A 144179-nucleotide genomic window follows, 5' to 3' on the forward strand; every position below is an offset into this window, starting at 1 on the left:
TTTGGGGTTTTCTTGGCAAAGATATTAGAGTGGTTTTCCATTTCCTTCTCCAGCTCATTTTACAAATGAGCAAACTGAGGCAAATAAATTTAAGTAACTTGCCCTGGGTCACATAGTTGATAAGTGTCTGAGACTAGGCTGGTCTTCCTGACTCTAGTCCCCCCCCTTTATTCACTGTGCCATCTAGCTGACCCTAACTCACACTGATAGAGAGATTTACATTTGTCATATGACCATGTCACTTAATATACCTTTTTATATCCATAAAATGAGAAATTTAAACTGAGGTTTCTTTTATTTCTAGTTCTACACTTTTCAGATCTTTATAAAATGCATTCCTCATTATAATCCTATATAATAATTATATAAGAAATATAATTTCCAATTTTCTTTTACAACAGAACTGTCTCACAGATGAAAGTGATTTACTTAGGGATGTTGGTAAACATTATCTTCTTTATTAAGATTTTCTTAAAGTTAGAGAGCAAAATTATAAATCAAACCCTAATTTGTAGTCTACTGAATTTTGAGATGTCAGTACTCACACTGAAAATTTAACAATTGGTTTACTGGAGTTTGTTTGAGCTTGCTCCAGCACACCATTGGCCACCAAGGTTGATATGGTTAATAAATATGGCTAATAAATGGCACAGCTGCTATTTGAATTCAGGTTGTCTGATTCCATGTCAGGCATCAAATCATTACAAAAATGCTGCAATAATGCTGCTCAACTTATAAAGCTGTGTTTTCAAATGTAAGTGAAGGCCAGCTACCATTCTCTCAACTAAACTATTCCAAAGTATGTCCACCACAAAATAACTAGTGAGCAACTTCTAATGTCTGAGTACTGTGCACCCATTGCCATAAATGCTTAATACTTAAATAAGCATTAAACATAAAGCTTAATAATTACTGACTGAATAGAAAAGATGGGTTCTGGTTCAATCACTTCATTCTGCTTGGTTTTAGTTTTCCTATCTATTAAAAGACTAGGTAAGATGGTCTGTGAAGATTTTTCTTCCCCTAATGTTTTAGGATTACATGAATTAAGTAATTGTAGGTCCCTTCTAGAGCCAATATTTTATGACAAATGTTACATTTATAATTTATATATGAGTATATATACCTATATACATATATATTTCAAGCATATGTCTGTGTCACAAGGAGAAAGCATTCTGAATTTTGAGTCCAAAGACTTGAGTTCAAATTCTGTCATCTACACTATTGCTTGTTTTAAATTTGGCAAGTTATGTCCAGATCTTTAATTCCCTTATCTTAAACAAACAAGGTGATGTCTTCCATGGTTTCTTCTAATTCTAAATCTATGATTCTATAATCCTGTGATTTACTTGAAATGTATAATTTGTGAATGAGGCTGGATAAATGACTTGATTGAGAGTCAGAAGATGTAGGTTTAAATTTAAGCTCATGATTTAAAATTTGAAAAATTCTTTGTATTTTTCTTTGGTCACACATACAAGATAATGTGTACAAAGAATTTTTCAAATTTTAAAACATGATATAAAAGTTAGTCATCATTTGTGCATAGAAAGCAAAGGGGAGGCAGTAAAAAATAGAGGAAAGGGATGCAGAGAAGAGTAGAGGAAGGGAAGAAGGTATAGTGTACAGGATTATGTTTATCCTTCATTTTTCTTTTTAGGTTTTTTGCAAAGGCAAATAGGGTTAAGTGGCTTGCCCAAGGCCACACAGCTAGGTAATTAGTAAATGTCTGAGACCGGATTTGAACCCAGGTACTCCTGACTCCAGGGCTGGTGCTTTATCCACTGTGCCACCTAGCCGCCCCTGTCCTTCATTTTCAAAGAAGACCATGGCATCAGGGAGGTGATGCCATGATAAGCACATGAATTGGAATTGAGTGAGGGGGGCTGTGCTAAGTCACCAGTCTCACTTTCTCCTCCAGAGCCATCTAGGTCCAGTAGCCAGATAAGAATCAAGATGACTGGAGATTGGGGCGGCTAGGTGGCACAGTGGATAGAGCACGGACACTGGAGTTAGGAGTACCTGAGTTCAAATCCAGCCTCAGTCACATAATTACCTAGTTGTGGGGCCTTGGGCAACCAACAACCCTATTTGCCTTGCAAAAACCTAAAAAAACTAAAGATGATTGGAGATGGCCCTGCATGTGAGGCAGAGTTAAGTGACTTGCCCAAGGTCATGCAGCTAGCAAATGGCAAGTGTTTGAGTCTGGATTTGAACTCCCATCCTCCTGAATTCAGGGCCAGTGCTCCATTCACTGTTCCACTCAGTTGTCATGTTCATTCTTCAGGACTCCAAGTGGGTTTTCCTTGGCAAAGATGCTGGAGTACTTTGCCATTCTCTAACTCATTTTACAGATGAGGAACTGAGGCAAACAAGATTAAGTGACTTGCCAAAATCACATAAGTAGCTAGTAAGTGCCTGAGGCTATATCTGAACTCATGAATAGGAGTTTTTCTTATTCCAAGACCTGGGTCCTATCTATGCCATAAACAGTTGCCAGATTCAATATAAAGGGGAACAAAGAGGACTATTTTCCCCACTCAAAGGTAATGATTCCTTGTCCTTAGAGTTCATCAAATGAATTTTGGATAATCCCAGTTCAGAGTTTTCATAGAAGCCACTCCTGTTTTTGACAAGGTTAACCCTAGATGATCTGTGAAGTCCCTCACAACTCTGAAATTCTATGATTCCATGAGAACAAGAATTTTGGTGTGGGGAGAGAAGAGCAAGTGTTACTGAGATTTAAGGAGAGTGATCAGCTTAGATTACTCTATGGGAAACACTGAGGGGATAAGAATCCTTTGTTTTTCCTTTTTTTTCAGGAAGTTGTGCCAAGCTCATATGAGGTTAATGATTTTGACCCCCTCTTCCAATAACCCATTTAATAGAAGGAACCCTGGTCAGGAAGGAACACAATTGCTTTAGATGATCTGCCTGCAGCTACGCAGCTAATGGTCTCCTTGGAATGCTACTCAATATCATATTATAGCACAGTCATTGGCAAAGTTATTTTGGCAGAAGAATGAGTAACTTCTGTGCTAACTCTGCAAGGAACAACTTTCTGCATAAAAGTGTGATATTTCTTACGTGTAAAGGTAAATGCGAGTCTTTTTCTTCATATTAATCATTTTACTTAATCTTTGTCCTTTCCCTTATCCTCTGGTTTATCCTGTTTACGTCTTGCATATAAGTAGGCTTGTGCATGTTGTTTTCTCCATTAAATTGTGAACTCCCCGGCAGCAGGAACTATTTTTGCCTTTCTTTATTGTCCAATATTTACAGAGTCACTGGCAGATAGTAATGACTTCATGAATGCACATTGGCTGACTAACTTTTCCTTAGTTGAACTTACTGACTTTCAGGCATTTCAGACATACTACAATGGATGGCACCTGAGAGGAACTATGGTGGTGTCAGTTGTTCTGTACTTTCATCCTAAAATGGCTTTGAATTCTGGCTCAAACATATACTAGCTATTTGTATGATTCTTTGCATGTATAGCCTCACAGATTAGGTTTCCTCATCTGTAAAGTGGGGATGACTAATAGCACCTCAGGAAGGATCAAACTTGAAGATTGGTTTTAGCTTTTATATAACCCACACGTCTGCAGAAATGAAGCTATGCATTCTTGCCAGAGGAGCATTTGCTGATAGTTGTTTTGCAGAATCAGCTTCTCCCATTAAAAATCTATCTATCTATCTATCCATCCATCTATCTATCTATCTATCCATCTATCTCTATCGGGAAAATATATCTATATATCTATATGTATAAAATATATCTCTATATATTGCTATATGCACATATAATATATATAATATACACATATACAATTATTTATACATATAAATATGTATATTTATATGTATAGGTATACTTATATAGATTTCTCTCTTTCTCTACATATATATGTATATATATGACAGTTTGGTGGCACAGTGGATAGAGCACTGGCCCTAGAGTCAGAAGGATTTGAGTTCAAATTCAGGCTCATACACTTAGTAGCTGTATGACCCTGGATGAGTTATTTAATCCCACTTATTTCAGTTCCTGTAAAGTTAACTGGAGAAGAAAATGGCAAACCACTCCAATATCTTTGCCAAGAAAGTTCCAAATGGGTTCACAGAGAGTCAAACACAATTGCAATGATGGAAACAACAACAAAGTATTAGAATGGCACATTAATATTTGGAAAGTTCTTTTCAGGTATTTAATTTCTTTCCCATCATGTCCACAGGAGGTGGATGTTATTTCTATTTTATAGATGGGGAAGCTGAGTCAGAGTCAAAATGACTTACTCAGGCTCACAAAGCTAGCAGGTGTCTGGAAAATAAATTTATTACTTATTTATTTCATATAAGACTACAGATACACAAATAAACACATACACATAAGTGTTTATATATCTATCTATCAACCTATATGTTTCTATCGATTTAGTCTTGTCGACTCCTTCCATCAATATGTCTATTCCTTGTGAATAGAAATAACTTCATTCTTTGTCCTTATATGCCCAGTATCAAATACACAGTGAACATTTAAGAAAAGTTATTAACTGATAAGAAACTTTTAAAATGGCCCAATAGGCAATATAATACACTATTAAATACTAAATACACTATAAAAAAGGATAATTATTTCCTGCAAAATCATCAGGGTTTTTTTGTTGTTTTTTAGGGGTTTTTTGCAAGGCAAACGAGGTTGAGTGGCTTGCCCAAGGCCACACAACTAGGTAATTATTTATGTCTGAGACCAGATTTGAACCCAGGTACCCCGACTCCAGGGCCAGTGCTTTATCTACTACGCCACCTAGCTGCCCAAAATCATCAATTTTTATGAGACCAGAATAACTTGACTTTTAATCGTAAAATTAATAAGGCTTCAAGGTAAAAAAAAGAGCTCTGAATTTCAGGTCTGAACAATCTAGCCCAAGTAGAAAACAGGTGTACCCTAATTATCCATACTTCTTCCCCCACTGTTGATAGAATTCATTGGATAATAGAATAAAAGGTAAAATAATGGGCCTGCTATGAGATTTTAATCCATATGTCCATGATTCAGATGCAACTACTAAATGCATATCCAATGGCAATCAATATTACCATGAAAATAATACTAAAGTAGAAAATTATCAAAGATTTTCATACTGTATTCATTTCATCAAATCTCAAATGTTAGTAAAATAAGGTCATACTAATTGTTATGTCTTTAAATGTTAATATGATTTTAACAGGGCCATTTTTTAAAAGCATTTACAACCAATCCAGTTCTGACTGAAACAATTAGTTTCCAATCAATTTATTTTCATAGTATTCTATGTATTCTAGGACTACTTTTGGCTGCTTTATTTTGAAGAATGCTACATGAAGTGGTATTAAAGCTTCTCTTTCCAGAGTTTCCAGTGGTGTCAGATTCAGGGTCTTTTCCCAGGCCTCTTTCTTCTTGAGCTCTCTGTAGACTCTCTGTCCATTGATCACCATTTTATCCTTACTGATACCATCCCCTCCATTGGATTCTCTGTGACAATAAATCAGTAAACATTTATTAAGCACCTACTATGATTAGGCACTATTAAGCCCTGGGGATACAAAGAGAGACAAATGACAATCCTTATCCTCAAGGAGATCACATTGTAGAGGTGAAGATAACATGCAAATACATATACAAAGCAATCTATATGCAGAATAAATATGAAATAATTAAGAGAAGAAAGCATTAGAATGAAGAAGGGTTAGGGAAATCTTCCAATAGAAAATGAGATTTTAAGTGAGACTTAAAGGAAATCAGGGAAGTAACAAGGTAACTGTGGAGAGCCAATCTGGAGCAAGAGATGGTGTGTCTTCTTCAGGAACATACAGGAGGTCATTGTCATTAGACAGAATGTTTGTTGGGGAGTGATGTGGAAAAATTGGAACCCTAATGCACTGTTGGCAGAGTTGTGAACTAATCCAACCCTTCTGGAAAGCAATTTGGAGCTGTGCCCCAAAAGCTACAAAACTGTGTATATCCTTCAGTCAAGCAACACCATTACTAGTCTGTATCCTCCCCAAATAATACAAGAAATGATGAGGAGGATGGTTTGAAAAAACCTGGGAAGAATTTTATAAACTATTGTAAAGTGAAGACAGCAGAACTAGGAGAACATTGTACACAGTAAAGGAAATATTGTACAAGGATCAACCATGAAAGATTTTAGTTATTTTCAGAAATGCAATGATCCAAGACAATTCTAAAAGACTTATGATGAAAATGTTATCCATCATCAGAAAAAGAACTGATAGTGTCTGAATGCAAATCAAGGCATACTTTACTTTTTACTTTATTTTTGAGGGTTGCTATTTTTTTGGTTTGTGTTTTCTCTTCAACATGGTTAATATAAAAATGTTCTGCGTGATTGCACCTGTATAAACTGTCAAGTTGATTGCCCTTTCCAGGAATGAGGAAGGGCAAAATGGAGAGAGAATTTGACACTCAATTTTTTTTTTAAAGAATGCCAATGTTGTTTTTATATGTTGTTATTGGAAAAAAATTAAAATTTTCACTTGGAAAAAAGAACAGAACACTCAAAATATATATATTGGTAGAATAACTAAAAACAGATTTCATCAATTTATTTTATAACTACTTTTATATTATATTGTTGTTTGTCCTTCATTCTCAAAGAGGACTGTGACATCCGGGAGGTGTTGCCATGACCTGCATGTGAATTGGATTTGAATGAGGGGGTGCTGTGCAAAGTCACCAGTCTTATTTTCTCCTTTGGAGCCATCTGAGTTAAGTGAACAGATATGGATCAGGATGACTGGAGATAACCCAAGGTTAATAATTGCCCAATTGTCAAGTGTCTGAGGTTGAATTTGAACTCAGATCCTCCTTTTTTTCCAAGGCTGGTGCTCTAATCACTATGCCACCTAGCTGCCCTAATATAGTTTTTCAGTATATTATGATGATAGAAGACCCTCATCTAAATTGGAAAGTTTTAACTAATAGTTAAATAATTTAGGCAAAGACACATTTCATCCCACTCATATATTGTCCAAATAGCTCCCTGTCATCCCCTTGTTGGTGATCATTTTCTGCAATTAAGATTTTTTTTTCTGATGACTTCAATAATTAAATCCTGGACCTTCAGATTTCTTAGATTCACATGGCCATCTCCAATTCAGGACATGTGCACTCTAATTATGCTATATGATTACCTATTCAGAAAAGGAAACACAAAAATAAAGCGGTTAGCCTGGGACTGGATACAAGTTTTACTCATGTTATACCATGCTGTAGTTGCCAGGTGGGCACAATCAGCACAATCATGTGGATGGAAATGGGATGGTTTTTTTCTCAACCCTAACTATATTTCTCAGAGTTATTGGATGCCTCTAGAAAGATCAAATAAGTGGAATGGATCAGGGGAAGACTCTAAACAACTAGCTACCATTTTTCATGACAAGACATGGTTCTTTCAGCACTGGGTCATGACACGACCAAAAGCAATCAATGAGTTTAAAGATAAATAGAACTATTATTCTTGTATTTACTAAGTATCAGGCACTAGGAACACAAATACAAACAAAAAAAGACAATCCTTCACTTCAGGTGGCCTTTATTCTAATGGAATATATAAATATACATTTATATGAATCTCTCTCTCTCTCTCTCTCTCTCTATATATATATATATATATATATATATATATATATATATGTACATGCACTGTGTATATGAGAGAGAGAGAGAGAGAGAGAGAGAGAGAGAGAGAGAGAGAGAGAGAAAATATAAATTTATAAAGAGATGCTAGGAAAAAGTAGAAAAGAAGGGTCCCATGTAGGAGTATGGCTATGGGCATGGCAAGGAGATGAAAAGTTATGTTGAGGCCTAGGCCCAAGAAAGATGAGGCAAAATATTCTCTTATCAGAGAGCTGGGAATGGAGAGTGTTTTAGGTGGTTTGGAGATGGTAAGAGAATAGACCAAAGTGAGAAGAAAATGGGAAATTTATCATCCCTGACACTCCCAAAAGCCGAGTCCTAGATATCTACATTTTAATAGAGATCCTAGGGCTCACTCCCTGGTATACCCCTTGTAGACCATTTCCCACTAAAAGAATCAAGGAATTCCCTCAGTGTCTGTCTATGCTCTGCCTAGGATTACTATAATGTCTTGGTTCCCCAGTGGTATACATCCAAAAGGTGGAGGTCTCCCACTGTATTCAGACCATCATCAGAAGTCTTGTTTCCTATACTATTAGGCTATTAAGTGAAGATAGTTCTAGAAAAGGCAGTAAGAATGATATCTTTCTACAATATTTCCCTCACTGTAATCAACATAATGTGAGAGTCATGTGGTTATTCACTTGATGTTAAGGTTTTCTTTGATGACAAAGGAAAACAATTAGTCAATCCATCACCTCACCGCTGTCTTCTCCAAGGCTGCTTTATATGTGTAGGAGGGTCATTCAAAGAAAAAAGAAAAGTTTTCAGAAGTTGGGCAGAGATTTACTTGGGAAAAATTCTAGAACTCCATGAGTCAGAGGTCATGGGAGATCAGGCTATCAGGGGTTGGCCATGGAAATATGGAAGCATGGTGGATGACTTGGGTTAGTGAGAAGGTGGTGGGCCTGGATACTTCCAATGATGCTCAACAAATGCTTGGTCAGGAAAGATAACAACAGGTCCTGGGTGATTCTTGTCAAAGTTGGAAAGAGGAAGAGATATAGGGTCTGGAGGGAACACAAGTAGATATGAAAATTAAGATGTTTCACGACAGTATGTTAAGAATTATGGGCTGCATGAAGAAGCCAATGCTGATTTGAGTAGAGCTAAAGAACAAGACAAAAATGGAGAAAACCCGATTTTGAAGACAGGAGTAGCTAAGGTCAGAAACAAGAAGTAGGATCTCTCCTAGGAAGTCAAGTGAAACTGAAAGAAATTTTCTGTTAAATATTACCTTTAAATGGACAGCAAAAGGCTTTCTCGTTGGTAGAGTAGATAGAGCACTGAGCCGGCATTCAGGAAAACCTGAATTCAAATCGGACCTCAAACACTTACTAGCTACATGACCCTAGTCAAGTTACTTGAGCTCTGTTTGACTCAGTTTCTTCATCTGTAAAATAGAGGTGATTATAGTAGCATCTGCTTCCCAGGGTTGTCTTGAAGATCAAATGAGACAATTATATTATGTGTTTGACACATGATAAACACTATTTAAATGTTTGTTACTATTATTATTAACCAGAAGGGACCTCATTCTATCAGGTCAAATCACCAGGCACTTATTAAGTACATACTACATGGCAGCCAAGAACTGTGCTAAGCATTGGATATAAACAGAAAGAGACAGTTCCTGCCCTCAAGAAGTTTACATACTAATGGGGAAAGACACTCCATCAAAGGAAACTAAAAAGGGTTGGGATAAGGAGGGAAGCATGTGCTGGTAATAAGGAGAGTCAGAAATGGAGCCTGGAGAGATGGTGGGACTGGGCACTTCCCCAAATATGGAGGCTCTTGGAGGAACCTGCCAATGAGAGGAAAGGGCTACAGAGCAGCATGTTCAGCTAGTGTGATAAGTACAGAGGTTATATGAACATCCAGGGTGAGGTGGCCCCTCTGACGTGGTAGAGAAAGTACGGAGTCGAGAATAAAGCCTGTTCCACATCTCAGGAATCATCTGAAGGAATTAGGGATGCTTAGGCTGAGAAGAGAAGGTTTAAGAGACATGTGAAAGAGATCTTCTACTTGAAAAACTGCCTTGTGGAGGAGGAATTACAATGGTTTTTTCCTTGATCCTGGAGAAGATAACTAGGAATGCTGAGTAGAACCAGATTTGTATGCTATCAATAAACCCTTCTTAACAATTAGAGCTATGCAAACGTGAAATGGGTTGCTTCAAGAGAAAGTGGGATTCCCTTTGATGGTGGTATTGGCACATAATGGTACCAGTTCATGGAGATGGAAAAGAAGGAGGTGGGCCCATGAGAATGGGGGTGGTATTTCTTCTGGCTCTGAGACTGAATTCAGACTGGATATTGGAAAAAAGAAAACTCAGCTGATGCATTAGAGACATTAAGAACTAGCCTGGAAGACTCTGTACATTCAGAGCTATCTAATCAAAATGAACAGGCAAAGGAGGTAGAGCTGGCCACAGAAGAGCATTACAAGAGCAGTGGTAGGGCATCCATTGATATTTGTGAGCAGTGAGCTTGCCAACCCCTCTGGGAAGGCAACAGGTGGCATATAGCACATGTTTTCTTTGCCAAGTCTCATTAGTCTGTGACATACAGCTCTTGAGTCCTGGCACTGTTCCAGAGTAGCCTGTGATAACTCTGTGCCCTCAGGTTCAGTGGAAACCACTTGGATTTTGTTCCCCAGCAATTGTGATTGAGGAACTGAATGTAGGACAGGGCTTCTCTATTATCTACCTTTCAGGAAAGAATACTCAACTTCTTGGAAAGAGAAATCTGTGGGGCAAACCACTAAATCCTCCCCACCATAGTACATTCACCCTGACTGATTTCCTCTCTTCCCTATTGTACTTTTGTCTTACAGACAGACTCTTCTTTGTCCTTTGGATTTAAGGTTCCATTGAACTCTGGATTGATTCAGCACAACCTTTAGTTGTGCTGTCTGATCTCTACTCTGTCTGATCTCTACTCAGACCAAGCAATTTTGTCCCAGTCAGATGAATATCAGAAAGTAGTGTTTCTTCATCAGGGAAAATAACCCTGGGAAGAAGATGAGGAGAAATTATTTGAACAATACAGCAATGAGGTGAAATATATCCATGGCTAGATAGCAGCCCTTCAAACTGCTTCCTATTTAGATTAGATCCTGATGATTGACCTTAAGATGGAAGGAAATAGGTGCTGTATTGGGGCCAAAGAACCTGAGTTTGAATCTCTGATCTACCATTTGACTGTCTCTATGATACTGAGTAAGTTATCTCTGGGTCTTTGCTTCTTCCTCTGAAAATGAGGAAGCTGGGCCAGATGGCCTCTGAAGTTGCCTTGTACTATAAATCTATGTCATCATGATTCCTTCATCCTTAATCTTGGTCCTCTCTTTTTTTTTTTTTAGGTTTTCATAAGGCAAACAGGGTTAAGTGGCTTGCCCAAGGCCACACAGCTAGGTAATTATTAAGTATCTGAGACCAGGTTTGAACCCAGGTACTCCTGGCTCCAGGGCCGGTGCTTTATCCACTACGTCACCTAGCTGCCCCCTTGATCCATTCTTAAAGGGAGCCCATACCACCCATGACTCAGTGGAAGCCATTGAGTGGTTCCAAGTAGAAAGATTGGTGAATTTATAGTCTAAAGACCTACCCAAGCTGCAACTTATTACCAGTATCACCTTGGGTAAATTGTTTAATCTTAGAATTACAAGCCACAATGGATAAAGCATTGTACTTGGAATCAAGACCTGAATTCAAATCTGCCCTCATACGCTAAGTGTGTGATCCTTAGCAAGTCACTTAACCTTTGCCTGCATTAGTTTTTTTTAATCTACAAAATGATTATAAATAGCACCTACCTACCTGGGATGTTGTGAGCATAAAGTGACCAAGGAGTAGTAGTAAAGTGCTTTACTTGAAGTGCTATATAGATTCTAATTATTATAATGATTAATGTTAGCATTTGTATCCTCTTGGGTTCTGGTTCTTCAATTGTAAAATGTAGGAGTTGGATGCGATGACCTCCGGACACTTCCAGTTTTCAACTATAATCTTCAATCCCATTTAGCATATGGTTTTGGTTAACATAGCTAGCATTCTAAATTTAATTTTAATTTTTCTCAAAAGAAACTGGAGATGTGCAAATTCAGAGAATCCACCTCAAATGTTCACATGGGGGCGGCTAGGTGGAGTAGTGGATAAAGCACCGGCCTTGGAGTCAGGAGGACCTGACTTCAAATCCGGTCTCAGACACATAATAATGACCTAGCTGTGTGGCCTTGGGCAAGCCACTTAACCCCATTTGCCTTGCAAAAACCTAAAAAAAAAAAAACAAATGAAATATTCACATGGCCTATTTGTGTCTGACCTATGGTAGAGCCTTCCAAACTTGTATTGGTCTCATCAGTCAGTCAGAGAGAGTATAATTTGATTCTAATGTAATTTGACAGTGATGTCATTTTGCTCCTCTTTGAGAATAAAAGGACAACAAACAACCAGATAGCATTTATGTAGCTGCTATCATGACCCTCATTTTACTCATGAGGACACTGAAGATGAGCGATGTTTAATGACTTGCCCAGAGTCATGCGTCTAACCCCACTATGAGGGAAAATTGAAACTCATATCTTCCTGATTCTGAGTCGAATGCTCCATGCTCCACATCACTTAGCTTACAGAAGGCATGTATGGTATGGACCACAGATTAACTATAACCTCATGGAAAAATTGAAGAGAAAGTGGGATTCCCTTTGATGGTGGTATTAGCACATAGTGGTACCCATTCATGGAGATGGAAAAGAAGGAGGTGGGCCCATGAGAATGGGGGGGGGGGTATTTCTTCTGGCTCTGAGACTGAATTCAGACTGGATATTGGAAAAAAGAAAACTCAGCTGATGTTAGCCTGGAATACTCTGCACATTCAGAGCTATCTAATCAAAATGAATAGGCAAAGGAGGTAGAGCTGTTCCTATTTTTGATAGGATCTACAGTGAATAGGGAGCATCAACCTAGGACAGGGCAGAGAAAAGGGGTATAGCAAGGTATATAAAGAAGAGATGAAGCACCAGATTTCCCCACATCATTTTAAGGTACAGAAATATAGGTGACCCCTCCTGACAAAATTATAATTACTCCATAGAAAAGAACTGTTCATAAATAGCCAAAATATCATCTTCTCCCCTTCATTCTCCAAAATCCTTTTAATCAATGCTTTCCCACTCCAATAGAGAAGACAGGCTGGACATACTATGCAACTTATGAGTGAAGGCTTTAAATGTCTATGCTTTCCATGCCAGACTCACTGTGGTTTTCCCTACCCAGGTAATTAAATATGCTTAGAGCTTTCCACATACCTCCCTTGTCTGTATGTACAGCCATGCTTGTAATTGCTTGCACTTTATCTTGATCTGTTTCTACCTCAATTGCCTGATAATTTTTCCCAGAAATGAGCTCTCCTCCAAGCCAAGTTTACATTTTTTTTCATATTAGGTTTGATGCTTGCCATCTATATTTTAATCAGTATTTACTTGTCTCTAGTCAATCAATAGACATGGAAGAGGTGGTTTCTTGAAGCCAGTCTTAGAAGTCAGTATGAATTACTTTATAGTTTCAATGCCTGGAATTACAGCATGTCAAGGGGGTGATGAGGTAGTGTGGTGTGGTAGATGGTATGAAGATGGAGTCAAAAGGAACCGAGTTCAATTGTGAACAATGAAATGACAGATTAGATCCCAGGGGACTGAAGATGAAGCATGGTACCCACCTTCTGATGAAGAGGTGATAGGCTTAAAAATACACAATAAAGCAAAGATTTTAGATATAGACAATGTCAACATTTGTTTATTAGACTATGTGTATTTATATGGGATGGTTTTTTTTAAATTGTTCAATTAGAAGGGGAGGTAAAGGGCAGAGAAAATAAATATTTGTGGGGGGCTATGTATATATTTATCCATGGACGTTTCAAGTCATATTTATGTCCAAGAAGTTATGTCTAAATAGCTTCCAGAGATGTATGGATTGTTATCTCTATAATTCCATCTATCCTTCCCTAAGGAAAACTTTGATACCTGGCAGGAGGGGAGCAGACAATTAGAATCATTTTACTATCTTCATATTTGGTACACTCAGAATCATCTCTCTCTCTCTCTCTCTCTATCTGTCTTTCTGTCTGCATTTCTACACATACACACACATGCACACATCCCTGGCAGGCCTAGAGAAAAAAAATCTTTATTTGTAAAAATCAGATAAGCCTCAAAAAATAATAGATCTTGGGGTGCCTTCTCAAAGAGTTTATGGCCCCTAGGGTTGCATCATGGATAGACTGCTGGATCTGGAGTCAGGAATACCTGATTTCAAATCTAACCACAGACATTTTGTAGTCATCTGACTTTAGGCAAGTCATTTAATCTCTGCCTGCCTCAATTTTTTCATCTGTAAAATGGAGGCAATAATAAAATATTCTCCTAAGATTGATCTGAGAATTAAAATGAATTAATATTAGTAAAGCAATTTACAAACCTTAAAAAATTATATGAATGCTGGTCATTATTATTATTAATAATAGTATCATTATTAATGGACAGAAAGGGGTAGCACAAAGGGCACAGCATGTGCTGGATTGAAAACAGAAGGGAAGTTGATGACTTTTGGTTAATTGGGAGGATAAGAGGAAGGATGATGGACTTAGCAAGGCAATGGAGATGCTGTCATCACATAAAGTCCTAAATTTCTTTCTAAGAAGGAAGATACTTGCAACCACCTATTTGTGACACAAGAGGGAGAGGAAGTTCCATTTATAAAGAATCTAGGCAACTCCAAACTTCTCTAATTTATTATCTTTTTGTAAGTGTTCTCTCCCTTCTCTCTTTTAAAGTAGGAAAGTGCTTCTCATCAGCTGTTTTAATAAAGCTGTTGTTGACACTTTGTTTGTTGGGACCCCGGGAGCCTGTATATGCTGCCATGACCCTCAGCTTGGAGGGGGAAGGAAAGGTAGGAGTTGTAGATATGATCCTATTGTTTGTTCTTTCTCTTCACCTCTTCCAGAGGGTCAGAAAGATTAAAGGAAAGAAAAAACGGAGAAAGAAGGGAAAGGAATGTACATTAGCAGAGCCTTCTGATTCCATTAAACCTAATGACTTCATCTGTAAAATGAGGCAGAGAAGTCAAGTGATTTTTCCCCCAGTATCCCTTAGCTAGATGGCAGAGTAGATAGAGTACTGACTCTGGAAAACCTGAGTTCAAATTCAGTATCAGAAACTTTCTATTAAGTCTGCCTCAGTTTCTCCATCTGTAAACTGGGTCATAATAGTAGCACATCCAACAGGTTGCTGTGGGAATCAAATGGGATAATAAGGATATGATATATAAATATGTATTTCCTTTCTTCCACCTCCCTTCTTTCCCACTCCCCAATCACCCAATGAGTAGGTATCTAAGTTGGGATTTGAAGCAAGGTTTTTCTGAAGTTGGGCAGATAAAAGACTATTTGACTTTCTGAGAAGACTAGAATGAAAATTTCAAGCTTACCAGCTAAGACATGGAGTCCCACTTATCTGGATCCACCATCCAGTTGATGGAGGATGACTTTGGTTTGTATCCTGCACAAGCAGTCTGGATTCTTCTCTAGTTTGAATATCTCTTACACAGGCTGCCATGCTAAGTACTTCACCTGCAGTGGGTTGAATGTGGGGTCAGGAAACTTGGGCTGAAGTCCCAGAGCTGTAACTTTTTAATTGTGGGTTCTTGGGAGAATCTCTGGGCTTCTGTTTTCTTTCTCTGTACAGTGACGGGGTTGGATTTCTGAGGTTTTATCAGCTCTAACATTTTGTCCTTCTGGGTTTCCTGATATTAAAATTATGTCCATTTCTTTAGAAAAAAAAATTTTTGAAAAAAGCCATCTCTAAAAGGTTTGAAATTCTCTGAGGTTCCTTACAATTATCCATTTACAATTATATAATGACTCAAGTGATTTGTTGGGATATCATTTAACATCCAGCTGTCATTTAGGAAGGGATCTGATGAATCATTCCCTTTTAGACTCTGTGACCTGAAGCAATTATTCACTTAACTCTGAGCCTCACCTTCATCATTAGTAATATCCAGGGGTTCTATTAGAAAACCTTCAGGGGCCCTTCCTGCTCTGATCAATGATATTGTGAGCCACCAGAGCCAGTAGGACTGAGCAGAGTGAGTACTGGGCTTAAAGCCATGGAGTTTTGGCTTCAAATCCTGCCTCAAGATACTAAGTAACTGTGTGACCCTGGATAAATTACCTATACTCTCTGGGTCTCATCTATGAATAAATCAAACTAATAGCACATATCCTCCAGGAATGTTGTGGGTATCAAACTCAATAATACATGTAAAGCATTGTATACACATTAAAATCCCACATAAATGTCATTTTGATTGCTACTACTTTTTATTATCATTTCCAGTTCTTCATGCTATATATTATAGGCATTAGTGGAGTCTCCCTTTAAGAAAAAAAACAAAAGAAGAAAATCTCAACCTTCTAAACTTAAAAATTAGGGGGCGATTATTCACATTACAAAGACTTCTTTGATTCGAAAAAGAAATCGCAGCAGGGTCCCTTTAAATAGAAAGCTCCACTGGAGGGGTTTTTTATTTAACTCCAAGATCTTTAACATGACAGAGGTTAGTAATGTCAAAAAATTGAAAGCTCTGGTGTTGGGAACCGCTTCTGGGTGCAGATCAATCAGAAGTAAAAATAAAACATCTCTGAAGTCATGGGAAAGTAAGAAAGTGAGATTCATCTTAAACTCTGTCTTAAATTGTTTAAGAAATATACCTTGTGAAATTCAATTATATTTGCATACAATCTCTGAACCTCAAAAGATATTCAGAAAGAGCTTCCAATAGATTTATTGAAAATTCTCATGTTAACTGGGAAGGGGGCAGAAAGAACTTTCCCAGAAAAGGAGCATAAAAGAGACCTTTTTCATAGATTCCCATGAATTAGTTTCAGTCCCGGACAGAGTTTGACCATAAAGAGAGGATATTAGGTGTTTGTTTTTTGTTTGGGTTTTATTTTTATTTTTTACTTCTTTGCTTCATAATGCCTTCATCTTGTATCTCCAGGGAAAATCTCTAAAAACAAAGCTTAAGTACATCTCTTATCTAGTCTCCCCCTTAAGAGATGAACAGGTTTCCTTAAATTTGTACTCAGTATGCAAGTTGATTCCAGATATTGGACAGCTATTTCTGACACTCCTTGAAACTGAAGTTTCATGACCTATGTACAGAGAAGGAAACACAAAATAGAAGAGACAACCCAGGGATCTGAAATCCAGTTTAGGGTTCTTGTGGACACCCCTTTCTTCCTTGCTGGAAGTTCAAGGCATAACTAGCAGAATTGTAATAGGCCACTCAAAAATAAGAGTGGAGACTTTCTACAGACCTTGTAATGGTCTACAGATCAAATTTCCTCATCTCTCTTCATGTTAGGGGAAGAGAGGGAAGAAACTAAGGGTAGAAAAACAATACAATGGCATGATGGGTTTCTTCAAAATGTTGAAGTGAGAGTAATAGTAATATAGTAATGACCAATTGAGGTAAGGTTATCAATATCCCCATTTTACAGTGAAGAAATCAAGGCCAAGAGAGATTAAATTATTTGAGTGGAAGATAGAATTGGAACCCAAGTCTTTTCTACACCAAGTTCTGGGTTTTCTCATTATACAATACTGTCTACATAGGGCCTAGATTTCCCAGGGAGGTGATCTCAGGTTCAGACTTGTGATAAGGCATTTATGTGTCTACATATTGAACATTGTGTCTCCTGTGACTGGGATCCTTCATGTCTCTTGAGAAGAGATGAAGCTTCATGGTTCACAAAAATTAATACCTTGATAGAGGGAGTTTCCTGGTCATTAAAACTATGCACATTTATAAAAAAATGAGGATAAAGTATCTTTCGTTTTACCTCCTGTATGTTATTCCCTAAGCAACCTGAGTATCCCTAGTTCTAGCTCTGCTCAGGTCTGGGAGAAATGAATTCTCATGACTGAGTCTTTGGGAAATTCAATGCAAGGAACTGCAGTTCCACTCATGCTAATGGTTAATTTGAAACATCCTATGTCTGATGATATGGCAGCGCCAAGGTACCTCAGTGATTTGGGAAAGATCTACATCTAAAAGACCAAGGTCTCCCATTATATCTAGGCCAATACTAGTTATCTTGTTCCTCTGATAACAGGTTCAGAAAGTTCTGGAAGTGATAGTGAGAATGGTGTCTTTGCATAATACCCTCACAGTTTAATCCAAATTATATGCTTGTCTTGACATCATTTAAATGATGTCAGCCTTTTTTCAAGAATGAAAGACAGCAATAACTTTGGGAAATAGTTGGTCCTGAAGAATTATCCTTGTTCTGTTGGCTATGCCACAAGAATTTGTGGGAGTTGGGAAACTGAACCAATCTCTCTCTGCCCAGTACAGCCAGCTTGTTCCTCCCATATTACTGAAGTCCAGGGAATTACCAAGAGCTGGTTTTTAGAATAGTCTGTCATTATCAAACTTCTCAGTTTTTCTAGACTCCCTTTTGTCAAGGCTATTGGGGATGCCAGAGAAACCACAGTGTCCTGGCTATGAGAGCATGGGAGATAATTCAACATAGTGGAAGATGTTTGAGGACAGGGTCTGAAACATGGGTTCATATAGACATTCTCCTGGATGGTAATGGCTACAGAGGAAGCCTCAGCACTAGGACAGATGCAAAGAAACAGAGAAGATACTATTCCTGAGGAATTATAGTTAAGAACCTGAGAGCATGGCCTTGATATGGCATTGGTTATGGTGGTGCCCAACCCTGTAATAATAGAATTAGCACTCATTTGACCCAGACTATAGTTAGAAGAGCCAAATTTTAAAACTGGAAGGGACCTTAGAGATATAATACCTGATTATATAGAGGGACAGCTAGGGGGCACCAAAATTCACAGAGAAGCAGGGCTAGAGTCATTGAAGACTCATCTTCCCGAGTTCAAGTCTGCCTTTTCAGATGCTTACTAGCTGTGTGACACTGGAGGAGTCATTTCATCCTGTCTGTCTCAATTTCCTCACCTGTAAATGAACTGAAGAAGGAAGTGGCAAATCATTCCAGTTCCTTGGCCAAGAAATGAGGTGAACAACAGCAAAAATACAGAAGAGGAAACTGAGGCCCAGAAATGTTAGGTGACTTGTCTGAGGTCAAACAACTCAAAGCTGTCTAGATGTAAACTGTTCCAAAAGATTGGGTTTGTTAAGCAAATTAATATTCCAAACTAGATTGCTGAGAGGAATGTTTAACCTAGAGAAGAGTATAAGCTCTTTTTAAAGACTTGGAAGAATTGTTTGTATGTAAATGGTTGCTGCTAATTACAAATGAGTCTTATCTATTCATTAAAACAGGACCTAGAGTAATGCTTCTTGGAAACTCTTTATGAACCATTAGCTTGAATTACCATATGTCTTAGACAGTAATAAAACTGCTTTTCTCTTAAAATATCCTGTAATTCAGACTTCATTTCAGATCCAAATTTACCACTGTTTCTCTTAGAACTTTTTGTGAATATTTGATTCCACTAGGGTCATTCATTGAGTGAGAATCAGCAGAAAAACTGAGGATGACAGGGATATTTCCCAGAGATATGGAAATCTGTTATACTTGAGCCTTGGATGTGAAGGCAAAGCCAGAGCTCTGACTTAAGTGCCTAAAACACTTCTGGGGATGAGTGTGGGGCTGACATCTCAACACACTTCAATAGTGTGATTTGGTAGACAAAAAAAAATTATAATGTGATCTAAGCTGGTATTAAGAGAGCAAGAGGTTCCCAAGCTATCGGGGTTCATAGTCCCATGGTGCTCTGCCCTGGTCAGACCTCCTTTGGAGTACTTTAGTTCAGCTTGAGGCTGCAATTTGTGGTGGGGTCCAGCAATGTGGTACAGTGGATAGTATTCTAGGCCTGTAGTCAGAAAGACTCATCTTCAAATCCATCTTCACTTACTAGCTATGTGACGATGGACATACCACTTAACCCTGTTTGCTTCAGTTTCCTCATCTGTCAAATGAGCTGGAGAAGGAAATGTCAAATCTCTCCTGTAGCTCTGCCAGGAAAACCCCAAATGTTACAGAGTCAGACACTACTGAAAGAGTACAACACATTTAGCTTGCTGGATTGAATCCAGAGAAGGTGACTAGGATTGTGGAAAACTTTGAGATTTTGTCACACACACACAGAGCTCAGGGGATTCTTTATCTTAGAAGAGAAGATTTGGGGATGGGGTAGGATGGAAAGGTATATGGTGTGTCAAATTTTCAAGCATTTAAATGGATGTTAGCTAGAAGAGAGATTAGATTTTCTTGGTTTGACCCTGGAGCAAAGTGCTCTTAACTTTGGGCTCTGTGAATTTGAGTAAAGGGGAAAGGTATTGCATCCAGAAATCCCAGAAGGGGAGTAGGCCATCTCTATGATCCTAGAGTCAAAGAACCCATGAATGATTTTGTGAAAAATGATAATTCTCTCTCCACTCCTAAATTTATTCTTCCAAAACCTTCAAAATGCCAACTGAATGGAAAAAAAAAGTTTTAATTCCATACTCAACCCAGTCACAAACCTCTAATGGTAGAAAGATCATCTTTGGATTAGAGTCAGAAGCCCTATTACTTCCTTGAATTTGAGAAAGTTCTTTAGACCTCTGTTTCCTAATTTTCAAAATAAGTGAGTTTAGTTGGATGAGTCTGAGGTCCCTTCCAGCTTTCAATCCTATGGTACCTATTCAATCATGAGATAAGACACTTATGGAAGTCACCCCTGCTTCACCCCACCATGTCCAACCCAACTAAAGAATCTTATTTTTTTTGTATTATTTCTAAAAGTTTACTGTCCCCATTTTATTGTTGTGGGATCACAAATTTACAAGAAGAAGGAATCTTAGAGGTCACCTAGCCCAGTCCTCTCATTTTCTAAATGAAGAAATTGAGGTCCAGAGAAGTTAGAAGAAGACTTGATGTCATGAGTGGTAAAGTTGAGATTCAGACCCAGATCCTCAGATTCCCAATCCAGCACTATTTACACCAGTGATGTCAAATGAAAATAGGAATGGATCTTTATTGGATGCATACTGAACTTATAAATATCATTACTTAATTTTATTTATGTTTATGTTTTGTTTTATTTATTTTATTAAATATTTCCTATTTACATTTCAATATCGTTCTGACCAAACTTTGGTTTTGTGGTCCATAGACCAAGAGTTTGATACCTCTGATTTACACTGTGTCACACTGCTCTCATTTCTAAATCTTTAAGGTAGATAAAGAGTAAGGCTACTTTTTTTTTTTAGGTTTTTGCAAGGCAAACGGGGTTAAGTGGCTTGCCCAAGGCCACACAGCTAGGTAATTATTAAGTGTCTGAGACCGGATTTGAACCCAGGTACTCCTGACTCCAGGGCAGGTGCTCTATCCACTGCCCCACCTAGCTGCCCCTAGAGTAAGGCCACTTTCAAGAGGTTCCTTATATAGTTAATCAAGTAGCCAGAGTCAAATTCATCTTGGGGAACAGAAAAGAGCAAGGGATTTGTGGAAAGAAAGCTGCCATTTTGAAATTGAGATGAAGAAAGTTGAGTCAACTGAATTCCAGTTTTTTAGAGATCTTCTAGAGATATAAGACCATGAAAATTTTCATAATTTACATTAACTAACCTTCTTTTCTTACTGACAACATTGGGAACTTAAAGGGATGTTCTCTTTCTTTCTAGTTAGAAGGACAGTTGGTGCCTTGATGATTTTGTCCATGTTGGTACGGCTTTCAAAATGACCATGGCAAATTATAGATCTGGTGGCAATCAACTGCAGGAGAGCCATTATTTTCTTGATCTAGGTAGAATTCTATCAGAGAGTTAGGAGTAAAGCAAGGAGAAAGGAAAGAAATATTAACAAGATCCTATGATAATTGGCATGAAGATAGTAAGAAGACAATCAGGTTGCCAGAGTGGACCACAGTCCTTTTAGTTGCAAAGTGCTCTTAGGTACATATCAGATAAGAATAGTTTTCAAAAGACTTTCTTATGATAAGAAAATTATTCTGGCATAAAGGGAAAAGCATCAGATTTCATATAAGATGGTCTGGGTTTGAATCCTACTTAGTTACTAATTATTTTTGACAAGTCCCTTCTTATCTAGTGATCTCTATGTTATCCATTAGAAAACAAAAGTGATGAACTAGACTTATTTTCTAAGATGTCTTCCAATTCTAAATTCCAAGATCAAGGCATATTTTCCAATTAATTTAATTGTCTCCTTACAAATTCTATGCCTATAGCATAGGGAGTGAGGAATGGAGACATCATTGTGGTTATCCAGCACCTAATGTTAGATTACAGAACAATAGAGAATAGAGAATCAGTCCCAGAATCCAGAAGACCTGGGTTCAAATCCTGCCTCTGACATATGGGTAAATGGGTAAATCTAAGGAAGCCATAAGGAAGCCCTCCTCAACTTTCTGATATTAGAAACTGTAGAGATGAGTTGGTTTGCATTGCTAGAGGTAGTTTCCTATAGATGAATTTCTAAAAGAAGTTTCTCCATCAGAAGTTTTCTGTAATAATAAAGCCAAAAGTTTAGGTTTAAAACAATGAAAATAATCATATTGACAAATGAGTATGGAGCTTCCCAGAGAACTTCCAATCAAAATAGACAAATTCAATTCATATCCATGGAAAAGATTTTATCCCCCAAGATAGGGGGGGTAGCTAAGTGGGACAGTGGATAGAGCTGAAATCAGGAAGACTCATGTTCATGAGTTCAAATCATGACTCAGATGTCTTAGCTGTGTGATCTTGGGCAAGTTATTTAACCCTGGTGCCTCAATTTCCTCATCTGTCTGATGAGCTGGGAAAGGACATGATAAGCCATTCCAGTGTCTTTGCCAGAAAAATCCAAAAGAGGATCACATAGAGTTGGACATGAATGAGATGGGTGAAGAACAAATCCCCAAATTCCAAATTGGCAATAAGGGCTATCACAAATATCTTATTGGAGTGTATATGAGTTCAAATTCATATGAGAGAGAACTTTCTGGTTGGTTCCTAGTAGGAGTGTTATCACCTTCATTAGATTAATAAACATATATTAATCATACAATGACACTTGCTGCTTTCAAAAAAAAAAGACTGAAAAACATCCTCTATTTGGACTGTCTTCAGAAAAAGAGTGTCTTGCATCCAAGGCACTCTAAAACAGATCAAAACAAGGGAAGAAATGCTTTCAGCTGCTCTTCTCTATCCTCAAATGTCTTTCCAAAGCTGTTAGTAAGGTCTTGGAGACAGCTACAAGGGGAGTTGAAGCCCCTAAAGGAATATCAGATCGGATGAGAGAGAGGGTTTCAGATTGGCCAGCATGGGGGGGCATCCTGTATTTCTTTCTAGGCTTGGCAGGATAGCCACAGGTTGACTATTTCATCTATCTGTTTCTCTGTCCCTTGGGAGATGACAAAGATGCAGGAACACTTTGCCAGGACTGTCTCCATTGACTTCCTAGTCTTGCCCTGGCATGGAGCAAGTCACACCCATTTGCCAGCTGGAACTTGATGCCAGTGGAGTGTTGGAAGCCCAGAGGTCAAATCAGAGCCTCATCCCTCTCTTCAATCCACAGCTGTGCTCCCATCTGGTAAATCCTTAGGAAAACACACACACACACAAACACACACACACACACACACACACACACACACACATACAAACAAAACACACATGCAAGCTGAGCACATTAAGCCTACCTGGAGCCACAGCTGTCACATTCTTTTTCAGGTACCACCTCTTCTGCCAGATACTTAATGGAGATTGGGGGACCACCTGTTGCGATTTCTCCTGCAATGAGGGGGAGTGAGGAGGGAGAACCTGACCTCTCCAAATGCTAGAAATATAAGTCAGTTTCTTCTTTCCTGAATATAACAGGACTTTGAACTATTCTTTTGTAGCCCCTTTCTTCCAAAAATCCCAAAGAAAGAATCTTTTCTAGTAACAGTGTGATAATTCCATCCCATCCCTCAACTTCGATTCAGTCCCCTGGCAAAAAGGCTAGATAGAGCCCAAGCCTTCCACTTAAGCAAGCATCCCATGGACCAAATCAATGAAGTGCTCACTTTGGGTTGACTGCTGTCCATCTCAAGCCTGGAGCCATTCAGTTCTCGGGGGGGGAGAGGCAGAAAGAGGACAAAATGAAACTTTCTATCTCCATAACCAGAAATCCATCACTCTCCTTCCCCACCTCCCCAAGCTGCTGCTCAGGATTGAATGACTCTAGCTAGGGTCTTCTGTCCATGGTTCTGATTATGGGTTGGGCTGATTTTTTTTTTTAGCCTCTTGCATGCCTCTCTCAGCATCCCTAGATCAGCAACCCTCCTTCGTCTCCGAGGAGGCTGCCTGCTGGTATTTGGAACACTGCCCATCAGAGGAAGCTGGGTAGGAGGGAGGGAGCCAAGGAATGAGCAGGGAAAGGAACAGGGTTCCAGAGTCCAGAACAAGGGGTGGTGGGGAGGGGGGTAAGGGGGGGATAGAGAGAATCCAGTCAGTCTCATTGCCTGCCGAGGGCTGTGCTGATGCTCTGCGGTACATCAGCGCATCCAGGCTGACATCCCTGTAGATGCTTAACATAGGGCATTATGCTCTGGTTAACAGGCTGGGAGCTGCTGAGAGACTTGTTTTAAGCATTCTCTCTAGCTTGCTTTTAATCTTGTCTCTAGTGGTGTGTGTGTGTGTGCAGGGGAAGGACTTTATTTCCATTGGCTAAGCCCTCCCTTCCCACCCACATCTCTTCCACATCACCTTGGTGTCTCCCCCAAATAAAACCAGCCCTCCTTATCGCACCGAGGAACGAGGTAGAGTTTGAATGGATTTTATATAAACACTCACCCTGCCAAGCGACCGCTGAGCTCCCAGGATAAACTCCCAGCATCTGGCCTGGTTCTCTCCTTCTATTCCCTCCCCCCTCCCCTCCCTCCCACTCCCCTACCCCACTCCACTCCACTCATAACTAAGGGTTTAAGCATATTCAGGGAGATTCCAAACTCTCCCTCTCTCTAAATCCACCAACCTGAACTCAGTTTCAGGATTCCAAGAAGGTCCCGATGGATCTCAAGGATACCACCAGTGAAGGCAGCCTGCAGCCATCCAGCATCCAGATCTTTGCCAACACATCCACTCTCCATGGCATCCGACACATCTTTGTGTATGGGCCCCTGACCATCCGCCGCGTGCTTTGGGCCATGGCTTTCATGGGTTCCTTGGGCCTGCTGCTGGTGGAAAGCTCGGAGCGCATCTCTTTCTACTTCTCCTACCAGCATGTCACCAAGGTGGATGAAGTAGTTGCCCACAGCCTGGTCTTCCCCGCCGTGACCTTCTGCAACCTCAATGGCTTCCGCTTCTCCCGCCTCACCACCAATGACCTGTATCATGCCGGAGAGCTGTTGGCCTTGCTTGATGTCAACTTGGACATCCCCAATGCACACCTAGTTGATCCCACCGTCTTGGAGACCCTGCGGGAGAAGGCCAATTTCAAACACTACAAACCCAAGGTCTTCAACATGCGGGAGTTCTTGGAGCGTGTTGGACATGATCTGAAAGATATGATGCTCTACTGTAAGTTCAAAGGGCAGGAGTGTGGTCATCAGGACTTCACCACTGTGAGTAACTTGGTTTTCAGTTCTCTTTGGGGTTTACTTTTTCTGGTCATGAAAGGGGCTTGGGAAGCCCAAGTAGCGTGGTTTTGAGGTCCGCCAGCATGTCAGAGCAGGGCAGCAGGCCATGCCTAGAGCGAAGGCTGTAAGCAGGGGCAGGCTGGTTGGGCAGCCACCTGAGTTTTTCAGAGTTTGGCTTGCTGATGATCAGATCTGTGGAAAGGAGAGCAGCCTGCTGAGTTCCAGTTTGTGTAGTCTATACAGGAGAGAGAGCTGGAGGTCAGAGAACCCTAGATCCAGAAGAATCTCTGTGGCATTGCATCTCTGGCTATGTGGAGTTGGCCTTCTACCCTGAAGAGTCCTGAACTAGCTATCCAGGAGCCCCTCGGTGGGTGTCTGAGGAGTAGTGTTTCTGTAGAGCTGATGTAGTGGCTTCTCTCTCTCTCTCTCTCTCTCTCTCTCTCTCTCTCTCTCTCTCTCTCTCTTTGCTTGGAGGTGGAAACAGTCAGGAGGCAGCAGGCACAGGCAGAATCAGCTGGAGCTTCTGCATGGGGGTAGGGGAAACAGTGGGAGAACACAGAAGGAGAGTGGCCTGGTGATGAGGGACTGGTTCGAGTGGCATCTCTGGCTTAGGACAAAGATGGTGCTGAGATGCTGAAATTATAAGGGTCCTTGACTTTCTTGTCAGCATGGAATTTTAAGCTTGACATAGGGGGAGAGGAGAGAACAGGAGAAGAGAGGAGTGGAGAGGAGAAAGAAGAGGTGAGGGGGAGAAAAGGAGAGGGGAGGGAAAAGGGCATCCAGGTCTCTCTCCATCTGCTGAGAGGTTCAAATGGAGGATATTCTCCAGTACGTTTGGAGAGAATTTCCAGACATGGACTGCAACGAAGGATGCTCACTTTAGATCTCCTCTGAGGGTGGAGCAGCTCTGACTGGTCCCGGAGCTCAGTCTGATGCCTCTGTATGTCCTGTAATGGAACAACGTGATAGGAAGAAGAAAAAACCAAAAAGCGGTGGGCTTGGAAAACAGTGTTGGACTGAGAAAGAGTACAGAGCTGAATAGGCTAGAAAGTAGAGGGGGGTGCTTCTCGTGTTCGGGAAGGTGATTGCTGGAGGGGGAGGAGGAAGGCAGAGGAAGGCAGGGATGCTATGGAGGGGGGAGTGGATATGGGGGGGAGGGGATGGCAGAGATGAACTGTGACTGGAAAACATCCTGATTACCGTGGTAATAGACTGCCAGGCATCTGTTCTCAGAATAGGTCACTGGGAAGAAAGCTGCAGGAATCTCAGGGAGCCGAAGCTGGTCAGAAACCCTTTCACTCTCTGAATTGCCCCCATTCTGAGGGTTGTCTTGGGATTTACCTTTGCAGTGGTCCTTGGGCTGAACTGGGCAAATCAGAAGCCTTAAGAGTCACCATGCCCTGAACTAAGATTGGGGCTGTCTTTTTTGGACAAGAAGTGATTGAATCCGAATGGGAGGGGATGCTGTCACCAGGATTTGTTCTGGCATCCAAGGTGTGTGTGTGTGTGTGTGTGTGTGTGTGTGTGTGTGTGTGTGTGTGTCTGTGTGCCTGTGTGTCTGTGTGTGTGTATGTGTGAGGGCATTCTCTGATTAATTGAATGATTTCCTCCTTAAAAACCTTACTTGCTCCCCTTCTTCCCCTGGTGCATCTCTTTTCCTTTTCTTCCCCTCCCCCACTAAGTGACTGGCTCAGACTCCCCAACTGCCAACATTTTGATCCTGGATGGATAAATATCTTCTTTCGAACCACCATAGTTCTTTTGCTAAGAGTACTTGCCGCTTGTAGTCTCTGATGCTGGAAAAGTCCCCTGAATCAAGTGACTCACTAAACCCAGATAGATTCCTGAGTCTTGTTTATTGGAACTGTGAGAGCTATTTGTATTTTAGTTTCTGTTTTTTTAAACAATTAAAGAGAAGAGAAAAACAGGAAAAAAGATAGCATATTGTTTTTCTAAAAATGAATGGGATACTCATGTAAGTCTGAGCCAGGGCAAAGAAGATTGAGTTTGGATATTTCTTCTAAATCCAGAAAAAAGAGAATACAACACACACAAAATCTATTTCCTGTGACTGGGAGGAAGAATGGAAAAAATCTCTTCTCCTCCCAAAATGAAAAATACCATGTGTTCAACTGAGACTCTCTCATGCCTTATGCCTTAGACCAGTATCATAGTAAAGTTTAGTTTCACTGCTTTCATTCAATTCATTTCCTGATGCATTGATATGGGTGCATTTGCCTACACATACCTGCTATTATTGTTCTGTCTGTGTGGACATGAAGGCTCAGGAGAGGGAAAGAATGAAGGATTGACTTTCCAAAAATTTAAGTAACAGGTGGTGATGGGTGATGGGCTGGAGCTCTGGAAAATCTCTGAAGACTCTATGTGAAATCTGTGACTTTTTTTTGAAAAAGTAGATCATGTTCAATCTATAGGAATTATTTTTGGTGCCCTGGACAAATGTCTGGGTTCTGAGCTATGTGGAATTGTTTTAGTTCTTGAATTGCAAAATGACAGAAAGTTATGGTTAAGACCCTTGATTGACTTTTCCCCAGATGGTTTCTGAGCAAGGAGACATCAGCCCTTTCTAGTCCCTCCCTCCTCTTCTATTCCCACAGAGCTTCAGTTGACCACAGTTGGTATCCTGGATGTGTTTCACATCCCAGGCTGGGTTTTTGAGGAAATCATTGATGGTTTTGGTAGTGGTGGTGGGTAAGGTGCTCTATCTAATGTTTGTGAATCTTTCAGGTAACTCCCCTATGGCAAACCTATAAGAACCATATATTAGGATTTGGGAATTTATCCAACTTCATATCAATCCCCCACCCCATGACTTTTTCATCAAAGGGTCACTTTTCAGGGCCCAGGAACTAGTTAAACATGCAAGACGAATGCAAGTAAGTAGTATCAAATCAGGGTGAATAGAGATTGGTCAATTGGTATCATTTCCTCTTCTCTACTGTCTGTGTGTGTGTGTGTGTGTGTGTGTGTGTGTGTGTGTGTGTGTGTGTGTGTGTGTATGTGTGTTTGAGTGATGTCCTGGGGGATGGGGGTAATGCAGTGTCAGAGACCCCTGTCATTCACACTCTTACCTCAGCTTGCCAGTCAAGGAAGCTCCTGCTCTTTCCTCTTTTAAAATGAAGAAAAATAAAAAAAAAGGTGAGATCAGAATTACAGGGAGAAGAATGGTTTCCAGCTCTGCCTCATGTTCAGTGTCTCTGCTGAAACCCTCCCTTCTTTAGAGTGGTTTATTTAACAAGCTCAATCTGGGTTTTTAATATGCTGCGTGGCTTCTTTCTCCTAGAGATAAAACTGCCTTATTATAGAAGTTAAGAATGGGGGAGGGGGATGTCACCGACAGAACTGGCTTCTTTTTCCCTTTTTCCCATAGAGATTAATCTAATGGCATTACTAGGGTTGAGAATCTAGAACAATCTTTCCTCTTCCAAGTTCATGACTGGTATGCAGTGAAGTGTATAATGTCCCTTAATTAGCAAATGGTCCACAATTTTAATCAGAGCTTGAGAAGGATGTTTATTCAGGCTTAGAAGTTTCCAGAAAGATATAGACATAATGTAGATGGCTCACACACATACAAAGAGAGGTATGTGCATACATACACAGCTACTCACCTTTTCAGATACACCAACTGATCTCAAATGTGCCAGCATGCATCCCTCATGGACAGTCAGGTGCTTTTTTCATCTTAGGAATGGACACCCAGGATTGACTGGGAGGCTGATTGGGATGGCCAGAATTCCAGGAGGTCCTTCTTTCACTGCAATATACACTTACACAGCAGTCACCTGCTATTGGGATATGATGGAGAAGTGTGTGTGTGTGTGTGTGTGTGTGTGTGTGTGTGTGTGTGGTGGGTGTGAATGACAGAGGGAGGGTCAATACATCCTATTGATGCTTATTTTCACCATATTATTTGGGGTATAGTCTATATCAATATCTATTGAAGCTTTGTGCATCTTTACTCAAAGACTGACAACATCCATGGGTATATTGGATCATATGATCTTAGTGAGAAGTAAGCCTAAGGTGCTTTGTTGTTTGTGGGTCCCTTACTGAAGACTATTTTGGGGAGAGTTGTGATTGCCCTTGGACTTGGAGTCTACACATCCCTGGAGTTGAATTTTTCCTTTGGGTGTGGAATAGGCCTCTCCACAGATACTTCTATATAGAGACCTTTTTAAAGTATAGATTTATGTGTATACATGCATTCAGAATATACACCCACATAGCTACTATATATAGATACATAGTATCTATATATATAATATGTGAATATAGTTATATATTGCCATGGCAGAGGGACATATATGTAACATGTATAGTGTGCATACACACACATTCACACATGTGTATGCATGTATGCGTATATGTAGATAAGTTTGGAGAGAGAGAGAGAGAGAGAGAGAGAGAGAGAGAGAGAGAGAGAGAGACTCCAGTATGGTTATAACTATGGCTCAATGCTGAATATGAGTCTAGGGAACAGGTACATGATTTCTATGTATATGAAATATGCATCTAAGGGTGACTGAACCTCACAGGCATAAAATGTATTTTAGGGTCCCCAGAAGGAGAGAACAGGTGAAGACATGGCTGGTCATTCATTTCCTCCTCTGCAGTTTTAGTTTATCCCCTGAGGAGAGGAAAGGGATTCAACTTTCTAGGGCAACTTCTGAGACAGAGATTTATAACATTTCCATGGATGTTACTAATATTTCAGTTAATTATCATGATCACCTCTAGGGCTCCTTGGCTGAAGCATAACAAAAAATGAATAGAGGCAAACTGAGTGGAGAGAGGGTTTTTGAACCCCAGTATTTAAAGAGGGGTCTTCAAAAGTGGAAGACAGCAGGGACATAGTGGTGAGTATCCAGGAGAAGGGTATGACTACCATAGGTCCTTGGGAGTGGCAGCTCAGGGTAGTCAGGCAGAAAATCACAAGGTATGGAGCACTTGAGTGTTTGAGGGACTATAGAACCTCCACTTGGGAGAAAGTGGATCCTCAAATGCAAGCCCTCTGGAAAAACGAAAGCAAACCTCCATCACCTTACCCTGTGTGGTTGTTTCTTGGTGATAAGTATTAGGTCTGCTTATTTTTGGCTAGTAACTCTATTACCACCTTCTCTTCTCAAGGACTAATTCTGGATTTGAGGGGAGGTACTTTCCTAATCTACCTTTCAACTCTCCAAATTAGGGACAATCTGCAACCCACCATAATTATGTCTACCTATTGCTTGCATGACATGTATTCATTGATTATAACACTCCAGTCTTTAGATATTGGTGTTCTGGGGATGTGATTAATAATCAATATACATTATTAGGTGGGGAATCTATGTTAGCCTTCCCTTTTCTACACAGATTAATTCCTAGGACTTGATTTTCTTCACAAGGAGGGGAAGAGGTTGACCATTTAGGGATTAAAATATCTTGGGTCACGGCTTTCAGAAGCATATCTTAGGATAATGGCTAGAAAGTGTATTTCAACCTCTGGGATACCTGGGGTATTCATCTCTCTCTAGCTTTTAGGGTGAGACTTTTCTCCTTCTCACTTCATGGGATGGAATGAGGAGATAGGTTTTGAGATTCATGCCATGCCACTCAAAGTCCCACTCCCAAATTCTAGCTATGCATTACTTGTATTTCCAATTGTCTGAATTGACTCTCTTACTATAAGTCCATTTCTAATTTCCATAGAATGTATTTTTCGCATTGCCATCTCTTAGAACTCTTAATCCTTAGTCTCTAAGACCCCTTAGTTCAAATCTACTACCTTAAATTCATTCCTGATCCCATCCTTCCCTCAACTGCCAGTGGCTTTCTCTGTATTACCACCTTGTATGTATTTTGTAAATAGATTCCAATATGCCCACATATGTATGTTGCTTCCTCTGGTTAATAAAAAAGGTGCATTAAAGACAGGAATCATCTCATTTCCATCTTTGCATCTCCAGTGTCTAGCATGCTATATCCCCTAAGCAAATAGTAGGTAATTAATGGTTATGCCCTTCGTTATTGAAGAAGACCAAAATAACATCACTATGTTAGAACTGAGTTACAGAGCATTCAACTATATGGCTGATCAGACCAATACTGGCTTGGGATGCTCTACCACAGATCAGGCACAAATAGTCCATTGGAACAGTTGGATGATTACTCTTAAAATTATATAGCTAACATTTCTCTTAAGCTGCTTCCATGCAGCCTTGTTCATAGTGCACAATTCCCTTTCTGATGAGGGCATACCATGCTGGCTGGTCCTGTGTAGGTGTTTCATAATACTGGTTGACTGATTAGTTGATTGAACAAGCATTTGTCATTGATTTTGGAGGGAAGTAGTGGTTTTGAATTCAGATGAGTGAGAATTACCCCTAGGTGAGAAGATCAGGGAAGGCTTCCTGAAGGAGGAGGCCCTTGACCTCAAACTGGACAATGAGTAGGTGTTATCAACAAGTGGAGATGAAAGGGGAAATCATTTACTGTATTAGAATAAAGCCATGGAGAGGGTAACAGGGGGATGGTAACAGGTTTGGGGGAAATAAGCAGTTCAGTTTGGCTAGAAGCACTTAAATCATACCTTTCCAAATTTATCATCTTCATCATGTTCATTGCTGGTCCTGGGGAGACAGAGGCAAATAACACCACTAGTAAACTTTTGAAATATTAAGAAATAGAGATGAAGAGGGATGAATGAGATTATGCCTGGATAAGTGAAGAGGAAGGAATGGATATAAGAGATGTTCTGACAGGACCCTAGGGCATGTATTCTAGGAAAATAGATTGGGAGATACTCTTTTTGCCATCAGCTTCTGAAGTCAATTGTGCATGGACAGCAAATAGACCTAGCTCTGTAAAGATTCATTTTGGCTTTGTCACATCTATATTTATCTAAACCTTTAGAGAGCAGATTTATAATTTGGGGAGCACAAGCCAAAGTTGTTATCTATTATCCAGAATTTAGACCTTTCAGACTAAGCTCAAATCATATTTCCAGACTCAAGAAATTTCCTCTCCTCATTTCCCTCATTTCCTCTCCCCCCATTGCCTTCTCCTCTCCTCTTTCCTTTGGATTTTTCAGGGTCCTTGTCAAAAATCCTCAGACAATTTGATGTGACTGATCTAAGGGATACAGTCCTGCTTTTATGTTGTCTCCCAATTTAGACTGTAAGCCATAAGAGGGCAGAGACCATTTCTTACTTTCCTTGTATTCCCAGGGCTAGTGCCTATTAGATTTTTAATAAATGCTTCTTAACATGATGTGATTTGATTTACATGGCTGAACAAATTCTCATGATTCTTGGTGATGGTTATTTTTTTTGATGAAGTAGTATTTGGGGGAGCAGGCCTACTAGGAATGGGGTCTTTTAGGACTGGTATTCTTTATGATGCCCTAATGGGGGAGGAGGGAGAGAGGGAACAGAAATGGAGCTTGGAAGAGGATCAACACCAGGTTCCAACTGCCTTCCAACTTTCTGAGAGATGGTCCAAGTTATTATACAGACCACTGAGCCATCTGTGACAACGTTGCTCTATCTTTTGTAATAATGATAACTTACATCTATGAAGTATTTAAAAGTTTACAAAACACTTTTCTCCCAATAATTCTATGAAGTAGGTGTTTTAGAATCTGTTATGCTGTTCATCTAAATGACAGAAAAGTTCATGACTGAGAAGATGGTTCTGATAACAGTATGGACTCAGTTAAATGACTTTTCTAGGTTGCTCAACTAATATCAGAGGACAGATTTGAACTCGATCCCTGCTGATTCCCATCCCAGACCACTTCCTATTATACCCTATTGATCCCCAGTATATCTTGCAGATGGAAGAATACAACTGGTTGGCTGAATGCCTTTTTCAGAAAATTTCTATTTTAGCTTTTAGAATCCCTCACTCTGATGGGGTAGAAGGACTCCAGGAAAGTTACTATAAAACAACCTTTCATTGATTTCTATTATCAAAAAAGGGAAAAAAACCAAGATAAATAAGAAAACAAAGATTTCACTTTGAGCTTCGTCTCTCCAGTGCCTAGCAAGTAGCAGATGCTTAATAATTTTTTGTCGATTACTTGATATTTTCACTGAAAATAGTCCCAATAGGCTAAATTAAAAACTTGGAAGGGATGGGTGTGTTATATAATCTTTATGTGAATACTTATTGGGACTTCAGCTTTTTCCTAGATATCCCAATTTACACTATTCCACTTGCAAGTTAAACTCATGCTCACAGTCTTTTTTCCATTTCTCATGTCATAGGAATTTCTAATATACCTAGGGATTCCCTGACTCCTTACATACCACTTTGAGAATTCTCCACTACTTTTGTCTGGAGTATCTAATAGAGCTTTGTTGCAATAACAAATGCTTCCAGTAGGTGCCACCATAGAATATATGTAATAGAAAGTGGTAGTTGTAGTTGGTAGTGGTAGTGGTAGTGGCAGAAGTTGTCCTTGTAGTAGTAGTAGCAGTAGTAGTAGTAGTAGTAGTAATGGTAGTAGTTGTAGTAGTAGAAGTAGTAGTAGTAATAATAAAATAGTAGTAATGGTGATGGTGGTGGTGGGTGATAATATTAGTAATGATGATGATGATGATGATAATTCATACTTCTGAAGCACTTTAAAGTTGGCATGGGACATTCCGTAAAACAACCCTGAAGGGCAGGCATTACTATTTCCCATTTTCCACAGAAGAAACTGAGTTCAGAGAGATTATAGGACTTGTCTATCTATGGTCACAAAGTCAGTTAATGTTCAAAGTTGAATGACAGACCCTAAGCCTAGGAATTCTTTCCATGACATCACACTGGTTAAATATTATTAGCAATTTGAACGTTTCTTAAGCTCCAAGAGATACAACAAGAATGTGTTCCCTACTCAATTGGTTCTCCAATGTGATTTTCTATATACTAGTCTTTTGACACACTAGACTTAGACACACTAACTTCTCAAAATAGACTAATCATGATGATCACTAGATATTTGCATAGGATACTACCTACCCTCATCTGAGAAGCCAGCCCTGACTACCTCTCTTTTTCTTTAGTAGGAGCACAATAACTTTGTTGAATTGGATTGAAAAATTCATAGCATGTGGCATTAGCCTGTCTATTAGGTGGGCTTTACCCTGAGCTATATTCCCCAGAAGACTCATTTTTTTGCCTGCTAAAAGCTTCAGCACTTCTCCCTCTAGTCATGTGCTCATTTCTCCAGCTTGTTTCCTATTGAGAAGGAACTCAGGGACCATTGAAATTTATACTCAGTAGAAAGGAGGCATGAAACAGATAGGAAATGCACTTTTCTGGATTTATTCCCCCAATATAGCTAGATGGGTGACAGTCAGCATATACTGCCCCCCCTTCCCACTTTAACGTTGGTTTCCTCATCGGCAGAATGATAGGATTAGATCAGTGATCTCTTAAGCCCCTTCCAGTTTTATGCATCTGATATAATTTAACACAATCAAGGCGTATTTATTTATTTATTTATTTGATTTCACATTTGTTCAGTGAGTGCAACTGAAACAGGAGCTTATTGCTGAAGAGGAGGAAATTGACTTCTTTACAGCAGTCTCATTGAAAGTATACCTACCCAAGTGGAAGCAAAATCAAGATGATCAGATCACAGATTTCAAGCTGAGAGGAACCTTAGAGAATGATCTCCTCATTTTGTAGATGAGGAAAATGAGGCACAAGTGGGTTAAATTTGTTCAAGATCAGACTTAGATTTGAACCTAGTCTAGGTCTAATACACTTGAACCAAGCTAATCTCCCACCAAACTGAACCGCCATATATAAAAATATAGGCCCATGAACTTTGAACTCAGGTCTTGCCTGCTGATGGAGGAAAATGGCAGAGCCAGTTCTGCCTGATAGACAGGAAGATAGAGCCTAGTAGCTGGAAATCTCGAAGCATTGCTTCTGTAGTAGCCATCCGAACTGGTTGCTACCACCAGCTGTGTCTCCTTTCTGAGATCCTCTAGAATTCTCGGTAGAAAGAGAATATGATATTATCTAGCCTACTTCTTAGTGGTTTGAATTTTTGAAGAAAATGAGAAGGAACTCCTCTTACATAAAAAGGTAGATAGTCCTGCCTTAGGGTATGTGGGGTGAGGAACCAGAAAGTCCATAGGTTAAGTAAATAATCTTCTATAAGCATAAATTTGACTATATCCTCTCCTCACTCCCTCCCCAATAAATTCCAGTGGCTATTATTTCTAGGATCAAATAAGAATTCTCTATTTGGCTTTTATAAACCTTCACAACCTGATCCATTCCAACCTTTTTCAGGTCTTCTTGGCATTTACCTTCCTTTCCAAGTATTTTGTGTTCTAGGGATACTTTCCTTGTTCTTCTTACATAGGACACTGCATTTATATTCTTTTGAAAAACCTCAAAGGTCTGTGGAACCCCCTCCCCCATACACACCCCTACTCTTTCCATTGTACCATACCTGTTGGATCTGACACAGACGATTGATTTAAAGCTGAAAGGACCCTTAGGTTCCAAGGGTTTCTTCATTTTACAAATAAGGGAACTGAGACTCAGAGAAAGCAAATGATTGGTCCAAAGTCACATAAGCAGAATGCTAGGAATAGAAGGATTTTCTGGAGAATTTTACCATTTTATTGGTATCTTTTGCAGAGATAGTGTGATATAGTAAATAGAGATCTGGGTTCAAGTGTCACCTCTAACAAGCTGAAAAGCAGAAATGAATGATCCAAAGTCATATAGACATAATCCTAGGAATAGAAGAACTTTTTTTTTTAAATGAACATTTTATTGGTATATTTTGCAGAGGCAGTGTGATATAGTAGGGAAAAAGATATGGGTTCAAGTCTCACCTCTGATTCATATAGACAGGCTGGGCAAACCACTTTTCCTTCTCAGTGGTTGGGGTAACTCTCTGAGATTATAAATTACAGAGGTGCCAACTGGCATCGGTAGAGGAACTTCTCTATACCAAGGAGATAATGGAGCTAGTCCATATGTTTTGACATTATCTTCCTTTTCAAATATAACCTTGCCCCTTCCCTCAGTGAATCATTCCTTGTAATAAAAGAGAAAAAAAGAAAAAGAATTCGACAAATGATCAACTGTGTCTGACAGTGTATGTCATGCTCCTTATCCTTCTTCTTCCACTTCTGCAAAAAAGGGAGGAAGGTGCAATTTCTCCTTTCTTGTTTGGGGTCAAGCTTATGGAGTTCAAGCTAAGTAACTGATCTGGAATTGAAACCAAAGATCTCTGGTTTCTAATCTTCAGCTCTTCTCCCTTCCCCAGGCTGGATATAGGGCAGTTTTGTGTGTCCCTGGCAGAGAGATTTAAGTTCTACTAGCTCAAGGAATTGGCATGTGGCTGGCTGAATGGATGCCGCACAGCAAGGAAACAGAGTGGAGCAGGCCAGCCACATTTTGTGCAAGCTTCCGGGCTCAGTCCCAGGAGCTTTGGAAATGCAGCTGTCCTGGCTGTGGGTCAGAATCCCCAGCTTTATTTTTTCCTGGAAGGGGATTAATAGTGGTGCAAAAGGCTGGTGAAAAAGCTGAAAATTGGCACCAGGCTCCATGCACATGCTTCTGACTGAACCAGCTAGGTGATGTTGTACATAGAATTCCATACTTGGAGTTAGAAAGCCCTGAGTTTGAATCTTGTCTCACTTACTAGCTCTGAAAAACCTAGGTAAGTCATGTAATCAATGGTGGCCTTGGTTTCTTCATCCGTAAACCAAATATAAGGTTGTCACAAGATTTAGAACTAAATTAAAAGACTCTGGATAATTCATTTCTTCTTTTTGAATCTCAGTTTTTTTTATATGTGTAAATAAATGGGAAGGTTGGACTGGATAACTTTTCAGGTACCTTCCGGTTCTAAATTTATGCTTATGATTTTAAAGTTTCAGATGTCTGCTGCCTTAAAGTCAAAGTGTCCTACACATGGAAGCTAGTCAAAATGAGAATGGGATGAGGGTTCTTCCCTGTTGTTACATTTCATATCAAATCAATCCCAATGTGACAGACCACATCAGTGGGGATCATTGATGGTTGCAAAGGATTAGGTGGGAAGAGGTCCTTTACTAATTGTGTTCAAGTTGGATTGAACCCAAAGGACCAGGTGAAGGACTCTGGGTAGGAGCAATGTCCTATCCCCAAAAGAATGGATTGTTCAATTATTTTTATAACCACGATACTTAACCACTTTACTGCTGGGAGAGACCCATTTCAAGGTTTGGGCCACATATCAAATTGTTTTCTTCCCTAGCAGAAAAGGAGACTTGTTTTAGTGACCCCTTTCTAGGAGAGAAGGAAATAGAAAGCTCCTAGATGGCAGGATATTGGGCTACTGTAAAATTCAGAGACTACAAATTGATGACAAGACACTATTTAGAAATTACTTGATATTTTACCTCATATATCCTATAAGTACAAAGTTGTTTATTTATTTCCTCTCTCAGTAGAATGCAAATCCCTCGAGGGTAGGACTGTGATTCCAGTAGCTTTTCACTGTTTCTACAGTATTTAGTACAGAATAAGTTATACAATAAGTGCTTAATAAAAGTCTAGAGGGAAACATACTTTTTGAATCTTAGATATTGTGGGAGCATTTATTAAGGGGAATAGTCATTGGATTAGTATTACTACCAGAATGTTTAAAGATTCCTAAAGAAAAGAACTGATATAAACTTAATTTGGTGAATACTCAGATCAACTCTAATAGCAGAAATCCTATTTAGTAGAAATAGTAGAAAAATTGGAACCAGGAAATTTCTACCTTTATCCTGACTGTGATCCTTATTAGCTATGTTATTTTTCTAAGTTTCAGTTGGCTCAAATGCAAAATAGAGTTAATAATGTTAGTGCTGTCTATTTTCTAGGGTGGTGGTGAGGAAAAATGCATTAAAACCCTTAAGTATTATAAGAAAAAAAGGTTGGCTTTTCATTATTACTATCATTTTTTGTTATTATCTCATCCTTCTCATATACTTCAGAGAGTTTAAATAGAAACAGTCCTGGGACAAGTAGTTGTCCTGCTATTATTCTTCATTTGCATTATTATATTCATTCCTTTCATCTCATATTTAGTAGAGCTCAATTAGAGATGGTTCTGGGTCAGGTTACTATCCTACAATTTTTATTTCAGGTTTAATTTTAGGTAGATTGTTGTACATGTAGAAAAAATTATAACCTTTTGTAATTCCACAAAAATATTGGGACTTAATCTTGTCTTCCGTAGGCCCAATTGAAAGCATCCTCTGTGTGATTCCAGTAGCAGACTTGAAGATGGGGATATATAAGCATCACCTGTTCCCACATAATTTGAATTTCTTTTGCTAGATCCTAATATTTTGAATATTTACCCTATAGTTTGCAGATTATGAATATTTAATCAGGTCATACCTATGAACAACATTGCTCCTAATTGTTTGCAAGTCAATATTATATGTAGATGATGTCAAACAATGGTTTTAGCTTATAAACATTCTCTAAAATTAGCACAATTTAATTATTGAATTCTCAAGAATATTTAAGTGTTTATATTTATTACTTAGGAATTTGTAAGTTGGTGTTTTATGAAGAATATAAAGTTCCTGGTATGTGATTCTGATCATTAGGTTGTATCTTTTAAAGTGTTTGGTTTTGATTCTGTTGCAAACTGCAATGACACATGTTGCACTATTTATGCCATTTCCTTTCAAAATCTGCATTGGTCTATAAGTCTGGGTCCCATAAAAATGTATATTACTTTTGATCATTAATATTTTCTCATTCTTTAAATCTCATGATGATGATGATATTAGAGTGTTTTAAAAAGACATAGAGGGGATAGCTAGGTGGCCCAGTGGATAAAGCACCGGCCCTGGAGTCAGGAGGATCTGAGTTCAAATCGAGCCTCAGACACTTTATTTTACCTAGCCGTGTGACCCTGGGCAAGTCACAAAACCCCATTGCCTTGCAAAAACAACAAAAAGACTGGCATATAAGATGGAGAAAGTAGTGGATACTGGCAGATGGAGGGTGGTCCTGGGTTTCCTCCCTTTGTGTCATCATTATGGAATTTGTGCCTGAAATTTGTCCAAGTTTGTGGCTTCTGCTGCTTTAGAAACCATATGGCAAGTCCCTGGGGGGAAAAAGTCAATGATGAAAAAGCAGTATCAGGTCAAGTTAGGCCAAAAAGCATTACTGTGTGCTGGGGTGCTGTCCTAGGTGTTGAAGAAACAAGGTAAGACAAACACAGTTTCTGTAAGTGCTGACAGTCTAAGTGGGGAAACAACATGTATAGTTAAGATATATACATATTAGATAGAAGGTAATTAAGCACTGCCTAGCTTAATTGTACAAGCTAAGTAGAAATAGTAGCAAAATTGGAAACAGGATATCTCTACCTTTATCCTGACTGTGATCCTTATTAGCTATGTTAGTTTTCTAAGTTTCTGTTGGCTCAAACGCAAAATGGAGTTCATAATGTTAGTGCTGTCTATTTTCTAGGGTGGTGGTGAGGAAAATGCATTATAAACCCTAAAGTGTTATAAGGAAAAAAGGTTGGCTTTTTATTAGTACTGCTATCTTCTGTCCCAAGAGATGAGTGTTTAGGGTCACAGGACAAACAACCTTGGAATATTAGGCAACAGGAATCCTTCATGAAGGACAGGATCTCTTTATCATCCCTCTATCAGTAGGGTTCTTTCCTTCCTCTGAAGTCTCACTATACAAGAAAACAATATGGATTACAATTTCTTACAAGAAAACAATATGGATTACAGTTACTTCCTTTCATTATAAGTAATATGAAAGTAAGGGCATTGACTTATGGGTATTTTCATTGTCTACCTAGATTGTCTAACTAGATGTAGTCACAAAATTTAAGAGTTGGAGGAGTTACTATGTGTAAGTCAATCAGTGGCCATCTTGGTCAACTCATAAAATAGAGAGATCTTTACTTTAGCATTCCCCCAACATGGTCATCTATCATCTACTTAATGATCTCTAAAGACGGGCTCTCTTGAGGCAATCTATTTCATCTTTAGACAGGTGCTCAAAAAAAAGTGGCTGCTGACTGACGATAAATAAATGAATGATGTGGAATGGACAGATACTGACTGACTAAATGTATGAATGATTTGGATTGGAATGTGTTTACTGGAAAGAGCACTATATTTGATATCAAAAGACTGGGATTCACTCAGGTAGTCTGCCATTTATTACCTATATGACCTCAGACCCATCCTTTTGGGTCTCTGGGTTGTAGTTTTCCTCATCTTGAAAATAAAACAGTTGAACTCAATTACCTTTAAAGTTCTCTCCAAGTCTAAAACCTATAATCTGGTGGCAGAATGAAAAGTGTTTGCTGTACATTCAATGGGAAGGTCATGGTTTTGTCCCATCCATAGAGTCAAGATGTTAGATACCCATCTCCTTCTAGCAAGTTCTGCAAGGGATGCTGAGTTCTAAAATCTTAAGAACAGCAGCATTTTCTCCTTCTTCCTTCCTTGGAACGCTATTTGTTGACTCTTTTCTTCCCTGACCTTGTATATTATCTTATATCCCCCGAGCCTGCGAGGTATTTCAGGGACATTTTAAGTGATGATTAACAAATGCTGAATTATGGCAGCAAATCTCTGGGAGCTCAAGTGACATTCAAATGAATAACAAGTGAATTCATTGCTGTCAAGGCTACTACAATGAACTGGGATTAAGCAAACACAGGGACAATGTTTTCAGGGAAGCAGCTTGGCTGAGCTACAGGGTTCTCTAGGATAAGGGGTTGTGATCTCAGTTGGTAAACACTCCCTTTCAAGCCTGTACAGTATTCTTAAACCAGAGTCCCTTGAGGCTTATCTTTAATCCTTTGGGAGAACATCACCTTTCTGGGTGTGAAGTGGGTTAGAGCACTGGCCTTGGAGTCAGAAGGACAGGAATTTGAATCCAGTCTCAGACACTTACTAGCTGTGTGAGCTTGGGTAAGTCACTTAACCCTGATTGCCTCACATCCAGGGCCATCTCCAGTCATCCTAATTCATATCTGGCAACTGAACCCAGATGCTCTGGAGGAGAAAGTGAGACTGGTGACAGCACAACACCCCCTCACTCAAGTCCAATTCACGTGCATGTCATGGCATCACCTCCCCGATGTCATGGTCTTTTTCAACAATGAAGGACAAACATTACCTTTCAGCCATACCATAGAAAAAGGAGGAAGGTGAGGCACTCACCTGGAAACTGATCTCAGTGATGGGTGAGATCATTTTTTTTTCTGTGATGACCAAAGCCTAGATAATGATGTGTGATATAAGGCAGCCTAATAGTGTGAAGAACAAACTGGATTTGAGAGTCAGAAATCTTAGATTTGAATATCGTGTCTGACACAAGATGTGTTAGTATGGGTAAGTCATTCCCTTTTCTGAGTCTTAATTTTCTTACCTGTAAAAGAGGAAAAAGAAATATATGTATTGTCTGCTTCACGAGCTTGTTCCTTGGTAGTCAATCACTCAGTCAATAAACATTTATTAAGTACTTACTGCATACCAGACACTGGTAATTTCTGAGGAAATAAAGAAAAATAAAAGAGTTTCTGTTCTTGGTTCACAATATAATGGGTGGGATAATATGCAAATAACTAGGTACAAAACAAAGCATTACTTGGAAATAATCAACAGAGGGAAGATGCTAGAATTAAGAATTGTTGGGAGAATGGGGAGAAGGGTAGTTGATAGCACACACTGCCAGAGAAAGGGGAATATGTGTCATTTTTTCTTCCTTGTTCCAATGAAAATAAATGTCTCCTGCAATTCCCCCCCTCCCCCAAATGAAAAAAGGACTGGAAAAGTGGAAAGAGATGAGTTCAAATTGTATCTCTGTTACTTATTGTCTATGGAACTATGGGGAAATTACTCTGTTTCTCTGGTACTCAGTTGTCTTATCTATAAGATGCAGGGATTGAATAAAATTGGATACAATATCCCCATCCAATAATAAGATTTCTTTCAGCTCTAGTTCCATGACCTTGTAGCACAGGTGTTCTTAATCTGGGGTAAACATAGATGTCTATGAAATTAGATGGGAAAATAAATATTACAATATATTTGCTTTCCTTTTTAATCTTATGTATTTTATGCAATTTAGAAACATTATTATTTTGAGTCTATTGACTTCGCCAGAACACCAAAGGATTCCAAGATACAAAAATGGGGGGTTAAGAACCCCTGCTGTAAAAGAGATATGATATATAGAAAGATAATATATGAAAAGATCTTTGACAAACTTAGAAAGCTATGTAAATATTGGATGATGATGATGATGATGATGATGATGATGATGATAATAATAATTTGGGTTTGTAGAGGGAGGTTTCTTCTCAAGTAAAGAAACCACATGTAACACTGGATTTATCAAACCTATTTACTGTCATGAGTGATGATGATGATATTTCTCCTTCATTCTCAAAGAAGACCATGACACATCAGGGAAATGATGCCGTGACAAGCATGTGAATTGGATTTGAGTGTTGTGCTAAGTCACCAGCCTCACTTTATCCTTCAGAACCATCTGGGTCCAGTGAACAGATATGAATCAGGATGCCTGGAGATGGTTCTGGATGCAAGGCAATCAGGGTTAAGTGACTTGACCGGGGTCACACAGCTAGTAAGTGTCTGAGGCTAAATTCGACTCCTATTCTCCTGATTCCAAGGTCAGTGTTCTATCCACTGAGCCACCTTGCATTCAGCTTAGCATTTCTTTTGGCCTTTGAATTGGGATAAGCTATATAACCCATCATCTGCTCTGGGCAGAAAGGACCATTCTTCCTGCAGTGCAGAAAAATACTAGGCAAATAGCTGCAGCTTTCAGTCACGTTATAACTTATCCTGGGGTCTTACATCTATGGGGAGTCTTATAAAACCTAGTTTAAAAAAAACAGAACCCTTTACTGAAAGTGAGGTGACACAAGGTGACTGCAGAGATGTCTTAATATATTTATTACAGGGAAGGCAAAAAAAGTCACAACCTACAACCCCTCAACTTTTAGCATAACAAAATGAGGCACTCCCTAGGAAGCATTACTGAGTCTTCCAGGGGAATCCCTCAAATTGACCAAACTCTTGTCATGCTCACAAACAAAAGTTGTTGTTCCATCATTCTCAAAGAGGACTCTGACATCAGGGAGGTGATACCATGATACCATGATATCCAGGTAAATCGGATTTAAATGAGAAAGGGCTAGGCAAAGTTGCCAGTTTTTCCTCCTCCAGAGCCATCTGGGTCCAGTGACTAGGTATAGATTAAGATGACTGGATATGACCTTGGATGTAGTAGGAGATCCTGACCTTTTGAGGCTAAGGTTCTTCCAAGATTTCAGATTTTTTGAGGCAATGTCCATTCAGTGATTAAGACTAGGTAAGAAATGAGGCAGAGAGTCAGGGCTCCAAGATCCAAAGACTTTTGCCTTACCTACCCTCATAGTTTTTTTGTAAAAAAAAAAAAGTATTCCTGAGTCCTTAAGTCACTATAGAAACCAATCTATAGGAATACAGGCAATCATACAAAAGGGAGAGTAGGCACCACTTCTCTTGGGGAATGGTGGTGGGAGCTCTTATTTAGATCAAATGTGAGTAACAGACGTAGAAAGAAATAATTCAGGAATTCAAAATAGAGAAGGGTTCATCTGGGCAAATATCACAGTCTCCCAGAAACATTTTCATGTAGTAATAGAATGGTAGAATTTTAGAGCTGTAAGGGACCTTAGAGACTTCCTCTTGAAGGAAACACATAACTCAAGTATGTTCCATACCTTGCTTGGGTGGCAGGTTCATTACCCTGCACTGAGTAAACAGGGGCCTGTCATGATGTCTGTTTTTTCCCCAAGTCTAAGGGGCAGCTTTAGCTTAGTGGGATGGTGGCAGGCCTTATGTTTCCTAAGGACAACTATGTCTCCTTTGGTGATCAGTGAAATGGGCCTTACAAAATAACAGTAATATTTATTTATGAATTGAATAAATTTCAGTGAATTAAGTAACATTTAAAATGCAAAGAGGTGAGGTGGACTATTTTAGGGTTTAGGTTAAGGATTGATATGAATGAGAATTCACCAGTCACCATATCACTGAATTAAAAAATCTCTAGTTGGAGTTATGTATAATTTTAGATTTAGAGGATATGAGTTCAAATTCCAACTTGGGCATTTTTGTCATCTCTGGGTCTTGGTTTTGTCATCTAAAAAATAGGATAGAATTTGGGCTAAATGGCCTCTAAAAAGTGGCAGATTTGCTCCTACAGTAATCCAAAGAAAGCTTTTAAAACCTTGAATCCTTTATTACTTATGTAAATTTAGGCAAACCATTTGATCTCTTTGGACCTCAATTTCCTCATCTGTAAAATAAGGGAATTAGACTAAATGACCTTTAAGGTCCCTTCCTACTCCTTCAATTAGCCACCTATGACTGTTTCCATAAATTCCAGTCATACAGTCACCCCATGGAATAAGCCTGTGGCAGGTTCTCAAACACTGAATTCTTAAACAATACTCAGAGCTAAATGTTTATATTTCAGGCAGATTTTGAGACTAGTTCTGACTTTACCTATGATTGCCTAGTAAAACAAGGCATTGAAATGATCATGCTCAGACTATTGAGAGCAAAGATATATAGAGTTTGGGGAAAGTTGCCCATATAGCTTTGTGATTCTAATAGCATTCTTGATGTGAGTCTCACTAATCAATACAATGGAAAGATGACCAACTCAGGACTTAGGAGATATGGATTGCCCTGATTTGTCTGAGTAACCTCAGTCAAATTATATTTCCTCTCGGTGCTCCATTTTCCAATTCTATAAAGTAGAGGGGAATGAAATGGTCTTCACTAAGGTTTCTTCCATCTCTGCCACTCTGTGATCTCATTGGGAATGCCCTGGGGTGTTTCTCCATCTGCCTAGAGCCTTCTGAGTACAAGGATAGCCAAATGATGGCATAAACATAAATCATAGAATCTTAAGTGAAGAATACTTATTCTGACAATATGGGCAAATCATTTAAACCCCCTGAGCCTTGATGTTTCTCACTAGTAAAATGATAGTTATAATTCTTCCATGACCTGCATAACAGGTCTGTTGCAAAGAAAACATTGCTGTAGTCTTAGTTAACTACAAAAATGTAGCTATTTTTATAGAGCCTCAAATTCTCATGCAAGTGATGTGTCATGTACCCAGCCATATTGATCCTTATCTTACCCATAATGTCTAGGGAACTCTCAGTCATTCATGCAGAAAATTCTTCATCTGCCTGTGGTTCAGTACATCATATCAATGGAGGTGCGACTTTTATCCATGGTTTGTTTTAATTGCACTGTTGGGATGGAAGAAAAGGGGTGTCTGACTCTGGAGCTGAAGTAGGAGATATATGGAAGTCTGATTTATCTGCAAGCCTACTGTATTTATAGTCGACTGCAGTGCTGGCTGCTCCCAAGTAGCCTCCATCTTGTACCATCATCATCCCAACTCCAGGATCACTCATCTGGAACTTTGGAATGGGCAGGACAAGTGTTCCGTGTGCATGTCACACTCTCTGTCTTTGCCAGTACAGTATCACTAATTAAATTTCATGCTAATGAGCCCAGAAAGTAACACAGACCACAAACCCTGATGATTTCAACTGATGCACTGAAAAGTACATTCATGTGGAAATGAAACGAATAAGTATGTATGACTGGTCTACTTTCTGTAGCAAAATATCCAACTTTGACTAATGCTTAGAATGAAGAAAGAACAATCTAGCAGGAATTAATGCATAGTTTCTTTCTCTAGCCTTCTGTTCCCAAGACTATTCCTCTCTTTCTCCTCCCTGCATCTTCCCTCTAAATAAGGGTTTCAACCTTTATTAGCATCCTTACCAACTTAATTAGTATGCCAGCTTAGTTTGAGTCAATGATTTGATATGGTGAGAAAGTCAATGGAAGCTTAAACTGAATGCATGTGAGAGACATAGTGGACAGAGTGAGGAAAGTGATAGCTTGTGTTTTTGGATAGATCCTCTATTTACTTGTCTGTGAATATGATAGATCTCTCAGTAGAATATTTGCTCCTTGGGGAATGGGAAAGGAATAAGTATTTATAAAACAGCTACTCCATTTTAGACATTGTGCTAAGCAAATGTTATCTCACAGGATCTTCACAATAACACTGCAGGGTAGGTGCTCCTATCATCACCATTTTTACAGTTGAGGAATTGGAAGTAGGTAGAGGTTAAATGACTTGTACAGGGTCACATAAATAATGTGTATTTGAGATAAGGCTCTATCTACTGAGTCACATAGCTGTATCCTTGAGATCAGGGACTATTTCTCTTTTGAATTGTTGCGTGTAATACAGTGACTTTTATGTGGCTAGGTAATGATAGCACAATGACAATCAGGTAGAAAATGGATAGTGTTTGATTGGTTGATTGGTTAGATCACATTTGGAAGCCTATGTTTAGGTCTAGGTGCCAGGGAGGTCATTAATTAGATGAAAGGGACCAGAAGAGGGCAATCAATGTAATGTGAAGGGTCAAGAGATTATGTCAAAAGAATTAAGGAACTGGAAGTAGGGCAAAGAGGAGAGAAAGGAGAGGAGAGAAGAATACAGGAAAGAAGACAAATCTGTGAGAAGATTTGCTATCATTTGAAGGGCTGTCATGAAGGGGAAAGAATTAGGATTGTTCTTGTTCTAAGAGGACAGAGCCAAGAGTCACAGAATTGTAGTCTTAAGATAGAAAGTCTCTCCAAGGTCCTCTAGTTCACTCTCTCCTCATTTTACAGATGAGGAACTAAGACCCACAGAAGTTAAATAAGTGATTTGTCCTAGGTCACATACATAACATAGTGAAGGAATGGGATTTGAACTCAGGTCCATTCATTTTAGGTCCAGAGATTCTAATTCAGTACCCCTTTTTTAAAAATTGGGTCTTGTTTCAACAACGAATCAAAGTTGTAAAAAAGTAAGGTTTAGGACTAAGTAATATTTTAGAACTATCCAAAAGGGAAGTGGGTTGCCTCAAGAGGTAACCAGTTATCCATTAGTAAATGGCTTATTTTTTTTTTATTTTTTGCAAGGCAATGGGGTTAAGTGGCTTGCCCAAGGCCACACAGCTAGGTCATTATTAAGTGTCTGAGGCATGGATTTGAACTCAGGTACTCCTGGCTCCAGGGCCGGTGCTCTATCCACTGTACCAGCTAGCTGCCCCCATAAATGGCTTAAAGTGAAGGATATACAACCACTTGTCAGGTATGTTGATAGGTAGAATTTTATTCAACGTATAAATTGAAATAGGAGACTTCTTAAGTTTTTTCCAACTCTGGCATACCATGATTTATAAAATTTACACCCTTTTCTGTCAATGAGATACATAATCAAGACAGAAGACATTATTTTAAAATAAAGAGGTTTGCCATTTAAAATAATGAGAAGAGAAGACTAGAAGTACAATCTTACTGATTAGTCTTCTCTTAAAACTTTTATCTACATATTTTTTCCTGGCTCTGCATGAGTTTACATGTCTCATTAGACTTCTCTGTATTCTTCATGTTCATTACTTCTTAAGAATAGCAATATTCCATTACATCCATACAACACAATTTGCTTGACCATTCCCAAATCTCTAATGTTTCTATCTCTATGTTGAATTCTGTTCAGGTAACTGTGCTTTTATACTTTGGCCTAAATCAGCTGCATAACCCTTGTGTGATCTGTCAAATATGTTTATGGTTCTGGTATCAGGACAATGAACAAAAATTTAATTTTTGAATTAGGCAGGTCAGAATTATTTGTTGAAGCTTTCCTATTCAGAATTCCAAGTGAGAGAACCATTTTATCTGGAATCCGAGGACCTGAGTTTGAATCCTGACTCTCCCCGTCATTGACCATGGGAACTTGGGCAGATACTTCATTTCACTGGAAATTATTTTCCTCATCTGTGAAAAGGTGAGATTAAACTAGAAGATGACCTCTAAGATCCCTTTCAGCTTCAGATATATTTCCTATTATGATCCCATGAAATCATCAGAGTTCACTCCGAAATTCTCTTATTTTTTCTTTAACAGCAAATTTTATTGGAGGTGGAGGTTGGAGCAGGTGGACAGTCTCCTTTGGTTTCCTTGTTAGTCTTATTGAATCTATTGGAAATCTTCAAATTTGCATTGCTGTGATTCTTACCATTAACGGTCATGTTTGTTTCTCTCAGCTGTCCAATACAGTCGGAATCCAAAGAACGTTGTAGTATTCACCTAAATGGGAACAGGGCTTTGAAAAAAAATCAGTCTGAGAATTTGGGGGAGTGGGTGGGATTTACAGTGTAAGCAGAGATAAATGCTGTCACTGATTTTCCTTTTGGGAATAGTCTGCTCTCTGTTTTGCCTGGCAGGCTTCTAGAGGAAAAGCAGGGTTTTTGCCTAGGGTCAAAGCATCCTAGAGACATTTGTTATTAAAAACTCAACTAGTGCACTGTTCATGAATTATGTAGCTTAGAGTCTCACTGAAGAAAATTCATCCAGAATAAAGAAGACAGACTTGATACTCCTACTTTTTTTGACTACATTGTAGAGAATGCATGAGTTGGGTAAATCCATGAGTTTTTTTTAATGCATTCTAAGTTTGTCACAAACATTTTTACAAATATTTCTTTCTTTGGTTTTTACATCGGTTTCATTTCCAAATCTGTCATCTCCTCCTTCCCACCCAGAGAGTCATTCCTTTTAACAAATAATAAATTTGAAATAGAAAAGCAGTCCCCAAACCTGTTCAATAATATTAACCAGTTTATCAACTGGAGTCCTGCAATATATTCAGTATTCTGCATCTGTAGTTTCCACCTCCCCCCCCCCCCCACCCCAGCCCTACCTTTGCAAAGAAGGCCTACTCTCATATCTCTTATTTGGGATCAAACATGGTCATTAAAAATCACTTACATTTTGCTTTTGCTCTTTCCCTTTAATTCTTGCGGACATTTGTGTACATTGTTTTCCTCATTCTGCCTCATTTTTCTTTGGCCTATATCAATCATACTAAATTATTGTAAATCAGAGTTGTATATAGTTCATGTAAGCCTCATGATTCTCTGTATTCTTGCTAATGTAGTAACTGGCACATACTAGACACTTATTAAATGTTTGTTAATTGATTGATTCATAGTATCTAATAGTAATATTCTGGTCATTCATTTGCCATATTTTTAATCTGTTCCCAAAATAGTGGACTTTTAATTTTTCCTAATCTTTTTTTTTTGATACTACAAATCTTTTGAATATCAAATCAAATAAGCTCATTTTTTCATGGTGATTTGTAAGATTCAGACTTGCTCAGTAGGTAGAATTCCACTCAACCGGTCTCCAAGGAGAAAAAGGACAGTGGAACATCACTTCTTTTGGCCTTGTCTTCCCCAATCTAAATCACACCAGATGATAGATATGGGAAGTATAGATGTGGTAATAGGCATCAAATGCTGCCAAATAAAGATGGGATGTGCTAGACCACAGATCTCCCACCTACTCTTTGGGAATTTCTGGCATACTACATCATGCCTGGAAAATCTGAACTATCTCCTTGTCTTCAAGAGGACATTCTGCCTGACTTGAATTGCTTTTCTAGATTCTGTAATCAAGAGCAGCCTTTCCAGTTTTCAGGTGGCCACTAGATTGGAGTAATCTCTTATTCTGATTCCCAATTAGTTAGAATAATAGACTCAGTCATGAAAACAACCCATGTCTAAAACTCTGTGTGAGTGTGGGTAAGTCATTGAACATATCTCACTTTCTAATGTAAATAGGAAGTAAAATGGGAAGGGGAGAGGTTGAACGACATGAAGATCTAATGGATGACCCATTTTTAAATTTCCAATCCTATGATCACAGATCTTTCCAGGCATGATGGACATTAGACTCAAGGCCTCTTTGACACATGGTGTGTAGGCAGCCTGGTATTTATGAGACTGCTGGCCACATGTCCCAGAGTCCAGAGTCCAGAGTCAGAATGAGTTCAAATAGTTTAGAACAGAATAGTACCATGGGTTATCTGGAACCAAGTAACTTAACTGAATTGATCTTGGGATAACTTTGATGGTATAGAGCATCAGAAGCTTGGCTTAACTTGAAACCTTGCTAGGGATTTCTTGGGAGTATGAGTAAGGAAAAGAAGGTATTAACTAGTCCTTCATACAAGGATTATATAGGATGAGACTACTCTAGGCCATTCTCATGACCTCAACTACTTAAATGGTTTTTGACTCTGGGGAGTCTGTTATTTTGTAGTGGATTTTTGAATAACCATCAGATCACAGACATTGACTTGAGTTGAAACCAAAGCTCTCATATGAGAAATTAGAGAAGTATGCTACCCTGGTCTAAGTTGTAGGAATATATTATTGGAATGTCTTCATTTTCAGAGGATGTTTGAATCTATACTCCCAAAACTTGAGGGCTCTCTATGAATGCCATTGTAACATTTGAGGAGACCAAGGAAATCCACAGTTGGGTAACAATAATGGAAGCATTTGAACTTCCAAAATTTCAACTCCATTAAAAAAGGACAACAGTCTTGGGGTCAGGACTCCTGACCATGTCACTGGTTGGCTATGTAACTTTGGGCAAGTCAGACTTTCCTTCTCTAGTCCTCTGTAGAATGAGGTGGTTGAACTAGACTGTGGAGTCCTTCAGTTTGAAGATTCTATAGTTTTCAATAGCAGGGGAAAGAGCACTGATTTTTTTTTAGGTTAAAATAATCAGGTTGAAAGTGTTGGTTCTGCTATTTACTAACTGAGGGACTTGGGTTCATTCAATTCTTATCTCTGTAGCAGGATTTCTCCATATGCAAAAGAGATAATGTGAAGCTGGTGATGCCTAATGATCCTTTTCGAACTGACAGTGTATGATTCTTGGATACATTTTAACTCTGGTGTAAACTTGGATTTATGTGTTGTGACCATGCTCTATACACACTGTATGTCACGGAGTAGTTGTCATATAATTGGCACTTAATAGATGCTTACTGACTTGTCTTAATGTAGGAGACTTAAATCTTTCTTGGGTAGGTACTGTTGCTGACTTCTAGACTTCCCTCTCTGTTGTCTTGGGGATTTGGTAAAAGAAGCAGGGGCGGGGGGGGGGGGGGGGGCTTAGAGATCATTTGGTCTTATCTCATTCTTTTTATAGTTGAAGAAATCCGGGTCTAGATAGCTGGAATGTTTTTCTCAAGGTCAAAAAAATTCTAAGGAGGATCAGATGAATTTTTCTGAACCTCTTAACTTTCCTTTCTTATAAAGGAAAGGGCCAGAGGTGATAACTCAAGTGTCCCTCAGGGAAGGGTAAAATGATTTAGGGAATTAGGTGGTTCTAAATGATCCCTTGCTTTATTTGTTGATGGGTTAAACAGAAAGAATACTCAACTTGAGCACAGATTCAGATCTGAAAAGGACCAAAAATGTCATCTACTCCAATTTCCCATTTTACAAATGAGGACCTGAGTTCCAAAAGGGTTAAGCAATTTGCTCTGGGTCATACAACCAGTTTGTGTCAAAGACAGAATCTTAACACAGGTTTCTCTGATTCTGAATCAGTCCTCTATCACTATAGAATAAGAACTATGACAAGGATGATTCAAATCCTTGTTCCATCATGTTCTAGACATGGCTGGAACAAGCCATTTCTCCTCTCTGATTCTCAGTCTCCTCATCTGTAAAATGGAGATCATAATAAACATCACCATCACAGGAGTCTTGTAATAAAAATTAAATAAGATATTATCTATTATCTGTTGTTTTCATTCAGGGCTAAACTACTATTTTTGACCCCATTTGAGGTTTTCTTGGTGAAGATACTGGAGAAATGTTCCATTTCTTTCTCCAGTTCATCTAACAGACCAGGAAACTGAGGCAAACAGGGTAAAGTTATTTATTTGTCCAAGGTCATACAGCTAGTTAGTGTCTGAGGTTGGTTTTGAATTTAGGAAGATGAATCTTTCTAATTCTCAATCCAATGCTCTATGCACTCCCTCAGCAGCAATTATTTGTAATTTCATGTAGATTAGATGATGTAGTGACCTGGGGAATTGCAGAATCTTAGAATTTTTTTAGAGGCAAGAAGGAGCTATAGCAATCATGGAATAAAAACTCCCATTTCACCAATGAGATAACAAAAATAGGGAGATTGGTCTAGTGTCATAGAGGGAGTAGGTGTCTAAGAAAAGATTCAAACCTAAGCCTTGCTGCTCTTTGGTAATGACCCTGACCCTGGACTTTATCCTTTAGAGGGCTCCAACACTTGGATGCATCAGTGCAATTTCTAAAAATTATTAATTTTATTAGAATTATGTATTTATTAACTGTAAAATTTATTATTTATTACCTCTAAAATTATTAAATTTATTAGAATTATTACTATTTATTACCTTTCAACTTTTAGGCTTTATTCATAAGACCTTAGGAAGGACAGGGATATGAGAGGTCATCTAGGCCTCCATATTTTACACATCAGAAAACTGAGATGAAGTGACCTTCCCAAGGCCATATAGGTGGTAAATGGCAAATTCAGAATTCATGACCTCTCACTCAGGCTAATTCCTATCCTCCAAGTATCCAGTAGTGAATTAAGAGAAAATTTATAAAGTGACTAGAAATTCTAGATGGAACCCAGTGGTTCCAGTTTTGAATCCCTCATGCCTTAGCAAAAGGTCATATAGACTGTGTGACCTTAGACAAGTCATTTCTCTTTTCTATCTCAGATTCCTCCTCCAGAATGAGGAGGTTGGGCTAAGGATAGTTTCTAAGACCTTATTCTCTTTTCTGTAGACTTTAATAATTGGCTGGCTAACCAGATTGCCAACAGACTATTGGCATCCTTATTCAGAAATCTCTCAACTGGACTTAAGGATGACTTGCCCCTCTCATCTCTTCAAAGAGATGCTTTATCCCTAACTGGAAACTTTGCCATATCCTATGCTTTAGCATGGTGTCAATACACAGGTAAGGGCATAGGGAATAACTTTATGGTTTCATCTCTATAGGGGAATTCCTGTACCAATACAAGACACCCCCTTTTCTGCAACTTATAGCTTCACAAGAGTTGCCTAGCATTCTGAAAATTGAAAGACTGCCCAGGTTCACAGGCATCATGTGTCAGGGGTGGCATTTGAGGCCCAGTCTTCTTGCCTGAAGTTCAAAGGTAATGAACAGGACTCTAGACTGTATAGTTTGAAGGTTCAGTATCCATTTCACGGTCTGCATCCTTGTTTCCAGAAAGAGCATTTTGCCATATTTATTTCCATTCTCAAACCTGATTCTAGTCATTGTCTGTTTTAGTTTACTTGGGCTGGAACCCTTGCCTTTCTTGCCTGTCCATCAGTTCAGTTCTTTGGCAATGGAGTCCTGCTTTGCTCCCCTTCTCCCCCCCCCCCCCACCATCCTCCTGCCTCTACTTGATTCTTGAAGCTAGTTCCTCTCTACCTGCATGCCAGGTCTCTTTGCCACCACCGGGAGCCTGGATCTCTGCCTGTTGTCCCTTGCCAGATTCCCTGTTGTTCTCTTCTGCCCATTTGTCAGTACATCTGCCTGGCCCTTATTTGTCTGACACCCACCTGTCTGCCCTGCTGCCTGGATGCTCCCCAAAGGCTTCTTTGGTCCTGACAGATTTCTTTGGTCTCTGGGACTGAGCTATTCCCTGACCTCTCTATACAATTCCATCTTGTCTGTTTCTGGGTTTTCAATAGGCTCTCTCCCATACCTGAAATGCACTCCCTCCTTACCTATACCTCTTAGAAACCCTGGTTTCTATCCAACCAAGAGTCTTAAGAGGTTTTTTCTGATCTTTCCCAACATAAAAAGAGAGGCAGCCTTGTAGAATGACAGAATCAAGAAGCCATTGATTCGAGTCAGATCCGTGACCCATATTGGTTTTGTGACTGAGAAAACTCTTTTAACTCTTTAGTCCTGACAACTTTCTAAGACTTGTATTTGCAAAGCAGGAACCGATCTACAATGGTGGAAGGATTTTCCTCACTGAGAGTTCTCTAGATCAATAAATCATAAGCCCAAATCCCCTTTCCCCTAAGTCCACTATATGTGTATATGATGCTTCCCTGAAGATGATGATGATGTTTGTTTTTTATTCTCAAAGGGCGATGTCATGACAAGCAAGTGAATTGGACCTGAGTGACAGGAGTCATGACACCAGCCCATCTCACTTTCCCTTCAGAGTCATCTGGGTCCAGTAGTCAGATACTGTTCAGGAAGAGAGATGGCCCTGGATGTGAGTCAATCAGGGTTAAATGCCAAGAGTCTGAGGTCAAATTTGAACTCAGATCTTTCTGTCTCTAGGTCTGGTGCTCTATTCACTATACCATCTAACTGTTGCTCCCATAGACTGAAAGCAAAGACTAATTATTTTTTGTTTTCAAATCACCAGTGTCTATGTCCAGTGTGTGGCACATAATAGGAGTTTAATAAATGTTTGCTGACTAATTGATTGACTTTATTTGACACTGACTAAACCCTAGTCAAGTTCAATTAAAAACAATCACTAATTGTCTGTTATCTGCCAAGTGCCATTCTAGGCCTTGGAAATGTAGAGATGGAAAAATAAAAGGCTCAGTTCCTTCAGTCAAGGAACTTACAGGTTACTAAAGAGGGCAAAATAGAATTACAATAAATATTTTCTAAGATAGGAAGTGAAAGAGACTACAACAAAAAAGAGACTGAAAGCACTCTAAGAAAATTGGAGAAAGAAGAAGAGGAGGAGGAAAATAAAGAGGAGGAAGAAGAGCAGAATGCGGAGAATGTCCTGGACTAGAAACAGGGGGAGTCCGATAATGAAAGTATGAGGAAAAGCTTTAGGGAGGAAAGTAGAGACTGGGCCTTCAAAGAAGAAAAGAACTTTGACAGGAGCCAGTGAGGAAGGGATTGTGTCCAGGCATGGGAGAAGGAGAGCAGCATGAGTCACTTCACAGAAACCGAGGAAGGCAAGAAGAGAATAGGAGACAACTAATAGTCCATTTGGGTTGGGAAGTAGAGTTTGAAAGGGGGAATATTATGAAATAAGACAGATAAGGTGGGCAGAAACAAAATTCTGGGCTGAGGCATTTCTAAACCATAGGGTGTCTGGGGATCCTTGGAATTGTTTTTCAAGAAAACATTTCTCTAGGGAACCAAGGAATTGTTTTAAAAGAATGTTTTCATTACTATTTAGATATAATTGATTTACTTAATTAATTTATGCACTTAAAATTGAGGGTAGGTCCACAAGCTTCCTCACATTGCTGCCAGAGAGGTCTGGACACAAAAGCAGGTTAGAAACCTTGCTATGTTTCCTTTGGGCCAGAGAGAGTTTGCTCCCCCACCTCCCACTGCCAAGGCCAGGCATGTTACAGGAACTAGACATTGGTCATACTGGGATGAGGGGATTGTGAGTCAGGGTGATGCAATAAACCATCTCAGAGCTTCAGTCTGTCAAGAATCAAATTCACTCAAGGCAAGAGTTGATATTACTGAGTTGCTAAAAAGAAATAGGATTTTTTTTTTGTGAACTTCTGGGTCAGGGATATTCTTCATTAATTTGGGTCCTGTGTCTCTGACAAAATCTCTCTGGGAAGGGAAGATTGTGCTATGGATATGATAAAACAGAACTCACAAGGGGATGTCTGTGAAGCCACAGGACCAGCTTAGTGTCAAACAGCCCTCATCATTTTGACTGGGGAAATGGTATTTGTTATATAAAACAATCCATAAGCTAAGTTTTCTATACCCCAATGTGCCACTATCAGGCTTCTGAAGCATCCAGTTGCTGCTGACTGGGGGTCAGGAGAGGCAGCTGGGCAAATAAAAGGGTCTTGGGCCTCCCTTAGATTTGGGAAGAATTTGTCATTCATTGCTTTTGAGCATTAGGGGGTTTTGTGTGCTTTTATTTGGTTTATTTTATTGGTTCTTCATTGGAAAATTTTTATTTCAAAATTACTTTCATTTCTAAAAACTTTCAATTCCCTCTCCTACCCAGAAAACTATCCATTATAATGAAAATTAGAAAAGAAAGAAGATACGATGGGGGGAGGTCCTTCAAGTAAAGCCAAGGGAACCATCAACTGTCTTAACAGTATAGTGGGTATTTCATCTCTATTATCCCCTACCACAGCAGAAAAGGGAGGAAATGAGCACTGGAATTTGTTTTATCGGATAAAATGTAAGCTTCTTGAGGACAGACTCTCTCTCTCTCTCTCTCTCTCTCTCTCTCTCTCTCTCTCTCTCTCTCTCTCTCAACTTGGTGTCTATTTCTATTTCTTTATATCCCCAGTGCCAAGCACAGTGTCAGTCATATAGTACCTTTGGGCAGAAACCCTGAGGGTCTTCCAGACTGATTTGTTTTTTGACTAGATGAAAGAGGCCATTTCTTTGCTTGTTTCTTACCTAGCCATAATCTCTGAATGGCCATTCCCTCAAACAAATTGAGATCTGGGAAGGACCTTAGCTTGAAAAGGTCAAGGTCTCCCTTAGGGCCATCTCCAGTCACCTTGATCCATAACTGGCCATTGGATCCAGATGACCCCAGAGGAGAAAATGAGACTGGTGAATGAACATAGCCCCCCTCACTAACATTCAGTTCATTTGCATTTCCCTAGCATCACTTCTTTGAGAGCAAAGGAAAACAGCAAGTCATTTAATAAATGTTTATTAAATTGAACTTAAAGGTAAACAAACATTTACAGAGCTGAAATGTCATCCCAAACACCATCTAATTCACCCCCTTCAGTTGTAAATAAGGAAACTTATGTCCAGAGACAATAGAGGACTTGTTTAAAGTCACACAAGTAGTAAGTAACAGAATAAAGATTTGAACTCGGATCCTCTGATACCAACCAATAATTCTTTTGCTCCATGATGCTGCCTCTCTCTGCGAGGTTGCCATGACTCAACATTCAGTAAGAAAGGTCTGGGGAGAGAGAGAGAGATGGGAAGAGGGCCAATTGGCAGAGTTAGAAGCAGTCAGTGGGGATGCAGATAATGAGGAGGCCAAGAAGGGTTGGAGGATGCACTTAGGGTATTTATCTCAGTAGTGGTCACATCATTCACACCACAGAGTTTAGGAGAAGCAGAGTTATAAGGGACTTGGCCATGGTGATGGAAGACCTCCATCTGGGTGCACAGCATGCTAGACTCAGAGGCCAGAAGACTGGCTCAAATGCTTCCTCTGACACTTTTTAGCTTTGTGACCCTGGGCAAATTACCGTAATCTCTTTGAGCCTCAGTTGTCCATCTGTAAAGTGGCGATAATAATAATAATAATAGTGCAAGGTTGCTGTGAGACTCAAATGAAATGAAAGTACTTTGCAGACTTTAAATGTCAGTGATTATAATAAAATTAGAACAATATAATTTTCACTGCCTAACTTCCAGAACTGTTGAGAGAAAAAGCACTTTTTAATGCTTTGAAGGCCTCAGCTTGTCCCTGAAGAGGAGTTAGCTTCTTTTTTCTATAGATAGAGAATAAAGCAACACAAACATATAGACATGCACACACAGATAGGTAAAACATGCATGCATACATGAATAGACATGTACACACATGTAGGTTATGCATATGTGTATATTCTCAAGTACAATTGCTTTGCTGATTACTTTTGCTGAACCTCCTTTTTATCTTTTTATTATTTGTTTCAAGGGATGAATTACTGAGTGGGGAGACTGTATTTGAAAATAAAAAAATGTTATAAAAACTAAAGATTTCAATATAATAAAAACCATAAAATTCTTAAAGCTCCATATGAGGTTTTACTTCAGAATGTTATTTTCACGATCTAAGATTTCACTGTTGGAAAAGGGTGGGTCCCTCCATCAGTACCCATCGAGGCCCCTCTACGACTTTGAATTACTTAACGTGATAAATTTATAATCCTGCAGCCAATCAGTGGCCGAGCATCTTCAGACTTAAGCATACTGGTCCTTGGATGACAAACAAGGTGACTGTATCCTGGGACATGTTTGTTTAAACTTTCAGCTAAATACTAGTTTCCAGAGCATATGGGTAATAAGAATAGCTTTTAAGAGCCAAGGGTCCTTACCAGGCTAAAATGAAGCCTTCATCAAGGCCTTGATAAAGAACTTTTGGTAAAGGGATAGGTAAAGCTAGGCTTGTGATTTCATTGGTAAAAGAATTTCTAGTGAGAAAAATTATAATGATGGTAAAACTAATGATGATGGTGGTGATACCAATAATGGTTAATATTTATATAGGTCTAAAAGAAACTTTTCATAGATTATCTTATTTGATCCTTATAAAAGCTGTGTGAAAGAGGCATTTTATCCTCCTTTTACAGAAGAGGAAACTGAGACTAATGGAGGTTTAATGACTTCATCAAAGACACACAACTTTTATGTATTTAAATCACTTGGATTTGAAGACCATCTTTCAATGCACTATGATGCCCTGCCTCACAATGTTTCTATCTTTTTTTGTTTTGTTTTACTTTGGTTGTATTTTATTTTTGTTGTAGAAGCTATGCAGGACTTCCAAGAAAAGAGTGCCAAGGATTAACTTTTGGATCATGAGCAATTGGCAGGAACCTAGGGGAGGGAAGTGTCCCATCAAGTTGACTTTGCAACCACTGCTAGGAGCAGGGTTGTGACTTACAATCTTGATTCCCAGGATAAGATGTGGTGGGGAATACTGCCTCATTTACAAAGATATGATTGCCTTCTAGGGATGTTGGTATTAATAAAAAAAGAAGGGAGCAGCTTGAGAAGGAGCTCTTCTGAAAAGCAACAAATTAAGAAGTCAGTTATCTGGCAGGTCCCTATTTAGTCAAAAGTCTTGCTAACTGGAAACTAGAGAATCAGCAAGTTGTGTTGAGGATGGGAAGTTGACCTTGAAGTCAGGGAGACCCGGGATCCATCCAGTCTCTGAGACATACCAGCCATATCACCACATCATAGACTCTGAGTTACAGACATGTTGCTAATATGTATCCACAGAAATAGTTTTCGTTCTGAGAGTTCTCTTCATCTGAACCTACCACCCTACTTCTCCCAAAAGATCCTAAGTTCATTTGTTTCCAAATTCTGTATAATAGAGAAGAGCATCAGACTTAAAGTTAGCAAGAGATAGGTTCAAATCCTTCTTGAGACCCTGAGTTTGAAACACTTGAAAAGTCATTTAAGCTCTTAGTTATTTTTTCTATCTGTAAAGTGAAAGGACTGGAATCAATAACCTTTAGAGTCCTTTCCATTCTAAATCAACAATTCCTCTTAATTTTGACACCCTGGAGAAAAGCCCCACTGATTCTGCCTTAGTTCTGGTTTAGAAGATGCCCAAGCAGAGTCAGCAATATTATTAGCAAGGTTATGGGGAGCGGGGTGAAAAATCCAGGATGTGAAATGTCTTCTTCATTCATTTAGCAGATGTGGAGGTTTCTGTGTACTCTGTGCGTTATGTCAGATTTGTTCATGCTTGATCCTGAAGGGACCTTAGAGACTGAGGCAGCCCACTTCCCTCATGTTACTGAGGAGAAAACTGAGGTCCAGAGAGGGAAGTATTCACTGAACTCTACTTCTGGGTTATCTATTCACTCCTTTTTATATATCTTAGGAAATTTCACAGTCTGGGACACATAGAAACCAGCAGCACATTGGGTCTAGGAGACTTTTCCCCCTGGTGCATGAGCAGAAGGTTTATACTGTCTTTATTAGTACCTTGGATATCTGCTCACTTTAATATTATAGAAAAAAAATCTGTCACAGAGGGTAGGAAAGGCATCTTCAAAATAAGGTAGTTCCCTAGTGTGGAGGCAATACTGTATGTTGCTAATAAGAAGCTAAGTTTAAAGTCAAGAAGACCTGGGTTCAAATTTTTGCTCTGACCTAATACTACCTTTTGGACTCTGGATGTGGGACTTAAACTCTCAGTCAAAATCTAATAGAAGTGGGAACCACTAATCAGAATTCCTGGAGGGTCACGTGATTTGTTTTTAAAATGTAACATTATCTATATTTTTATATTTTTATTTGTTCTTTTAAATATTTCCCAATTGCAGTTGTGTGTCTGACACCTCTGCTTTAGGCCACTCTCTTAAGACTGTGAGACCTTGACTTGCTTTGGTAAAGGGAGTGTCCTCACCTGGCAATTCCTCATACCAGTGAAATCACATGTCTGGGCCTTGTCTCTATTCCCTTTTGCTAGCAGCACCAGAGCTCATCTGACAGGGAAAGGACAGAACATTCTGGGGTCTGAGGCAGTCTCACTAGCATATTAATTGTAGCTCTCTGAGTTCCATCAGCCCTTGGGGGGGAGTCTGTAAACAGAATGCCTGAGAGGGTCAAAATTTACATCAACCTTTGCAAAGCCTTTGCATACACATACCCATGTCTACAAGGGCTACTACTACCCCTGGAAGACAAGCATGATTTGGTTTCCAAGGTTCAAGGAGGAATCAGAGTTATCCAAGATTTCTGACTGCACCAGGCCTTGGCAGGCCCTGGCTTTTTTCAGTCTCTCAGTCTCTCTCTCTCTCTCTCTCTCTCTCCCTCCCTCCCTCCCTCCTTCTCTCCTTCCCTTCCTTCCTTCCTTCCTTCCTTCCTTCCTTCCTTCCTTCCTTCCTTCCTTCCTTCCTTCCTTCTTTCCTCCCTCCCTTGCTCCTTCCCATCCTTTTCTCTTTCTTGTTCTTCTTTTTCTTGGTCTTCTTCTTCTCATGCTTGTTCTTCCTCTTCTTTCTTCTCTCTCTCTCCCTCCCACTTTTTGTTTTTATATCCCAGTCATCTTTCCTTATACCTTATCCACTCTGATCTTGCAACAAGAAATAATGGTTTAAACAATGCTAACTGATCTTAGAATTTATCTGACAGCATATGCCACCTTCTCTATTTAGGAACTCTCCTCTTCTGTGCCACAAAGTGAGTGAGATGTGTGCTTCATTATAAGTTCTCCAGGATGTAGGATCATTCCCACTCCTTAGAATTTGATTGCTTTCAGGATTATCATTATTTATTTTGTTGTACTCGCTGGGTAAAATATTCTCTTTATTCTGTCACCAGTCCACAATTCCTGATTTCAAGTGTAAATTGGAAGTCCAGGAAAATCTGGACTGAAATCAAAATCACTTAGTTTGCCCTTTGAGAGAGCACAGAAGCATCTGAAAATCCTCTAGTCTACTGCTGGATTTTCTCAGAGTAATAAAATAAAGCCCAGAGAAGAGGGAAGTGCTTGACTAAGGTCCTTTGGCTGGTTTAATAATGTTTGTCATTCATTTTTTAAGGTTTTTTTTTTGGAAGGCAAGTGGCTTGCCCAAGGCCACAGAGCTAGGTAATTATTAAGTGTCTGAGGCCAGATTTGAACTCAGGTACTCCTGTCTCCAGGGCTGGTGCTCTATCCACTGCACCACCTAAGTGCCCCTGTCCTTCATTTTTTGAAGAAAACCATGGCATCAGGGAGATGATGCCATGACAAGCACTTGAGTCACCATCCTCACTTTCCCCTCCCGAGCCATCTGGATCCAGTGGCCAGATGTGAATGACTGGAGTTGGCCCCAGAAGCAAGACAGTCAGGATTAAGTGACTTGCCTAAAGTCATATAATTAGTGCGTGGCAAGTGTCTGAGGTCAGATTCAAACTCCCATCCTCCTGAATCCAAGGACTTTATCCACTATGCCACCTAGCTGCCCCCTTTTGGTTGCTTTAGTGGCAAGGGCAAGATGGAAGTCCACATTTCTTTTACCATGAACAATAATCTCTCATATGATACTGATCCCCAATTTGTGCCCTTTCTATAGGGAAACCCAGAGTAGCATTTTGTTCCTCAACCCCCCCCAATCATTTTGTGTTTCTTTATTATTATCTACATGCATATTGTTCCTCTCCAGTAGAATGCAAACTGTTTGAGGGATAGGATTGTTTCTTTTTTGTCTTTGAATTTCCCATGCATAGCACATTATGCCTAATACTTCTCTAGTAGCTGCTTAGTAATTGCTTACTGAATTGAATTTAATATCCTTGGAAATATGAATATGAATAAACTATAGCCAGAACAAACTCTGTCACATCATGCATTTAAGACATTGTTCCTGTGCAAAAAATGCCCCCCCCCAAGGTGTCATTTTATTCATGGAACCAATTAAGACTATAAGCGAACAACACTGAGAATAAAGTTTCCTAAGATTCTAATTTCTCAATACTTGGAGCTGATAGTGACTACAGACAAGGCCAATTCATACCTCTGGGCCTCAGTTTATTCCTTTGTAAAATGATGGGATTGGACCCAATGATGTCTGAGGTGACTCCCAAGTCTTAGATTGTATCATTCACATGGCATACCACCTGTAAGTTCCCGAGGGCAGGATTATTTCATTTTTGTCTTCATAGACCTTGTTCTAGTGCAGAGATGGGCACACTAGAGATGCTTAATAAATATTTGTTTGATGTGATTTCATAAGCGGTATACTCTCTGCAGGTCTATTCTCAATTCATTGCCTCAGTACTCAACATTACTCAATCTGGCTTCACTTCCAATCAAGCTTTTACAAATTATTATTCTCTGTTTAAATTCTTCCCCATCTTTCCCACCTTTCATGCCCATACTACATCCAAGCTGTAATCCTACTTACCCCAGATACTAAAGAAACTTGGGCCTTGGTAATGTCTTCCATATCTTACCTCTTATTTCATTTGGACTGAAATCTGGATATCCATCAGACCTCCTCTGAGGTAGTGTGCCCCTGTTCTCTTAGTTACTGAAAACACTCTGAGCTAGCTTCTTTCTCTAATTTCTAGACTAACAGGTCTGAGACAACTGCCTTTAGAGATAAGATGCAGTAGATGGATTGTTGGATCTGTTGTTTGTGAACCCACAAGTGAAAACGATCTTCATCACTCACTACCACCTGTGTGACTTACCATAATTTCTTTGCTTTACAGCTTGATGCCTCAGTTTCTTTATCCGTAAAACAAATGATTGATGAACTCTTTACCTTTAAAGTTGTGTTCCATTATTTTATAACTCCAGATATATCTATATCTATAACTATTTATATATTATATATAAACTCATATATATATATATATTATATAATGTTCCGTTAGTTTTTATTCTGGGTAAATTTCATTTGGGGATGGTAGGAGTTCTCCTGTCATCTATCCTTCACCTTTAAGGGGGTTATTCTTCTTTGGAACAACCTCTTCTCTCCCATCCTTCCTCCTCCCATATCAATTAAGCTTGTAGAGACTGTGGCCCTCTGAAACAGAATATCTGCATTTTGTAGTTAGGAAAATGAGAGGTGCAGGAAAGAAATTATCTGTTTCAGTTTGACATTCAAGATATGGTTTTTCAGTGTCTTAGGACCCATTTCTGTAAGATAGTAGCTACAAGCTCATTCAGGGTAATTTGGATTTTTCCCTGTAATTTGGATTTTTCCCCTAGAGCACTGACATAGATGTATGAATATGTGTGCAAAAGTCTGGAGGGAATAAATGAGGAGTATGCTTCTTCACAGTTCCCTGTGGCAACTACTATCCTGACAATAAGGTTTATAGTTCTCTTTTGGCCTGAGCTAGCTCCACTGTTGTATACTCTCTTCTTAGTCACCTTCCATGCAAAACCCTCTGTGATTACTTCTCCTGGAACAAATATACCTATGATCTGACTGTCCTTGGTACAGCCTGTCTCTGTAAGAATCCCCCATTCCAGAGCTGTGCAGGCCTCAGCTTTTCCCATGAGAGATGGGTGAAATGTTTGGGCAACCCTAGCCAGTCACATAGACTGAACTGCCATAGGGAAGGCACTCTGGAGAGAGAAAAAAACCCCCAATATAAACTTCTTCAGCATCCTTTCCCTTTCTCTTCCCCTAGCAAGTACATTAACCTTCCCAGTCTTGAATATGGACCTTTCTCTTGTCTTTAATGTCACTCCTCCTGGTAACTCTCACTTTTGAGAACAATCGAGTACTTAGTCCAAATGACTCTGCAGTGATTTATCTGGATTGAGGTGAAAGCCCTGCTGCTTCATGTCCTCTCTGGGGAAAAAAAGGAACTTAGCTGACCATTAAAAATAAATCAATTGGTAAGCCTCTTTGTGTAGCCACCAGCCTCCTTCTGACTTCATGGAATGAGTGGGATATTTTGTATGAAGGAAGACTGGCAGAGAGTCAAATAGGTCTCCACTGGCTATTCTGGTTCTCCTAGGGTCCCAAGGTTGGAAGGCAGAGGGGAGGGAAGTAGATGAACTTTACAGTGACTTTTCAGTTGATTAAGTTCCTAATTACCCCGGTGCTTCCATGGATGGGTGTCTCTCATCTAAGCCTTTTATATCCATTTTACATATAATGAATATATATATATATATATATATATGCATATTCATTACTTATATGGACATTTATACACACAAATATGATGGAGAATGTAGATACTTTCAATAAAATATAAACTTCTTGAAGGCAAGTCCCCTTTCATGCTTGTCTTTGTTTGATCATGCCTAATACAGTGATTCGTACAAGACAGGTTCTTTAAAAATATTTGTGGATTAATTGATTGAATGATAAGTTCTGAAGAACAAAGACCAAAGTAAGATCATTCTCATCCTTAGGGAGGCTTCCACTCTTCTGGGAGGATATGATATATTCACTGATAAGAAATTATAAGACATAATCAAAATAAATACTGAATTATTTAGGGGATAGTGGTGGTATGAGAAAGGCCTCTTGAAGGATAACTCTAAAATGAATTTTGGTGACTGCAAGAATGTTATGACCTTCTACATATTCTAGAAAAATAGGTAAGTTAGAAACTCATTCCTCTGTTTCAGTCATTTTAAGAGTGAGCTGATTTTGCATTAGAGCAATAACTAGCTGGGCCATCTGTTGAATAAAATTTCAAATGTAGCCCACATTGGGAGAGAGCTGGGGGGCTGGTGACAAGCCTCGCAGAGTCATTGCCACTCTCTGCTCTTCCTGAGAACCTGGCACATGGCCTTGGAGAATCACTGCTGTCCTCAGCCCCAGCTGTCTGCCCTCTTTGATGTTAATGGGAATGAAGGCCTTAGCTTAAGGCCAATTGGTAATAACATCTCCCTGACTAGAATTACTGAATACGGTTTGTCAGAGAACAGAGGAAAAGGCTTTTTATTTCCACCTGAATCATCTATAAACTTTTCAACTGACTCTAACTAATCTTTCTCAAATAAGGAATCAGAATGATAAGACCAGTCTCTCAGGCTTTCTTTATTAACATCACCTCTTCCTCAAAAACAATGCCAACACCTATTTCCTCTTTTCATGACCTTGCCCCACTTTTCAGGCATTATTTATGTTCTATTCATGAGATATCATTAAAGAATCAATCATTAAGCACCTACCATATACTCATTGAGGTAGGGCAGAGAGTGAAAGATGAATCAAAACCTTTCTGGAATGATTTGAATTCGATCCCATTTAAAGGAATTAATTAGATTATCTCAGTTTAAAGGTATCTTCCTATCTTAGCCTTCTTTTATTGTAGTGGAGGGTTGTTTGTTTATTTGTTTTTCTCTTTATTTTTGGCAGAAATCATTGGATTTTCTTAATATTTTGTGGGTTATATTTCTACACAATTTTGTTGTGCTATTTTCTACATTATAGTATTTTTTCTCATTAATTTCTTCAGGATGACCTATAATCTTGAATTCATTTCTAGGTAACTTGTCTTCAAGGTCAGTTTCTTGGAGTTGTAGAGAATAAATGTGTGGGTATTTTCTAAGTGTTGTGTTTCACTTCTCCTCTGCCAAGTTTCCCTCCACTTCAGTTATTTTTGTTCCGAATTTGTTATTTTGTACTTTATTGTTTACAGAGAATTTCTATCATTAAGTCAGTTTCTTTCCTAGATTGCTAAATTTTTTAGTTTACAGAGAGTTACCCTGATAAATTACAAAAAGTAAATGTATTTCTCTTTGGAAGCATTCTGGAATTTTTATTTTTACTCTCTGGGGAACATATAGTATTCTTTTAGTAAATGCTGTTGGTTCACTTTCCTTCATATATTAATTTTTGCTGAAAACTTTACAATTTCTTTGAAATTTTATTCATTCCTCTCTTCTCTCTCTGATGGGAAGGGGCACTCTCTAGTGATTTATCTATTATTATTATTATTATTATCTAATATCTTTTATCTATTATTTTTCCAGAATTTTATTGAGGCTCTCATTTTAATATCTTTGCTATTCCAGACACTTCCTTGTATGTATATTCTAATCTCTTCCCTTTTCCTGAAGTGTGTATCCCAAAGGTTGGACTGTAAATCTGCCTTGGTCTCAACAGTTTTAGAATATAGGATTTGGGGGCTGGCTCTCTGGCTTGAGAGCTTTTGGGAGGATAGGACTGGTGCAGTTGGAATCAGGCCCCTTTCCTTCAGTCCTGATAGAATTGCCAACACTAGCACCATTTGCATTTTTCTCTCCATGTTCCCCTTTCCTTTACATGGCCGGGCAGAATCCATGCTTTCTACATCTTTTTAAGATATATTAGAGGATATATTTGGAATGGAATCACTAAAACAGCATTGAATCCTAAGCTTTAAGACATAAGCTTTGAAATTTACTTGTATTCACTGCATATGAAGGATGGGGGCACAAAGTAGCCCTTAAGGGAAGAATTCTACATATTAATGTTCTTATATATTAATTGATAAGGTTTACTTTTTTATGAACTTAGTAAATGTCAATAGCCATAAAATTTCATTGTACATGGAAAAAATAAAAAAATATATAAGAAAATATAAACTTTTTACTTGGAGGTTGTCTGCTTTCCCTCTTTATGTAAACTGTATTTTTTAATTCAAATTTAACATAGAAGTAGTTCCAACACTGCAAATCTAATCTGTCTCCCTTTCTGAACTTCTTTTTTCTCTTCTGTTATTTTATTGATCTGTTATTGATCTTTTTTCTTTTTTTCTGCCTTTTTAGTATAACTATAACTACCCACTTCCACTTTCCTTCTAATGCCTCCCCCCAAAAAAAACTGGAAAGATAAAAGTAATTTTGTATAACACATATAATTCTTTTTTATTATTATTTTGCAAGGCAAATGGGGTTAAGTGGCTTGCCCAAGGCCACACAGCTAGGTAATTCTTAAGTGTCTGAGGTGGGATTTGAACTCAGGTCGTCCTGACTCTAGGGCCAGTGCTCTATCCACTGCGCCACCCAGTCGCCCCCTAACATATAATTCTTAATAAAGTAAATCCACACATTGACCAAATCTAAACATATACCTGACTCACTATTTCTCTAGTTCCTCACCAATTCAGCAGTTGATGTAAAGCATGATTCATTGCAACGTGTAAGTTTTCTGGAGTTGTAATTGTTCATTGGGTTGATCATAGTTTTAAAATCTTTCATACAAGGGACGGCTAGGTGGTGTAGTGGATAAAGCACCGGCCTTGGAGTCAGGAGGACCTGGGTTCAAATCCAGTCTCAGACACTTAAGAATTACCTAGCTGTGTGGCCTTGGGCAAGCCATTTAACCCTGGTTGCCTTACAAAAAACCTAAAAAAGAAATCTTTCATACATGCTTTTCTTTATAATGCTCTAGAAAGTATATGGATTATTCTCCTGGTTCTCCTCACATTACCCTGAATGAGTTCAAAATGACCTCCAGGTATACATTTACATATATGAACATACATGTTTGTTTTCATGTATTGTGCATATCTTTTTGATTTTTATGGTGTTATAATATTCTAGTATGTTTCCATACTATATTTGTCCAATAATTTTTCAATCAATAGGCATTTACCTTGTTTCCTCATAGCTACTACATCAAAAAATAATCTGTAATAAAAAATGTTTGAAGCTATGAACTTCCCTCCTCTTTCTTTGATGTCACTGGTAGTAGTATAGCTGGTTCAAAAAGTGTACACAGCTTACTAACTTTTTTGGATTTCCAAATTACTTTTTTACAGTTTTAGCACCAGGGCAGTCTGCCTGTCCTCCCACAACCCCTCTAACAACTGTCATTTTTATTTTTTAGTCATTTTTGCCAGTCTGATTGGTATGACATAGGACCTCATTATTGTTTTAATTCGATAAGAGATTTGGAGCATTTTCATGTGGCTGTTGAAAGCATGCTTTTTTTCTTTTGAAAATTGTCCATATCCTTTGACCATTTTCTATTTGGGAATATTTAATTCTTATATGTTTATATTAATTCCCTATATGTCATGAATGTTAGATCTTTATCACAAAAGTATTCTACAAATAGTTTTCTTCATAATTTTAAACTGCAATGATTTTTTTTGTGCAGACAATTTTCAATGTTATATAATTAAAATTATGCATTTTTTTTGCCTGTGGCTCTCTGCCATAGGTTTCTCTTCCCTATAGTGTTTGTATTTAAATATTTCAATTCAACTCCAGAGTTTTCATCAGTATTGCTTGAAACCTGACTATTCTATTAAAGATCCCTCATCTTCCCCCTCACTCCCATAGAATTAAATTGAGCTTTGTAGAGTAATTTATTCTTTGTTCTAAACTTTTAAATTTTGCCTTATGGAGTATCATTTTGAAGGATTTTCTCTCTTTTATAGTAATTGCTGCCAAGTCTTATGTGAGCCTGTTTATGCTTCCTTGGTACTTGAACTTTTTCTTACTGGCTTTTTATAGACTCTTTTTTCTTTATCTGACATGAAATCTCTGAATTTTAACTATGATAGTACTAATGGGCAGCTAGGTGGCAGAATGGATGGAACACTGGTCTTGGAATCAGGAAGATGGGAGTTCGAATCTAGCCTCAGACATTTGGCACTTACTAGCTCTGTGACCCTGGGCAAGTCACTTTAACCATGATTGCCTTGCATCTAGGGTCATCTCCAGTCGTCCTGATTGTTATCTGGCCATTGAACCCAGATGGCTGTGGAGGAGAAAGGGAGGTTCGTGACATATCATAGCACCCCCTCACTCAAATCCAGTTCACATGCTTTTGATGGCATTACATTCCTGATGTCATGATCTTCTTCAAAAATGAAGGACATGGGGCAGCAAGGTGGTACAGTGAATGGAGCACCAGTCCTGGAGTCCAGAGGATCTGAGTGCAAATGTGGCCTCAGACACTTACTAATTGCTTAGCTATGTGATCCTTGGGCAAGTCACTTAACCCCATTGCCTTGAAAAAAACACAAAAAAATGAAGGACAAACATTATGATATTACTAGGAATTTCCAGTTATGGCTTTGTTTCATATAAAGATTAGGGAATTGTTGCTATTTTCACTTTGTTCTTCAACTTCATTTTATTTAAACATTCCCTCTGAAAGTTTTTCAAGGATGGTTTCTTGAAATATGGGGGCCAGTTTTAACTACAGTTATGTTTTTCGAGGAGTTCACTGATTCTTATTTTATCTCTCTTTGACTTATTTATTGAAAATCATAAGAGAAAATGTAAGATATCTGCTATTTTAAAAATAAGTCAAGGAGAGATAAAATAAGATTTAGTTGTATTTTTTGTTGTCTCCAAAACTCATTTAGTTCTGTTTATGCTATTCTAATTTTCAGGGAGTCCACTACTGGGGCAAAGTTCTCTCATTTTGATTCTATACTATTTATTTTCATAATATATTTTGCCCAGAGCTCTTTTTTAACTTATAATTTTATTATTATTTTTATTTCTTGCTTCATTTTTATCAGCTTCTTTTGACTGATGTCTTCATGACTATCCTTTTTGCTCCATTTTCCCCCTTCTAAGACTTTGATTTTACTTGTTACTGTGGCATTTTTTCTTTTACCTCTTGAACATCGCTTGATCCATATTTATTTAATTTTATACTTTTCCCTTTGTCTTGTGTATCTACACTTACAGTTCTAGCAAGCTTCCATGAGCCTAGTCATATCTCTTTGACCTTCCAAGGTTCCTGGGAGCATCTTCAGTAAGATCACTACAGTCTTCCATTCTGCTGGCACATTCAATGGTCTGAGTTCTGTGGGTTTCTGGTGATCAAAGTCAAGGTCCTTGATTTTCAGGCCCCCTGGGACATCTATAAGCAGAGTGCTGCTGTAGACCTCACACCATTTTACTTTCCTTTGTAGGGTCCCTCTGCCAACATTCTCAGTTCTAATCACTCTTTTTATGTAGTCTAAGATAGGATGAAGGAGCTTACTGATGGCTCCCTTTGCAGTTTTGAAATGTTATTTAATCTGGTTTCCTTTTTGTATTTTTGCTGGGCTTCTCTGTAAACTTTTACATCATTTTCTTAATTGGGAGTGAATTCATAAGTGTTTTACATTGTTATATGCTATATTCTCTCTCCTATGAATTTAGTTGTAATTACTCTCCATATGGCACAAAATTCACAGTGGGGGGAGAGGTTTTTAAGGCTTAAAGACACATTCAAAAATGAATGTTTCCTTGTCTTCTTGTCAAATGATTATATTCCTTTAATTTAAATATAGTCACAATAACCTACCTATAATCATTTCTCTATTTTAGTGCAAACATGGTATCAGGTTGCGTGGCCAAGTAAATATAATTGCCCTCACTATACAAAGAAGTTCCATTTGGGTTCCAGCTTATTTAACCAACCCCTATGGTTGACTGATGGGATAATATAGGCAAGAGTCTCCAAGGATCAGCAAGAAGAGATGAGTTATGATCTACATCACTGGAGGGAATATCCCAATCAATGGGTTAACAAATTCATCAAAGTAAAAAATATTGCAGAGTAGGAATACGTATACAGACATGAACTGTAACTTTTGAAGAATCCTTTATTGGAACAATAAGAATGAAAAAATGAATTCCATTATCCTTGGTCAGAACACATATGGAGAATAGATTCAATCTGAGAATCATATTTTCAGAACAATGAAAGACTTGAAGAGGTTTAAAGAAAGGGCAGCCAAAAATTGAAATGGATTCAAAGCCAAACTCACATGAGTATTAGTTGAAGTAATTAGGGGCTATCTAACCTGGAGTACAGTAGACTTATGAGATGTGTAATGAAACCCTTCAACTATTATTAAACAAGATTTAGATTTCTTCTGTTTGGTCTTGAACAGAACCAAGGATACAGAAAAAGACAGACAGAAAGAGAGAGACAAAAAGAAGAGAGGAGAGACAGAGACAGAGAGACAGAGAGAGACAGAGACAGAGAGAGAGAGAGAGAGAGAGAGAGAGAGAGAGAGAGAGAGAGAGAGAGAGAGAGAAAGAGAGAAGAGGGAGAGATAGACACAGAGTGAAAGACACAGACAGGGAAGAGGGAGAGACACAGAGAGATACAGAGAGAGAGACAAGACAGAGACAGAGAGTCATGGGGGGAGAGACAGAGACATAGAGACAGAGAGAGGCAGAGACAGAGATAGACGAACAGACAGACACATTTGACTGGATATAAAGAGCAAAAAAAAAACCCTCCCCCAAACCCAAACATCTTGCTACTAACTGAATCTGTCCAGATGAGAATTATAAATCAAGAGAGAGAAAAGGGACTTTATTTTTCAGATGAGGAAACTGAAGTCCAGCAGCCCATGTATGACTTATTTGAGGTTATACATAGGTTGTAAGCATCAGGGTAGTGATTTTAATGCAGCTGCTCTGACTCACTCCAGAGCTACAGTTCTTTCCATTCTCCCATGCTGAATGGACTGCCTCAGAAGGTAATTAGTTTTCTATTATTTGAGGTCTTGAAGCATTAGCTAGATTGAATGATGCTCAGAGATGTTATAGAAGGAATTTCTACTTAGGCAAAAGTGGGGCTAGCTGACCTCTGGGGTTCCTTTGACCTGGTTGATTCTATGATTCTTTTAAGATTGGCTCCCAGTTTCCATTAGAGCATCCATCTCCTGGCTGCTGTCCCGGGTTAGATTAATCAGTTGCAGTATTTACACTGCTTCTCCATGAAACTACTCCTCAATGGTAAAGAATTTCGTTTCCAGCTCTCTTCTGGGGGCAATGATGATGTCACATCATTAGACTCCTCTGAAATCTCCAGACCAAACACCTTCCCAGCTGCCTACTTGCTTCCTGGAGCTGCTCAAGTTTGGCAAAGTTGATGGATCCCACACAAATGTTATGAGACAGAGAAAAGGTTCCTTTCCTCTAATCTCCTTTTCTCATAATTTAAACTCCATAACAAATAAATAAATACATTTTTTTCTAAGAGGTGAAGATCAGAAGAGTATATGAATAAGGGGGGAGCTCCCATCTGATTCTTTCTGGTTTACTGAGGGTTTACTGAGCAAAGGGTAGGACGATACAGGTAGAACTCAAGAGTAAAAGACGAGTAACTAGGGATAAGACATGTGCTGAAAGGAGAAACAGATTGGTCTGGGAGCTACAGAAGCTTATAAATTGTGCCAAATGAAGCAGTCTCATCTTCTGGAGTCACTCTTTCAGTTCAAGGGGAATAAGAGACTCCCTCCTTGCTGGAATGAGGGATAATTATTTATGAAAGTGAATTGCTTAGCTGTGGCCCAGACAGTTAGTTGGAGGTGAGGTTATTTTCGGCAAAATACCTACCATAGCAACTTGTTGCTTGGGATTTGAAATAACTATTTAATAACTGATATGGCCCCCTGAGTTCTATTCACTGCCTTGTTATGACTGGGGCAGAGCATGATGTGCCAGACACTTTCCTATGTGCCCATCTTCTCTCCTTGTCCCCTATAATCTCCTTACCTTGTCATTGAGCTTTGAAGGGCTTTAATCATCTCTGAAATAGCCAGAAAGGCGAGATGGACTGGGACTAAGAGGTAGCTCAGGCATTTAAAATCCATCTGCCCAGCTCAGCCCCGGAGTTTTTTGCCTTTTTAGCAAAACTCAAAACATGATGTCCTTTCTGAATCCTTATCAGACCTCAATGCTTCTCTCTCCTCATAGATGCCTAGAAAGATTTCTGAGGTCCTGAAAAGCTTGTAGAGACTAAATGACTCTGATTTTGAGCCTTGTGCTAGAAGAACACACAGTTCATTAGGTTCTGCCAAGTTGAAATGTATGGACCTGTTGGCATTATGAGTTTCTGTTATCCAAAGACCAAGCTACTTAAGGTTCATGAGGTTCAACCTCAGAGAATTTGATCAGTAGGGGATGAATAGTTTATCTTTCAGATAAGATGACCTATTCTTCTTCATCTTCCATCTCCTCCTCCTCATCATGGTAATACAGTAGAGAATAAAGTCAGAAAGAAGTGGTGAACAGTCCTGTGTCTGATAAACAATGACTGTCAGTTCCTGGGAAAGTCTCCTAACTTCTCTTTTCTGGGCTCTAAGACAGGAACAGTTCTGAGACAGTTTCAGATCTATGATACTAAGACTCTCCCATCTCAATGAAATAATGGGTCCAAATCCATCTACAATTCACCCCTCCTCATTCTAGCAAAGACAGTAGTTATTTCAGTTTTCCAAGTAACATATCTATATTATGTTATCTAAATCTATATTTTGCTGTGATATTGTTCTTTTGTTTCTGTCATGTCCAATGCTTCATGATCCCATTTGAGGTTTTTTTTGGCAAAGATACTGGAGCAGCTTGCCATTTCTTTCTCCAGCTCATTTGATAAATGAGTAAACTGAGACAAATAAGGTTAAGTGACTTGCCCAGGGTCATATTGCTAGGAAGTATTGAGGTCAGTTTTGACTGCCAAGCCCTGCACTCTATACATTATGTTACCCAACTGCCCTTTTTATCAAGAACATACCAAACAGGGTCACAGAGTCTGACACAACTGAAAAATAAGCAAACACAAGAAGTGATTGTCTTCCTGAGAACAAGCCTGATGCTCTATCCATTGCACCACCTAGCTGTCCTAATACACACATACATAGAGTATATAGAAGATATATATATATATATATATATATATAATAGATATAAAGATATAGATTATAGATATAGATGAACAAATATGTAATATATATATATATATATATATATATATGCACACACATATACTTATTGGGTCTTTACAACAATCCTGTAGATAAACAGTGCCCATATTTTCTATATAATTTTATGGATGTAGAAAGTGGGATTCAGAAAAGTTGTGACCTGCCTGTGGAGTCACACCTAGTAAATGACTGAGGTAGAATTCAGAACTGCTGTTTCTTGACCTCATTTTCAAGACTTCTTCTTGATAGATAGAGAGATTGTGATGTCTGTGGGTAGAATAGGTACTTAGGGACCATGAAGTCATGGATCTTTAAAGTGAAAGTGTCAGAACTAATGTGGGATGGACTGCCTTGGGAGGTAGGAGCTGCCCCCTAATTGAAAGTCTTCTTCTAGCACAGGCTAAAATGATCACTTGTCAAATGTGTGGTATTCTTTTTCTGGTATGGGTTGGACTCAATGATCTCTATAGTCTACTTTATCTCCAGAATTATTCTGTGATTGGTGTGTTTGTGTGTGTGTGTGTGTGTGTGTGTGTGTGTGTGTGTGTGTATGTGTGACTACAAACTGAAAAAGATAATGGAAATGTATTTGTTCAGCCCCCTATTTTTAGAGTCGGGAGAACTGAGAACAAAACTCTGATGTGAATTGTTCCAGGTCAACTAGATATGCTTAGTGATTAGTGTCATAGATTTAAAAGTGAAAGGGACTTCCACAGCCCTTCTGGTCCAATTCTGTCATTGTATAAATGAGGAGATTCAAGCCCAGAGAAATTAATTCACTTGTTCCAGGTCACACAGGTGGTAAGGGGGAAGAGCTGGAATTAAGCAAGCTAGAAGTAAAATGCAAGTCTATTGATGTCTAGGCAAAAGCACTTTCCCCTAGGGTCATGAAGTCTTTTAAAGATGTGCTGTGTTAGAAATATGTGGATTAAGCATTATCTCACATCCTTTCCAAACATGAGGAAGTAGGTAGGTAGGTGATTAGGAGAAGGTGATTAAGATGGTGGCAGAATTGATCCTTCCTGTACTTGGTCATTGTTGTGAAGTTTTGAGTTAGAAATCAATGTTAGACAAGATTGATATTATTTGTCAGTGAAATGTGACTTGAGGCTTAGGATCATAATTTTTTAGCTGGACAAAATCTTTGAGATCATCAAGTCCAATCTTCTCATTTTACACATGAGAAAACTGAGGCTCAGGGGATATTTGCCTAGAGTTAGAAATTGATCAGAATCTCAACCCATGTCACTTTAATACTAATTTCAGGACTTTGTGGGTAGAAGAAAGTACAAGAAAGTTCTTGGGGATGCTTTAACCCTTTGGGGTCCATAAAACGGCTGATTGCCTTAGCAATTCCTCTAACGTATATATGTATGTTTGTCCAGGGTATATTTTTTATAAATCAGAAAGAGGGAAGACAACTAACTTGTGGTGAGGAAGGAAAGGGGAGAATGGAAATTTGAAGTGAGCAAGGAGACAGAAGCCTGGTTGTGGATTATGAGCAGTACTGAACTACTTAGACTCAGTGGTCAGGCCCTGGTACATTCCTCATGTATAGTGATACAAGTACTTTCCTGGCATCAGGAGTTATGCTATTACTCAAATCCTGAGATGCCATGACTTTTTTTTTCTGACAGCCTGGGAGCTAGTATGGCTATAATTAGGGGAGAGGCAATGATGACTAGATGTGGTCAGGGTCAGCACATGCTGCTTCTCTGAGAACATTTTTGTTCTGAGCTGATCCCCTATTCCTAAGGCATATTTGGTATCAGAATCATGGGACCCTGACCATTCAGGGCTTGGAGACCTTGAAATCACTCTGCTGGGGGAAGCTTGGGAAAATGAGGTATGGGAGCATGGAAAAGAAAGGGTGGATCATGGTTCTAGAGCTGCCCTTGATCTTCTTGATCTATTCCAGTACCCTCATTTTACTGAGGAGGAAAATGGGATCCAGAAAGGCTAACTTATCCAAAGTTGAACAGATTGCTTCAAAGGTAGAATCTGAGCCCAGGTCCTCTGATTCCTGAGCCAGTGCTCTTTCCATTTCATTGTGGAACCTATTGCATTGCTTATTTACTTTTTTACAGGTAACTGCATGGTAGCATAAATTTACTACGCATAATTTTGAATTTCTCATGGCTCTATTTTCCCATCTACAAAAATGAGAATGATAGCAATGAAGTTCTATAGAGTTTATGGACTCTGATTATTTAAGACCACTTGTTAGAGGAGCCAGTTACCTTTGTGAACTAAAACTAACCAATTAAACTAAAACTATTGAGATATTTGGGGAATCTCAAATTCAAATATGCAATTGGGAAAGAGGCTAATTATTATCTGGGAAATCTGGTGACCCTCTAAGTTACTCTACTCACTCCCAGCATGATCTTACAATCAATTTCTCTCTTTATCCCCTATCCTCACTCTATCTAGCTCTCAAATCAAATGCTATTCATCTCTTTCAATTGTAAAAGAATCTACAAACCAAAATGCATTAATTCCTTAATAGTTCATTATTTGGATCAAATGATATTGATGAGTAGACAGATTAATGGATCAATCAATGAATACCCAAATCCTGTATACCGATTTATAGAATATCTCTAGAATGCATCTTGTTCTCTCATTTAACTGACAACATGCTAAGATGGTTTTCTTTGCTACCTGTTTATTCGAGAGCCTACCTAACAAAGGCACCTTCATACATTCTTTTTGACTTTAATTCAACTCTCACATCACTGCTTAATGCATAGTCCTTATGTATAGATCTTGCCTTATCACTTCTCTTATAAAAAAATTCTCAATGACTCCTTATTACAAATTAAATAAAGTTCAAGCTGACTTTTTTTGGCATTCAAGAATTCTTACAACCAAGTACCACCCTACTTATCTTATGTTACTTCCTTCAAGTTGTTTGAGAACCTATCCACTTTAGCCTTGAATGTAGCTTATGCTTTGGTTTCTTGTTTCCTCTCCTATCATATTTTTTTTGCCTATTGAATTATTTTTTACTCTTTAGCTCACTTTATTGCCTTTATCATAAATTATTTATTTGCATCACTTATTTTTTAAATTGAAATTTTATTTTATTTTTCCAATTATATATAAAGGTAGGTTTCAACATTCATTCATTTGGGAATTTATGCATTCCACATTTTCTACCACTCTCTCTTTCTTCCCCCCTCCCCATGATGGTGAACAATGTAACAAAGATTGTACATGTACAATTATGTTAAACATATTTCCATATTATGTTGCTTCATTTCTTTTTTGAATGTTATATTATTTTATTTTTTCAATGATATGTAAAGATATTTAATATTCATTTTCTATAAACTTTTGAATTTGCCTATTGAATTTTACCAATTTCTTAAAATACTCAACAACCACCTCTTCCAAGAAGTCTTCCCTAATTTCCTTGCTACTCATCAGTAAAGACCTCTTTGAAACCCTTAATGTGGATTATTTCAATTATAATCTGTGTTTACACTTCATCCCTGCAGTAGATTGTCTCCTCTATAAGGACAGGGATTCTGTTTTATATAAAGTTTATATCTGCACCTCCTTTCCCCACACTACATGCCAAGTGCAGGGGGTGATTGATAAATGTTTGCTGATCTGAATTGAAAGGATTGAATGAGAGATAGAGATTGAGAGAGAGACAGAGACAGAGACAGACAGAGACAAAGAGGCAGATAGAAACAGAGACAGAGAGAGAGACAGACAGACAGACAGAGAGAGAGAGAGAGAGTCAGACAGACAGAGGAAGAGAAGCAGAAACAGAGAAAAGGATACAGAAACAGAGAGATAGAGGAAGACAGAGAGACAGAAAAAGACAGATAGACACACAGGGAGAAAGTTGGGAGACAAAGACAGATGAGTGCAAACAGTGGTGGGGTTAATAGGATGGAGATGATTCTGTCCTAGAGGTTTCTGGGTATGATACCTGGTGTGGGCACTGTAGAAAATGACTAGATCAAAGCCAAAAGAGTTTTCCAGACCAAGAAATAATGAGTTTTTCCTTTTTCTTTTTCTTTTTCTTTCTTACAAGACAATGGGCTTAAGATCACACAGCTAAGTCATTATCAAGCGCCTGAGGTCAGTTTTGAGCTTAGGTCCTCCCGATTCCAGGGCCAGTGCTCTATCCACTATGCAACCAGGCTGTCCCAACAGTGACTTTTTTCAATGGACTGGAGAGAAAAATTCTGAATGGCAACAAAAGGCAAATGAGGGTTTCAGGAGAAGAGCTGTGGCGGGGGTAGATCCTTTCGTGAAGTGGGAAGAAAAACATGGCTGTATCTTTTTTACCAGGTAGAGATCATGCTATACATAGAGCTGTCCTTTGTCATTCTGTCATTTGTTGTACCTTCTTCTACCTGATAGAACAATGTAAGAAAGTGAGGCAAATAAAGTTTTCCTATGATCCTTTGTGGGTCCTGTTATGCTTTCCAAAACACAATCATTTCTCTACTGGGAAGTCCTAAGATCTTAGGGATCATATGACATAGGCACTTCAGGATAATCTTATCATATCAGATCTGGAAAGAGAAGGGACTTCAGAGGCCATCTATTTCAACACACTTGATTTAACAGAAGAGGGAGGGTGACTGTTAGGATCATCACTGTAGAACATCAATGTAGATAGCATCAGAAGCTATCTAAACAGCTAAGCGACTCACTGGATAGAGTACAGGTCCTGCAAACCAGGAAGACGTGAACTAAGATCTGATCTGAGATATCTACTGAGAGCCCCTGGGTATGTCATTTGATGTCTGTTTGCTTCAATTGCTTCAAATGAAAAATGTGGATAATAAGAGTATTTGATTCCTAAGACAGGGAGAGGGGAGATGATCATTTCCAGTCCCGAAAAAAGGCAGACAGCCACTACAAAAAGTTACTACTGCTCAACCTGGAAGACCCCTTTAGTTCTTACAATGACCAATCCAGGCAGAGCAGGAGTCCACAGAAGCATCTAGAACAGGCTTACCTTCCTCTCCCTTCCACTGACCCATGAAATAGATATTATTAATTCACAGAATTTGGTGTGAAAGAAGAAAGGAAAGGAATAAGCACAGTGACTGGCATAGAGTAGGTACTGAATAAATACTTGCTTTCTTCCTTTTAGTCCTATATTATCATTTTATAGATGATAAAACTGAGGCTCATGGAAGTTATGCAATTTGTCTAATGTCACAAATCAAGGCCTCTCTGACTCTTGAGACAAATGTTGCTTCTACTGTAATTTTCAGAAAATGTATATTCAAATTTCACTAGTTTAGAATTGGAAGAGACTATAGATAGTACAGGCTCCTAGGATCAGAAATTTGGAGGTGTGTGGATTTGGGAAGTTATCTAATTTACCCCATAATCACTCACCTACCCAACCCAGTCACACTTTATAGTTGAGGAAATGTTGAGGCTTAGAATGATAGAGTAATTACTCAGGTAGAGATTGACAGAGGGAGGAATAGAACCCATGCCCTCTAATTTCAAATTCTTCTTCTAAATTATCTGGTTCAATTCTCTCATATAATAGAAAAGGAAATTGAAACTCGAAGGGTGAAATGACCAGTCTGGGATCATATAGCTATCCAAATGACAAAACTGTGATTCATCCTCAAGTCATTTGATTCTTCATCCAGTGAACTTTGAAGCACAACCCTAGATAAGCTCCTATCCCTACACATTAACCATTCAAGATGAGTCTTGGATAACCACATGCCTCTGTCCAGCAACTGAAGAGAGCAAAGTCTAAATTGCATCAAGAGTTGGATCTCATTTCTTGGCAGGCAATACCTTTCAATTCCAGATAGCCTTGGGTATGCATAAGATGAGGAGAAAAACAAAGAAGCGTATTATTGCTGGGAGAAAATTGATGAAACTTCCCCCTCAGCTTGGCTGAGTCTTCAAGGTGGCTCATGGGCCCATAGCAGTTTTTCACATGGTAGAACCATGTCAATATCTTAAAGACACAAGATGAACATGGTCAAAATTTCTTACCAGGTAGACTAAAGGACTCAGATTGGTTGTATGAAATTGCATCAAAGGGTAAGCACCTTCCAGGTGATCCTGCACCTGCTGGATTCTGCTTCCCTGAGGAAGAAGGTGATCACTCTTTCTTTGGCAGCATTCAACAACCTGGAATGATTATGGCTTAGGAGAATCAGAGAAACTGTGATCTGAAGCACTGAAGTCTGTCTCTATGAATTTTTGATGGACTCCATTGAAGGTATTAGTGTGTCCTTGGAGGTGTATAATTGAAATTCAGATTTGGATATTCTATTACTTTGCAATATTCTTTATGAGATTGGCCTATCACCATCCCCCCCCACCATTTCCAGATGACTTGTTGGCCATTTTAGTGACTCCATTATGGGAGAAAATATATTGATTTGTCAGGATGGTGTCAGGAGCATTGCTCAGATGAAAATTGATTTATCTCTCCCATTGCAGCTTGTGTTTTCACTCTGTTCACCCTTCCTTTCCCCACCAGGGCCCAAGGGAGAATGGGCTGGGCACCTCCCTGTTGGGATGCTGTCACCCTCCACAAGCTATAAATAAAACTCTGGGCCCCAGCCATGGCAGGGTTTATGTTCTGTGTGGAGGAGATAAAATAACTCCTTGTTTGCCTCTGCTGGTGTTTATGACGTTTATTTTCATTTTCCCCTCCCCTGACAGGCAGACACACACACACACACACACACACACACACACACACACACACATATTCACATTTGGATATGACAAATGAAGGACTGTGATTCTTTCAACCAAGGCTAGAAACTGGTTATCCAGACAAGAAGGAGGGTGCCAGAGGAATTGAGCCAGGGAACTGAGAGAGATCCAGTCTTCTTCTCTTTCTATTTCAGAGAACATCCAGGGATAACAGAGATCCTCAGTCATGGAAGACTTTGCTTCTCTTTAGAAGTCCCCCTGTATTTTGTCAACTCTACCAGCTTATTTTTCCATTCTTGGCAGCAATAAAATATAGCCTAGAGACTGAAAGGGAGAATTCACTGATCCAGGGGATTCCTCTATCCATGCAGCTTGGTATATTCTCAGAAATTAAAAGAGTTACCTCAGTACACAGAGAGGTTGACTTACCTAGGGCCGCCCAGTCAGCTTTAACAGTCTCAGTAACCAGATCTTCAGGATCCCATTTCTTTCCACTGCCTCATGATGTCTCTCTCAACATAGGAAGATATAATTAGGGACAGGGACTAGACCAATGATTCCATTGGTATAGGGAACTTTCAGGGGTGTGTGATACCTTCTCTGCAATTTATAATCTTAGAAAATTACCTTTAAGTAATGAAAGGTATTTACCTAGGATCAGGAGTGGGATTTGAACACAGGTATCTGTGGCTTTAAGGTTGGCTCTCTGTCCTCTCTATTCCAATGCTTCTCATATTTTGGCCAGGGGAAGTAACCAACAGTGGGGAAGGGGAAGGATCAGAAAAGATCTCATGGAAGTAGGAATTAGTACGTTAGCTAAACTCTGAATGCAATGACATTGTAAAGAGTAGGCTGTGAGGATGATATTCTCGGACTGGGTTCACCTAGGACAAAGGCAGAGCCAGGATACAGATAATTGTGTGTGAGGAACAGCAGTAAGAATGATATATAAGCCAGAAATGTAGCTTAGGAAAGGATTGCAAAAGAGGCAATAGGGAGCCACTGCAATTTATTAAGAAGAGTGACATGGTCAGAAGTGCACTTCAGGAAAATAACTTTGACAGCTACATAGAAGAGAGATTGGTAAAGGAAGAGATTTTATTCAAAAGATAAATTAAATGACCACTGCAATACTCCAGATAAGCATTGATGAAGGTAGAGTTAGGATATTGGTCATATGAATAGAAAGAAGAGAATGGATACATGAGTATTAATGTGCTATTTGATACTTTGCTGAGAATATTCTTTTAAAGGTTTGGTACATGGCAGCCTACATGCACAGTATGGATGGTATTATCTCACACACAAGAAAAAAGGTATAAAATAAGGAAATTGAAACATCCAGGACAACCAATCAGCTTTATCACATTTGTCTGTGTCTGTTCTCAATCCTGTTTCAAAAATTCTTTTCTGTTCCTGTCACCTTGGCTCTGAATGCCAAAGTATCTGGGACTCTACTGGGGACATGGCTTCCTTGGCAGTGATTGTGATTTCCAAATCACTGAGGCCATGTCAAAGTGATTAATGCAAATTGTTGTATGAGTATATGAATTCCTGTTGTGTATGTGAAATGATATCTTACATTTGAATAAGGCTTTGTGCCTAATAAAACATTTTCCCAAGTAATCTCTCAATTGTTCTATTTTTTCCTGAGATGAGAATTTTTTCTTTTATAAAAAATATTTTATTTATTTATTTTTCAAATGGCATGCATTGGTAGTTTTCAGCCATCATTTTTTTGCAAAGTTTTCCTCCCTCCTTCCCTTCCCTCCTCTCTCTCCCTGACAGCAAGTAATCAAATAGAGAATCAAATCAAAATTGAAAAAAATAACAGAGAGAACAAAGTAATAAAAAAGGCAACTTTTTAAAATTGAAACTTTGGTTTGTATTTAAACTCCATATTTTCTTCTCTGTATATGGATGGTTTTTTCCATCACAAGTATTTTAGAATTTTCTGATTATTGTGCAGCTGAAATGAACAAGTCCATCAGAGTTGATTATCATCCAATGTTGCTATTAGTGTGTATAATGTTCTTCTGGTTCTGCTCACTTCACAGAGCCTTAGTTCATGGAAGACTTTCCAGGCTTCTGAAGCCCATGATTTCTCATTCATATAACACAATTTGTTCAACTATTCCCCAACTGATGAGCATCCCCTCAATTTTCAATTCTTTGCCACTACAAAGAGAGCTGCTATAAATATTTTTGTACATGTGGGTTTTTTTATTACCCTTTTTTGTGATCTCTTTGGGATACAGGCCTGGCAATGGTATTTCTGGATCAAAGGTTACATACCATTTTATTGCTTTTTGGGCATAATTCCAAATTGCTCTCCAGAAAGACATGACTCCACCAACAATGAATTAGAGTCCAAGTTTTCCCACATGCCCTCCAACATTCATCATTTTTTTTCTTTTTTAGTCATACTGGTCAATCTAAGGTCTGAGGAGGTATCTCAGAGTTATTTTAATTTGCATTAATTAATTAATCATGATTTAGGGCATTTTTTTCATGTGACTACAGATGCCTTTGATTTCTTCATCTGAGAATTTTCTTTCCATATCCTTTGACTAACAATTGGGGGAATGATTTGTATTCTTATAAATTCAACTCAGTTCTCTATAATTTTAGAAATGAAGCTTTTGTCAGAAACAGTAGTTGTAAAAAAGTGTTTTACAATATACTGACTTCCTTTTAATCTTAGTTGCATTGGTTTTATTTGTGCAAAAAATTTTCAATTTAATGTAACTAAAATTATCTATTTTGCATTTATAATGGTCATAAACTTCTCCCCTTTACATAGATCTGGAAGGTAAACTATTCTTTATTCTCCTAAGTGACTTATGTTATCACCTTTACTTTCTAAATCCTATATCCATTTTGAAATTTTCTTGGAATATGGTATGAGATTTTGTTTTATGCCTAGTTTCTGCATTACTATCTTCCAGTGTTCCCAGCAGTTTTTAACAGAGGGGGTTCTTATCTCAGAAGCTTCAATCTTTGGCTTTATCAAATAGCAGACACCTTAATCATTTACTGTTGTTTCTTTTGAATTGAATCTATTCCACTGATCCACTACTCTATTTCTTAGCCAGTACTATACAGTTTTGATGATAATTCTTTATACATAATTTTAGACCTAGTATGGCTAGGCCTCCTTCCTTTGCATTTTTTTCATGAATTCCTTTGATAGTCTTGACTTTTTGTTTCTCCATAGAAATTGTTACTACTTTTTCCTAGATCAATAAAGTAATTGTTTGGAAGTGTGAGTGAGTAAGTAATAAGTACTGAATAAGTAATTTAATTAGTAAGCAATTAATAAGTAATTTAATTAGGTAGAATTGTCATTTTTATTATATTGGCTCAGCTTGTCCATGAGCAATTGATAGTTGTTCAGTTATTTAGATCTGATTTTATTTGTGTGAAAAGTTTCATAGTTGTTTTCAAATTGTTTCTGAAATTGCCTTGGCAGGTAGATTCCCAAGTATTTTTTGTTGTCTACAGTTACTTTAAATGAACTTGCCCTTTCTATCTCTTGCTTCTGTGTCTTGTTGGTAATATGAAGAAAGGTTGATGATTTAGGTGGGTTTATGTAAATTTGTTAACATTGCTAATTGTTTCAAGTAGTTCTTTAGATGATTTTCTAGTATTCTCTAAGTATATCATCAAAGCATCTGCAAAGAGTGGGAGTTTTGTTTCTTCATTACCTATTCTAATTACTTCAATTACTTTTTCTTCTCTTATTGCTAAAGCTAACATTTCTAGTACAATATTGAATAATGGTGGTGATCAAACAGGTATCCTTGTTTCACCCTGATCTTATTGGGAATGCTTCTAGCTTATCCCCATTACATATAATGCTTGTTTATTATTTTAAGGAACACTCCATTTATTTCTATATTGGCTAATATTTTTAATAGGAATGTGTACTGTATATATATTCAAAAGTTTTTCAGTAGAGATGAGAAATTTTAAAAGCAGAAAATAGCTTCTGGGATTTGTGCTCAAGTTTGTCTATATTCATCCTGATCTCCAAGGCCTGCCATTAGAGTCTGTTGCTGTAATAAAATGGGATTCCCAGAAGAATGTGTCCAACCAGTCAGTGCTGAAAGCAATAGGCTCTTTGATTTAGCACCATCAAATTGCAGCAGTTCTCAACCCAGGGTTCTCAGATCATTGTATTTCAGGGGACCTATGAACTTGGATAGTAAAAAAATCATCTTTATTTTTACTTACCTCTATTTGAAATTTGATATTTTCTTCAATTATTTAAAACATTCTGAGAAGGGCTCCATAGATTTCACTACTCTGCCAAGAAGGTCATTGACATAAAAAATTAAAAGACCCTCTATTAAAATAAGGGTCCCAAAAGCAAGGCTTATTAACTGAACTGAACATGCTGAGGAAGATATCAGAAGGTATATGGGAATAGTCAGTCCTTGGCAAATCCACTGGCCTAACTCTTTACAATAGGACATGAATCTAAATTAGCTTCAGGCTAATAAATCTAAATTATGGCAGTCCCCTGGACTTTGTCTCCTAATGCTTGCACTGATCCCTGATACTTCCAAATTCTTTCCATACACATGGACAGTCTCATTGAAGTGCCATACCACCATGTGAGTGTTAGCGGACAGAGAGATAACCACATATGTCAGTCTTCAAGGAGCTGTAGATATAATTTTTCTTTAGACCAAAGAAGAAAGAAGGACCACAACATGGTCTGAGATTCCTAGGTCAGTTTCTGGGCTACTCTTGGGATCGGAGCTGCTCCAGAGGTCATGGGATCTCTCTTGTCATTGTTGAACCTCAGATCCTTAGCTGTTTTAGGGTGATCCCTATTAAAGAGCTGATCAGTTGCTTACTGTTAAGGTCATCAATAGAGAATTCAATGAATTAGGGTCCTAGAAGTTTCTACTGCGCACTAGTCCAAATATATTCATTTCTGTTTTGAGAGGGAGAGAGCAAAGATATAGGAGAAGGGAGAGGAAGATCAGAAGAACAGGATGTGACTAAGGAGTAGACAACCTGTTGACCAAAGGAAATTTGAACCAAAAAAGCCAGATTTTCTCAGACCACAATCAATTTTCTGTTGATGCATTAATGTACATTCAGAAATAAAGTTCAGAGTGATTACTTTAAGCCAAGCATTAGGCACTTATAATTGAAAGACAGAATGGATAATACATTCATTATACAAGGCACAAATGTGAAGCCATTATGTTTAAAACACTTTTTTAAAAATAAAAGTTGAAATAGAAAGTTTCCTGTTTAATTCAGTTCACTAGAAAACAAAATTCTCTATAGTCTCACATTTTCAAAGTATTCTCCTTAGGTCTAGGTCCTCCTGTAGTTGAATACTTAATAATAATAGCTGAATTCTCCACTATACAGGTGATGAAGGGATAGAGGACAAGTTGTTTTCAAAGGAAGAAATACAAGCTTGCAATAAATGTAAGAAACATACTCAAAATCACTAATATGAAGGAATATAAAATAAGACAACTCAGAGGCTACAACTAACTCCCATCAAATTGGGAAAGATAATAGATGACAGTAATGGATGAAGGGTCTTTGAAAGAAGAGGCATGCTCATGCATTGCTGGTGGAACTGTAAACATGTTGAGGGAAGCAATTTTTCAATAGGCTGTTACCCAAATAACTAACATGTTCATATTCTTTCACATAGTAATACCTCTTTGAGGTTTGATACTCCAAAGAAATCAAAGAAAAAAGGGAAAAAACCTATATAATAATAAAAAAGTATTACAACACTCTTTGTCATAACTAAATAAGGTGAATGCTCATCAGATGGGCAAAAATGAACAGAGTGTGTGGTATACAAATATCATAAAATATTTTTAAGCCATAAGAAATGATGAATATTATTCCAATTGTAAATATCACAACCCCTTTTTTTTATCATTCTCCATCATGTCCTCCTTTAGTAGTCTGTGATGAAGAGGTGGCTTTTCACCCTACCAAAGTCAACCGCTCTTCAACACACACACACACACACACACACACACACATGTTTGTATGAATAAATTTTTACATATATGTATAAATATATAAAGAGAGTGACTTGATTCTCTTGACCTCTTCTATTTAACAAATGTCTTCTATTTTATTCGGCCTTTTTAAATATTTAATTTTCTATCTATTGTTGCTTTTCCTGTTGCTTACTTACACTCAAGCCTCCTGCTTTAAAAAAAAATTAACTACAACCATCGTTGCCATTTTCCTATGTGCCTCATCTATTTCTTGTTTAGGAGAGAGAAGATGAAAAAGTCACATATACTAGTTGCCTCTGTTTCCTCTCTTCACACTTTCTTCACCCTTTTCAACCTGACCTTATCCCTTAATTGAAATTTTTCTTTCCAAAGTTATCTGTGATCTCCTATTTGACAAATCTAATGGTCTTTACTCATTTGTCATCCTTCCTGATCTTCCTGATGCAAATGACATTGCTGATCACCCTCTCTGCTATTGAATACTCTCTATTCTGTTAGGAACCCACAAGATCACCTCACAGTATGTACATTTTAATCTTGAGATGCTTCATGAAAAGCAACAAATTATGAAGGACAACCTTGGGATCAGGTGCAAGCTAGTTGTCATGGGAAAGTGGTTTATAAGTGTACTCACTTTCTTCTCTTTTGGAATCCAATTTCTTTCAGGGCTAAGACTGTTTCAGCTTTGTCTTGACTTAGCATAGCATCTGCCAGAGAGTGTTTAATACACTATTGTTGATTAGTGCTTGATTCAGAGAGATCCATGAAAACATATGATATCATGTAAAGTGAACTAAGCAGAACCAAATGCATAATTTATATTTAGACCACCATGCTATAAAGGAAAACATTTTTGAAAGGCTGTGGAGCATTGATCAAAGGGCAGCTAGGTGGCAGAATGGATAGAGTGTTGGACATTTTTACCATGTTAAATTATAAACACATATATGTATGTAGATTTATGTGTTTGTATATGTATACAAACTATAGATATAAACTATACATCATGGTTCAATCCTAATTGAACCAATGGCTCATGCTTCTGTGAATTAGTTGGACAAAGGAAGAAGCACAGAGATAACCAGCTTTATTTCTAACCAGGCTGCCTGGCAATCTCTCTCATAAAACTCATCCCTTGAATTGTGAGAAGCCCAAAAGGACTCAATATATATATGGTGCTTGTTCCCTGTTCCAGACATGAGCTCAAATTTGCACAAAAACTCTATACTAAAATTTGTCTAGGATCATAAAATCATAGAATTCTGGATTTGGAAAGGAGCTTAGGGATAATCTGTTATAATTCTTCCATCATATATAGAGAGAAACTGAGACTCTGATATGCCAAGTGAGTTACTGAAGGCCCCATGCTTAATTTAGTGCACAAACTAGCATTTGAACTTGTGTCTTATCTTTGCCACTAATTACCATGTGATGTATTAGCAAGCTGTGTGCCTTGCTAGACCTGGGCTTTGCACTCACCAAATAGAATAGGAATAAACTGGTTGCAGAGGAATTCACTATAATTGGAATACTTACTTAGTCTCTGTGTTGAAGGGAGAAGGCATATGGAAGTTGTATTCAAAGAGGATGCTGTGAGACTTCTCCCTCGGTCCTTAAGGTGATGTCATAGACCTCTCGGTGGTGCAATAATGAATTTGGAGTGAGCAATATCTGAGTTTAAATCCTGCCTCAAATATTTCCAGCTATGTGCCTTGGATGATTCATTACCCTTTCTCCCTCAGTTTCATTATCTGTAAAATAAAGATGATAATAGGACCTACTCTAAAGCTTTTTGTAAGAATCAAATGAGATTAAATTTATAAAGAATTTTCAAACCTTAAAGTACCATAAAAATACTAGTTATTATTAATATTATGCTCAGTAGATTTTTTTAGGTAGACTTCATAAAGAAGGTTAATTTTTTCTTTAAAATATTTTATTACTTTTTACATCATATTTATTATCAAATACTTCCTCTGGTCCATATTAAGAGGAGAAAAAGTGGAGGAAAAACAATTCCTCAAAGAAACCATCACATTGGCCAAACCTAACAGTATATGACACCTACCATATCCCCATGTTTGCAAAGAAAGAACAGAGGTACATTTTGTCATTTCTTCTTCAGGGCTAAGCTTAGTTATTATAATTATATAGCTCAGTGTCTCCTATTTGTGCTCATTATTGTTCCCATTTGCATGGCGATAGTTATTATGTATATTGTTTTTCCTGATTCTACTTTCTTCACTTTGCATCAATTCTCTCATTTCTAAATGTCTACTTTTTATGATAGCATTGTCATTAATATTCTATTCACATGCCACAATTTGTTTAGACAATCCTGAACCAATGGGTAACCACTCCCCACATACCTATAATTCTTTGTCATTACCAAAAAAATGCCATTACAAATATTTTGGTGGATGTGGGACCTTTCTTTCTATCTCTAACCTCCTTGGAGCATAGATCTACCAGTGAGAGCTCTGGGTCAAAGAGTAGGGCATTTAATTATTTTCTTTGCATAATGAGGAAGTGAATTTTAAATCAGAGCTTTGAAGAAGGGAGAGGAATATGATTGAAAGATGAAGTCATGAATCCAAAAAGCTTCTCTGGGAGCAATATTTCAGGGGTACAAAGAAGAGATTCAGCAAATTAGATAGGTGGACAACAAAGAAGCTTGGATGAATCAGGGAGGCAGAGCTCAAGATTAATGAAGGAAAAAGGCAGCTAGTTAGGAAGCTTATTTGCAGATGTCTCTAATGTGGTTAGAAGTAGTTAAAAGGCTATATTTTTGGGGGGAGGGTAGGTTTTAGGAAGTATTCTTAATTCTTTGAAGGAACTTATTAAGAAAAGTTGTGTCACAATAAGGAACAGTGTTTATAAGGAAGGGAGCAGCTGCTGCCTAAAAAGAGCACCAGCTTCTCTCACTCAGGGGCTGCCTATAGCAAGCATAAAAATTGCTGGAAGAAATTGTAGTTAAAGATTGGAACTTGAAGTTGGCCAATAATACTTTTCTTTTTGTCCAAAAAAGATTTGTTTAGGAGAAGGAAATTGTCAGGTGGGACCTCGTCATGCTAGAAAAGTATGGCTGAAGCTTTCGATTGGTCCCTCTTGGAGGGGGGTTTGTGGTGGGAGAGGGAAATGGGACATAGCAGTGATGAACCTGTCACAAGGTCAATGAAAGTCATCTTAACAACTAGGTTTTTGGAACCAATTCCTTTCTCTTAAAATATACCAGATTCAGATTTCTCTCATACTTGGGGTAATCAGTTGTCTAGAAGAGTAAAAGAAATGCTAAAACTCTAAGGTACCTCAATAAGACTTTCTCAAATATGGGGGTGACTATTGGTTCTTCTCTCCCTTCCAAGGAAAGATTTACGTGAACTGGTACATAGAGAAATAACAGTTCTAAGGATGCAATGAGCATAAAGGCTTACATAGACAAGTGGAAATGTGTGTGTGTGTGTGTGTGTGTGTGTGTGTGTGTGTGTGAGAGAGTGTGTGTGTGAGAGAGAGAGAGAGAGCGAGAGAGAGAGAGAGAGAGGAGAAACTGAAAGCTGGGTAATCATCATGATCAACCTTGAACCTAGGGAATGTACTCCAACTCCCTTCTTGCAGAGGTTTGGTGGGGAGATTCTAGATGTGGGAGACTGCATCCACTGCCAACTTCATTTGATATGATAGTTAATTTTTCTGGAATTACTTTTCCCTCCTTTCTTTTTAAGTTCTTTGTTATAAGGATTGGTTTGCTAGATGGGAGAAGAAAGGACTATATTTTGAAATAAAGGTGATTCAGTATCAACCCAGAGACAATTAATAACTATGTGATCCTGGGTGAGTAACTTAACCCCTATTTTCTATAAAAAAAATCCAACTCGAAAGAAAACAAAAAAAGAAAGAAAGGTGACATAAATAAAAAAAATCAATAAAATAAAAAAGGAATATGCATCATTTTGCTGAAGAAGAAGATTCTATCTTGGGAAGCCATCCTAAGCCATTTTTTCTTGTCCTGAGTTAGATTTTTTTTTGTTCCTTCTTCAAAGGGACCATGATGGGTTAAGATACGCATGGACAGTTTAGAGTAAGGGGAATTAAAGACACTGGATTTTGTGGTCCCAGATGTTTGTAGCCTGCCTCTCAGACTCAAGGAGGCAGCTAACATTTTGTCACCATGTCTCTTTTCCTGCCTAGGTTGTTTTGTCTGCTGCTGTAGCTTCCCATGGGGGTGAGGTAAAGTCTATTTCTCACCTGATGATGGGGAAACAGGAACTGGCAAGATTCTCCTGTGCAGTATGTGATTACATCACCACTGCTTGGATGTATCTGTGAAGCACAGCCACAGCTCCTGGCTCTTATAGCCTTCCTTTGAAGAGGGAGAGGTTTCATTAGAACTAATTACATCTATAGGTTCTGTTTAGACATCTACACAAAAGAGCCTGGGGTCAAAGTTTGTTGTTTCACTGTCTGGGCAGATCTTGAGTGGTCCTCCCTCACTCTGGTTTTTCACTCAGTATATTCCCACAAGTCACAGAGGAACAAGATTAGTGGGGATCCTTATTCCCCCATATGCACAGGAGGAACAGACACAGGCAATATTCCCCTTCTGAGGGACTAATCTTACAGACATTGAATCCACAGGGAGCCCTATAACTCACACAAGGAATCAAGGGCAGAAAGGTCAGAACTCTGGGGAGGTGCAGGCACAGATCTGAATCTTAGACCAGGTCCCCAAGCCATCTCTACTCAGCAGCCTTGGTCTAGGCTCTTCCTAGTCTGTCTCAGCAAAACTTCAAATAGTCCCTTTACAGTCATGGGTTAGCAGGTTGCTCACACTGCACTTGCTGCTCTGTGTAATTACAGACCCCAGCCGTGGAGGTGTAATCACCCACAGGTGGTCCAGACTGCTGCCCCACTGCCCCAGCCTGCGTTACTCCTACTGGTTACTGCCCCCCCTCGACTTGGAACTTCTTGCCTATAAACCGGTTATACAATTGCTGGTCATGGACAAAGGACTCTCAGTCCCCACTCTGTAGTAACACTAAGGCAGAGATCTTGAATATCGTTTTTTTTTTAAAAAAGAAATTATTATGGTACTTCAGTGCCCTATACTGGGTAGCATGTGGTACAGTGATCCCCTTCTGTTCACCCCAGCCTGTCATGAGTTTTTAGATCTCGTTATAATTATTTATTGAGAGGCTGCTATAACTACTAAAATCACCATCTAATTTCCAGCATCCTGGAAACTAGGTCAGACTGAGGGAGACCCTAGAAATAAAGATAACATCACCATGGGCTGAGTGCTGGCCAGGATCCAGGACTTGAAAGCCTGCTTCTCAGTGAAGGGCCTTCTCTTAATCACTGTTAGGGACCAGCTAGACACCTGAAGGGATGGGAGAATCAGTCAGGTTCTCAGGGGAAAGGATGGCCTATTCCTTTAGCCCAGGGGACAAAATAGATGTTATGGGCAGGGGGTCCTATACACATAGTAGGTGGCAATTTGTTTAAAAGCATTGATCAATGGCCTACAATGCTGAAGAAAAGGAGAAGAAATAGATTGTCACATAAAGTGATATTTTGCAGTCAACAAATTCTCTATCTCCCTATGATGCCTCCTTCCCTGGGGCAGATGTATTTGATTTGGGATGAAATTGGTGGTCCAAAAACCTGAGTCATCACTTGGCTCTCAGGTATTTTGCAACTAATGGAACAAAATGCCTGCTTTGATTGTCCCTGCTGCTTTAAATCATAGTCCTTTAACCAGGCCTTTTGGAATGGCCATTGGCCATTTGCCTTTTTTGAAAATGTAGGGACCCCCCATTGTCTGCTTGGGGTCATAAACCCATGTAAAGAAGTCCCTCGGGGATTTGAGTTGAGTGAAAGATGCCTGCTCTCTTCTCTTTGTGGTAAAGATATCCTGTTTAGGAATCATAGCATCGAAAGGTCAAGACCTTGGCATCTGTCCATCTGTCCTGTTTCCAGCCTTCAAGTAAATGAAAGCCTCACCGCCCCCCCTCCTAAAGACCCTTCTTGCCCTGAAAGGCTTCAACAGTAATGATAAAGTCTGATGGTACCTCATCTTTTTTTGAAGAATGCATTCACATCTTTGATCTCTACTAAATCTCACACTAACGTCATGGATGAGGCTTGATGGCTTTTTCACCTGCATTTTACAGGAAAATAAATTAAGACACAAAAGAGGACTAGCCCATACATAAGCCTAAAGATGGAAGAAAACTCACAGGCACTCCTTTGCATCTTCCTCTTTTACAAAGAATATTAAGGATCAGAGAACCCAAATGACTTGCACAAAGTGATGTGACTTGATCCAAGTCCTTCAGCTGTTAAACATAAGAACTAAGTCTAAAAAGTCAATTTTCCTGGCTCTAAATCCAATGCCCTTCATTATTTGTCTTAGCATCTTTAGGTCTTTATTTTTCTAAGCTCACAGCATCTGGGTCTTTTCACCATTGCCCAGATACTTCCCATTCCTTTGTTCATTTTGGTTGCCCTCACCAAGAAGTCCTTTGGTTTTTCTATAGATTCTTTAAAATTCAATAACAGAGACCAGCAATAATACCCCAAGGGATTGATAAATGCAAAGAAATAATGATAGTTATTCGGATGATAAATAGATAGATACTACTTCTACTACTACTATGACCACCACCACTACTACCACTACTACTGTTACCACTACCACCATGACCACCACGACCACCACCACCCCACCACCACCACCACCACCACCACCACCACTACTACTGCTACTACTACTACTACAACTACTACTACTAGTCCTTTGGTATCAAATAGGACCACATCAACCAATCTAGTAATTGGTGGCATGAGTTGCTCATTTATGTTAATATAGTGAGGGATATGCAGTACAAGGTATCTTTTTCACTTGTCTTTGCCAGAATCATTCCACCCCTTAGTTTGATTCATAGAAAACAAGACTGCTGGAGATGGTCTTCCTGCTGTGAGAGTCTCTTGGTCTTAAATTGATTTCAATTCTTCCTGTACCATCAAGATAGGTAGATAGATAGATAGATAGATAGATAGATAGATAGATAGATAGACAGACTGATAGAGTGATAGAGGTAGTAGCTAGGTGATTCAGTGAATATTAAGTAGTAATCTTAGAGATATGAAGAACTGAGTTTAAATCCTGCCTTAAACATTTATTAGCTGAGTGGCCTTCAGTTTCTTGGCTTCAGTTTCTTCATCTATAAAATGGGAATAATAATATCTTCTACCTCCCAGAAGTTTTGTTAGGATAAAATTCCATGTTTGCAGAATGGTTTCAAAATTTAAAGAACCATATAAATTCTATTATTAGTTGTAATAACAATGATACTTATCACTGAAATTAATTAATAATTACTCATTAATGCTAATTAATACTTATTATGATAATGATGATGACAACAAAGCATTTAGTTAGTGTTTGCTATTCACCAGGCACTGGGTTAACAATATAATCTATTAACTAATATGTGAATATGTTTGGCCCCTATCCCATTACTCACTGTCAAGGGGAGAGGGAGGGAAGAGAGGGAGGGAGAGAAATGTAGAACTCAAAAGCTTATGAAAGATGAATGTTTGAAAACTACCTTTGCATGTAATTGAAAAAAACATTTAATTTAATTTAGAAAAAGAATATTATATTTCTTTTCTTGAAATGTAGTCAAGATAATCCTTACTCTCATGGGTGCTTGAAATTAGGGAAGTTTTCACAAGGAGGCATGACGATTGAGGTAGGGGAATTGACAGGAAGTGGTGTGAAAGTCTGACTTTAAAAGATAAGCGGAAACTTCACCTGTAAGAGCAGGGGTTCCAAAGGGTGGAGTTGATAATGATAGCAATGTCTAATATTTCACTTATCAAAAAACACAAAACAAGGAGTCGAGTAACAAATACATATATGTGGGTATATTATCTATAAATTTGTCTATATATTCCTTGCTCTTATAAATATATCTATATACATATATGTGTGCATGTAGATGTGTAGACACATAAAATGGTGATGGTAATGGTGATAAGTGATGATGATGATGATGATGGTGGTGGTGGTGGTGGTGGTGATGGTGATGATGTTAATTGTTATTTATAAAGGATTATAAATTTAAAGTTGGGATGTTTCTACTCTAACCCCATTTCATAGATGAGCAAACTGAGATTCAGAAAAGTTCATTGGCTTGACCTGGGTCAGTCAGGTGATAAACAACAGAGATAGGATTTGAATCTAATTCCTCTGAGCCAGCAAGTACTCAACATCTGTGACCTCATCTGAGCCTTTTACCAACCTAAAGAACATATTATAGGCACTATTATCACCATCTGAAAGATGAGGAAACTGCAGCTCAGGAAGTTTGATAGCTTGCCCATTTTTATACAATGGCTAGGAAATGTCAGAGGAAGAATTTTACCTAGAGTTCTCTTGTCTCTGTTCTAGTCAGACAAAACTACTTAGTTATTTCTTTTTACAACAAATTCTATATCTAGTCTCCTTGTCTTTGTACAAAAGAAGTCCCATGTATAGAATGCATAGCCTTCTTATGTCATTGAGGTGTCACCTCCTGCATGAAACTTTTCTACTTTTCTTGAGTATCTCATATCTTTTTTTTCTCTGTCTCTGTCTCTCTTTCTAGTTCTTGCTCTCTCTCTCTCTCTCTCTCTCTCTCTCTCTCTCTCTCTCTCTCTCTCTCTCTTTTATTTTACCAGAGTAGGTTAACAAAAAGGTAAATGAAAATTCTATAAGAATCAAAATTTTTACAATAATAAAATACCAATTATACAAAAATAGAAATTGAGGAAAGGCAGTAAGAGAGAGTGAGTGAGAGAGAGAATAGTATAACTCTTTCTTGTTGTCTCTTCCTCCATTTTTTCCTTTCTCCCTTCCTCCCTTTTTTCCTCCCTCCTTTCTTCCCTTCCTTCCTTCCTTCCTTCCCTCTTTCCTTCCTTCCTTCCTTCCTTCCTTCCTTCCTTCCCTCTTTCCCTCCTTCCTTCCTTCCTCCCTCCTTCCCTCCTTCCTCCCTTCCTCCCTCCCTCCCTCCCTTCCTTCCTTCCTTCCTTCCTTCCTTCCTTCCTTCCTTCCTTCCTCTCTTCTATTTCTTTGTCCCTTCCTCTCTTTCTTCTTTTTCTTCCTTCTCTTCTTCTTTCCTTTCTTTCCTTCTTTCCTTTTTTCTCTCTCTCTCTTATTTTTGCTACTATAAGCATGCCATTAAGAACATTTTGTTATCTAATGAGGAGATGCATTCATCAATCAACTAACAAGCATTTATTCACTTCCTACCTGGTACAAGCACTGTGCAAGATGCTATGCAAGAGAATACAAAGACCAAAAAAGCAGCCCTGCCCTCAACAAACTTACATTTTATCAGGGAAGTTAACAAGGAGCTTGCATGGTACAGTGGGAAAAGCAGCCCCTTTGTAGGATAAAGGACCTGGTTCTTTCCTGCATTTGTTGTCAACTACTTATGTGATTTGGGACAGGTCATTTGGCCTCTCTGGGTCTCAATTTTCTCATCTCTAAAACAAGGGAGTTGAAGCAAGATAACTTCTGGAGTGCCTTCTGCTTTCTTGATCCTATGTGTGTATATAAAAAGGTATATCAGGACTTTGGGGGAGAGGTATTAAAGGGAGAGCAAGATCATCAAAGATAATGAGGCAAAGGAATGAATATGGATAATATACCCATAGGAGTTGAATGTCTATGTCAGTAGGGAAGTTGGAAGACATTCGTAAAGTGGCTCCCAGCCTTCCTGTGAAGCAAAGACAATGGCTTTGTTTTTTTGAATCTTATTTTTATTTATGACCTTTTTTTACATCATCTTCATTTCTAAATATAATCCCTCCTTCTCTTCTACCCAGTGAGCTATCCCTTGTAACAATAATGAAAGAAAAAGAAAGATAGAAAATCATTTCAGTAAAACCAATCAACACCTCAATTGTGTCTGACAGTACAATATTCCACACCAGTAGTTCCCCACCTCCTTGATGAGTAAATTTCAGTATCATTTTCTATTGTAACAATTCTATCAGATGAATCCGATATCCTATAAACAAATGGCAGATTCTGAATGTTGAAATCTTATGGGAAGCCAATAACTCCCTGAAAAGGTAGCTGCTGAAAGTGGTGAAGCCTCCCTTTTTCTATGGTCTTTGAGACAAGAGGAGAGCTTTCTTGGGTGAGAATGGTTCAAACAAAATCCTCTCCTCCCTTCTCCTAGGTGGAATGAAACATGACAGGAATTCTGAGAACTAGATTCTCCCTGTGCCAGCTTTTGGCAACTGTAGTCCAGGATAACAGGTCTTCCCTCAGCCTACTGCTGCCTCAGCTACCAATGATGAACTAATGTCCACCTAATGATTAGTATCTAGAGGACAGCAGAAGCCAGAGATTGAAGAATGTCCACTCATTCTAAAGGAAGTTTCTGGAAAAGGTATTACCACAAGGGTTGATCCAAAGTTGACCCAGGTATAGAAGATGATGCCATCACCCTCAGTCCCTCCCAATAAGTATTTTTTGTGCTGCTTGAGCATGGGCAGTGGTGTTCAGCTGCATCTAAGTGACAGTATATCTATGACACATATATCAAATTATTCTGTAGACTGTCCTTATACATTAAAGGTTGAACAAAACTCTGATACTCTTTCTTCTTCTCACATATTGTCCCTCCATCAAAACTATAATATATGTGTGTATATATATTATATATATATATATATTTATATTTATATATACACACACATTATGAAAACCAAAAGCAGTCTGCTTGGGAAAGGGGAAAGGAAAGGGGAATGCATATACAATTTTATTTTTCTGCAGACTGCTTTTGGTTTTCATTTATTTTTACTTAATATTACTAGTGTAAAACATATTTTCAAAGGAATAAGACAGACATACAACAATTTCAACTGTACTCCAGGCAGAGCAAGCTGACCCAAAGTCACACATGCTTCAGACTAAAATTGAAAGACTTACATAAAAGGAAGTAGACCAGCAATTTCAAGACTTGAAGTTAAAATGTGACTCTGTCACTATCACTTGCATTCATTGCTTAAATCCCTTTATGACTTAGTTTCTCTGTCTGTAAAATTTCTGAGAGTGGGCTGCCTTCGGAGACAATAATGGTCTTGTTTTTACTGGAGATCTCCAAACAGAGTCTGGACAATGATCTGGTGATTCTCCATTAGGGATTATTATTGTTAAGGTGAATGCTGGACGAAACAGACACTCTGGATCATGCCGTGATTCTGATTCTGGGGGAGTCAGGGGTTCTAAACCCTATGCCTGCAATGCTCTCTTTCCTTTAAATGTTTCTTCTGATTCTGAACCTTTTCTGATTTCTCCAAATACTAGTGCATTGTCTGTAATCTTAAAATTATGTTATTCTTGCAAATATTTGTACATGTGATATCAAACCCTATAATAGAATGTAAATGTCTTAAGGAGAGAGAGAGAAGGCTTTATTTCTTGGTATTCCCCAGGATATAGCACAATACTTTTAAAATAATACCCGCACTTAATACATGTTTGTTGAATTTAACTGAATATGTGGATTAGACGACAGATGAACTGATATTAGCTGTGACTAATGAAGTCAATAGCTAACTACTTGAGACTAGCAGACTTCAAAGCACTCCCAGCCAGAGAGAAATGACTCCTAAAATGACTGTAGATTCAGTTGGAAATAATAATAATCAATTATAATAGTAAGATGATGATGGCGATGATGATGAGGATGGTAGTGTTATATTGATGATAAAGACAAACAGTAACCCTATGGCATAATGCATAGAGTGATGGGATTTGGAGCCAGAAAAATCGGGGTTCCAGGTCTATTCCTGACTCATACTGGCTTTATAATTCTGGGAAAGTCACAACCTCTTCATGTAGTAGATCATTGAGTGGCAACCTGCATAAGAAAAGGGTATTTCCTTACTGGGAAGTTCCCAATACCAATGAAATCAGAGATCTAGCACCTTGCTATCGTTGTCATCATCATGTTCATCACCATAATCATCACCACAACCATCATAATCATAGTCACCTTTACCATCTTTATCATCATTACTATCACAATAACAGCAATAATTGCCAGGATCCATGGGCACTTTAATGTTTGCAAAATGCTTCATAGTAAAGTATCATTTGAATTTCACAACAACTCTGTGAGTGGTGCAATTATTATGTAATTTTATAGACATTTATAAATTCTATAGATTATTATAAAATGTGACTTTCCTCGAATCACACAGCTTGAGCCTTCACTGTCTGTAATTCATAGAAAGATTTCCTTAACATTACTGACTTGCTCAAATTCTACTCAACTTTTATTTTTTAATTTCAGTTTTTTCCAATTATATATACAGTTTTCTACATTCATTTTTTAAGGTTTTTGCAAGGAAATGGGGTTAAGTGGCTTGCTCAAGGCCACACAGCTAGGTAATTATTAAGTGTCTGAGGTCGGATTTGAACTCAGGTACTCCTGACTCCAGGGCCGGTGCTCTATCCACTGTGCCACCTAGCCACATCTCTACATTCATTTTTTGTAAGATTTTGAGTTCCTAATTTTTTCCCCTGCCTCCCTTTTCTCCCCCTTCCCCAAGACAGGGAGTAATATGGTACAGGTTATGTGTTAAACATATTTTCATATTACTTGTTTTGTGAAAAAAGAACCAGAACAAAAGACAAAAAACTCATCTTTTAAAATTCAATCCAAATGCCACCCCTTCCATGAAGCCAGAGGCAAGATTCAAACTTGAGATTTGTTTTTTTTGTTTGTTTGTTTGTTTTTTAAGTGGCACTCTCTCCCCTGCATCATGCTGGTATTCCCAGAGAATTTAAATTACTTGCCTAAAATCACCTAAGTGATAAGAGGGTTGGAAGCCAAGCTGTCATTCTCAAAAATGCAGCACTCTCTTTAGAAGAGGTCCAAACTGGATTTCAGGACAGGGGAAATTCCAATTTCACTGTGGTACATCTGAGAGATGGACAGCTAGGGAACTGGAGGTGAAAAGAAAAAGATCAAATAAATTGTTGATGACTTGAACTCTGACCTGAGCAAGATTAAAGTTTTCTGATGCTCAGTTTCTCTTCATAAACTGTGGAGGAGCATCACATTTTATTGGTTAGAGAGTTATGACAACCTTAGATCAAATCTAATACACTGACTGTATGGCCCTGGGCAAGTCACTTAACTGGCTAAGTTTCTATTATCCTCAATATTATATTCTAATATCCTGAATACTATAAGCCATAAAGGAGGTAGTGGGGTGGTCTGCATTAGTGGAAGGCACTTCCTCACTGAGAATCTTTTTTGTTGTCATTCAGTTATTTTTCATATCCAACTCTAGGTGATCTCATTTGGGATTTTCCTGGCAAAGATTCTTGGAATAGTTTGCCATTTCTTTTTTTTTAAGTTTTTCCAAAGCAGTGGGGTTAAGTGGCTTGCCCAAGGCCACACAGCTAGGTAGTTATTAAGTGTCTGAGTCCGGATTTGAACTCAGGTCTTCCTTACTCCAGGGCCAGTGCTTTGCCCCTGCCATTTCTTTCTCTAGTTCATTTGACAAATGAGGAAACTGAGATAAGTGTGCGAAGTGATTTGTCCAAGGTCACAAGCTAGTAAAGTATATGAGGTCAGATCCAGCTCAAGAAGATGAGTCTTCTTGGCTCCAGGCCCCATACTTGTACAACAATGCTACCCAGCTGCCCACTGATGATGGCAAAACTGGGAATCTCCTATTTTGATGCAATCACCGGGGTGGTCTAACTCTTTATTGCCCCCACCAGGCCTTCTAGAAGGACAGCAAGCAACTATGACATTACTGGGATTGCTGAGACCAGTAGAATATAGATTTTCAGGAAAAATGTTGAATGTCATTGCCTGTTTCAAAGACTGCACAAGCCCCCAACCCACCCCCGAAATGAATACAGTGTATTTTAATAATGAATGAGTGATTAATAGCAACTGCCTTTTAGAATTATGATGAGATATGTCTTAACCTGCCATGGAGACTGGTATAAATGATATTGGAATGCATAATCACAAGATGTTACAAAATGCATTATAAACCAGGGCACATAACACCGTTTATCCACACCTTTCCAACATGTTATTATAACAACTCTTCAGAGAATGGATTAGAGGGGGGAAAAGCAACTTCTATTAATCACCAATTGATAAAAAATTGAAGAATATTAAATTAAGGAAATGTTACTGATTCATCTCCCTCTCATCACCTTTCATTCAATATTTGTCTCCTGCAGAGAGTACCTTCTCTCCTTCAAGTGAATGAGACAATATGTTGTCTTAAGTAATAATCTGGACCGCTGTCTACAACTTTTTCATTCTTAGGAAATGTACTGCTAAGAAGCAGTACTGACCAATACTTCAAGAACCTTTTAGATAAATTGGTATTTATCTAAAATATAATCAACCATCTGTAAAGAGAAACTAGTCCTCTTCAGCTTCCTTCCTAGGTCAGGTCCTAATCATTTCTTTGTCTTTTTATACCAGTCTTCTAACTTCACTCCCAGCTTCCATTCTCTCTCTTTTCTAATTTATCCTTCGCAAAATTGACAATAATCTTTCAACAATCAAAGCTCTACTCAAGAACCTCCGATAGCTCCCTGTTGTAGGAAAAAACCAAACTTCTCAGCTTGGTATGTCAAACCTTTCTTGATCTACCCTACAGCTCCAGGCTTCATTGCATCTTCTTGGACTCTGATTTCTAGGCAGTCTTGTCTCCTTGCTGCTCCCCAAGTTCAACATTCTATGTTCTTCTCTTACATCCAAAACCTCTAAATAGGATCTTGTGCTTCCTTCAAGGTACCATTCGTATGACATCTTCTACAGAAAACTTTTTGTGATTCCTCCAATTCAAAGTAGTCTTTCTCTTTCCCTTCAAGTTTATATGGTATGCCCCCTGTTTTGGCAAAGACTGTCTTTAGTTGGATCTTTGTATTCCAGTGCATGGTAGAGAGTACATAGTTATCCAATAAAGTTTCATTGGATTAGATTGGAGTCAGACAATTGTCTTGATGTTTTTGAGGTTGAAATAGGGGAGGCCAGCTAGTGAATTTGTGGAAAGTCTTCCCCTGGTTACTTCCATTAGAGTGGCAATCACATTGATCCTAGGCTTGGACAGCCATCTTTTCTCACCCAGCATGATCCCTTTCTAAGACAACTTGGGAGGACTTGCTCAAGTTTTAAAGACTTCCTTCAGCCTTCCATGATTGTACTGCTCCATGATGATCCTTTTTTCCCCCTTAAAGTACTGTGGAACACATTGTCTCGGGCACTGATTTGGCATTGCATTGAATTCTGCCTTGGTATGCTGCTTCTGCTTCCATACACATTTATTCTTCCTCTCCCACCTAAAATGCAAACACCAGGGTAGAGATAAGTCTAAAATTTCATTATAGCTCCTGCAGTGTTTCATATATGCTTTGCTTAATAAATGTTTCTTGATTGATTGGTTTTAATATCAAAGGAGTGGAAAATACTTTTTCTGCCCTCCTTGGATGTTAGAGTAGCTATTATTTTTCCCAGGTGACCTCACTCTGTCCTGAAAAGGTCTGCTCTGTAGATGCCTCTGGATGTTTCCCTCTACCTCCACTGCTTCTATACTCAAAACCTTTGAAGCTCGATTCTGCTTGCATAGTTTTGGAAAGCCCAAGGACATTCCATGAATCTTGCATTTTCCTCATCCGTAAAATGAGAGAGGTAGATTAGATGGCCTCAGAGGTTCCTCCCAGACCAAGAACTTTAAACCCGTGGTCCTAGGAGCTAAATGCAATCTCTACCTCTGGGGAATTTATGGTCCAGTTTGGGGCTGGGGAGAGGGCAGAAAACATAAATCTGGGAAAAATCAACTGGTCAATTCTCCAAAGTTCTGTCATTTGATTGGTGGAGATTCTCCTCCTGCCAGAGGAAATTCTCACCTTTCTAAGTACTAGTTGTGACAGAGTGAATAGAAGTCATAAAGACCTGAATTTACATCCTGCCATAGACATTTTCTTGTTGTGTGAACCTGGTAAAATCATTTAATCTCTCTCAGTTTCCCTCAAAGGTAAAATAATATTATAAGAATACCTAGCTCAGAATGGCGCTGTGAAGGAAGATAATAAAATGTAAAGCATTTTTAAATCTCAATGTGAATTATTGTCATTGTTCTTTTCCTTATTATTATCTTCAAGAGTAATTATGGTTGAAACATTTTTCTTCATTAGATGCACCTACTTTCTAACCTCTTTAGGCTTACCTTGGACAGCAGGCATAGAGTTAATCTCTGGGTCTGCACTGAAAGTTTTCCTGGTTCATCCCTGACTGACTTCATCTTAGAGAATACTTGGGCAACCCTTTGATGAGCAGAGGTATGAGAAGGAGACTTTAGTGGAAGATTAGCTAACCACACAGGAGATAAATAAAGGTTTTTCTGTAAAACCTCATGACAAGGTTAATAGATGTCATGTGATTACTTGCCAAATGGGGAATATGAGCAGTAAATGAATTGGAGGCAGAAGGTGAAAATCATAGTAGATTGGAGTGGTTGGAAGGGCTTCATGGAGAAGTTTGTGTTAGAGCTTAAATGAGCATGAGGCTTCAGAAATTGTGGGGGGACAGGGGGTATAGACTTGTAAAAATATGGAGATTAGGAATCAACCTATCTATCAGCAAGTAATTATTAAGCAACTACTATGTACCAGGGACTATGCTAGGGAAGCATTAGGAATTCCAGAATGCAAAGACTGAAACAATCTCTAATCTCTATACTTTAGAATGGTGGGTAAAATTAGGGGAGGATAGGGGTGGCTAGGTGGGGCAGTGTATAGAGCACCGGCCCTGGAGTCAGGAGTACCTAAGTTCAAATCTGGCCTCAGACACTTAATAATGACCTAGCTGTGTGGCCTTGGGCAAGCCACTTAACCCCGTTTTCCTTGAAAAAACTAAAAAAAATAGGGGAGGCTATAGAAGCTCATTAATTTTAGACAGTCTGTATTTGCCCCTTATTCGCCCATCTCTGACTCTACTTTCACAGAAGCTGTGTGGCACAGCTAGGTAGTGCAGAAGATAGAGCATTGACCCTGGAGTAAGGAAGGCTCATCTTCTCTGACTCTGACACTTACTAGCTGTGTGACCCTGGGCAAGTCATTTCACTCTGTTTGCCTCAGTTTTCTCATTTAAAAATGCGTTGGAGAAGGAAATGGCAAACCATTCATATATCTTTGCCAAGAAAACCTTAAATGAGGTCATGAAGAGTCACACATGACTGAAAAATGACTGAATGAAAAAGCAAAATGTGATGAAGCAACTAATAATGGGACGTTGAATCTGGGACTACTTGAATGAGTCACTCAGGAAAACCTGGGTTCAAATCCTTCCTTTGACACTTAATAGCTGTGAGACACATAATCTCTGGTTCTGTTTCCTCAGGAGGAAATCACTTTAATCATTCAAGGCTCTTGCCTTCTACATACCAAACACCTTGCTAAATACTGAGAAAGGAAGAAGAGGCATAATGATAATAATGATAATAATAATAATAATAATAATAATAATTATAATAATAATAATCCCTGTCATCAGGGAGTTTACAATCTAACAGGGACTAAAATGTGCAATCTTTAAAATGTAAAATTTAGGTTAGAAAATTCAAAGATCCCTTTCCTCTCTGAATCTATGATATTTTTTCTAAATGAGTCTTAAAGTCATTTCTATTTCTAAATCAATGATCCTTAAACCTCTCCCTAATTTTCTGTGCCTGTCATTCCCTTATTGAAATGTAAATCTCTTATCCTCCAGCCCAGGATCTTTCTTACTCCTTTCTCCCATCAACTTTCCCCTTTACTGCCTCTCCTGATTTTTCTTTTTTTCTTTATTTAATCCAGTAATTTTGTTTTTGTTCTTCTCCTTTATTCCCAACCCTCCCCCCCACCATTGCTACCCTTATTCCCAATATTCTAACAGTTGTCATTATTAAAAGCAAATCCTCCCAGAGGCTAATTAAAATTGCCAGGTTATATTATAGAACTATGTGGCACCCACCTCAACTTTCCTTGGAGTGCAAACTGCTTAAAATAAAACACCCAGGCGTGACTGTTAGCGGAAAAAGAGAGAGAGAGAGAGAGAGGAGAGAGAGAGAGAGAGAGAGAGAGAGAGAGAGAGAGAGAGAGAATTTATTTATAAACAGGTCAGACTAAAGCACACTTTTAAAATTCAACTGCTTTTCTGCATTTGATAATTTGGCCCTGCCTTCTAATGCCTGGCAAGGCGTGCCAGTAAGAAGACCAAGTTCCCTGTGGGCAACTGAGCTGCACTGGCTTCCCCTGTGCTAGACTTGCCTGCTCAGTTAGTGGCATGGCCCACATAACTCCCTCTCATCTGCCCTGTATCGAGTCATCTTTAATGACTGTGCCATGACTGGCTTTATGGGTAAGCAGAGTAGGGGTTTATCCAAGTGGTCTAATTTAGGTTATATTAGAAACCTCCAAACTTTCCCTTTCCTTTGCTGCTGCTAGCTTCCTTTCTGTTGAAACTTAATCTAGCCCTGTGTGGCCCAAGGCCTATGTCTTCTTTTAAAATCATCACCATTCGTATCATCAAATATCCTTGAGTGAAACATTTGATCTTTCTGGCTTCAATTTCCTAATTTGTAAAATGAGGGGATTCTAACTAGTGATCTCTAGGATAAGTGAGGTAACATGATCAATCAACAAACATTTATTAAGGGCCTATTAAGTGCAAGCACGGAAATGATCACTGCAACACAAAAAGAGGCAAAAAAATCCTGGTCCTTAAGGATCTTACCATCTAATAAGGGAGATGACATGCAAACAAATGTATAAAAAAAGATACTCTATAGAGGATAAATAGGAGATAATTTACAGAGGGAAAGGTTGGAATTAAGAGGAGTTGAGGAAAGGTTCCTCTGAAAAGTAGGATTTTAGGTGGGACCTAACTGAAATCAGAGAGGTTGGTAGTTGGAGTAGAGGAATAAAAATGATCCAGGCATGGAGGACAGGAAAGAAGAAGAATTGAGAGATGGGGTCATGTTTGTGAAAGTCAGGAGACCCATATCACTGCATTGAAGGGAGTAAGGTACAGGAAGACTGGAAAGGCTGGAAGGGGGCTGGGCAAAAAGAACTTTGAATACCAAACAGAGAATTTTTAATATGTTCCTGGAGGCAATAGGGAGCCACTGTAGTTTATTGGGGGTTGGAGGGTTGATATAGTCAGAACTGCATGATGGGGAAATCACTTTTTTGGCAGAATAGGAGTTGGATTGGATTAGGGAGAGCCTTGAGGGGCAGACTATGACAATAGGCCAGGGATGAGGTAATCAGGGCTTGCACCAGAATGGGACCAGTGTCAGAAGAGAGAAGGGGTTATATTGGAGAAATGTTACAAAGGTGAAATCACTAGGCTGTTGGATATGGGGGTGAGAGATAATGAGAAGTCCAGGAGTCCTAATAAACGCAGAAGGTGGTGTTGCCCTTGATGGTAGTAGAAGGTAATGGGGAGAGAAGAGGGTTTAGGTAAAGATAAAGAGTTTTTGGACAAATGGAGCTTAAGATGTCTATTGAACAACCAATTTGAGATGTTTGAAAGGTGTTTGGAGAATGAGATGGGAGGTCAACAGACAACTTGGGGCAGGCAGGATGGGTAAATTTGAGAATTATAAGCATCCGAGTGATAATTAAATTCATGAGAGCTGATGAGATCACTGAGGGTTACTATTGTACAACAGGAGAAGAGAAGACCTAGGACAGATTCCTGATGGTTAACCTGTGTTCTGGAAGAGGATCCAGCAAAGAAGTCAGAGAAAGAACAATCAGATGGGCAGGAAGAGAACCAGGAGAGAGTTGTGTCCTTAAAATCCTTAGAGAAGACAGCATCAAGGAGGGAGTGATCGACAGGGTTAAAGACTGTGGAGAGGCCAAGGAGTAGGAGAATTGAACAAAGGTCATTGGATTTGGCAACTAAAAAGATCATTAGTAACTTTGGAGAAAGAAACTTCAATGAAATGATGAAATCAAAAACTGGATTGTAAGGGGTGAAACAAAGAGTTGGAGAAGAGAAGTGGAAAAGTAAGGGCTTTTGAGGATAGGGGAGACATGGGAATGTTTGTAGGCAGTAGGAAATGAGTCAGCAGAGGGAGAGAAAATAAATGAAAGAAAAGTCAGCAAGTCATGAATGAAAGTCAGCAAAATGAGAGAGGAAAATAAATGAAAGAGAATGGATGGCAGAAAGGGCATTCTGTTGGAGGAGACTGGATGGAATGGAATGGCTATAACAAGCAAAGTTGTAGCCCTGGGAAGGACTGAGGGCACCTCTTCAAGTGAGATGAGTGTAGAAGAAGAGAGTAGCAGAAGGCATCTGAGGGATAAGAGATGAGAAAGAGAGGACAAATAGTCTCAAAGATACAACACTATGAGAATGTTGTTTTTGGAATCAGGAAGATCTGAGTTTGCCAGCCACAGGCACTTAGTAGTTCTTATGTCACTGGGTATGTCATTTAACTTCCCCCAGTCTGATCATGAATGGTAGGGAGAGTGGTCTATGCAAATTGAGAAGTAAAAGTGTGTAGAGAAATATTGGAAACTGGTTTAAAATCCAGTATAAATATTAAATGTTTTAAAGGGAATAATTGTGAACTGAGACAGGGGAAGTTAGTTGGAACCTTTCAAGCTGAATTTTGATTTGATTTTCCAAAAGTTCTAAACCTATCTTCTGACCCATCTGAGTTATCCAAAGTTGCTGTTTCAAAGAATGGAGGCAAAAATTTTAAAATCAGTTTGTCTAATGATGGTTTTTTGAGTAATATCCAAAACACACAGCTATAGTCACAAAGTAAGAGTAAAAAATGACATGGACACATCTGTCTTAATCACAACTGTTGAGTCCACACATTTACCTAATGCAAGGAAGAAGTCAGGTTGACCTAAATCATAGCCAAATCCCTGAATAGTCCAGAAATGTTAGAGGCTTTGAAGTTTTATACTGAGATAAGCAAAGGGAGTTGGGTAACCTTACAAATGTCAACCCATGGTAAAAAACAGATCTTGGGCAGGGAAGCTAGGTGGCACAGTGGATAGAGTATCTGGTCTGGAGTCCCAAGGACCTGAGTTCAAATCAGACCTCAGACACTTAATAATTACCTAGCTGTGTGATCTTGGGCAAGTCACTAAATCTTGTTGCTCTTCAAAAACAAAAACAAAAAAAAATTTAAAAAAATCTTGGTATACTTTTGGATTCATTAGTAATGAGCAGTTCAAAGAGACTAAATTCAGGGTTTAGTAAACTCCTTCTGGGGTTTATCTCTTTGTGTTAATTATTCCCTTCCTCTGTGTAAAGAAGTCTCATCTAGATAGATGGTCTGCCTTAACATCCCTGCCCTTTTCCTTTTGAATGTGTACTTAGACAGGGATCACCAGATCCCATCAGGCTGCTAAGATGTACTCCTCCCTTTCTTCTCTCTTTCTATGACTGACTCTTTCTGTGCCTGGGATGGATCCCCTTCCCTGTTCTTTCCCACAACAATCTTATGAAGTAGAAACCTAGCATATAAGTAAGAGTGTCAAATTGGTTTTCAACTTTGCTTTATAAAATTGTGACATAGTTGAAGCATATCTTTTGCACTGTGGGGTAAAAATGTTATTTGAATGTGCTGTCTGTTTCCCCCTTTTGCTGTAGACATATTTACAAAATCAGATTCAACCACAGGTACCCTGCTTAGGCTGAATATAAAAAATGCTGGTTGACATAGCATATTTTAACTTCAATAAGCCCCACCAATGTTGCACCCCAATTTTTAACTAGGGACATTTCTGAGCAGATTTCTTGTAAGTATAGACTGTATGCCATTGGTCTATTGAAATATTGTTATCAAATTATAATATATAGAATTATAGAATTTTGTTATTTATTGGAGAGTGCACCTGTAAAGTCTTAGAAACCAAATCTGTACCCTAGGAAGCTAGAGCTGCTACCAGGGAGCAGTCTTCTTTAACATCTTAATAAATTTCTGCTTCTGTCAGTTTATTTGACCACTTACTTATTTGACCTCTGGAATTACTCATCTACTGGTATTTGAGATTCTTTCTGAGCTCCCAAGAAACCCAGGTTGAGAAATTCCCCAACAACTCTTTCATTCTTTCCTTATGAGACCTTTCCCCTCCAACCTCACTCCCATTTTAAGACTCTCAATGATTTCCTGATTACTCCATATCTAGCAAAGGATGGGAAGTAGAAAAAAACACTGTCGGTACTGTTAAAGGACTTGGGTTCAAATTCTTATTAGTAATAGCTGTGCTACCTTGGATAAATCACTTAACCTTCCTAAGCCTTTGTCTCCTCACCTGTAAAATGGGTGAGTGCATAGTGGAGGGCCTCTGAGGTTTCTCTCAGCCAGAGCTTTAAAATTCTTGGTGCGCTTTTCTGGGTTGGTTTAACTCACTGAGTTCCTTTTCTTAGAGACATTTGAATAAACCTTACTTCTAACTATAGAACAAAGGATGTGTGCTTTGTGAAAGGAATGTCTTTAGGCATCAATGAACAAAGGGGGATTTTTTTTTTAGCAGGATTGAAGGGGTATCTTTTTATTTTCCTTTCAGATTTCCCTGAATTCTAAATTCAAAATTTCCCTAAATAGAATTTTAAAAATTCTAAATTTTATTTCCAGGTTCCTCACATCTTAAATCATTCCCTGGGCTATCCAGGTCCAGAGTTATGACTCGTTCAATTGATTGGAGTAAAATTCCTTTCACATTCCTGGTATGACAAGAGTCATATATTTCATCCAGTTCTTCAGAACTTAAATGTTCTTCCCTTTTTCTCAGAGATTAGAGCCAGTTAACCATCTGCTGAAAACCTGATGCTCATGGAGAGTATGAGAAATAATGGAGGCTCTTAGAAACATGCTCAGGATCCTGATGGTTGGGGATTTGGACAGACCTGTTAAAAGCAGATAAACTGGGATAAAATAATTAAAAACTAACCTCCATGCTTCAGATCTCTCAAGAACCCAGCAACTTGGAAAAGGTTTGGGAGCAGGCATACTCCATGGGAAGTCAAGGTGTTTATTATCACAGGATGTATATGGTGAGATTAAAATAAGCACAGCATTTATAAGAAAAGGATTTGAATTCAAATCCTACCTCTGAGAATATGTGCTTTGAATAAATGTGAATAAATCACTTCATTTCCCTGGGTCCAGGTTTTCCCATTTGTAAAGTGACAGGAATGGATGAGGATCCATAGATCAAAGAGGGACCCCAAAAGACATATTGAAAAACCTTGCATTTTACAGAGTCCCAGGGAAGTTAAGCAAACTCACCTGAGGTCACATGGCCAATAAGCATGTAAGGTAGGATTCAACCAAGGTCCTTAGATTCAGAGTCAGTGTTCTTTCCATTCCATCTTTTATATGATTACTGAACCTTCCAGTCTTCAAGAGAGAAAGAATAAGTGAGTCACTATCCAGAATAGATCTTGCTGTAATAACAACATAGCTACGTATGTTATCCTAGGAACTATACTTAATGCTTTATAAATTGTTCTTATCTGATCCTGTCCCTGAGAGGTAGGTGCCATTATTATCTTAAGTTTACAGTTGAGGAAACTGAGCCAGAGAGAGATTGAGTGGTCTGTTCAGTGTCAAGCAACCAGAAAGTGTTTGAGGCTGGATTTGAACTCAGTTTTCCTAACTACAGAACCAACCTCTATCTACAGTACTACCTAGCTATGAAAGAAGTATGTGGAGGTGGCTAGGTGGCACAGTGGATAGAGCACCGGCCCCGGAGTCAGGAGTATCTGGGTTCAAATCCAGCCTCAGACACTTAATAATGACCTAGCTGTGTGGCCTTGGGCAAGCCACTTAACCCCATTTTGCCTTGTAAAAACCTAAAAAAAAAAGAAAAAAGTATGTGCCCTGAAGTTTTTGAGTTCAGATAAGGAAAAAAACATCTTTAGGCAGAGAAGGAAGGAAAGTAATCAACAAGGTGATCTTCTGTTCCCCAACAGCTAGTTTCCCAACAACTCTTTCATTCTTTCTATGTTATGCTCACCAGCCTTTGACTAATTTGCAGTTTCATGTCTGAAACTATGAATTATGGGCAGTTTTCTACTTGGCCTATGAACCAGCTCCATTCTAGGTGACTGAGAAGTGTTCATGATTGCCTCTGTAATTTACTCTCTTTTTTTTTTTAGGTTTTTTTTGCAAGGCAAATGGGGTTAAGTGGCTTGCCCAAGGCCACACAGCTAGGTCATTATTAAATGTCTGAGACTGGATTTGAACCCAGGTACTCCTGACTCCAAGGCCGGTGCTCTATCCACTGTGCCACCTAGCCGCCCCTGTAATTTACTCTCCAATGGAATTCAGAACCTAGGTCTCCTAGAATAGTATGGTGGGCTGCTTCTTGTGGTGGGGTGGAGAGCAAGAGAAGCCTAACCTCCATTTCCTCTGCTGCTCCCTGGCAGGTTAAAAGTCAGGGCGATCATCTCACTTGCCAAAGCTTCATCTTAATAGACAAGAAGGGATGAGCAACGGACTCTTATCCTGTACATCTTGGCACTTGGAGTTCTGTCAATGAAGACAGGCAAGAGGCTTACTTTTAGATCTGGGGACAGCTCTGCCAATAGAACGCATGGTGACTAGTCTCTGGCAGTGAACACATTCCATGCCTCAGGCAGATTAACTGATTTTCCCTTTCCCATATACCATCTACCATCTCCCACCACCAGGTTTTTGTCTTAGGACAATTTCTTTGGGAGGATGGATTGAAGTTGGAAAGATGGAGATGGAGCCGGGGAACCATGTAGAAGGTTGTTGTATGAGTTAAGAAAAGACCATTATTGAATGCTAATCTTCCATAATCATCCTCATTTTATTTCCTTGCTTCAATCCATTAGGGTTAGTATTATCCAGAGTTCTGTATTTAACCTTGTTTGTTAGACTGACAAAAGCTTGGAATAGAAAGGGAATTTAGCTTCTATCTAATCTGGCCTTCCTACAACATCCCAACCAATGGTCATTCCTATTTCTCCCAATGAACTCAACTGAAAGGGAAGCAATGTTTTCCTGAAACATTTTATTCTGCTTTTGAAGCACATCTTACTTTTGTCATCAGTACTTGCTAGATAGGAAGCAATATACACTGACTGATTAATTCATTCATTGTTCCTAAATTTCTCTCTGCAATTTCTGACAACTGCCAATAAAATTTGCTTCCATGTCTGTGACTCTCATCTCTAAAAGGATGACTTCCAAATTTTTGTCTCCAGTCTAGACCTCTCCCATCAGTTCCATCCCTTGCTTTTAAGATGCCCCCACCTGGACATGCTATCTATCTATTTATCTATCTATATCTCAATACATGCCTGTGTGTGTGTGTGTGTGTGTGTGTGTGTGTGTAGAGAGACAGAGACAGAGAGAGAGACAGAGAATGTAAAGAAACAAGATACACCCACATAAATACATAAACACATCCAAATACATATACCGAGATTTTTCCTTAATTCTGCAGCTTAGTGATATTTAACAAGTGTCTAATTTTCAAAACTTTGTTTCATCTCTGTCTCTTTTCACTCTTTCTCTCCATATATGCATAAATACAATATATATATATATATATATATATATATATATATATATATATATATCTGTCTACATATCTGGATAGAATTTATATACTTATATACATAAAGTTATCCAGTCCTGTTCTTTCAGTCTTGTCCTTCCTGATTATAAGATAACTCTTTTAGCATTTTCTCTATTCTTGCATTCACCATCTTAGCACACATTCACATTTCTACATCTTGATACTATTGTATTGAAATAACCTCCTAAGTAGACATTTGGACCTCTACTTTCTTTCCTCTTCAATCCATCCTTCACATCAATGTGAACCATTATGTTAGCATTGGTGATCATTGACCGAACAGTTTCTGGAGATTATTAGTGATGGAAGATTAGTCTTCTTTATGTATAGACCTTATAGTTCTCTTGCTCTTAGCTCTCCTCTAATTTCTAATTGCCTGTCTAGTAAAATCCAAATTCCTTGACATTCAAGGATCTCCATAATCCTTGCCTCATCCATAACCCTTCCATTTATTCTTTTCTGTAACCAAACCTGGCATTCCTTGTGTTTATCCTACCTTTTTGTTTTTGCCCATACTGCTTCTTGTATTTGAAATGTCTTCTGCATTCTCACCCTGCTGCTGAATTCATATTTGTCATTTAAAGCCCAATTCCAATGCTACCTATATTTCCAAAAGCATATCCTTATTCCCTAGTTAGGAATGACTTTTACCTGCTTTTATCTCATAAAGCTTTTATCTCATAAATGGATGCTTCTTTCTTTAATACATTTAGCAGCTACAATTGTGGATGAGAATTATCACTGTAAGGCATAGCCATCTCTAAACTGTAAGCTGGATGATAAGCTCCATGATGGCAGGAACTTTGTCTTGCTTCAACTTGGCATCTGCACATTCAGTTTATACTTAAAAGTTCAAAATATTCGATTTTGAGTCATTAAACCTGGACTCAAACCTTATTTCTGAAAATTCTTTCCTTTATCACTTGAGCTCCCTAGCCAGAGCTTCAATTCAAGTCAAGTCAAAGTCATTTATTAAGGGGTCACTAAGTAATTGACACTATGCTAGGTGCTAAAAATATGAATAAAATTGAAAATAATCCCTGGTGTCAAGAAATACACATTCTCTTTGGGGGGGGGTAAGACAAGTACATATATAAGTAAATCTTTCCTCTCCTCCCCTCCCCTCCCCTTCCTCCCCTCCCCTCTTTCTTTATCTCTACATATATGTGTGAGTCATACATAACGAAAAATGACTAAACAACCATATCTGATGTGAATAAGATATATTCTATATGTAATCATGTAGGTTAATTTGTACATATAAATGTGCATGTACATATATACTATACATACATCACAAATACACAAGAATATAATCTCCTTCAGGGTAGGGATCTTCTTTTATCCTTTCTTTGTATCTGTACCCTTTAACACAGTACCTGTTCCAAATTTAGTCCTTACAAAATGCTTGCTGATTTACTGATTTATGTACTGCCATACCTATAATCTATTTCGATATACCTTCATTCATAAAGTAACTACAACTATATCTTAAAATGATTTTTTTGTTGAATGTACACACACACACACACACACACACACACACACACACAGCCCATTCTGATAAGCCAGCTACATTAGCTAGCTCTCTTGTACAGAGAGGACTCCCTCTTGTAAAGCCAGGAGTTGAAGCAAAGACACTTCAGTAAGGGGGGAGGTAGAGGCTCAAATCCAGGAAGGGATAAGGTCAAGAACCGTGTCATAAGGTAGGGTGGCCAGCAGGAGACAAACTGACCTAACTCGCAGCCTCATTCTCCACACAGCCAGGGGCAGTGATTACAGCTAGGAAGGTCTCTTTAATTGGAGCATTCATTACCCGTGGTCCAGACCCCTCACCCAGGAGTTCTGAGGGAAGAGTAGGTGGAAGCAACAGGAAATTGAGAAACTTCAGAGAAGGTCTGAGGAGATGCTGCATCTGAGCTAGGATGATGAGATGAAAAGGGCATCTGAAGGGAGCAGTTTGCTGTGATCTGCTTTGCATCAAGTGAGAGTTGGTGGGCTGGAGGAGAGAAGGATGGGGAGGCATATTTGAAGGGGAAGAATCAATACAAATTTGTTCCTTTTGAATTCAGTCTCGGCCTATAATAAATCAAGAGTTATGGGGATCCAGGGGCTTGTCGATGTCAAAGGGCCCTTGGCTCATCAGTTTCTAGAGAGTTGGCAGAACGTTTAAGACAGCAAAATAATTACTGAGCCCGGAGGGTTCCAACTCACTTTGTAAAAACCTCAGTAGGCAACTCCTTTTTTGGTCTTTAAAAGACCCTCAGCCCCAAAAGGAGCAAGAAGAAACACACACACACACACACACACACACACACACACCTACAAAGAACTGAATTTTGAACAAAGGTCTTCTAATTCTAATCTTTATGTTTTAATACTCTACTATGCTATGTATTCATCTATTATGGTATCTATTCTAAGCAAGTCTATGTAGACTGGTGGGGAATGGGGAGAAAGCCTTTGATGGGTGGACAACATCTCTATTTCAGATAACATCTCTTTTCATGTGGATTCATCAGTTCCTGACTTCAGTAAATTTGCATTCTTTGGAGGCCTCATCCACACTGAAGCACCCATAACCATGTCCTACAAGTGAATGTCTATATATCTAATGAGTGAAAGTTACATATTTCAGCTTAACAGGAAAATTAACTTTCTAACCACATAGACCTTCTGAAACTACACTAAGATCCTCTTGTGAGGTAGGGAGGTAGTGAGCTCTGGTGTCACTGGAAGTATTCAAGTAGAAACTAGAAGACCACTTTGAATCAACATGGTTTCAGAAAGAATTCTGACATGAAGAGAGATCATGATTTAAAAGTCCCTTCCACCTGTGTGTGTAGTTTTCTTCTGTCATTTCTTTCTCTCCCTTCCTTCTCTCCCTCCTTCCTTCCTTCCTTCCTTCCTTCCTTCCTTCCTTCCTTCCTTCCTCTTTCTTTCTTTCTTTCTTTCTTTCTTTCTTTCTTTCTCTCTTTCTTTCTTTCTTTCTTTCCTTTCTTCCTTTCTTTCTTTCTTTTTCTTTCTTTCTTTCTTTTTCCTTCCTTCCTTCCTTCCTTCCTTCGTTCCTTCCTTCCTTCCTTCCTTCCTTCCTTCCTTCCTTTCTCTCTTTATTTCACCACTTCTCTCTTTCTTTCTTTCCTCTTTCTTCCTCTCATTTCTTTCTCTCCCCTCCTTCCCTCTCTCCCTCATTCTTTCCTTCCTTTCTTCCTTTCTTTCTTTCTTTCTCTCTCTTTCTCTCTCTCCCTCCCTCCCTCCCTCCCCCTCTCTCTCCTTCATTCCTTCGTTCCTTCGTTCCTTCCTTCCTTTCTCTCTTTATTTCACCACTTCTCTCTTTCTTTCCTGCTTGCTTTCTTTAACAATTAACTGAATTCCCAGGAAACCCAAGCTTGCCAATATCAAATATTAAAAAGAAAAGAAAAAACACAAACATTTCAGTTTTTTTAAAAAGAAAAACAGCTTCTACAAACACCTGAGCTTGTTAATAGTTTTGTTTAAAGTGAACATTAAAATGAACAAAGGAGTAACAAAATTGCTCTGCTTCTGCGTCTACCCTCAGATCTTTTCATTCTATTCTTTGCATTTTTCAACTGTTTTATTGACAACTCTGTTTTCATGACAGTGACAGCAGAGTTGAAAACCAAGTGTGTCATTTAGGGTGTTTGGGATGGATTAGAAAAGAGAGAGAAAGAGGAGGGAAGAAGATAGAGGATATCCAACAATGAGAGTTGGTGAGGCTCTCCAGAATGAGCCCCCAAAGGGGCTCCCCACCATTTTCCTAGGCAGTTCACATTGCTTCCATTCTCAGCAGATCATGGGCCTGGGGGTGGACTGGAGGAGCGCACAGCCAAAATCTGGGCTCGGTGCTTATTCCTCTGCCTCTGCAGATCCCAGCTGTCACATCTAGCACCTGGCCAGAGGATGCTACTGTCGCTCTGCTATGCTTTCCAGGAAGTGATCTGCCTCCCTGGCACCATCATGGAAAAAAGGAAAAGAAAAATACTGGGTCCAACTTGATAGAAACAGAAACAATAGGAGGTGGATGAGGTCGGGGAGGAGGGGAAAGGGGCAGTATTTACCATCACTTTATAGGAGTCTGGCTTTCTAAAGCCAACATTGCAGACCCTGTTTGTTTCTGACAAGCTACAGTGTCTGCAGTCTGGGTAGCTGTTATCAGGTTCACAGTGGAGCCAAGCAGAATTGGCCCTAGGGTGTAACGAAATAGGACAGCAATCCCTTGCTCTATGCGCTTTTATTTTTATTTATCGAAGGGTGGGGAGATCACTAAGCAGTGACTCCGGGATACAGAAGTGGATGGAAGGAAGCAGTTCTATTTGATGTAAAAAATAAAGGGAAGGGGGGCTTCTAGGAGCTATGGCAGGCAAGCCTTAACTATCTCTCTCCCTTTCTTCTCACTGCCCCTTCACCAAGGTAAAGTGAGTTAAACTTCCCATCCTCCTCCCTCCTACACAGGTCCAACGTGATGCCTGCCTTCTTGTGACTTTCCTTTTCCCAGTCAATGATGCTTTGGATAATGTTAAGTCACAACATTCATATAATTCTTTAAGGTTTGCAGTTAGATATACACATATATGTGTAAATACAGAAGTATGGCCATGTATACTCTATACATTGATACATGTTCATAAAATATACAATGTCCTTAAATCCCCCAAACATCCCCGTTATTATTATCTCACTTTTATAGATGAGGAAACTGAGTCAGAGAGTGGTTCAGAAACTTGCCCAAGATCATATAACTAGTAACATTTGAACTCAGATCTTCCTGACTTCAAGGTCTTATATTCTATCACTTTTCCCATTCTGAAATGATTTCACTGAAATTGGGAGGCAGAACAGCCTGAAGTAAAATTTTACTAAGTCTCTGAATTTTCCTAGGGACAATCCTGGTATTTGGAAAATGGATATGTGGTGTTAAAAAAACAAAACAAAGCGGCTCAACATAGATGCAGATAACAAGCAGACAGACGTAGAAAAAGACAGAGACACAATTAGAGAGACAGACACAGAGAAACAGATTTAGAGAGATGGGGTAGTAGAGAGACAGAGAGATAAACAGACAAAGAGAAGAGTCAGGGAAGCAAGCACATTTTTAAAGAGAATTTGGTTTTCCAGTTGATGATAATAACAAGATCCTTTTAAAGTAATAAAAGACTTTGATTAATTAATTAAGTCACTAATTAAGTGATATAGTGGAAAGAGACTAGGAGCTGAGTTTCTCACTCCTGTTTCCTCATCTATAAAAGGAGAATGTTCATCTCAGTTTTAACTCTCATCTATTCTTACTTCCAACTTGAGATCTATGATACTGTGAAGTTTAATAATATTATTAGGACATGTAAAACTGATACCATGTAAGACTTAAAAGGTAGGTATATAAATACCTAATTACCACCAAATATTCCACTTGAATTTGCAAGATTTATCATTAATTGTTTAGAATTTTCCTAATTCCTTTCTTCAGGTCAAAATAGAAATAAAGCAGCCATTCACCTGTAACTTTTCTGAAAGTCCCAAGCTCACTGAACAAACACAAGACTCCCCCTTTGGCTCTGATACTTAGGCATTTAAGCTTTTCAGACCAGTTTTTCATCCAAAACCCTTACAGGCAGATTTCATTTAGCCTTTAATCCTCTTCTTAATAGGATAGACTTTCAATTAGCTTCTTTCAGGCCATCTAAGGAAAGATAATATTAAGTCTTTTAAATTTACAATCAACAAGGTTTTATTAAACCTTGAGAGGTACTATGCCAGTCTATGTTAATATAAAGAAATTTTTTAAAAAAAACTTCCCCCTTCTAGGAACTTAAATTCCTTTTGGGGAGTCAGGCATAGAAATAAGTAAAACTAAGGTCGTTTTTTTTGGTGTGTGTAAATCTATAGCTAAGCTAATGAAGAAGAGAATTTCAGATAAGAGAAGGGGGGGACAGACTGCACAAAGCACAGAGATGGGAAATGAGCATCTGTGTGAGGAAAAGTAAATAGGTCTGTATGGTAGGTCCATGGAGTACATGAAAGGAAATAATATATAAGAAATGTTAGAAAGGTAGGAAAGGACCAGATTGTGAAAAGCTTTAAAGGTCAAAGGCAGGATTTTATATTTAATCCTGAAGGAAACATGAAACCACTGGCAAGCTAATGAGCGAGGGATAACATAACCAGAGTTATGGTTTAAGAACAATCACTTTGGTAGCTATGTGAATTGGAGAGAAATTTGAGGCTGGAAAACCAATTGGAAAGCTATTGTCTAAGTGGGAGGTGGTGAGGCTCTATGAGCAGAGAGAAGAGAATGTATCTGAGAGATGTTATGAAAATAGGACAATATCGGAAAAGGAAATGGACTGATGGGTCAAGGGTGACACAGGGCTGGATGGGAGTCTGGTTGTGGTATGGATGGGAAAAAATTTGAGTCAGGGAAATCAATTAGAAGGCTATTGCCTTTTGTCTAGGTGAGAGGTGCTGAGTTTCTATACTAAATTGTTAGCTGTATGAGTGCAAAAGAAGGATGTATTTGAGAATGTTGTGGAGTTGTGAAGTAGAAAGGACAATATCAGAAAAGTGGTAGTTTTGGGGGAGAAAGGAAGATGATTAATTCTATTTTGGACATATTTTATTTGAGATACCTATAGGGCATCCAATTGGGAATGTCAAATAGACAGTAATATCAGACAAAAAAGTTTGGGAGGATATATAGGTTTGGATATCATCTACATAGAAATGATAATTGAAAACATGGTAGCTAATGATATCTGCCCTGTATTCTCAGAGAAGGCCATGACATCAGGCCATATGATGCCATGACAGGCACATGAATTGGATTTGAATGAGGGGAGGCTGTACTAAGTCACCAGCCTCATTTTCTCCTCTGAAGCTATGGTAAGATATGAATTGGGACAGACAACTGGAGATGGCCCTGGATGGAAGGCAATCAGGGTTAAGTGATTTGCCCAAGGTTACACAGCTAGTAAGTGTCAGCTGTCCAAAGATGTATTCAATTTTTTTCCTTCTGACTCCAAGACCAGTATTCTATCCACTGTGCCCTCTAGCAACCCCTAATAAGCTAATAAGAACATCAAGTAAAAGGAGATAGACAGACAGACACAGAGAGATACAGACACATAGAGACAGAGACAAAGATGAGGGGCATTCATGATTAGTGGACTTGACCAGAATGAAGATGCAACAAAGGAATGCAAAAGCCTTCTAATTGTTCTTCCCACACCCAAACTTTCTGTCAGGCAGACAGAGATACAGAGAAAGACAGTGTCACAGAGAGACAGAAAATAAAGATGGGGAGAGATAAAGATATAGGGGGAAAAAGAGACAGAGAGACAAGAAATATCAGAGAAATAGATAGAGAGAAGCAGACAGAGATCCACACTGAGAGACAGACACAAACATAAAGATGGAGACAGAGAGGTAGAGAGAAAAAGAAAAGAGGTTATTCCTGCTCTCTTAGCACAAGGGATGAAACATAACAACAATAAATATAATACACCAAAGGCCTATTGAGTTACTGATGTCTAACATACAAAAGTTCAAAATTAAACTGATGATATTTCCTCTGCAGCTTAGTAGTGGGTTTTTGAACTTTCTCATTTCTTTGGAGAACATCATTATCCTTTTAGGAACCTAGACTAATCAACCCTGGAATCATCCTTGCCTCCCCTCCCTGTATTTTACCACATTTTTATTAGCTTTATCTCTACTTCTTCTTAGACTTCTCTTTCTTTCTCTTTATTCCCAAAGTCACTACCCCAGTCCCAGACTTCATCATGTCTCACTTGGACTACTGCAACAACCTTCTAATTGATCTTCCCACAACCAAACTTTCTCCTCTCCCACCCATCCTTCACACAGCTGCCAAAGCGACATTGGAAAAGTACAGGTCTGCCTAAGTCAACCCTTTGCTTAAGAATCTTCTGTAGAATCTTATTGTCTTTGAACTCCTCTGTTTGGCAAGAAATTCCCTATAAAGTCTAACTAAAGTCTATTTTCCCCATTCATCAATGGGAATGTGTTTGCCATCCATTCAATGGGAATGTGTTATTCCCATTCATTCAGACCTTCCATGGACTAGCCCTTGCTAGTTCACACACTGCATTCTATCCCCAATCTGTATCTTTGAACAGGTTAGTCATCATCTCTTTCCCATTCTCACATCATATTATCCCTAACTTTCCTCAAAGCTCAGCTTAAATGTTACATCTATATGAGATATTTCCTTATTCTCCCAACTATGAGTAAGTTCCCTGAAAAATTACTTTTAATTTCCTTATAAATATTTGTAAATATTTATATATTATCTCCTCTGAGACACATAGAAAGGAAGTTTCTTGACGGCAGGAACATCTTCATTTTTCCTTGGTATCCAAGTGTCTGACACAGAGTAGAAATTTAATAAACTATATTTGTGGAGTGATTAACATGATATGGGGAAAAGAAGGGAGAAAGGTATTATATATCATTTCATATTGCCATAGGACCTTAATTCTAGAAGGGATCTCAGAATACACTTTATCCTATGCTGTGAATAAGGTAAATGAAGCTCAGAGGAGTGAAAGAATTTGCCAGATTCATAAAGTTATAATACTACAGGCAGGATGTGAACCAGATTCTAATTGCCAATTCAGCACCCATTTTACTTCACCACTATTTTTCTCTTTTTTACCATGCTGCCTCTGAGGGTAGGAAAGATGCTACCAATTGGAGTATCCAAACCACTATATCTTTTCTGGACCATGTAGAGTGGGAGGGAGAAAAAGGAAAGAAAAATGATAGATGCTTCATGTGAGTTTCTTTACTATATGACTATCTTTTTACAATCAAGAGTTTCTCTGGCAGTCAACCTTAACTGAATTCCTTGTAACCCCCCATCCTTCCATTAGATAACTGGAATTCACAAAACACTTGGTTTCTTTATGAATGTCTGAAGACTTCCAACACTTTGAAAATGTATTGTACATTCTTAAAAGAATCGTGTTTTTCATTTATGTTCATTGTTGTTGCTGAGTTTTTTGTTTGTTTGTTTTTTGCTTTGCTTCAGAGGGTTTTTTTTAAGCATATTTAAAAAATCATAAACAGAAATCTTTAGTAGCTTCAGACCAGGAAAAGAAGGTGAAGTTCTAAACCCTAGGCTCTTGAAAGAAAATGTCAGAAGCAAGAGTTTCGGTAGAGTACATAAAAAGTCAGGACCCTGAGATAAACTGCAGATCTCTCATGGCCATGTGTTTTGTGTGTGTGTGTGTGTGTGTGTGTGTGTGTGTGTGTGTGTGAGAGAGAGAGAGAGAGAGAGAGAGAGAGAGAGAGAGTCTTCTAACATCTTTCCTTTTTTGATAAAATTTACTCTTTAGTTTTCTTGGTTTTTGAGAAAGTATAATCATTGAATTTTTGAATATTAGAAATCAAAGACTTTGAGAAATCATTTGGTCCAGCTCCCTTTCTTCAGGATAGATGGTAATCTGTTGTCCCCAGAAAAAATCTCCAAGGTTGGACAATTCATCCCCTTTGTGACAGAATCATAGATAGAGAATTGGATAGGATCCTCAGAAGCCATCTAGTCCAGTCCAGTGAGTTTAAGGGACTTACCCGTGATCGCACAGTTAATGACAGAGCTGGATTCGAACCCATAACTTTTGATTCTAGATTCAATGCTCTTTCCATCCTATCACACTTTCTCCTACCTCAAGGAACATGATAGCCAAGAGATGTTTTCTGCTGTAAACTCCCAAATCTCCCTCTTTTTTTGTGGAAGACCTTAGGAGTCTAACTGTGAGTAAAAATGTCATTTGATGTCCAAGATTTGCTTCAATATCTCCCAGCTCAACCAATGACATTGCAACACATGGTCCATGCCCATCTCTCATCACATACCAGCATCTGAGAAGCAAAGCATGTTTCCTGTTTGAGGGAAGATTAAAAGGTGGTTGGTGGGGATAGTTATATCTGTTCTTAGGGGGACTCTAGAAACTTGCCATGCTACTTCATCTTAGATTTGAAGAATATAGGAGGTGGGTGGATGGTTGTTAGATGGTGGGATGACAAGAGAATTTTCTGGAACTTCAGCTGAGGGATCTTCTTCCCTCCATCCACCTTTCTCTGACTTTTCAATCAAATTACTTACCCCCACCTTGGTTTTTCCAATTGTCTTCTTCTCCTTTCTTTTTTCTAGTCTCAAGTGGTATGAATAAAATGAGCTAATTACTTTTCTATAAATATCAACTGGGATGAGCTCTTAGGGGACCACACTGTATCTTTGGTTCCATGCTGGTCATCCAAGGATCTCCCATTGTCTCCATCAAGGGGGAGACAGGAACCTTTCCACATAATTTCCTTGGGTTATAGTCCGCTATACCTGAAGTAATATTAGTAATGGGGCAAGAAACTGACTCTCCATCACCAGGTTAAAGGAGTTGGAAGGGCCAGGCTTCCAAGGCATAAGAGCACAAATGGGGATGAGATGATGGGAAGAGACTTGGAATGACAATGAGCCAGCAATTAACATCTGCAAAACAAAAAAAGAAAACTCCCTGGCATGAGGAATTATGCACAAGGGGGAGGGAAAAAAAATTCTTAATAGCTCTCTCCCGACTTTCATTAGTTCTGACAGTAAATGCTACATCCCAGTATGTTCCATAGCAACGGTTTCCAGGAAGAGCTAAATCAGAAGCCCCCGTCCTAAGGACTTTCAATCAGGCCAGGCGGTTATACAGACAAAGCATCTTGTCACTGACTGCATGGCTTGGGTCTGTCTTAGTGGAACGAAACAGGTCAGGGTGGGACACATGGGGAATCATTCCTGCTCCTGTTATGAAGGACTCTGGGATTGCAGGAGAGAATCCCAGCAGAAGGACAGTGCTGGGTCACTGAGTTTTGTTCTTGGGAATGACTTGGGGAGGGAGGTAGAAGAAAAGACAACCTGTAGTGTAGAATTTGGGCTAGGGTTCCTTGGTGGAAATTAAAGGCAGAGGAAGAGAGAATGGAGCTTCCCTTTTTCTTTCTCTTTCATCTATCCCTCTCTACCCACTCCCTTCCTCCTCTCACATTCCCTCCCTCCTTTTCTCACTCTCTCTTTCTCTGAGTATATAGCACAGAGATTTTGGAGGTGTAGAAAGCAAATAAGTGAAGCCTCTCTGAACCTCAGGGGATGGGAGGCTGCGCCACTTTTCTGGGGAAGATGAAAGTCTAAACATGACTCTGGAGCTCTGTGACATCTGCCCATGAATTCAGCCTGTGCCATCTCCCAGCCACTATTATGGGAGAGGAGAGAGGACAGAAGCTCCATGGAAGGATGTGTTTGGTTTAATTATCAAACTTGAAATGGGGCCCCTCTCCCCCACCATGAGAGAGATGTGCCATTTTGTTAAGACATTTTAATAAAAACCATTAAAAAAAAACCAACTTGAAATGGAACCCAGTTTCCTAATAGACTGGAGATGACTTCCTCGGGCCAAATTGTATAGAATTCACGGGATCTTAGGATCACGGCATCATCAGTTTTAGAGATAGAAGGGATGTTAAGGGGTCATCTGGGGCAATTCCTTCATTTAAAAAAATGGAGAAACAGAGATCCAGGGATGTTAGGTAACTTGTCTAGGCTAATTAGTATCTAAGACACATGATGAACACAGGTTTTCCTGACACTAAATCCAGTTTATTAATCAGGTATTTATTGTGTGCCTCTGTGGGCTAAGTGTTATTATAGTCATTGTGGATATAAGCACAAAGAATGAAAGAAGTCTGTCTTACAAAGAGCTTACCTTCTAATGTGGGAAATAAGTGCACATATAAAGCAAACCCTGCATAAAAGTAAAGGTAATAAATATATAGATAGATATAGATATAGGTACAGATATACAGATATCTATAGATACAGATATAGACACAGATATATATATATATATATATATATATATATATGTAGTAGTTAAATACAAAGTAGTTTGGGGAAAAGACACTAGCAATAGAGGTCTCAGGAGAAGTTTCCTACAGAAGATGGTGTTGGAGATACATCATAAAGGGAAAGAGAAATTCTTAGATGAAGGTAGGGTAGAAGTGCATTCCAGACATGGGGGAAGATCAGTGCAAAGACACAGAAATGGAAGATGGAGGATGTTATATGAGGAACAGAGGAAAAGCAATTTTGACTGGATCAGAGATGTGTATGTGCATGCGTTCATGTGTATATATGTGTTTGTGTGTGCATGTGTGTGTGTGTAAGGTTTTAACATCCAAGCAGAAGTACTCATATTTGATTTATTTGATTGAGTACAGAATCACAATTACTTTAGCAGCAGGGTGTAGGATGGACCAAAATGGTGACCAAATTGAGGCAGGAGAATAATTAAGAGACTGCTGCAAAAATCCAGGTGCAAAAAGGTGATAAGGGACCTGACCTAAAGTAGTAGTTATGTGGGCAGAGAATAGGGGTCTGATGTGACACATGCCGTGAGGGTAAAAATGGCAAGATCTGGCAACTTATTGGATCCATAGGATGAGTAAGATGGTAAAGTCTGGGATGATGCTGAGGCTGTGGAATGGGAGACTAGAAGGAAAATGGCATGCTTTTTTAATAGAAATTTTATTTTGCTTTTCTAATTATGTACAATGATAGTTTTTCAACATTCATCCATTTGCAAGTTTATGAATTCCATATGTTTTTGCCATCCTCCCTTTCCTTTTCCCTTCCCGTAGTGGTGAATAATTTTAGAAAAGTTATACATATACATTTGTGTTTATTGTATTTATATATTAGCCATTTTGTGAAATAAAAATTAGAATTCAGGGGAAAGGGAAAAAAGCATGATAAAGGAAGGAAAAATAAGAGAAATGTTAAAAAAGTAACAATAAAATGTATTAGGATTACAACTTCCCCCTCCCCCCAGCTGTGGATGGTATAGTCCATAACAGGTATCTCAGGTTTGTCCTAAATCCCCGAACTGCTGAGAAGAGTTGCATTCATCATAGCTGATCATTTCACAATGTTGTTGGCAAAGTGTACAATGTTCTCTTGGTTCTTCTCCATTCACTCAACATCAGTTGATATAATTCAAGGAAAATTGTATCTATGATAGAAATGAATTTCTATAGAATAGGGGTGGATTTGGGGGGAAAGAGCATGAGTTTTGAGCATGTTGAGTTTGAGATATCTCTAGGGCATTGAATCTAAAATGTTGGTGTTAAGGGACTGAAATTCAGAGGAGAGACTTAGGAAGGATTTGTATATTCAGTAATCCTCTGTATTGAGATGTTAGTTAAACCCATGTACATAGACGGGGTAACTGAAAGAGAGAGAGCATTGAGAAGAGAAGGGGTTCCAGGACAAAGACCTTGGAGAGTACCCATAGTTAGAAAACATGTTATGTATGATGAACCCCTGAAGAAGGCTAAAATATTAGTTGGAATGGCAGCTCCCAAAACAATAACAACAAAAACCCCACGCCATCAAAGAGTTTGCATTCTATTAGAGGGGGGGAATAGAAAATGAACAGAACTAAATACAGAACAAGAGAAAGAGTTGCTAGCTCACTGTTCCCTACACACACTACACACACACATATATATATATATATGCAAATATATATATGCATATATATATATATGTATATACTCCTAGCACCCCTCCCCAAAGACCCCTTTTCTCTTGATCCAAATCCTAGGTGAAGTGATTGTGATTTGCTAGAAAGAGCCAAAAATTAGGTTTAAACAATCTGAGTTGGAAAGGATCCTGGTTTTGAAGGGAAAGGAATCAGTTTTCAAATCTCTCCTCTAGTTACAAGTCACGTGACCTTGGTAGGTCACTGAACTTCTAGGGCCCTCAGTTTTCTCCTCTGTTCAAGGGAAAGTTGAACTCAGTGATGGTATTTAAGATCTCTTTTCATCTATCAATTTATGATCCTGTTCCCAAGGTCATTTCCAGGTCTCCATCCATTCAAATTATATCTGCTACTTAAGTGGCTTTTGACTCCTGTCTCTGAGTCTCAATTTCTTCTTATACAAAATAGAGATTGTTATCATTGATCAGTAGATTTAGAGTCACAGGGGCCAAGATTCATACCCTGCCTCTGACATTTACTCCCCTTGTCCTCTCTACTACCTAGCTCTCAATGGCTTCATCTGTAAAATGAGGGTGTTGAGACAGATTGCCTCTAAATTTTCTTCCAGCATTAGATCTGTGGTCCTTGAAGAACTCTTCCTGACAACTTTAGTCAATGTGAAATCTCCTTTTTCTAAAAATCTATCACTTGCCAATTCCCTTAAGCATCTGCTGCTCATAATTCTCCTTTTTCATTTTAGCCTATGCTATCGACTCTTGACATTCTTCTCTCTTTATTACATATCCTGTCTCTCCCAACTTAGATTAGTATCTCTTTTAAGGAAGGATCTGGTCTAGGCTTCAGTTTGTCTGTAAAAATGAAGGCAGATAATAATTTACATTTATATGGGGTTTCAAGATTTGCAAAGTACTTTGCTCACAGGAGTACTTAGCACTATGTTTACTATTATCTCACTTTGCAGATGAGTTAGTTGAGGGTCTAGGAGGTAAATGACTTGACCATGGTCACATATCTAGTAAGTCAAGGGATCATGGGTTAAGAGTTGTTCTGGTCCTTCCATCTGGTCCATCTGGTCCAATCCCCTCCTTTTATAAATTAGAAAATGGAAGTGCAGAAAGATTGTGACTTGCCTAAGGCTGTATAGGTAATATGTAGCCCAGATTGAATTGGAACCTAGCTTCTCTGACTCCAAACCTGACTTGCCTTCCAACAAAGCAAGTACATGGTGGGAAGAGGCTTGCATCCAGACTCAGAAAGCCTAGATGTAAAAATTATGACTCTGTCATAATTTGAGAGAAGTCACTTAACCTCTATGGGATTCAGTTTCCTCATTTGTAATAGGAGAGACTTGGACTAGATCGTGTCCAAGGTTATTTCCAGTTCTACATCCATGATTTAAAATTGTGTCCATACTCAACAGCATTCTGACCATTATTCCACAGTGTCATGACAGGCCTTTATAATTTTAAAGTCAATAACTTTGTGCCTTCTACTCCTTTGCATCTACAACCCAGTGTCCTCTATATATTCCCAGTGACCATACCTCAAGGACAGCCATGGTGTCAACTGTCCAGCAACAAGACTATTTTTACTTTTAGAAATTAGTTTATTTTTATGGTAAACCTCAATCCCTTGCTTCCCTAGAAAGAGGCCTCATTCATTCAACAACAGCCATTGAGACTGAGATGGAATCAATAAGAGGGCCACGTCAGTCAACCAATCATTAAATTAGTTGATGTCTCTGTCCATAAAATCCAATAATAAAATAATAAATATTCAATTAATTAACTAATAATTAGCACTTAGGGCAACTAGGTGACTCAGGGGATAGATTACCGGGACGGAAGTTAGGAAACTCATCTTTGTGAGTTCAAATCTGTCCTAAGATACTTACTAGCTGGGTAACCCTGGGCAAGTCATATAACTTTGTTTACCTCAGTTCCTCATGTGTAAAATGAGCTGCAGAAGGAAATGGCAAACCATTCCAGCATCTTTGTCAAAAACGGTCATAAAGAATCAAACTGAAACAACTGAACAATAGCAATAAATAGCACTTACAGCATGTCCTTTGATCCTGGGCTTTATTATTAATTCCATTTTATAGATAAGGAAACTGAGATTATAACTTACACAGTTATAAATCTAGTGTCTAAGGGAGTAAAAATTTATGGATTGATTCCAAGTCTACCATGATGCCTACCAAACTGTCTGTAGTAGAGTGATCCTATTTACATGTTTTTTAAATTTTTCTCATCCTTGTACACTGAGAAATTTCAGGATGCTGTGGCTTTGTGGTACAGGGGATTAGAGAGTGCTTGTTAGAATCCAGTTGTCCATAAAATACTTCCCTCTGTAGTTATGTGAGACTCTTGCCTTCTTAGAATTGGGTTTACTTTTGAGCATCTTGTATGAGACAGGAACTGTTTCAAAACAGCATTATCCTGTATATTATCAGGGGAAGGGTTTTCTTTTCTGGGGGCAGGGTTGTAGCTAGGCAGTACAATGGATAGAGAACACCAACCTTGGAGTCAGCAGTGTGGGAGTTCGATCCAACTTCAGATACTTGACTCTAACTAGTTGCATGTCCTTGGTCAAGTCACTTAACCCTGATTGCCTTGTATCCGGGACCATCTCCAGTCGACCTGTTTCATATCTTGCCACTGGACCCAGATGGTTCTGGAGGAGAAAGTGAAACTGGTGGTTTAGTATAGCACCCTCTCACTCAAATCCAATTCATATGCTTGTCATAGCATCACCTCCTTGATGTCCTGGACTTCTTCAAAATGAAGGGCAAATAATTCCTTCCTTTTCTGAGGTCCTGGGAGCTACAATTTCCTGGGGAATTGTCCTAGGGTAAGTGAGCCAGCCAATGGCAATTGGTCCTTCAAGAGGGGAGCTGACCTAAAGGTACCTATCTAAGTCACAACAGTCTGAGACTCCCAACCTTTTTTTAAATAGATCTACAAGAAACAGTGAGAAAAAGGGAATGGCTGATGTTTCGATATTCAATAAATGTTTGTTGTTGTTTTGAGTCTGCACCAAGGAATCAAGGATCTACAAATTACAGATTGCGTTGTCTTGTTTTCAAGTTGCTTCCTATATGCCTTCTTTCCCAAAGGCTAAACATATAGCTATATGAGCTCCCTAAAGCCCAAGACTTTCTAGTTCCTTTATAGCCTACAAAATTTCAAATACAGGACTGAGCACATGGGAGCTTAATGAATTCTTATTGATGTGACTCTTCTAGGTAGGGGATTCAATTAATATGCATTGAACTTGGGAGGGCATGCATAAGAATTCAGGAGAGGGAGGGCCTCAGGTTATCTTCTTGGGACTGGGAACTTGGCTCAACCTATTTACAATCACTTATAGGACTCCAAGGCAAAAATGAAAAATAAAAAGGTGGAGAAATGAGTGCTGGGGTGAGAGAGGAAGAAGGAAACTTACACTAAGAAGATGAGTTTAGATCCTATTTAAGACTCCAAATTAAAGGAATATTGTGGCACATTATGGCAATATCAGGCATATTAAGCTTCCGTGTAACATTTTCAATTTAAAAATAATACTAATTTATTAGGACACTTCTCCGTGCAAAGCACTGTTCTGGGAACAGGAGATATAAAGATGAAATATGATGTTGAGTACCTTCAAGGAGTTGATGTTTTATTGGGGAGGACACAGCCAAAGTGTGTCAATAGAATGTATGAATCCAGATCTTGATTTTGAAATGATCTCTCTGCCAAACTCTTCAAGCTTCCTTTCTTCCCTTCCTTTGTGGGAAATCCCATAGATCCTAGCCTGGGATGGACCACTCAGGAATCTGGCTAAAGCCAATGTCCTATAGCTGGTCCTGTGTATAGTTTCATATCTCAAGACCCAAACAAGAATAGCATTCAAAGAGAGCAGTGAGGGAAAGCACATAAGCACAGTTCTTAAATCTGTGTGTATACACTTGGTGTATGGTTTCTTTGCTGTTAAGAAATGCTGTAATTATATTAAAAGTGACCATAACTATGTTTCTGTTCCTTGAACTACAGTTAGACAAAATAGGCTAAAAATCCATGAAGCACTAGGAAGGAAGGGCTAAATCAGGGCACCTGATTATTAGGGAGTAAGGGATGGGGTGGCTATGACTGAATGAAGTAGTATGTGCAATTGGTTCAATCCTGCTTATACTTGGCAATGAATCAAGGACCTGAGCATATATCATGGAATCACACATCTAAAATGAGAAAAAACCCTAGAGACCACCTTATCCACTCCTCCCCAATCCTTTTCTTTTGGAGGGGGGTGGTTAGGGAACCAGGACCTAAAGGGGATAAATGCCTTACCCAAAGTCATGCAGGAGGTAGACAATGATAGTCAGGTTTGAACTGAGATCCTTTGACTCCAAAATCCATTGTTCTTTCTACTATACTCAGATATTTTATCTTATTTATATACAACTATGTGATATTGTAGTTAAAGTTCTGAACCTGGAATCAGAAAGACCTGAATTCAAAGCCAGTCTTTCCAGCCATTGATCAGGAAGGACAACTTACTTCCCCTTTGCCTGCCTGTTACTTCATGTGTAAAATAGGTTTGATAATAGTACTTACCTTCCAGAACTGTTGTGAGAATAATGAGATACTATTTGTAAAATTTGTTGCAAACCTTAAAGTGTTATAAAAATGTCAAAAATTATTGTTGTTATTTTTATTGAAATATTCCAAGATAATGGAGCAACTTAAAGCCTAGCATCCAGAAAGGAGAGGATTTGTTGTTCAAAATTTGCATCTTACCATTTATGATCCTGTGGTATATTGTGCCATTTATGACATAGATCTATGTTCTATGAGATTTTCTTGGTTTGCCATTTCTTTTTCTAGTGAATTTAGGCAAACAGAGGAATAAAGCGACTCACCCCAGGATCACATAGCTAGTAAATGTTCAAATCTGGCTTTAAACTGAGGTCTTCTAGATTCCATACCAGCACTCTACCCACTGAACCACCTTGCTGCCTCCTCACAGGGGAAGATGTTCTGCCTCAATTTGTGTTGTAAGTTTGCTGGCCATAGAGTTTGCACTCAGCACTCCCAACTGTCTCCACATCTTTCTTTCTGGGAATCCTGGCTTTGCTCAGCCTTAGAGGCTCAATCTAGTGTTTTAATGCTAATGTACTCCTTTTTGGAATGGATAAATCAAAATCTTTCCCTTGTAAATTGCTGGGAGGAAATTGAGCCTTCAATATTAAGCACTTTTGGGGTCAACCATATTTTGGAATAATACATCAGTGATAACAGTGGTAGTTCTCTCTATGCAGAGAGAGAGAGAGAGAGAGAGAGAGAGATCAAGGGTACATCAATTTGCATCTATCTAGATCAATATCAAATTGTATCTATTATAATCTATAAATATAGATCTATATGTTTTCTTTTCTCCTATTTTTCTTATCATTTTATTATGAACATATGTACACACAGACATATGTGTATCATATATATACATATACATTTATATATAAACATTCAGAATAAGAATTGAGAAAAATACAAAGTATTGAAATACTAGGCAGTAACAGTAGGGAATGAGTGAAAAGCTCATATAGAAGGTGAAGTTTCATCTTGAAGAAAGAGGGAGATCCATTAAGTCAAAGTGAGGAAGGAGTTCCTTCAAAGCATGTTGTATAGTCCATACAAAGGCCTAGAGATGGGAGATTGCAGGTTGAATGGAAAGGAGAGAAAGATCAGTTTGTCTGGATGAGAGAGTGTAGGAGAAGTAATATACAACAAGAATGAAGAGATGGGTTGTGGTAATGTTGTGATACTTATGTTTTATTGTAATGACAACAAAGACTAGAGTTGATTGAGGAATGGAATGAGACAGATGGAGGATGAACTGAAAATGGGGAGAAAATTGAGGCATATACTTATAGGGAACATCTACTTTCAAATTTTGTATGATTGTCAAATGGAAGAGACTAAAGATATAGTCAACAGGACAGCCAGGATTCTAACTCGGACCCTGAGACCCCAAATTCAGTACATATAGTATACTCTATATATAGGCTTCAACTTTCTCATCTGGAAAATAATGAAAGGATTAGATTAAAGATGATTTCAGAGATCCCTACCAGCTCTAAATCTGTAATGGGAACATGAATCTAAAGGTAGAAAGCATCTCAGAGAACATCTAATCCAATCCCTTCATTCTATAAATGATAAAACTGAGGACCAAAGAAGTGATTTGATTTGTCCAAGATCACCCAAGAAGTGAACATCAGAGGTAGGTTTGAACTCTCCCAGGTTCAGCATTCTTTTTACTGGATCCTTCCATTGTAACTGTATTTTTGAATTTGTTTTCCTAATTATATGTGAAAAGAATTATATTGTATTTTTCTTTAAAAAATTTGTTCCAAATTCTCTTCCTCTCCCCCACCATTGGGATGAATTTCTTAATTAGATATAGGCTATAAAAATTAGATATTAGATATAGACTATACAAATGTCATAGAAAACTTATTTCTATATTAGTCATATTGTGAAAGAAATCATACACCCTTTACCCCCAGAAAAAAACTCAAAAAGTTTAAAAAAGTATAATTTGATTTGTATTCAAACTCCATCAGTTCTTTTTCTAGAGGTGCAATAGATTCAATCCTGATTCATAAGTCCTTCAGAAATGTCTTACATCATTATATTGCTGGGAAGAGGTTATATATTCAGAGTTGGTCATTGTAAAATATTGCTGTTACTATATGCAATTTTCTCCTGGTTCTGCTCACTTCATTTTGCATCAGTTTTCACATCTTCCCAAGTTTTTCTGAAAGCATTCTGCTTGTGCTATTTTTATAGCACAACTTATTTGGCCATTCTCAATTGATGGACTTCGATCCCTTCACCTGGAAGATGGTCATCTACCCAAAGTCAGTATGACTTTAGGAGGGGGTAAGGATTGGTTCATATGGTATTTGTTATCTGGTAGTCCTGAATAAATGACAGGAGCAGAACAGAGGTTTGTATACAAATACCAAGTCTTTGATACTGTGGAAGACTATGGTGAAATTTGATTTCTTGAAGAATTTCATGAGTATTGTAAATCAGTTTCATGATGGCTTGGGTCCTGGATGATGGATGATCCTCTCAACACTTTCCAGTCACTAGTGGAGAGCAGCAGGGTTGTGTGCTTACCCTTGTACTTTTTGTCATATTTTCAGCCGTATTCTCAGATGCCTTCAGAATAGCATCATGGTCAATTACCACACACTACAGTAAATTCTTTAAGTTGGAAGGGCTACAAGTCAAGCCTAAAATGGAAAGAGAATTGGTGTGTGATTTTTTTTTTGTTTGTGGATGATTGTGCATTCAATACAGCCTGTGAAACTGAGATGTCACAGAATATGGATCAATTCTCTGCCTCTTGTACTAATTTTGACCTGAAAATTAACACCAAGAAAACAGAGGTTCTTCACCAGTCAGCAATATACTATCTAAACGTGGAACCATTATTAAAATAAATGGAGAAATTTTGAATGCTGTGCATAAGGTCACTTACCTATAATATGCTTTCCAGAAAAATGCAAATAGATGATGAGGTTGAAACATACATTGCCAGAATTAGCTCAGTATTTGGGAAGTTCTGAAGGAAAATGTGAGAGAAAAAGGTATTAGACTACCTATCAAATTGAAGAGTTGTTGTATTGACCCCATTGACCCCATTGTTGTATACCTATGGAACCTGGACAATCTATCAGTGCCATACAAGGAAATTGAACTGCTTAGGAAGATTCTGAAGATCACTGTCAAGATAAGGTATCAGATACTGAAGTCTTTTCTCAAACTGGACTGCCGAGCATTTAAACTCTACTGCAAAAAGCACGATTCTGATGGGTTATCTATATTATTTGAATGATAAACATATACTTCTTAAAAGGCTATTTTATAGAAAACTTGAAAAATGGGAAACATGCTTATGGAGGTCAGAAGAAGTGATACAAGAATATTCTCAAGATCTTTCTGAAGAATTTTGGTATCAATTATGATTCATGGAAGTCCCTATCAAAGGACCCCCTTGCATTGCATGCCTACCTCAAAAAAGGTGCTGTGTTCTAGGAACAAGGTAAAATTATAGTTATTCATGAGATGTGAAAATTTAGAGACATCCCTTTCCAAATGATCACATTTATTATTTGTACCTGACCTGTGGAGTCTTCCAAGCTTCCATGTATGATCAACCAGAAGTAAATACACAGTATATTGACTCCAACACCATGATGTCATTTTGTTCATCTCCAAGAATGAAGGGCTGTAGAGGGCCAGCCCCTGGGAGTGATATTTGGTGACTTTTTCCATCAAAGATATGTATGGATTATTGCTTATTGTGTGGATCTGTTGGTTCTCCAGTAAACCCTGACCTGGGATAATCTGTGGTTCTGTAAAAGGTTTTTCTGATAGAAAAGTATTCAGATTTCTAAGAACAAATATTGTAAATTTACCCAGGAAATTGTGAAACTGGGTCTCCTTTAACTGGTCATTCCTGAGATAAGTTTTTGCTATAAAAAGTCTGAGTTTCCAAAAATAAAGTTGGTAGATTTTCACATCCCATCCTTGAGTGTTTGGGTTATATTTTTATAGCTGACTCTCAGAAGTTTATGTCCAGACCCACACCAGAGCTATCATGGACGATAAAGGGCAACCCAAAACATTGTGATTCTATCAGAATTATATATTATAACTTGTTCAGTCATACCTTAATTGATGTCCATCCCCTGAATTACAATTCTTTGCCAAAACAAAAAGAGCTATTATAAATAAATATTTTTGTTCCTATGGGTCCTGTTCCTTTTTCTTTGATATCTTGGAGGTACAGACCTAATTCAAAAGGTAAACACAGTTTTATAGCCTTTTTTTTTAAGGTTTTGTTTTATTTTTGCAAGGCAAATGTGGTTAAGTGGCTTGCCCAAGGCCACACAGCTAGGTAATTATTAAATGTCTGAGGCAGGATTTGAACTCAGGTCCTTCTGACTCCAGGGTCGGTGCTCTATCTACTGCCTAGCTGCCCCAGTTTTATGGCCTTTTGATCATAATTCCAAATTGCGCTTTAGAATGGTTGACTCAACTCACAACTCTACCAAGAGTGCATTAATGTCCCAATTTTCCAAAATCCCCTCCAATATTTTCCTTTTCTATCATATTAGCCAAACTGATAGGTGTGAGGTGGTACCTCAGAGTTTTTTAATTTACATTTCTCCAATCAAGTGATTTAGAGCATTTTTTCATATGACTATAGCTAGCTTTGGTTTCTTCATCCATAAATTGCTAGTTCATATCATTTGATGATTTATCAATTAGGGAATAACTCACATGCTTACAAATTTGACTGTTTCCTCTTTAACTGCATTCTACCAAACCATTCTACTCTCAATCATTTCCTCATCTGGAGAGATCTAGTCAGTGTAGCATAGCTGAAAGCATAGCATATTCATGAATCAGAATGAAAATTTATCAGAGGGAGTAGAGAGGTAAGATCATTTGAGTTCTAAACTTGGAGTCTAGGGAGACTGGCATTAAACATTGCTTCCAATACATTCAAGTCTGTCTGATCATGTCAAAAGTTGTTTCACTTCTCTAAATCTCATAGAGATAATGGGGATAATGATGCCTATATTATTTACTTCACAGGAGAGGTAGGGATGGATGAAATATTGAGTAAAGTGTTTATCAACCTTAATATGCTTTGCTTATTATAATAATTGCATCCAGTTTGATCTGGGGCAAGTCACGAAGGAAATTGCACTTTGACACCATCTATTCCAATTCTCTTCTTAATTTACAAATCAGAAAACTCAGGTCCAGGAAGATCATATAACCTGTAATCTCAGAGATTATAATAACTAGCATTTATATAATGTTTAAGGTTTGTAGAACACTATCATTCCTATTTGATCCTTACAATGACCCTGTCTGGTAAGTACTATCTTTATCTTCATTTTTACAGAAGTAGAAATTGAGGTCCCTAAAAAAACTCATAAGTAGCTTATCCAAAATCATGTAGCTAGTCAGTATCTGAGGTGAGGTTTGAACTTAGATCTTGCCTGACTCTAAATTCAGTGCTTAATTGACTGTGTCATCCATGACCTAGAGCAGGTGTGTCCAACCTGTGGCCTGTGAGTTGCTTGCGGCCTTATAGTTCATTCATGTGGAAGTATCAAATTTTATTATTGTACTCATTGGTAATGAGTTATACTGTAGTCATAAATAAATATTAAATTCTATATGAGGCCCTTGACAAGTTTTTGTTGGACAATGTGATGCAGAAGAGGTAAAACCTTGGATACCCATGACCTAGAGCAAAGATGGAAGGAATAGTGGTTATCTAATCTAGTACCTTTATTTGTCAGATAGGCAAAGAGATGTTCAGGAAGGTCATGATAGATATAGAAATGAAAATGATTAGGGGCAGCTAGGTGGCATAATAGACAGTGCATAGGCCCTGGAGTCAGGAGAACCTGAGTTCAAATCCAGTCTCAAACACTTAAGAATTACTTAGCTGTGTGACCTTGGGCAAGCCACTTAATCTCATTGCCTTGCAAGCAACAACAATAAAAGAAAAGAAATGAAGAGAATCTTTGAGGCCAACCATTCTCATTTTATGGGTGGAAATACTGAGGTCAGGAAAGGGGAAGTGATTCACCATAAGTCATACTAGCAATAACTGTCAAAGTTGAGATGCAAACCCATGTTTTCTGGCTCCAAATCCAGATCACTTTCCACTGTATTATACCTGTTTGCCCAGCTGTAAAATGGGACACAGGAGGGAGAATTGAGCTAATGAATCTTTCACTCTAAAGTCCAATAATTCTGGGTCTATATTGCCTCATTCCTTTATGACTCATGACCTCCAGACCCCAGAGGATATCCCATCCACCTTGATGATGGCAGCGGCAGCTGGGATGCTTCATGTCTCAGCAGAAGAGAGCCTAGAGTGTGGTCAGTGGAGTAGGGAGCAAACATAGTCAGAGGAAGGGATAGCTATTATTCACCTTAGGACCTCCTGAGCTCTCCCCTGCTTCCTCATGGAGAGAAGGAGCCAGGAGCAATTGCTTCCCATCTCTGTCCTGAAACTAGTCCTGTTTGCTACTTGGAGCCACAGCTGGAGGCCAGCTAATGGATGTGTCTTTCACTGTGGTTCTTCCCTTCGTGTTAATGAACTTAGCCTGTACACTAAGAGCCTCTGACATGATTACAGAGCTCCCCACTGAGCTCAGCATGGCTCCAGCCTTGCTTGGTTCTCAGCAGCATAGAAACAGCCTCCACTTCACCCCACAGAGGGTCTCCCTCCAAGCTGGTTATTGCTTCCCCAAAACCAACAGAGATTCCTTCCAACCTCTTTGCAGAAGTGACTATGTGTATGAAACATTGTATATACTGTCAAGCTCAGTTGATATCTTGATTAGATTTCATGAAATCTTCCTTTTCTTTCCTTCCTTCTTCTCTCCCTTCTCTGTTACTCCTTCTTCTTCTTTCTCCCCTCCCTCTTTCCCTTCCTTCCTCCCTTCTCTCCTTCCTTCTTTTTCCTTCTTATTCTTCATCATAAGATATGACTTGCTGGAGGAGAAGGATGCATTTAGAGATGAATGTGATGAAAAAGCAAAATATACAAATAAAAAGTTAAGAAAAAGCTGAATTGGCTTGCCAAAATGAAGCAGGTACAATATCTCATCACTGCATAAACACCGTGCTGAACATTATTGTAAACACTGTGGGGGTATGGAGATTTGATGTAAGTTAATAATAGTTATAGCCCATTTCTGTGGCATTTAAGAGTTTACAATGTTCTTGTCAGTTAAACAAACAAATATTAGAGATAGGGCCTAGAACTGTGATTTGCATCATTTTTCTAAGAGAATTGACTGGTGAAATGACTCTCCCAGGATCATGAAGTTACTGTGGATCAGAAGTGGGATTTGAACTCAGGGCTTCTTCACTTCAGGGAGTCTTTCTACAATACCACTCTAGTTCTAATTCTATGCAATGTAGGTGCATAATAAATCATTACTTATAGAATGAATGAATGATGAATGATTCATTATGGGTTCCTTCCAGTGATGCCCATATTTCTCTTATCCATGCTCCAATCAGAATCCCCTGATTCAATTAAAAGTGAACATTGTGCCTGCTCCAATTAGGAGTAAGACTCATCTGCAACCCTCTGACTTTCCAGATGGTATGAATACCAGGTTCTTTCACACCCACTGAGCAATATACAAAACAGGGAGAAAAATAAGCAAGTTCTCTCATATGAGCAGAGTTCCACATTCAGTATCATTTGGTCACTCTCTTACTCCCTCTCCTATCTCTAACATCCTAGACTATGGGTCTTCCCTGCCTGCTGCCTCTTGTATTTGTCCAACATCTCTAGACTTGACTTTTCACCTACTCTAGGGATACCTGAGCTCTCCATTGGCACTCCTCTTCCCTTTCTTTTTCTCATTGGCGTAGGTTCTTGTGTCAACTGTTTTGGCAGAAACATAATGGAACAAGGAAAGCAGAGCTTGGAGTCTGGGAGGCAAATTTACTAAGAGGCGATAATTGAGTTTGAGGAGGCAGTACTTTATACTTGGGAAGATTCTGAACATGGAGAACAAGAGGGAGATTTGAGTGAAGATGTTGTAGAGATAGGACTGGAGTTTTAGGTAACTGATTAGAAGCCTCAGATGGGGGCTGCTAGGTGGCGCAGTGGATAAAGCACCGGCCTTGGAATCAGGAGTACCTGGGTTCAAATCCGATCTCAGACACTTCATAATTACCTAGCTGTGTGGCCTTGGGCAAGCCACTTAACCCCATTAGCCTTGCAAAAACCTAAAAAAAATGGCAAATCAAAAAAAAAAAGAAGCCTCAGATGGATATGACTTATGGAATTTAAAATGGGAAGAGGTGTGAAGGTGATCGTTTTACATTTTACAATGAGGTCTGAATTCCAATGTAGATTCAATGTTAATTGTAGATGAGGAAACCGAAGCATAGAACAGGTAGATTATTTGCCTGGTTTCCCATAGCAATGATTTTCTGAAGCAGGATTTGAACTCAAGTCTACCTGACTCCAGTTCTAGTTGGCACAGTAGATAGAGAGCACTGGACTTAGGGAGAGGAAGATCTTAGATCAAACACGGTAAAAAAGCAACCCTCAGGTATCATATCTGTAATAATAGCTTCTACTTCAGAGTGTTATTTTGCAAAACTAAAGTTCTAAATAAATGCCAGCTATTATCATGTCACATCATCATCATTACTGGACTATTTGTGCCCAAGTTATGGTAGAGCATTCCAAGCTTATATTGGTCTGATCAGCCACAGTCAGACACACTAAATCTTGTCTCTAACATAGTGATATTGCTTTGGTCTTCTTCAATAAGGAAGAACAAGGTAACCAACCATAAGGATTATTATTATTGCCTAATGTTACACAGATAATAAATGACAGAGTCTGAATGTGAACCCAGGACTTTCTACTATACCATAATTCAATTTATTCCATAAATTCTCTAAATCACTATGGCTGTATTTATGTCAACCAACTAGTCATTTAATCCCAATTGTATAACTGATATCTGTTTAATATAAAAGTCCTTCCCTACATTATTTGATTTGGTTTTGAAACAAGCTTGAGGGGCAGATGATAAAGAGTATTATTGTTCCTTTTTTTATGGATAAAGAAAATGAGTTCCCAGACTGGAAAAGCAACTTATTCAAAGCTTTATAACTGATAACAGACAAAGCTATGATTCAAGCTCAAGTTCCCTGACTCCAGGTCTATTTGAAGAATCAGCCAATCAATCATCTTGTGCTAATAAGCAAAACATCCTATAGGAATTGAGTTTTCAGTCTATGAGCAGAAACAACACATGCTTATATAAGGAGATACATGATATATGCAAAGCAAAATACAGAGTGATTTCAGTAAGGAGGCAGTAACAGCTGGGGAAATCAAGGAGGACTTCTTGTAGGAAGTGACATTTGAGATGAACATTGAAAAAAGCTAGGAATCCTAAAAGACTGAAGTTCATCTATTCTGGCTTGTCTTGTTTCAGATCTGTAAATCTGTCTTGTTAGACTATCAGATTTTTGAGGGCCTGAGTCTCTTACCTAATTCTTTCCTGAGTGTTGAGCCTAGTATGAGTATAACTGTGGCATAATGGAATTAGGATTGAACTAAGAGTCAGAAGGGACCTATGATTGAATTCTGGTGCCATTACTTATTTGCTTTAGCTGTCCAGATAAGGAAGAAAGCTAGCAAATATTTAGTAAGTGATGCCAGACACTGTGATAAGTGTTTTTAACGTATCATCTCATTTGATCCTTAAACCAACTCTGGGATATAGGTATTTCTATTTTTCCCTTTTTATAGTTGAGAAAGGTAAGACAGACAAAGGTGAAATGACTTGCCCAGGATCACACAACTAGTTAACGTCCAATTTCAGATTTGAACTCAAGAATTTCTGATGCCTGCTTACCTCACAAAGATGTTGCCAGGGTGGTGGGGTGCTTTGTATGCTTGAGAAAGGGATATAGAAATGCAATTTGTTATTCTAGTGGTTGGGCAACTGGGCTTATTGAATGGTTTTGAGCAGTCTTTTTTATGTGTGTTGATGTCGAAAAGAATACACACAGTGACTATAATCATATAAATCATATAAATGGGGAGCACAACCGAACTGAATACTGTGTATTTATAATAAACAATGTTAGTCTCAGTTGAGAAAATGCATCTCCCCTCTACTGAAGGAGGTGACGAAGGATATGGCATATCATATATATTGTCAGACATGGTTCACATGTTAGTTTTGCTAAACTGATTTTTTCTTTCATTTTTTTCTTTGTTCTTACAAGACATGATTGTGCTTGGGGAGAGGGAATGAGATTCATAAATGAAAGTAATATAAAAATAAAATAAGTCAATAAATGGGCAAAGCATGTAATATAGCGGTCTAGACAACTCTAATTCCATAATTTGCCCAGAGGTGCCAAACTCTAATGATGTTGGTAGTTTCCACCCCTGATGGTTCCTTATATCAAAGAAAACATCGCTCTGGTGCCTAGAAATAAAAAAGAAAGAATAAAGAAAGGAAAGGAAAGAAAAAAAGGAAAGGAAAAGAGGAGAGAGGTAGGTAGGAAGGGGAAAAGTGAAACCCTTTCCTAGAGATAGTATCCAAATATCTTGATAAGTATTTTCTTTCCTTCTGCTCTGTTCTTCAGATATAAGATTTGGTCCAACAGACTAAAGTTCTACTCCTAGTAGAAATATTTTCTTCATTTGGGGGTGACCTTTCAATAGTTCTAGGCTAGAAATTCTGACCTGCTTGTTCAGGTTCCCTCCATACCTGATTCACCCTAAGCTCTGTTCTTCAGGCTATGTGAACTGGCCAAAAAGACTGAAATTCTATTCCTGGTGATGTCCTGGTAGGGATATTTTCTCCATTTGAGGGTAACTTTTCTCTAACTCTGGGCTCCCAGAAATTCTGACTTCCCATTAGGATTCCCTCCACCTCTGGCACACCCACCTCCCCCTTAACTGAGGAAAAGGAAGTATATCTACTTCCCTATTTTCTATGAAGAGAAAATGAAACATATTTCCAAGTGATCCATAGAAATGCTAGCAGCAACAGGAGGAAGACTCAGTGACAATACTCTAGGAATTGAAGGTTTGGGGGGAGGGGCTGTCATCTAAAACCATAGTAATTTTTTTTTTTTTATTGAGACTGCCCTATGGCTAAAAAATTTGTTAGACATTGGTCCTCAATTTATTTGCTAGGGATGACACCTTCCTGGAGAAGTAAAAAGAGATATGTATGAAACTTATCTGGGTGAGGATCTTTCTTGTTACACTGCTATTTTTTGTAGTCAGGGCAGGGTAAGACAGTGTTCCCTGAGTCTAAAGGACCTGAGTTTGACACTTCCTAACTGTAACCTTGGGCAAGACACTTAACTTCACAGTTTCCTCATCTATGAATTCAAGAAATGGAATGAGATGACCTCTGAGGTCTGTTCTGATCTTGAGCCAAGATCCTTCATATGCCTATGAAACACCCATGATATGCAGCCAGACACAGTAGAACTTTGCAGCATTCTCATGAGCAAGGCCAGAGATAACTTCCATTCTTCCTTCATCCCCTCAAAAATTAAGTAAAAGTAATGATAGTCTCTAGTATTCCTACCTCCTTTATCAGAACCTGGAACTCTCACATGTTCCCTTCTATTACATAATCATAATATATCCCCAATGGGCAAATGATGAAAAAAGGTGATAAGTTTTTAGATGAAGGAATTAAAACCATTTGGTCATATAAAAAGTGCTCTAAATCACTATTGATCATAGAAATGCAAATTAAAGCTATACAAAAGTATTATCTCTCACACACATATTAGATTGGCTAATAGGTCAGAAAAGGAGAATGATAAATGTTGGAGGGGATGAGAGAAAATTGAGGCAGGCAGTACTACACCATTGGTGGAGTTGTGAAATGATTCAACCATTACATAGAGGAATTTGAAACTCTGTCCAAATATTTATAGCAACTCTTTTCTGATGGAAAATAATGAGATGGTTGAACAATTTGTGGTATATGATTGTAATGAAGTACAATTATAAGAAGTGATAAGCTCTCAGAAAAATCTGAGAAGATTTACATGAACTAAGGAAAAGTGAAATGAGTAGAAACAGGGGAACAATGTACACAGTAGCAACAATATTTTAGGATGATCAGCTGTGAATGATTTAGCTATTCTAAGCAATATAGTAATGCATGACAACTCTGAAAGACATGAAAAATGCTATCCATTCGCAATCTGAATACATATTGAAGAAATTTTTTTACTTTATTTTTCTTGGATTTTTTATGTTTTCTTTTACAGCATGACTAATATGCAAATGTATTTTGTATGATTACATATGTACTACCTATATCAAATTGTTTGCCATCTCAATGAGAAGGTGAGGAAGGAGGGAGAGAATTTGGAATTCAATTTTAGAAATGAATGTTGAAAATTGCTTTTACACATTTGGGAAGGAAATAAAATATTTTAAAAGCTCCATCAAATTTGGAGTCAGAAGAAATGAATTCAAATTTTAGGCATTTACTACCTAAAGCACCTTGAGAAAATGACATTCCCTCTTTGGATTTTGATTTCTTCTTGATAAACTAACCATTATATCTACACTGATGAAGGAGTATAAGTGCTGTTAACCTTTCAATTTTGCCCAAAATCAAATCAAATCAAATGTTCAATCACTAAACCTTAGTAATAGTTTTTTTATATTATAGCTTCAGGTATCAGGTACTGAGAGTGTGACTGAACTAGCAGGAAATTGGATCCTATCCTGGAATATTATAGTACTTATACCTTAAGTGTGTTCTGTAGTTAAATAGACTTGGTTGGTTTGTATTATCTGTGTGTTTTTTTTTAATTCTTATTTACGAAAATAACAAATATGACTTTTGTCCCCCTGTATCTCTCCTGATCAGCAAGGTCTCTCTAAGTAACTATTTCTTGCTGGCAGGGGCCGTGATTATTTAATTTTTTATGCAAATGATCCAGATAAGTACAACTTACCAATACTTACTTAGAAAATGCTTTGAGATGTTAGTGACAGCAAGAAGAGATGAAAATTCTACTGGGAAATTGGATGGTGATGCACTGAAAGGTCTGTCTGACAAATGTGAATGTGTGAATCTCAAATCCTGGGCAACTTCACAAGAAAATGAAATTTAATAGAGACAAATGTAACATTTTCCACTTGGGTTAAACAAAATCAACTTGGTAAGTGCAAGATGGAGATGGTTTGACAGGACAGCAGGTCCTCTGAAAAAGATCTGGGGTTTTTAGTGGCCCACAAGCACAATAGGCATCACAATAAAGGATATGATCACCAAGAAAATTAATATGATCTTAGCCTGTGTTAATATCAGCCAATAGTCAATAAATATTTATAAAGAGCCTGCTACATGGTGGGCATTATGCTAAGCAATAGGGATACAAAAAAAAAAGGAAAAAACAATCCCTTTCCTGAAGAGCTG

The 144179-nt window shown here is 38.6% G+C and overlaps 1 protein-coding gene across 1 annotated transcript; it reads left to right on the forward strand.

Annotated features, from left to right (window-relative positions):
- The first annotated feature begins 24799 nt into the window (after nucleotides 1–24799).
- On the forward strand, nucleotides 24800–91911 carry LOC141489514 (acid-sensing ion channel 2-like). The gene is made up of 2 exons (XM_074190096.1): nucleotides 24800–25358; nucleotides 91739–91911. The coding sequence occupies exons 1-2, from the start codon at nucleotides 24800–24802 to the stop codon at nucleotides 91909–91911; spliced, it is 732 nt and encodes a 243-aa protein (XP_074046197.1).
- Nucleotides 91912–144179: the final 52268 nt, after the last annotated feature.

Source organism: Macrotis lagotis, chromosome 5, assembly GCF_037893015.1.
Source record: "Macrotis lagotis isolate mMagLag1 chromosome 5, bilby.v1.9.chrom.fasta, whole genome shotgun sequence".
NCBI lineage: Eukaryota > Metazoa > Chordata > Mammalia > Peramelemorphia > Peramelidae > Macrotis > Macrotis lagotis.

Coding starts and splice junctions, on each gene's coding strand:
- LOC141489514 (XM_074190096.1), top strand. CDS start 24,800: ATGGATCTCAAGGATACCACCAGTGAAGGCAGCCTGCAGCCATCCAGC. Junction 25,359..91,738: donor TCAGGACTTCACCACTGTGA/GTAACTTGGTTT, acceptor GTGTAATTACAG/ACCCCAGCCGTGGAGGTGTA.